Below are 126,518 nucleotides of genomic sequence, written 5' to 3' on the forward strand. Positions count from 1 at the left end.
CAGACTCCAGCCCCTCCCCCGGCCCGGCCCCGCGCCCCCGAGCTGGGACTGGACCCGGGAGCGCTTGGCCGGGCAGCGCGATGCCGGTGCCCGTCCCAGGGCTGGGGGCTCTGCCCCGGGAGGAGGCGGCGCCGGGGGTGGCGCTGATCTGGGACCTGCTGCCGGAGGTTGCTGCGGGGTAGCCGCGGCCCCTCCCCTGCTCAGAGCGCCGGCTCCGGCTCCGGCTCCCCCTCCCCAGCTGGGCGCCCGGGGGCGGCCACGCGGAGCAACTTCGGCGGCGGAGCGTTTACACGCGGCTCCGCGGGGCCGGAGCGCTCCGGAGTCAGGGCGGCGCGCGGGGACCGAGCGGCGCGGGGCAGCCGCGCGCTGGGCACCCGGGGTCCGGCCGCCTAGGAGCCGGCGGGCGCGGGGCTCTTTCATCCGCGCCCCGCGGGCGGGCGGCTCAGCAGGCGGGTTCGCGGGCGGATGGCGGGAGCCCGCGCCTGACATGCCCGCAGCCATGCGGGGGCTGCTGGCGCCCCAGAACACCTTCCTGGACACCATCGCCACCCGCTTCGACGGGACACGTGAGTGGCCCCCGCGCGGGCCCTGCGCCCATCGCCCGCGCGTCCGGCCTGCCCCCGGGCGCCCAGCTGGGGAGGGGGAGGCAAAGCGCGGCTCGGGGTCCTGCTGTGCCCGGGTCTCGCCTTCCAGCCCTGACCGGCCCGTCCTGGGGCCCTCGGGCCCTCCCCAGCGCGGCGCCCGGCCGAGCCAGTCTGGGGGTTGGGGGGGGCGCTGGGCCCGGTCGCCGCCCGGACCCTTTGACAGCAGCTGCTCCCTAGGACGCGGGGCGGGGCTGGCACCATCCCCCCGGACCCCCCCCCCCCAGAGGCGCCCCACCCGGGGTGTCGTCAGGGCGCGCGGGGCTGGGGGGGGCTGTGGAAATCGGGCTGTTTCCGAGCGTGTCTCGTTCACGCCCCGAGCGAGGGAAGTTACCTCGGTGGGAGCCGGCGCAGGGCGGCCGGGCCGAGACCGCAGTCGCTTCCCGGGAGGGGGGCTGGGGGGGGGTCTTTGCAAAAGCCACGAGGCTCCACCGGCCAGGCCCTGGGTCTCCCCTTGCTGGGGGGGCTGATTTCCCTGGGGCTCAGCTCCCGAAGTGGCGCCTCCCCCCCCCTCCTGATAGGCCAAGTCGGGGGGGGGGAGCCCCAAAACGCTAGAAATTCCCCAGCGCTCGTGGGTTGTGAGGGGCTTGGGAACAGAAGGAGCCTTTCCACTGGGGATGCGTTTGCACCCTGCGAGAATCTATAAATACTCGGCTCTCTTGTGTGATACTTAGCAACACACACACACCCCTCACACACGCACCTCACACACACACCCCTCTCTGTCACACGCACCTCACACACACACCCCTCTCTGTCACACGCACCTCACACACACACCCCTCTCTCTGTCACACACACCTCACACACACACCCCTCTCACATCCCCTCTCACACACACACCCCTCTCTCTGTCACACACACCTCACACACACACCCCTCTCACATCCCCTCTCACACACACACCCCTCTCTCTGTCACACACACCTCACACACACACCCCTCTCTGTCACACGCACCTCACACACGCGCCCCTCTCTGTCACACACACCTCACACACACACCCCTCTCTGTCACACACACCTCACACACACACCCCTCTCACACCCCCTCTCACACACACACCCCTCTCTGTCACACACACCTCACACACGCGCCCCTCTCACACCCCCTCTCACACACACACCCCTCTCTCTGTCACACACACCTCACACACACACCCCTCTCACATCCCCTCTCACACACACACCCCTCTCTCTGTCACACACACCTCACACACACACCCCTCTCTGTCACACGCACCTCACACACGCGCCCCTCTCTGTCACACACACCTCACACACACACCCCTCTCTGTCACACACACCTCACACACACACCCCTCTCACACCCCCTCTCACACACACACCCCTCTCTGTCACACACACCTCACACACGCGCCCCTCTCACACCCCCTCTCACACACACACCCCTCTCTCTGTCACACACACCTCACACACACACCCCTCTCACATCCCCTCTCACACACACACCCCTCTCTCTGTCACACACACCTCACACACACACCCCTCTCTGTCACACGCACCTCACACACGCGCCCCTCTCACACCCCCTCTCACACACACACCCCTCTCTGTCACACACACCTCACACACGTGCCCCTCTCACACCCCCTCTCACACACACACCCCTCTCTCTCACACACACACCCCTCTCTCTCACACACACCTCACACACACACCCCTCTCACACACACACCCCTCTCTGTCACACACACCTCACACACACACCCCTCTCACACCCCCTCTCACACACACACCCCTCTCTGTCACACACACCTCACACACACCCCTCTCTGTCACACACACCTCACACACACACCCCTCTCACACCCCCTCTCACACACACACCCCTCTCTGTCACACACACCTCACACACACACCCCTCTCTGTCACACACACCTCACACACGCGCCCCTCTCACACCCCCTCTCACACACACACCCCTCTCTGTCACACACACCTCACACACACCCCTCTCACACCCCCTCTCACACACACACCCCTCTCTGTCACACACACCTCACACACGCGCCCCTCTCACACCCCCTCTCACACACACACCCCTCTCTCTGTCACACACACCTCACAAACACACCCCTCTCTGTCACACACACCTCACACACGCGCCCCTCTCTGTCACACGCACCTCACACACACACCCCTCTCTCACACCCCCTCTCACACACACACCCCTCTCTGTCACACGCACCTCACACACGCGCCCCTCTCTGTCACACGCACCTCACACACACACCCCTCTCTCACACCCCCTCTCACACACACACCCCTCTCTCACACACACCTCACACACACACCCCTCTCTGTCACACGCACCTCACACACACACCCCTCTCTCACACCCCCTCTCACACACACACACCCCTCTCTGTCACACACACCTCACACACACACCCCTCTCTGTCACACACACCTCACACACACACCCCTCTCTGTCACACGCACCTCACACACGCGCCCCTCTCACACCCCCTCTCACACACACACCCCTCTCTGTCACACACACCTCACACACGCGCCCCTCTCACACCCCCTCTCACACACACACCCCTCTCTCTGTCACACACACCTCACACACACACCCCTCTCTGTCACACACACCTCACACACACACCCCTCTCTCACACACACCTCACACACACACCCCTCTCTGTCACACGCACCTCACACACACACCCCTCTCTTACACCCCCTCTCACACACACCCCTCTCTCTGTCACACACACCTCACACACGCGCCCCTCTCACACCCCCTCTCTCACACACACCCCTCTCTCTGTCACACACACCTCACACACGCGCCCCTCTCACACCCCTCTCTCACACACACACCCCTCTCTCTCACACACACACCTCACACACACACCCCTCTCTGTCACACACACCTCACACACACACCCCTCTCTCTGTCACACGCACCTCACACACACACCCCTCTCTCACACCCCCTCTCACACACACACCCCTCTCTCTGTCACATACACCTCACACACACACCCCTCTCTGTCACACACACCTCAGACATGCGCCCCTCTCTGTCACACACACCTCAGACATGCGCCCCTCTCTGTCACACACACCTCACACACACACCCCTCTCTCACACCCCCTCTCACACACACACCCCTCTCTCTGTCACACACACCTCACACACACACCCCCTCTGTCACACACAACTCACACACACCCCTCTCTCTGTCACACACCTCTCACACCCCTCTCACACACACACCCCTCTCTCTGTCACACACACACACCTCTCTCACACCCCTCTCACATACACAGCTCACACACACCTCTCTCTCTCACACACACACACCCCTCTCACAACTCTCACACACACACCTCACATACACACTTCTCTCTCACACACCCCTCTCTCTCACACACCCCTCTCTCTCACACACACACCTTACACACACACCCTCTCTCTCACACACACACACTCCTCTCTCTCAAACACACAGACCCCTCTCTCACACACACCCTCTCTCTCTTTCACACACACACACACCCCTCTCTCTCTCTCTCTCTCTCTCTCTCACACACACACACACACACACACACATCTCACACACAGCCCTCCTGGGGGCTGGTTTGCCACCGCTTGCTGCTGGCCTTCTAGAAAAACTCCCGGGATGATGAGTTTCCACCCAAGACCGGGGCTATTTTCTTTTCTTTTTGGAATAAAACCAGCCTGGGAGACCCATGGCCTGGGAACAGGTGCATCCCTCCAGCCAGACACCCTTACCCTACACACCATCCTCACGGAGGCGGCCCCAGGCTGCTCCCTCTTCTCAGAGATCTGCTGGAGCTGCAGAAACAACCTTGGCTCCCCTCCCCTGGGAATACAAGAAGCTGGTTCTCTCCTGCGGTTGGGGAGAAAGCGGAGAGCAGATCTGCATCCCCACACGGGCCCTGGGGTGCTCCAGCCCCTGGGGGTGTTAGATCAAGACAGGCTGGGTCTCCAGATCTGGCCCGGGAATTGCTTTAGGACAGCAGGTGTCTGGCCTGTGCTATGCCCCCCCCCACACACCCCTGTTCCTGGGTGTGAGAGCTGTACCTGTGTGCGAATATGGACCAGGCCCCTACGTACCACAAGAGTGATGCTGGAGAGCTGTGTGTGCGCGCAAAACGTGGCTAAATGAGCGTGTGCATCTCGAGATGCGACACAGCACCGCGCTGTAATCAGGTGTCATCAGCCGACACGCCGTAACTACCCTCGTGCATGTCGGTGAGCTCTTGCTACAGGTGTGTTTCTGTGCTGTGTGTGCATGTTGAGCTGGAAGTCATTTGAGGTACGCACAGGGAGATATTCCTAGTCCAGGGATACCAGGGTGCCTGTGTCATATATACAGTGTGCGTACACACACGCGCGTGCACGCACACACTGTGCACACACACATGCACGCACACATACATGCACACAGTCGATGTGTCTATGTTCCAGACGTAAACTACACACAAACCTGCTCTGCCCAACCCCTGACGTGGCCAGGCCAAGCACTCTGCAGTGAGGAAATGCCCGAGGCCCGGGGCAACCTTAAATGCAGCCCACCCCTCCCCCCAAGGGAGCTCTGGCGGGCTCAGTGGCCTGGGCAGCCTGTACCCCAGAGTGAAGCAGGCCCTGCAGGGCTGGGTCCCTGCCTCATTGACTCTGGAGCCAGCGGGGCTGCAGGGAATGGAGCAGGGAGCTGCAGGAAAGGACAGGAGGGTCTCGTTGCCAGTTGGATGCTGCCCTGCAGAGCTGGAGTCTACCCCTGGCCTCAGCCCCCGGCCCCCTGTGCGGCGCTGGGCATGTCACTCATTGCAGAAACAGTGGTAGGGGCTGGGTTCCCCCCCGCCCCCGGCAGGGGCCTCCAGGTCTGGGTGTCTGATGTGAGACAGCTGGCGCCTGGTGGCAGCAGTGCCCGGCCTCAGCCGGTTGAGGGCCGCCATGGGGCCTGGAGGAATGAGCCCGCCCCAGGGTCTATTTCTGCCTCTGACACTCCTGCCCTTTGTGGCCTTGGGCAAGTCTCTGTGTCCCCAGCTGTCCCTGGGGGATCGGGGCTGTTGGTGGGACGAGGGCACCCGAGGTGAGACTGTGAGGAAATGGAGTCTGTTCCTTGCAGGGTGAGCAGCCAACAACAGCAGGAGCTGCTAACTGAGCAGGATACAAACAGTCAACTGTTGCTTCTTTCTCTCTGGGCCCTGCCCATTGCCATGGGCTGGGGAGAGGGTCTGGCAAAGATTGTCCAGCTAAAGTCTCCCTCCTTCCCGCAGAAGCCCTGTGCTCCCCGGGCCTTTCCAGTGCCCGGTGCTGCTGCGTCAGCCTTCACATGGCCCTCAGCCAGTTCCCTCCCGTGGGTGTGCATGTGCGAGAGATCACACCAGCATGGCTGCTAGGCTGGGAGAGCGGGCGCAGACGTGCCCAGGTTGCTGCTGTAGGGTCTGGGTGCCAAGGAGGGGGTATGATACCACGGCTGGGGGGCTCGCTGTGTCAGCCAACCCTGTGCCAATGGGCTGGGGAGGTATGTTTCCTGGTGCTGCGTGCCAGGATGGGTAGGGCTAGGGATGTAAACGCCCATTGACTTGGCTAACTGATTACCTGGTTCACTGATTAAAGGGGGGGTCAGGTGAGGACCTGCTCCAAGCCCCACTGATTAAAGGTGAGGCTTACAGGTTAACTGGTTAAACCTTCGAATCCCCAGTAGTTACAGATATTGATTGGTTTCTGCTATTTCCACGCCAGTTCATCTGATGAAGTGGGTTTTGCCCATGAGAGCTCATGCGTCTGTATGTTTTGGTTAGGCTCTAAGGTACCACAGGACTCCTAATTTGTAAAGTTACAGGCTAACATGGCTACTGAGATCCATAGAAGGGGTGGTTTTAGGGTTACTGTCCAGTCCTTCAGGGCACTTGGAAGCTGTCAGCCCTTCCTCTGTTGTCACAGTCCTGCAGTCGGTTCCCGATTGTGTCGATCTCTGATGGGCACTGGCACCTCACCAGCCAGCAGTTTCCCCCAGGTGTTTTGCAGAGGAGCGAATAAATTCAGCACCTTGGCCAGCACCCCGGGTTCACTCCAGCCCCGTGGGTCCAATCCGTGTTGCCAGAGGCCCTGGCTGGGGACAGGGGCCTCTCATACCCCTACTGGGAATCGAGTTTCCCTGTGAGCTTGGGGGGGCTCCGGACGTGGATCTGGCTGGCTGTTCCTGGGGCCAGCAAACATCCAGGCTGGACTCATGGGTCCGCCTCTGAATTAGCCCCAGGGAGACTGAGTTTAGTTCCCAGCCCTGCCACAGACACGTTGCCACTCTGTGCCTCAGTTTCCTCTTTCTGGGTCTGTTACTCTGTGCCTCAGTTTCCCCTCTCCAGGTCTGTTACTCAGTGCCCAGTGGGGCTTCAAGGTACTACTGTAACCCACGGAACAATCCCCCTGGAACCAAAGATGGCAGTAGGGGGCGCTCTCCTCTGACAGTCAGCTCTGGGCCCAGTGCAGCATGAGCCTTGGTGCAGAGATCAGCAGGGGGCGCTCTCGCCGGCAGTCAGTGCTGACCCCAGTATGTCCCAGGGCGGCACTAGGGGGCGCTGTGTTGCAGGGAAGGGCTCAGCAGGGGGCGCTGTGCCCTGGCAGTCAGTGCTGACCCCAGTATGTCCCAGGGCAGCACTAGGGGGCGCTGTGCTGCAGGGAGGGGGGCTCACTAGGCAGGTGCCATTTCTCAGATGAGCCGTGTCACAGTGTCCTGTCCATTCTTGCGCAGGCTCCTGCCCCTGGCATCCCTCGTCCCTGTGCCTATGGGGCTGGGTTTGGGAGCTGGATTCTGGATTCTAACCCTCACCCGCCCCCCTGGTCCCTCCTTCCCCCCCATGCAGAGCTACCCCCATGGGCTGGGTTGTACCCCCTACAGGGCACACGACTGAGGGGAGACCAGCACGGCCCCGGCCGTGAGCGAGCGCTCGCCCCGAGTTGGTTCTACAGACAGACTACTTTCCCTGAGTAGGCGGAAGGATACGGTTATAGACAGCAGCACGTGGTGTCCCCGGGTATAAATAGCCTTCGCTGGGAACAGAACAATAGCTCTGCCACCTGTGCTGGGGCCGGGCCCTAGGGAAGCAGGAGCTGGGGGGCGGGTGAGGCTGCGTGACTGTCCCCCCCCCCCGCCCTGCGCCCCCTGCACATGCCAGCTCACACGCACACGCGTGCTGCTCGCACGGGGTCACACGCCATGGGGCAGCACAGGGGCTGAGCCGGGGTGGGCTGGAGGGGAGCCAGGCCAGTGTCACTGGGGGGAATGGGGGTCACTTTGTCCTACACTCAGGTGCCTGCGAGCTCCAAGAAATGACCTCGGCCCTGCCCCATTCTACTAAGTTTGTCCCTGGGGCAAAGCTCAGTGCTGGAGGGGGGGAGGGGGTCTGGTTGGGGCAGGGAAGGGCTGGGAGCCAGGACACAGGAGGTCTAGGCCTTGCTCTGGGAGGGGAGCACTCAGAGCCCTGGGAGCAGGAGATGTAGGGACCATTCCCAGTCCAGCATTGCTCCACTGGGTGGCTGGACAAATCCTGTCTCTTCCCTGCCTCAGTTTCCCATATTTGAAATGGGGGGTTAATCCCCCCCCCCGTGCTTGTGTCTCTAAGTGCCCGACTCCCTGGGAATGGGGGGACAGTCCTTGCTCAGGGAGCTGCTGTGCTATAAATACCCACCCCCGCCCCCTCCCCAGCTTGCAGTGAGTAACAGCAGCAGGCAAATTACAGAGCAGGGCCCCAGTGCCTGCGGCCCCAGCCAGGCTGCCCCCGGGTGCCTGCAGCACTGAGAGCAGCTGTCAGCCTGGCGTGCTCAGGGGGCAGCGAGGGTCTGGCTGCTCCCTAACTCCCTTTGACTTGCCGGGGGACTCAGGCCTCCAAGCCCCTTGGTTTCAATGGGGGAGGGGCTCGGGATGGGGGGGGTCACATCGGCAGAGGCGGGTTCCTCGGGGGAGGTGCGGGGTGCAAACAGCAGAGTGACCAGGTGGCTCTGGGGCTGCGTCCACGTGGCGTGGCCTGATGCCGGGCTCCCTGGGCTTCTCCCTGTGCCCTTCTGAGCCCCACGTCTGGGTGCAAAGGGGGCGCTTGGAGGCGGGAGGCAGCAGAGGGCTAGTGGCAACGCTGCCCAGGGATTGCTCAGCCCCCAACTGCAGCTGCCTCTGGGGTGGGACGCAGCAGCTGTTGAGCAGCAGGTAACCAGGCCGCCCAGGTGTCTGCAGTTCAGGGCGGTTTACGCTTCGGCGGCAGTCTCCCCGCCTGGGCACCTGCTGTCTCTGTGGTGCCTGGGGGCAGAGCCAGGCTGGGCAGGGAGAGGCTGAGCCTTGGAAAAGAGCCCGAAAGGAGCACGTCTCCTATTCAGAGAGCTGGGCCCGCCCGGGATCTGGGGGCTGGAGCCACAGGCTGAGTGATCCCCTCGGGGTCTGGAGTTGGGGGAGCAGCCAGCCGGCGTGTGTGGGTCCTTGTCCACGAGCCTGGCACTGCTCACCCAGCTGCCCAGGGGAGTTTGGGCCCGAGGGGCCCACGGCGTCTCCCCTGCGCTCAAGGCGCGCCCCAGCCACAGGGATGTGGCAGAGCCTGGGCTGAGCCCCAAGGTGCATGGGGGTCAATTTGGGGGACATCCCATGGCCCAGCCACCCACTAACACCCCTCCTCCCCGCTGTTCCCATTCTCCCAAGGCGTGAGCCTCTTCCTGTCACTGGCCCAGAGCCAGCGAGCCCAGCTGGAAAACCGCTGCAGCCCCCCCATTGACACAGCCCCACGGCACAGCCCCCCTCCCCTTTCTCCCCATAGGCTGGCACAGGCCACTGCAAGTCCCTGATTCCAGTGCACCCAAGCCCGGCGCCCAGGTTCGAGTGAGGCTGCGGCCCGGCCCAGTGCCTGGATCCAAACGAGGCTGCAGCCCAGCTGCTGTTGTGGGCAGGGGACGGAGGCCGTGCCAAGTGCTCTCAGCTATTGTTTTGTTGAGGCGCTGGGCCCATCTGGGACCCCTCCTCCCTGCCCTGGGCTTTGCGGCTCAGCCAGCCTGGGGTGCAGCAGCCTCAGGGGAGCGTCTCCGGCAGCTGAGCCCAATTAGCTGGTGGCGCTGCCCCGGAGGGGGGGGGGAGGGGGGCTGTTACCTGGCTGATTTAGAAGCTGCCTTGCTAATGTGCGGCTGCTGGTCTGATCAGACAGGGCCGGGCCCGGGACAGGACTTTTCTTTGCTCCCTCCTGCAATATCCCCATTAGCTTTGGGAGCTCGCGGTACATGCCCCAGCAGGGCCGAACGCTGGCCCCACAGAAAGCCAAGATCCTCGAGGTGTGGGGCAGGGGTCGGGGGGCTCCAGGTTTGAAACTCACCTCGGGGTGGGGGTCAGGCTGAAAGCGGCTTCTCTCTCCCCACCGCCCCCCCACGCTCGCATTTCCCCCCCCTTGCTACTGTTCAAATGCAAATGTATGCAAATGAGGCAGGGCTCAGAGTGGGCTCCCGCTCTCAGCTGGTGCCAGCAAGGCGGGCTCTGTCCAAATGGCGCAGCGATGACTAACTGGGAGCAGCGGGGTAAAAATAGCCAGAGTGGGGCCTGCGGACACCCCCGGGCACGTGGCGAGATGGGGGGTGGGGGCAGCCGATGCCCCCCGGCCTCCGCTGAGCGGCTCTTTAGTAGAGAGCAGGAGCCATAGAGCCCCCTCCCCGACCTTCCCATCTCCCCATCCGCAGCGGGACCGCTGGCCGGGCTCCCCACACCCTGCCCTGGTGCCTCCCGGCCCTGCCCCATCCCCATGCTGCCCCCTCGTGTCTTGCAGACAGTAACTTTGTGCTGGGCAACGCGCAGGTGCGCAGCGCCTTCCCGGTGGTGTACTGCTCCGACGGCTTCTGCGACCTGACCGGCTTCTCCCGGGCCGAAGTCATGCAGCGCTGCTGCGCCTGCCCCTTCCTCTACGGGCCCGACACCAGCGAGCGCGTCCGCCAGCAGATCCGCAAGGCCCTGGACGAGCACCAGGAGTTCAAGGCCGAGCTGATCCTCTATAGGAAGAGCGGTGAGGGCGCGGCCGCAGCCTTTGCAGCTGCAGCTGGGAGCTAGGATGCCTGGGTTCTCTGCCCAGCTCCGGGAGGGATTACAGGGCAAAGGGGGCATGGGAGGGATTACAGGGCAAGGGGGGCATGGAAGGGATCACAGGGCAAGGGGGCATGGGAGGGATTACAGGGCAAGGGGGCATGGGAGGGATTGGGGGGCATGGGCTGGGAGCCAGAATTCCCGGTTCTCTCCCCAGCTCTGCCTTGCTGCGCAGACTCAGAGGAAAGTCCCTGGCCTGTGTTGTGCCTCAGTTTCCCCTTCAGGTCTGGGGGAGGGAGGGGCATGCACAGCACTCTGGGCCGTTAGCAGCTCCTCGTTGTCCCACAGGTGCCCCGTTCTGGTGCCTCCTGGATGTGGTGCCCATTAAGAATGAGAAGGGAGAGGTGGCGCTGTTCCTGGTCTCTCACAAGGACATCACCGACAGCAAGAGCCGGCCGGGCGCCGAGAGCTGGAAGGAAGGTGCATGGGGGGCCGGGGTCTGGAGCAATGCTGGGGGGGGTCTGCAGGCAATCTCCATAGCAAATGGGCCTTAGAGACCGTGGCAGGTACTGGCTAAGCAAATTGTGGGCCCTTCAGAGCCTGGGCTGCGTGCAAGGTGACAGCCTGCTACTGCTGCCCTCTGATGGAGCGCTGCCACTGCCCGCTCTGAGCGGAGAAGGGCCCAGGCTGGATCCGGGGGTTGCACGTTGCATGGGGTGCCACGGCAGCACACGCACACATGCGTGTGACGGTGCCTGGCTGCACAGAGTCAGAGCTCTGCCGTGTAGAGGGCAGGGGCTGCGGCGGGACAGATGGACACTGACCCCCTCCCATTGGACCGCCCCCACCCCCAGGGGCCATAACTGCTGGCTGCTCTCTCTCTCCAGCAGGTGGGAAGCGCCGGTTCAGCCGGGCTGGAGCCAAAGGGTTCAATGCCAACCGGCGCCGGAGCCGGGCGGTGCTCTATCACCTCTCCGGGCACCTGCAGAAACAGGGCAAGAACAAACACAAGCTCAACAAGGTACATGGAGGGCGCTGGGCTGGGAGTGGGGGGCTGGGGCTAGTGGCAGGTTGGAGGGGCCCAGGGGAAACCAGGGGGTTGTGGGTTGGAGGCATCCAGAAGAGGGCAGAGGGGCTGCCTGGGTCAGACAGGCCCAGGTCACAGGAGAGCAGGCTGGTGGGTGGTCCTCTGGGACAGGGGCTGCCCCCCATGTTGACCCCCAGCTCCTGGCCCAGGGCGTGTTTGGCGAGAAGCCGTCGCTCCCCGAGTACAAGGTGGCTGCGATCCACAAGTCGCCCTTCATCCTGCTGCACTACGGCGCCTTCCGGGCCGGCTGGGACGGGCTCATCCTGTTGGCCACGCTCTACGTGGCTGTGACGGTGCCCTACAGCGTCTGTGTCGGCGCCGGCTCTGACGAGGGGCTCCCGGCCGCCCGCGGGCCTCCCAGCGTCTGTGACCTGTGCGTGGAGATCCTCTTCATCTTGGGTAAGGGCCCCGGGTGCCAGGCCCCCGCCCATCTAGCCCGGCCCTGGCTCTACTGGTGCCCCTCACTCCCCACCCACAGCCCCTTGGCATCCCAGGCCTGGCTCTTTGGTTCGTGCTCCTCGCGGGGCAACCAGCCAGGACCCCGCCGCCCTGGGAGCTACGCTGAGGCTGTTGAGCTCGGTTCACTGGTGACGTTGACCCCGCGTGCGCTGTGCTCTCTGCAGACATTGTGCTCAATTTCCGCACCACCTTCGTCAGCAAGTCGGGCCAGGTGGTGTTCGACCCGCACGCCATCTCCCTGCACTACCTCACCGGCTGGTTCCTGCTGGACCTGGTGGCCGCGCTGCCCTTCGACCTGCTCTACGCCTTCAAGGTCAACGTGGTGAGTCAGCCCCTCCCCCCGCAGGCGCGGGCTGGCTGGCGCCCACCCAGGGAGGGACCCCAGGACTGGGAGTCACAGCCTGCAGGAGGCAGGGAGGCTGCCAGCAGAGCCAGAAATTTGGCTCCCCTGGGCCAGAGTCAGCCCTTCCCCAGACCCCGCTCCAGTCCCATCCATCTCTTGGGCCCCCTGTCACACGGGGGCTGGAGAGCACCGCTGAGAGCGTCCAGTCAGGGAGAACTGCTAAGAGACAGGGCTACGGACAGCCCGCAAGTGGGGGCCCTCCACTACAAGGCACCCCGAGCCCGTCGCACGGAGCACTTCTGTCTGCCACGCTGGGCAGCAAAGTCTCCCCAGCAATTCCCTCAGACACTCCCATTCTCTGTGCCACAGCCAGCTCCCACCTTACACAGATGAGAGGCTGTGACAGTCAATCGCACCAAATCCGAACAGGTTCGTCCCGTCCCAAAGCACCAGCCATGTTCCCAGATCGATGTATAACGCAGATCTTACCCCCAAAAGCACACTGTGCCAACCTGTTAGAAGCCAATAGCTACAGACAGGAAGGAAGGAAGGAAAAAATTGTTAAAGGAATCAAAGGAGGAAGGAAGGAAGGAAGGAAGGAAGGAAGGAAGGAAGGAAGGAAGGAAAAAATTGTTAAAGGAATCAAATACAGAAGGATGGAGGGAGGAAGGAAGGAAGGAAAAAATGTTAAAGGAATCAAAGGAGGAAGGAAGGAAGGAAGGAAGGAAGGAAGGAAGGAAGGAAGGAAAAAATGTTAAAGGAATCAAATACACACATCAGCTGCAAAGTTCTTGGTGCAGGCTTGGAATGGGGATGGAAAAAACTGCCGACTTAAGTGAAGTCCACAGCTGGGATGGGTCGTTCAGTCCTTTGTTCAGAGCTTCAGTTCGTAGCAACAGAGCTGAGAAGCCGGCCTGAAGACCGAATGGGGGAACCTCCAGGGCCCTTTATCTGTCCTCGGCCACGCCCAGGGACTCCCACTGTTCTCCTGTGTGAAGGTGCATCCCAAGATGGGGTTGGTCACGTGAGCAGGTCGCCTGCCCATGTGGGACCTGGCTCTTTGCAGGGGCCCCCAAACCCGCCTTCCAGAGCGCAGGAAAGTCCGTTCAGTGCAGCGGTGCCTCCCACGCTGCGTTGTCCATCGACTGTCCCTCGATGGGCCGCTCGATCTACTAGCCACCCCCGGGCTGCTTGGCTGACGCCTTGCGGGGGGGCGTGTTACTCCAGCTCACGTTTAAAATACGGACACAGCCAGTGCCCAGGCGGTGGGGAGCAGAAATGACACCTGGTCGTACAACTGGAATCAGCGCGCACGGGCCTTGCACACACCCCTCGCTTGGCCCCCGTCGGACAGGACTTGCTGCGAGCACAGAACAATGATTCCCACCCACCAGCACTGGCCCTGTATTGGCCTCAGTCCTTCCCAGCCGGGTCCCCATGGCAGCCCCCCCCCTGCAGTGCCCTTCCCCCGTGAGGGGCAGCACAGGTGGGACTCTCCCACGCTCTCTCCCTGCAGTATTTCGGGGCTCACCTGCTGAAGACAGTGAGGCTACTGCGCCTGCTGCGGCTGCTGCCCAACCTGGACCGGTACTCGCAGTACAGCGCTGTGGTGCTCACGCTGCTCATGATCGTCTTCGCCCTGCTGGCCCACTGGGTCGCCTGCGTCTGGTTCTTCATCGGCCGCCTGGAGATCGAGAGCAGTCGCGCGGAGCTGCCAGAGATCGGTGTGTGGGGCATGGGTACCCCTGCGCGCCCCCAGCGGGTGCACCCATCACTGTACATCACACGTGCAATCGCACGCCCAGTCACAAGAGGCGTGCACCCAGTGTTCTGCACCACACATGCACAATCACACACCAGTCACAACAGACCAGCCACAACAGGTGTGAACTTGCCATGCTGCATAATACGGGTGCAATCGCACAGCCAGTCGCAACAGGCATGCACCACGTAGGAGCAATTGCATGCTCAGTCACAACACGTGCGCCCTTGCTGCTCTATACGGCACATGCACAATCACAATAGGCCTGCACCTGCACAACGTCTGTGGTCTCCCACCCAATTGTAACATGTGTGCACCTTCCTGTGACACACGTGCCCATGCAGGGGTGCATGGATACCTGTGTGCACATCCTGCTGTCTCTGACATCTCCCTCCCGGAACGGGTGCTACTTGGGCTGCACACACAGTCTGGCACCCAGCGCCCGCAGTCGCACGTGTGTGTGTGGTCTGGTGAGTGTGTCGTGGCCACTGTCTGTGCCCCCACATTGTTGGGTATCACCAGCCCCCAGGGGACACAACACCCCAGCACCCATGGCCGTGTGTCATGGTCGGACACCCCGCCCCCAGCCTGAGCGTGTCAGTACGCACACGCATGTGCCTGCCCAGACACACGCACAATCATACACCTTAAGATTCCCCTACTAGGCCCATCTCCCTCCTCCCCTACCAGCCTGCCCTGGCCTTGCTCACACTTTGAGGCAGGCGTCCCTCTGGCTGAGGGCCCAGCCCTCTCCCCCAAACGTTTCCCTCGGCCCCTCCCTGAACTCCCCCCAGCTTGGGGTCTGGTCTTGCCCTTCCCTGGGAGGCACTGATCCCTCTCCCCCACCCCAGGTTGGCTCCAGGAGCTGGCGCGTCGCCTGGAGACCCCCTACTACCTGGCGCGGAAGAGCTGCAGCTCCCCTGCCAACAGGACGGGGCCGACGCTGCCCCCCGGGGCCAACTGCAGCCTCAACGGCAGCGGCTGGGAGCTGCTGGGGGGCCCCACGCTGCGTAGCTCCTACCTCACCTCCCTCTACTTCGCCCTCAGCAGCCTGACCAGCGTGGGCTTCGGCAACGTCTCGGCCAACACCGACACCGAGAAGCTCTTCTCCATCTGCACCATGCTCATCGGGGGTGAGGGGGGCAGGGAAACAGGGCACGGGCAGGGGGGCAGGACACTGGAGTGGGGGGATTGCAAAGCAGGGGGCACTGGGGAGGCAGATCAGTAGGTATTGGGGGTCGCTGGGCTCTGAGGCCGTGGGGGGTGCTGACACCGTGGGTGGAGGCAGGCTTGGTGAGGGAGGGTACCAGGGTGAGGGAGGTGCCCAGGGTGGTTGTGTGGGGCAGGGGCTTGGGGAGGCGCTGGGGGGGGTTGGGGAAATGGGGCTTCAGGGGGATGCAGCCCCCACCCCTGCAGGCCTGCGCCCACCCCATCCCCACAAGCTGACTCGCGCTCTGGATAGAGCCATGGGCAGTTGCCATGGAGACGGGTGAGCGCCTGGCGTGTGAGTGGGTGGGCAGGCGGGGGCTTCGCCCACAGACGCTCCGAGGGGCTCGCTAGCCGCAGGCATCGCCCCCCCCGCTGTGCCCCCAGCTCTGTCAGTGCCCCTCGCGCCCGACCCGCAGCCCCCAAAGGCGTCACTTTTACAAAGCCCCTGGAGCACGGGCTCAGGCCAGCACCATGTTGCACGGAGCCTGCCCAGGCCCCATCCCACCACACTGACACCCCTGCTCCCCTAGCACTGCTTCCTGATCCCTTCGCACGGCCACTCACACACGGCTTCCTCCTCCCCTCGCACGGCCAGCCTCACATGGCATCCTGCTCCCCTCGCACGACCAGCCTCACGGTATCCTGCGCCCCTCGCACATAGCTTCCTACTTCCCTTGCACAACCAGCCTCACACGGCATCCTGTTCCCCTCGCACGGCCACTCACACCCAGCTTCTGAGTCCCCTCGTACGGCCACCATCACATGGCATCCCACTCCCCTCGCACAACCAGCATCCCGCTAGCTCTCACACAGCCACGCTCACAAGGCACCCCATTCCCCTCGCACGGCAGAGCCACACAGCATCCTGCTCCCCTTGCACGGCCCCCCTCGCACAGTCTCCCACTCTCCCCACAGCGCTGATGCACGCTGTGGTGTTTGGGAATGTGACGGCCATCATCCAGCGCATGTACGCCCGGCGCTTCCTGTACCACAGCCGCACGCGCGACCTGCACGACTTCATCCGCATCCATCGCATCCCCAAGCCGCTCCGGCAGCGCATGCTGGAGTTCTTCCAGACCAGCTGGGCCCTGCACAACGGCATCGACACCCACGAGGTGAGCGCCGTCCGCCCCAGTGTCGCGCCCCTCCCCCAGCCCGCCACCCCCACGTCTCGCCCCTCCCCCCATCCCGCCACCACCCCATCCCTACATCTCACCCCTCCCCCAAGCCCACCACCCCCACATCTCGCCCCTCCCCCAGCCCGCCACCACCCCCATCCCTACATCTCACCCTTCCCCCGTCTCTCACCCCTCCCCCCAGCCCGCCACCCCCCCACACATCTCACCCCTCCCCCCCCCCAGCCCACCACCACCCCCATCCCTACATCTCACCCTTCCCCCATCTCACCCCTCCCCCAAGCCCACCACCCCGACATCTCGCCCCTCCCCCAGCCCGCCACCACCCCATCCCATCATCTCACCCATCCCCCATCTCACCCCTCCCCATCCCACCACCCCATCTCACCCCCTCCCCCAGCCACTGCCCCCTCTCACCCCTCCCCCAGCCCACCCCCATCCCTACATCTCACCCTTCCCCCATCTCACCCTTCCCCCATCCCGCCACCCAACCCTTCCCCAGCCGCTGCCCCCTCTCATCCCTCCCCCACCCCCATCTCACCCCTCACCCGCCACCACCCCATGTTGCTCCTTCCCCATCCTGATGCCACCCATCCCTCCCCACCCCATTGGCCCGCTCCTCTCCCACCCGACCACCATCTCACCCTACAGCCACCTCACCCTCCCTCACCAGGCTGCAGCCTCCCCCCCTCAGCCTTCACACCTCCCCTGCCAGGCCGCAACCCTCACCACCTCCTCCCCTCCTCCACCAGGGTGCTGGGCCCCCCAGCCTCTCCTTGGCTCTCACCCCTCTCCCATCCCAACGCTGGGCCCCACAGCCTCCCAACCCCCATCATCCTGCTCCTCCCCAGCCAGGCCACAGAGCACCCCCCCAGCCCTCCCCACCCCCTGCGTGCAGGGCCCCCCGGCCTAGAGCAAGGGGGGGGGGGGAGTCAGGCCCCGGGGAGCAGCCTGTTTTCTCTCGCCCAGGGTTGGGTTTTTGTTGCTCAGGCGTCTCCCCGGCTGGCAGAGCAGAGCAGAGCAGAGCACGCTTTCCGGGCCAGGGGAGGAGGCGGGGGCGGGAGGTGCAGGGCGGCCTGAGTTCGAGTCGGGCCCCCTCACCCCTGCCCGGCTCGTTCACGCTGCTTTTCCCCTCGGCCCGCCCAGCTGCTGCGGAGCCTGCCGGACGAGCTGCGGGCCGACATCGCCATGCACCTGAACAAGGAGCTGCTGCAGCTGCCGGTGTTCGAGGCCGCGAGCCGGGGCTGCCTGCGCGCCCTGTCGCTCAGCATCAAGCCGGCGTTCTGCACGCCCGGCGAGTTCCTCATCCGCCAGGGCGACGCCCTGCAGGCCCTCTACTTCGTGGGCTCGGGCTCCATGGAGGTGCTGAGGGACGACACCGTCCTGGCCATCCTAGGTCTGAGCCCTGCTGGGCGAGGGGAGGGGAGGACGGGGCGGGGAAGGGCTCCCAGGCACGGTGCCAGCTAAGCCGCACCTTTTACTGGGGACGTGTCCCTCACTCCCGCCCTGCAGCCCCTGCCAGCCCAGCCCCCCCCAGCCCTGCCAGTGCCCCCACTCCCCCCCCGGCGCCCCTGCCAGCCCAGCCCCCCCAGCCCTGCCAGTGCCCCTCACTCCCCCCCGGCGCCCCTGCCAGCCCAGCCCCCCCCAGCCCTGCCAGTGCCCCCACTCCCCCCCCCGGCGCCCCTGCCAGCCCAGCCCCCCCCAGCCCCCTGCCCCCAGTGCCAGCCCTGCCAGTGCCCCCACTCCCCCCCCCGGCACCCCTGCCAGCCCAGCCCCCCCCAGCCCTGCCAGTGCCCCCACTCCCCCCCCGGCGCCCCTGCCAGCCCAGCCCCCCCCCAGCCCTGCCAGTGCCCCCACTCCCCCCCCCGGCGCCCCTGCCAGCCCAGCCCCCCCCAGCCCTGCCAGTGCCCCCACTCCCCCCCCGGCGCCCCTGCCAGCCCAGCCCCCCCCAGCCCTGCCAGTGCCCCTCACTCCCCCCCCAGCGCCCCTGCCAGCCCAGCCCCCCCCAGCCCTGCCAGTGCCCCTCACTCCTGCCCCGCAGCTCCTGCCAGCCCAGCCCCCCCCAGCCCTGCCAGTGCCCCCACTCCCCCCCCGGCGCCCCTGCCAGCCCAGCCCCCCCCAGCCCTGCCAGTGCCCCTCACTCCCCCCCCGGCGCCCCTGCCAGCCCAGCCCCCCCCCAGCCCTGCCAGTGCCCCCACTCCCCCCCCCGGCGCCCCTGCCAGCCCAGCCCCCCCCAGCCCTGCCAGTGCCCCCACTCCCCCCTGGCGCCCCTGCCAGCCCAGCCCCCCCGCAGCCCTGCCAGTGCCCCCACTCCCCCCCGGCGCCCCTGCCAGCCCAGCCCCCCCCAGCCCTGCCAGTGCCCCCACTCCCCCCCGGCGCCCCTGCCAGCCCAGCCCCCCCCAGCCCTGCCAGTGCCCCCACTCCCCCCCCCGGCACCCCTGCCAGCCCAGCCCCCCCCAGCCCTGCCAGTGCCCCCACTCCCCCCCCCCGCGCCCCTGCCAGCCCAGCCCTGCCAGTGCCCCTCACTGCCCCCCCGGCGCCCCTGCCAGCCCAGCCCCCCCCAGCCCTGCCAGTGCCCCCACTCCCCCCCCCGCGCCCCTGCCAGCCCAGCCCCCCCCAGCCCTGCCAGTGCCCCCACTCCCCCCCCCGGTGCCCCTGCCAGCCCAGCCCCCCCCAGCCCTGCCAGTGCCCCCACTCCCCCCCCCGGCACCCCTGCCAGCCCAGCCCCCCCCAGCCCTGCCAGTGCCCCCACTCCCCCCCCGGCGCCCCTGCCAGCCCAGCCCCCCCCCAGCCCTGCCAGTGCCCCCACTCCCCCCCCCGGCGCCCCTGCCAGCCCAGCCCCCCCCAGCCCTGCCAGTGCCCCCACTCCCCCTCCGGCGCCCCTGCCAGCCCAGCCCCCCCCAGCCCTGCCAGTGCCCCTCACTCCCCCCCCAGCGCCCCTGCCAGCCCAGCCCCCCCCAGCCCTGCCAGTGCCCCCACTCCCCCCCGGCGCCCCTGCCAGCCCAGCCCCCCCCCAGCCCTGCCAGCGCCCCTCACTCCCCCCCCGGCGCCCCTGCCAGTGCCCCTCACTCCTGCCCCGCAGCCCCTGCCAGCCCCAGCCCTCCACCAGCCCTGCCAGCCCAGCCCCCCCGCCTCCCAGCCCTGCCCGTGCCCCTCTCTGTCGCTCTGCATCCCCTTGCTGAGCCAGCCCTGGCTGTGTGGTACAGGGATGGGGCCGAGTGCCGCCACTGGGGGGGTTGTGCGGTCTCAGCGAGCCCAGGGCCGAGGCTGTGCCCCGGAAGAGCTGTATCGCCAGGGGAGGCACCAGGCTGGGCATCAGCGACCCGCCCTCTGTCCTAGGGAAGGGAGACCTGCTCGGCTGCGAGCTCTCAGCCCAGGAGTGCGTGATCAAGGCCAACGCGGACGTGAAGGGCCTGACCTACTGCGACCTGCAGTGCCTGAGCCTGCGGGGCCTGGGCGAGAGCATGGCCCTCTACCCCGAGTTCGCCTGCAAGTTCCGCCAGGAGATCCCCGCCCACCTCAGCTTCAACCTGGGCGGGGGCGCCGGGACCCAGGTGAGGGGCGGGGCCGAGGGAGGGGCCTGTGGGCCAGGGGCGGGGCCTGTGGGCCAGGGGCGGGGCCTGACCTGCCTGACACAGAGCGCCCCCCAGTGTTTGGCTGGGCGACAAGCTGGGACATCTGGGGCAGGGGTCCAGCTCCTGCTGTGCTGCTCTTGCCCCCACCCCCCAGGCAGGGGGGCTGTGGTGCCCCTATGGGCAAATGGGAGCCCCCTCCCCCAAGCCCTCAGTGAGCAAAGGCCCCTGGGGAAAGGCTAGGGCCCTGGTCCACAAGCTGGGGGGGTAGGAAGACCAGTGCACCCTGGGAGGTGGGGGCAGGGAGGCCCCCCCACCAGCTTGCCCCCCACCCCCAGCGCTGCCCCCTCCTGCCCCGCAGGCTGACACCGGCTCACTAAGCGACGAGGACAGCCGGCTGGCCACGCTGGAGAAGGCAGCTGAGGCTGCACAGGGTGCTCCGGTGCCCCCGCCTCGCTCGCTGGCCGGCCCAGCCCTGGAGCCCGCAGAGGCGCCGTCCAGCCCCCAGCTGCCCCCCGGCCACGTCCCCAAGCTGCTGTCGCCCAGGCGGGGTGCCCTGCCCCGGCTGCGCCGCCTGCCACCGGTGCCCGGTCCCCAGGCTCTGCAGCTCCACAGCCTGCCCTGGATGGGGCCTCCTGACCTCAGCCCCAGGTAAGGGGGGGAGGGGGCTGCTGAGGCCGGGGCGGGGGCTGTTTCCTGGGGGTTACCCCAAGGATGGGCACTCGGCCTCCTGGGCATGTGGCTCAGCCCTGCCCACGTGGCTTTAGGCAACGACCCCTCGGGGAGGTTTGTGGGGGGTGGCCCCGAGGCTGAGCCATTCAGAGATGCGCAACTAGGCAGCCCTGGGCTAATAGTGGGGGGGCCGGGGGAGAAGAGCCCTACTTGTCCCAGCCTTGCCAGACACCCCAGGACTGGCGGTGGGAGGGAGCTGGGCCGGGTGGCCTGTGCTGACTGGCGGGGGATGGAGCCCCCCGTGACGGCGCCGCTCTCCACTGCAGGGTGGTGGATGGCATCGAGGAAGACGCCTGCGGCTCGGACACACCAGTGTTCAGCTTCCAGGTCGGCCCCTCGGGCCCCGACTGCAGCAGCCCCTCCCCTGGGCCAGGTACCACCAGCACCGTGGGAAGGGGCTGGGAGCCGGGGCTCTTTCTGGGGTGGGGGTGGGGGGGGCTGTCCTGGGCTCTCCCCCCTGTGCGGGCAGGGCTGGGCGCTGACCCGCTGTCTCCCCTTGTCCCAGAGAGCGGGCTGCTCACCATCTCCCTGGGTGCTGCAGAGCTGGTGGGCGCTGATGCCATGGAGAAGCTGCAGCAGACAGTAAGCATGGGGGGGGTGAGGGCAGCACTGCCCCACGTGGGGCCCTGGGGGTGGGGGAGAGCCTTGGCAGGCAGCCCCAGTGTGGGTCTCCTGCCTGGCTCATGGGCTCCACGCTGACATGGGGTGCTGGCCCAGCCTGGCCCCAGCACTCACCCTCTCTGTCCCCAGGTGGCCGAGCTATCGGGGCAGGTCCTGCAGATGCGCGAGGGGCTGCAGTCCCTGCGCCAGGCCCTGCAGCTCTTCCTGCTGTCCCAGCCGCCGGCTCCGGTCGCCCGTCCCGAGGGCGCGGCCTCCTACGCGGCTGCCGCCTCGGCCTTTCCCGGCGCCACCCTGCTGCAGCCGCTGCGCGTGGAGACGGGCATCCCGGCTTTCTTCCTGCACAGCCCCGCACCCGGCCCGTGCCTCAACGCAGCCTGCTCCCGTGCCCGGCCTGCGCCCCCATGGGCGTGGGGCCTGCCTGCCACCCACAGCTCCCCCTGGCCCCGGCCCAGCACCCCACAGACTGCAGCTGGGGGGACAGATGCAGAGCTCGGGGCTAACGAGGCCCCTGCCACGGGGGAGCTTAGCAGCACGTGGCCGGCTGCCGGCCCAAGGGACCACGCTGCTCCCGTGGCAGCACCGGTCTCCCCTGCCCCCCACGGACACCATGGGGCCACGAACGCGCCGCAGGCTCCACCAGCCGCTGAGACGGATCCTCAAGGGCCTCCAGCTCCAGCCGCTTTGCCTGTGCCCTGGGACCCGCCCAGCCTGGAGATGGTGCTGCTGGGCTGCCACAGTGCCCCCTGCTGGCCCCGGGAGGAGGGCACAGGCATGTGAGCGTGAACCGCCCCCCCCCCCACACCTGGGATTTTTCTGCACCTCCTGGAGAACTAGGGGGCCTGGCTGCGCAGCCCCAATAGGGAGCCCCCTGGGCACCGGGCTCAGGCCTCGTTCTCAAAGACTCCTGAGCGCAGCAGGGCGAGGGGCCACAGGAGGGTCCAGCCCAGAACTTGGTTCCACTCACCCCCCCGGGCACAGCTTGCCCCAGCCCAGCGAACAGGGGCAGGGCCCCGCCGGCCTGTGTAATGGTGGGGAGGGAGCAGAGGGACCCCCTTGCCTCCCGCCGGGGGAGGGCAGTGGAGCTCCCGGGGCCTAGGGATCCCCCCCCCTTTTTACATTAAAATTGCTGCATTTTGAGCTCCGGTCTCGTGTCTATTTGCTACACACGCACTCACTGCAGCGCGGGGCGGGGCAGGAACCGGTCCCGTGGGCACAGAGAGGGGCGGGGAGCGCCCTGTGAACAGGGGAACTGACTGCAGCAGGACAGGGCCCGGTGCCCACTCCCTGCTCCGGGGCAGGGCCCCTCCCTGACGCCAGCAGGCCTGACACCAGCACCAGGTTGCACATTTTATTTGGATGGTAACATTGCTGGGCGCCAAGCCCTGTGACAGCCTCTGACCCACAGCTGCTGGTTGCGTCCCCTCTGCCCTAGCCAGGCCCTGGCCCCAGCCCGAGAGGGGCCGGCGGTGGAGGGGAAGGGCCAGGGCCAGCTTCCTGGGAGAGCAGGGGGAACTGGGAGCCTGCAAGCAGCTGCTGCAGCACCCGCCCCGAGCCCCTACCCCAGACCCTCCCCATGGAGCAACCGGCCCCCTCCTCACTGCTGGGGGATCTTGGCAGCCTCGGCCTTGATGAGCGCGATCAGGTCCTGGTTGATGAGGAAGACGAAGCGCAGGCTGGCGATCTGCAGGGGAGGGGAAGGTCAGTGCAGGCAGGGCCCGCGGCCAGCGCCCCGGCTCTGCTCAGCACTCCCAGCTGTGCCTACAAGGCCGGTCCCCCTCCCCCCACAGCAGGGCCAGGCTCTCACCTCCACCACCGAGTTGTTGTTGAGTTTCCACTTGCTGCCCCCCAGCACAGGGCGCCCGTCCACGTAGACGGGCCGTCGGCCCTCGTTGGCGATGAAGAAATCCCCGTTGTTCTTTAGCTTGATGACGCCTGCAACGCACAGCAGGGCGGGGGCATGAGGGGGCGCACAGCCCTGCACCCCCCCCAGGAACCCCACCCTCAGCCCAGTCACCAGGGTCCCAGCCCTTGGCTCCACCAGCAGGAGTGGGGAGCGCTCACAGCCAGCAAACTGGAGCCCTGGCCAGCTCCTCGCCCCCCCCCCCTTCGCTCCATACCCCAGCAATTCAACCCTGGAGCCCAATCCGGGCAGACCCACGCGATAGCCCCACCCAAGTGCTGACAGCCCCGCCCCCTCCACATCTGGGAGAAAGCCCCACCCCCCGTACCTTGCTTTCGGGAGATTTTCCAGGCGGGGCCCTCCAGCGCCAAGTCCACGTCGATCTGACTGTCCTTGGTGGCTCTGCCCAGTGTGATCTGGAAGGGGGGTTGTTAGCGAGGTGCCCCTCCCACTGCCCGCCTGTCCCCCCCCACCCTCTGAACAGGGCGTGAGCAGCTGGGAGCACCAGATAGCCCTGCCTCCCAGCGAGGCCCCTCTGCTCTGCCCGCTGACAAACCGGAGGCTGCGGTGAGCCCCCAGGGAGCTGGCTTGGGCAAGGAGCGGGGCGACATGGACTCACCTCTCGGGAGCGCATGAGGTAGCGCACCATCCTGCCCCGCAGGACCGCCAGCGTCTGGTTGTCGAAGTCTGGGGAGCTCATCCCTGGGGGCGGGAGGGGAGAGATGAGACAGTCTCCCTTCCCCCATGGCTACAGCCGACAGAGCCCCGCCATGGGGGACAGCCAGGCAGAGCCTCTCCCTTGCATCATGGCTCCCAGGAAGCCACGGCTGCTCCGGCACCAGCTCAGTCCCAGGACACTGGGACTTGGCCCCACACCCAGAGCTCAGCGACCCCTCCCCTGCCCTGAGCGCTGGAGGCTGAGGCCCCACCCAGCCTGCTCAGCGCAGAGCCCCGCGGCTCTCACCCGTGATGCTGTCCACCAGCACCTGCCACTTATGGAGCTCCTGCTCCAGTTGCCGGATCTCCCGCTTCTGCCGCCTGTCAGCCACCGTCAGCTCTGCAAGGAGGGAAGCACAGGGGGCAGCTCTGGGCGGCCTGGACACCTGCCACAGGCCTCTCTGCTGGTGACGGCCAATCGGGGGAAGCAGGGCCGGCCTGACCCATTCGCGCGCTCTGGGCGCGCGCCGCCATCCCCAGGAGTGCGACACATGCACGTCCCTGCCCCCGGGCCCCCACCCTGGGCACGCAGAGCATGCGCGGTGCCGCCCCCGCCCGGCCCAGCAGCCCCACTCGGCGCCCCCTACAATGGGCACCCCGGGCAGTAGCCTGGTTGGCCCGTACGTTGGGCCGGCTCTGGGGGGGGAAGGGATATGCAGCCTCTCTCCTCCAGGGGGCACCATGGGGGGGAGGGCGCTGGCTGGCGCAGGGGGGTAGGAACGGGGCACACAACCTATCCCCTCTAGGGAGGCAGGCGCTCAGTGGCCCTGAGGTGGAGGGACTGGGTGGCTCAGGAGGGCCAGGAACGGGACATGACCCAGCCCCGGGACAGAAGGGCTGTCAGGCTCAGCTGCGGTCGCGGCTGGCTGGACAGGGCTGTGGTGACAGGTCCGAGGTCAGCACTAGCCAAGCCTGCAAGAGACCAGGGCGTCCTCCCCCCCACACCCCTCAGCTCCCCGGCCCAGCACCCGAGGGGGGAGTGGAGCGAAAGCGCCACCAGACTCACCATGCTCCAGCACTTCGTCCCGCACATCCCTGCAGGGAAGGGACAAGGGAGGAGTCAGGCAGCTGCCCTCCTCGCAGGCACACTCTGGGGACCGGACGGAGCTCGTCAGCCCTTGGACCCAGCCCCAGCATGGCCCCTCTGCAGCCATGTCCACCCCACAGGTCACCAAGGCCAGTCGGGCCTGCTCGGCGCTGGGGCCCGGGGGAAGCTCCAGCCAGCTGGCGCTTGGTACTGCAGAGCTGGGCAGCAGCAAGATAGGAATGGGAGCTAGGGGCTGCCTGGACCAGGGGAGGGGCCGGCTGTTGTGCAGTGGGACAGCACAGGGCCTATGGTGCGAGGACCCCCCGGCCAGCCGCCCCCCACAGACCCTCACTTCAGCTTGCTGTCGTCGATCATGTCTTCTGCGTCCGAGAAGTTCAGCACCTGGTCCCCCTTGGGCAGCGGCTGCACTGAATGGAAGCAGAGGGTGGGGGAGGGTTAACGCACACTGGCCACTGACTCAGGGTCAGGCCCCGGGCTCCCGTGCCCGGCCCAGCCGACGGGGAGGGCTCCCAGCAGGGCTTGCGGCTCGGGCCAGGCCTTACCTGTCTGGTCGTCCAGGAGGTAGTACTGCTTCATCAGCTGCCAGTGAACCTGCAGGGCCTTGGCCGTGCGTGAAGGGTAGAACAACTCGGGGTGCTTGTGCAGCAGCTCCTGGAAGGTGTCCAGCGTGGGCTGGCTGGTCTGCGGAAGGACAGGCGAGTCAGTGTGCTTGGTAAAGCACCAGGAGAGGGCAGGACAGCCCCGGGGTCCAGCACTGGCTGGATGGACCCTAACCGGCAGAGGGGGAGGAAGGGGAGGTGAGGGGAGTTGGAGGCCAAGGCCTGGGGACAAGCGTCTGCAAGGATCCTGATGCCAGCTGCCATGGCTTGGGAGGGGGGGGGGGGGCGGGCTGGGCTCTCCAGGGCCACCCCTCAGGCAGCCCACAAGGGACCAGGATTTGACATGGGGTGGGCTCATGGCCTGGCGACTCTTCCAGGCTTTTCTGTGCCAGGGGATTTCCCTGCTGGCAGCACCTAGAGCTGTAGGGCAGGAGTGCCGGGTGACAGGGAGTCTGCGCTGCAGGGGCCTTGGGTCAGGTCTGTGCAACTCCTGCATGATGGGGCTCCCCGGGCACCGGCACATGGCGAAGGACGTCTGGCAGGACACTGTAGAGAGAGCCGAGGACGGACTTTCATCCCACCTGGCAGGGAGGGGACTCGGGGGTCCCTGAGTAATTCTCTTTACCCCAGAACACACATCTGGATATCACATCTGGGGGAAAAGGGGCTGAGTAGGCACCATCTGCGCAGACTGTACCGACCCCACCTGGCTCAGCGTCCGGGTGTCGCAGGCCCTGCGCACGGGGCGGGGCTGGGCGGGCCTTACCGATCCCACCTGGCTCAGCAGCTGCTCCTCGGCTTTGCTGAACAGCACCTTGCTCTGGATGGCGGCGATGGCTTCGGGGTGCAGCTGCCGCATGGCCTGACAGGCCAGTCTAGGCGGGGACAGCACGTCAGCTACCGACTCAGACTCACTGCTCCCCGGAGCCGCAATGGGGGGGAGGAGATTCCCCAGCCCCCCTCTGGGTGGGTGATCAGCCCCATTTCATGCAGGCCCAGCTGCCTCATAATGGGGCCCAGAGGCAGCCTGCCCTGACACAGCCCCACTGCCCCACAGAGAGCGGCCCAGGGCCTGGCACTCACTTGGAGATGACCGGGTCGTAGAGCAGCGCGTACCACCTCTCCTGGATCTCCCGCAGGGTAAAGCGGCAGCTGAACTTCACACCCAGGTGGACCGAGGTCAGGTCGTTAGTCTGCAGGGGCCCAAAGAGAGGCCAGGTTTAGGGCTGTGTCCTCACACTCCCCCTACCCCAGCACAGCCAGGGGAACCAGCTCCAAACACACCCTGACAGCTAAGCAGCCAGCACTGCGGTGTCATGCGGCCACTTTGGGCACGACTGAACCGGAGCGAGGACAGCGCAGGTGTGCAGGAAGCAGCATGCCCTCAGCTAGGGCTGGAGTTTAAGACACCAGGACTAGCACCTCTGGGTGCCGCGGCAGGTGGCCAGACCTTGACAGAACAGTCTCCCCAGAGCCACAGGGCCAGGTCTGCTGGGATGTCTCCCAGGCATGCACCAGGCGGCCTGGCCCGGCTTGGCAGGGTGGAAGTGTCACCTGCAGCACGGCGTTGATGAGGAGCAGGTCATCCGCAGGCTTCCAGCGGCCCAGGTCCTTGGTCACCTGCAGGGGCTGTTTGCTTTTCTTCATCCGCTTGGGCAGGCTGGGGTTCGGGACCGGGCTCGGCGGGACGGGAGCGGAGCTGGACTTGGAGACCTACATGAGTCGGAAAAGGAGCTTAGAGCGCCCACGTGACTGGCCAGTGGGGCCCAGTGCTGAGACCATGAGGGGAGGCTGCAATTCACAGCTCCCAACCCGGCCTAGCCAGCCCCTCTCCAGCAGGCGGCTCGCTGCCCCAGCTCCTCAGCAGGACACGACCAGGGAATGAACGTCTGGGCACCGACCGTGCTTTGCCACCCGGGCCTGGGAAGCAAATTGGCTGCAGGCAGCGAATGATACTGACTGGGCCCGGCTCTGCCATCCACCGGCAAGAGGAACAGGGTATTCGTCCCCCAAGGAAGCTGCAGGAGCTACTGAGCGATGACGGCTCTCTGTTCCCCTCCTCATCAGGGATCAAGCCACCCAAGCTCTCCATGCTCAGGCGTCAGGGCTGACTTCCAGCTGCAGGTCAGGAAGAACCCCCCTCCCACAGCACAGTGTCTCCTCCCCAATGTCCAGAATCAGGTGCTGTCAGGCAGCGGGACTAGGGGCTTGCTCTGCACTGGGCACCAGGCCTTGCCGACCGCTTCCCACCCTCTTCTCCCCCTAACCTTCTTCTTCTCACTGGAGGAGGGCTCGCTGCCCGAGCAGCGGCCTGGCTCCACCCCGCTGGGCCCCTTGGCTCGGCTGGAGGACTTGGCAAGGCTGCTCTCTACCAGCTCATCATCAAACTTCTTCCTCTTGATAAACCTGGTGGGAAAAACGCAACAGGCCTCAGGTAAAGCCCCTCCACCTGCAGACCAGCTGCATAGCTAGCTACCTGGAGCTAGCCCCCTCTCCAAACAGCTTGCAAGATGGGTGGGGCGCCCTCTGGTGCCCTGTGGCTGACCATCACTGCAGCCAAGAGAGCTTCTCTTCCATGCTCCAGGGCTGACACAGGCTTGTAGGAATGGTGCTGAGTTTGCAGCACCTGGTTCAAAACCGGGTATCAAGGAGCCCCAGGTCTCATTCCCTTCTCTGGGCCTGCACTGGACTGATCCATCCTTACAGCCAGAGAGGGTTCCTCCATGATGCAAGGGACCCCACCCCCTCCTCACTGTCCTTGGCACTTCCCAGGTACCTGGAGGAGCTCCGACGTTTGGGAATGGCACCTGAGACCTGTGACGAGCTCCTTTTCTGTCCCGCAAGCGACTCCTCGTCTTCAGAGCGGCTCGCCGTGCCTGACGCCATCAGTCCGGAGTCCACCACGTCTGCCAAGGAACAAAGGAGACAGACCGTCAATCCTCCACATCAGAGAACCCATGCTTCCTAATGCCAGCCTGCCCAATACCAGGGAGCAGGTGGCTGCGGGCAAACCTTATACTTTGTATGCCAAAAAGCCTCTGAGACCACAGATCTCATAATGCAAAGCTCCCCACAACTCCAGTGAGGGAGACACCCAGATCAGGACGGCAGCACATGGATGTGGTACAGTGCCCACGTCACATACCACTAAAATGCAGCCAAATCTGCAGAGGAACACAGGGCTGCTCACAGCAATGTTGCAGGGCTGATTATGATCCGTACTGTGGGAGCACCAACATCGGTCAATCAGGGCCCTGTCGGAGAAGGCGCTGGGGCACCTGGAGCAACACCGACAGACCCTGCCCTGAAGATCTTGCGACCCGGGACAGGAAGCAACAGAAACACCCGTACCCCGGTGGAGCCGTGGGAGATGCTGTCGGCAAAGCAGAAGGGAACCAGCAGACTGGAGCGGGGCCGGGACCGCAGGGACACTTGGGTTTACAGCTCCTGTGAAGGACAAGGCAGCGCCTGCAGCAGGACGGGACCCCTGCGAGGAGACCCCCATGCTCCTGGCGGGTGGAAGTACCCGGAGGGACGGGGGTCCCCGAACCGGCCGGCGGGGGTGGGGGCACACAGGGGAAGGCAGGCAGGACCAGTGCAAGCTCCCAGTGCACCCACGGGTTGAGTGCGATGGGCGCCCCGGGGAGGCGAGAGCAGGCACCCCCCTTCAGAAGGGGAAACTGAGGCACGGCGAGGCACGGGGCAACCCCCTTCCCCCGAGCATGCAGGAGTCAGCAGCGCAGCTGTGGCGGGTTCCAGGCGTGGGCTGTCTCCATGGCAACCTGGCCCCGCGCTGGGCTCGGACACGCCCTCGCGTTTGGCACTGCTGAGGCGCATGCGCAGGCGGTCTCTCCGTTCCCTCCTCCTCCCCTCCGCCCCCCCCCGCAAGCCGCGCGTGCGCAGTCGCCTCGCAACGGCCAGGAGGTCTCCCCCGGGCACGGAGGTTTCCCCCCACACGCGCGCCAGACGCGGCGGCCCCGTGGCCTCACCATTCCCCGGTGCGGCGGGTTCGTCGGCTCCGCGGTGGCGTCCGTCTAGCGGGAGCCTCCATAGAGAATCATTTCCGGGGGGATTCGGTAACTTCCGCGAGCCTCCGCGGAAGGGAGCGATTGCTTCCGGGTCAAAAGGCGGGGCGCTTCTGTGGACGCCGCCATTTTGGTGGAGGGCGCCGCCATCTTGGTGAAGGGGACGCCATCTTGGTGAAGGGCGTGACCGTGACCTCACTTGGACTCCCTACTTGGAGGGGTCAGAGAGGGGGCCGCCCCCTCCAATGACTGCCCCATCTCCCAGGCCAGCCCGCAATTGGGCACCATGGCTGTTGCCACAGCAACGCTGTAGCAAGGGGTGTTGAGGCTGTTCCCCACTCTGGCACTCCGAGTGCAGAGGATGGGTGCCCCCCAAGACACCCTTAGAAATAGCGTATCTCTTTGTAGGGTTGCCAGATGGTTTAAAAAAAAAACAGACAAAAATTTGATAAAAATTTGTCAAGCAAAAGGGAAAAAAAAGTGCCAGGGAGTAACCAGGGAGACCTGTGGGGGGTGGGATTCGGGAGGTGAGGCCGAAATGCAGTCACTGCCCCTTTAATTGCGACGTTCTATACCAGACACCTGGCAACCCTACTCTATAAGCTCTGCTTAAAAGCCTCCCCCCCCCCCCCTTCCGGGTCACAGATTCCCTGGCCTTGGGCAGTAGCTGCCACCACCAAGTGAAAAACCCCTTTCTTCTTGAAGGCAGGAAGAAGCACTTGGACGTCTTCCAGAGGGGCACCCCCAAGCTCTTTTCCCACAAGAGAGCTTGGAAAAATAGAGAAAACAAACTGCAATCTCTGATAGCTGACCTCTCCGTCTTAGGCATCCACATACACAGACCTCCTATTACCTTCCAGGACACAAGAATCAAATCATCGCCTTAAAACAAAAGATGATTTTAGTAATAAAACAAAAATATATACTTGGTAAAGCATACTTGGTTACTAGGAGTTTTAAAGCAACTGAGAGAAGAACAATTTCAAAACAGAGAAATTCCATCTCTGGGATACAGCTTAAAGTTACAGTGTATGAGGGGGGGCATATAGCTTTATCCCAGAGAAGTTTAACCAAACAAAACAAAGAAAATAACCTGACAGCATCTAAATAGACATTTCCTTAGCTACCCACAATCTGTGCTTCAAGGACCTGTGAGGTTTTCTTTGTAGGCATGGTAGTTCTGTCTGGTTCAATTCATATTGTTCCCCCAGCTCTTGGTTTAAACTCACACAAAGGAAAACAGCAGGCAGGTATATCTTCCAATTCAGATCCCAACACCTTCTCCCATTGGCTCTCCTGGCTCCCTGCCAACACCCCCTAGTTACCTGAGTTTCACCCTTTAGTCACCAAATGCTGGGATGTTCAGAAAAGGTCCTCCCATTTATCAAATAAAGACTGTGCCCTGGTGACAGGTGGTGCCATGAAGCTCATCGCTATGGCAGTGGTGATGTGTAAAAGGGAAATCAAATCCCCCGGAGCTATTGATTCCCCTATGAGGGGCACGTACAATATACATACATTGTTAATGCTTAGATATATTTGCTATTTGTATAGGAGTAAGACATGACAAAGGTCAAGGCCTGTCACAGGTAATAACTTATAATAAGGAGACGAGGGGAAGTGAAACCAGTCTTCTGTTAAGTAGAGATATGGATAGATTCCACATCCTTTAAACTTGTGACCGGCTCAAGCAGGAAAGGGAAAAGGGAAGTATGGCTCGCCCATTGTTCAGCAAAACTGAATGAATGTAACATAGCTGTAACCGCAAAGTCAGCAAGTAGGCATTGTATTTAACCTCATTTAGAAAATTAACCTGACCTATAGGAATGCTAAATGTCAATAATGAAGTAACCTATCATGTTAAGGCACCTAAACCAGGAAGGATGTTAACCCTATAAAAACCCCTGCCTATGAGATGTTAGGGGTCGGCTCTGCTTTGAACATTGAGTTCCTTAGCCGTACCTTGGTTGCAACCAATAAACTTGAGTTGGACCCAGCCTGAAAGTGTGACTCTCTTCTTGGGGTAAATCAGACTAGCCTCCAAGGGGACGAAACCAGCAATTTATGCAACAGTGGGACACCCAATCCCATCAAACCTGCTCCCATTGCTATGACAGGCTCAGCATCCCTCATCATGGTGGGCCTGGCCCAGTGCTCTGAGCCCCAGACTAGCCAACTTTCATGGACCCCTGCTGTGGCAGCCAGCCTGTGTCACAGACATGCCTCAACCCAGCCCCTCAGGTGGGTGCTGCACAGACCAGACCTCAGAGCCTGGGCAAGGGATACACCCAAGGCCCCCTGCAGGCCAGAGAGCTCAGGCGGCCTGAGGCCCAGTGTCCTCTCTGCTGCAGCATGCTGCCCATTCCAGGCCTGCACCAGTTCCCACCCCTCCATCCACCCTCTCCCGGGACACTGTATCCCCAGCTCTGGGGCGGCCATATGGCAGGGGTGGGCAATAATTTTTTGCCAGAGGCCACTTCGGGAATTTTTGAAGTGTCCCCGGGTCACACCGGAAGGGACGGGTCATTGAACAGAAAGGGAGGGGCCAAGATATTTTGGGTTCCCCACCTCCAGTCAATGATCATTCTGGGGGTGAGGGAGTGCCTTTGCCCCCACCCCACGTTCCCCAAAGGTGCCTATGCCCCTGGGTGTGGGAGGAGACTTCCCTTGATCCCCTGCCGCTAGGCCAATTAGGACCTGGGGGCGGGGGAGTGTGCGAAGCCTCCGTCGCTCTGTCCCCACCCTCCGAGCAGCGTGTGCTCCTGGCAGGGCGGGAGGAGGCTTCACATGCTTCCCTGCCCCCAGGCCCTAATTAGCCTGGGAGCAGGGGACCAGTAGGGATTCCACAGGCCGGATCCACCCATTTGATCCAGCCTGTGCAGGCTCTTTTTTCCTACCCCTGCCTTATGGTGACCTGCTCCCACAGTTCTATGATCTGATACCGCACCCACATCAGGGTGTCTAGCCTCCTTGTCTTGCCTGCCACAGAAGCCACCAGCCTCCTCAGTGTTAAACACAAGAGCCAAGGTGCAGTGCTCGCTGAAACTCAGGCCAGATGCAGTCGCCCTCAGGTTCTGGAGTGGCCGGGGTGGCTGCAGAGTAATTGAAGCGAGGCCTCAGCCGTAGTGCAGCCAGTTGTTAGAGTGCAAGAAGATGGTAGACGAGTCGCAATTCCTCTGCCATAGCGTTGTCTCAGACATGCTGGCAATGGAGCAGAGCTGCAGCGCCCGGGGAGCTCTGAGTGTCTACACAGAGTGCCTGGCCTGGCCCCACCAAAATGCAGCCACCTCTGGGGAGGAGAGAGTGGGCTGGAGAGACAGGAAGGAGCAAGCAAGATCCCCAGTGAGTCTTCAGTGTCTGCCAGGGGCAGACAGAAGTGGCGTGTGAAGCAGTCCAAACTCATTTCACCAGCCCCTTTGGAGCAGAGGGGAGTTGATAGCCGGGAACACCCCCCTCGCTCCCCCTTACAGCCTCTGCAGAAATGGTGCCTTCTTTTCTCCCCTGAACAGGTACTTCAGGCTGCCACGGCCTGCCCCAGACCTCCCCTCCCGTCTCAGCCAGGCATAGGCAAGTGGTGCCTGCAGTGGAGGGTCACCCAGAGGAACAGGGGCATGAAGAAGCACTCCATTTAGCAGTTAAGATGTTGGCAGTGGCATAGGGGGGCAGTGCTCCTTCCATGTGCTGCCATGAGTCACCAATGCAGGCAGGGCTGCCCTGCCCACCCTTAGCGCTTGATTTTCAGTGCAGCAGCTGCTGACCCCAACGCTGGCTCTTGACCAGGGGATGGGGTGAGAGCTGGGTGGGGGCTTGGGGCAGGCAGGCAGGTTGAGCTGTCGGGGGCTGGGGTGGCTGAGGAGCAGGGCGCATGGCGGGGGTTCCTCTCACCAAGAAAACCAAGCCCCAGGTTCAAATCCAGCCGGAGTCATTGGTGCCCAAGAGCCCCTGGGTGAGATGAGTTTGGCAGGTCTTGGAGAAGGAGGATGGGCATCCCTGTCCCCCAAAGCACAAGCCACGAGCCTTGTGCAGCAGGCCCGGCTGAGAGACATGGAGACCACCCCATGCTCTACTGCAGCCCGGTCAGGGGCCCTAATGCAAGGCAAAGGCACAGCTTGTCGGGGGAGGGTACTCCCTGGCAGGTGGAGGCTGCGACTCTCCAGCCCCACTGCAATCCCACCCTCACCACGTAATTGCACCCCTGTCTCCTGCAGATGGGGAGGGGGGGGGGGGCTGGGCCATAATGCCCATAGGGTGGGGCAGGGCATGGAGGCAAGTGCATTGAGGCATGTAGCCAGCAAAGAGTGCCTGTCCCTCATTCCCCCCCCCCCCCCCCATGGGGACAGTGCTCTAAAGCAGCCAAGGGCCCAGCAGCACTGAGTGCAGGAACCAGCTGTGCCCTTGATACCAAGCCCTGGCTCCGCCTCTCTAGTCCCCGCATGGTGCCCCCCAGGGAATCCCGCCCGGTCCTGGTGCCCATCCCCTGGCAGCCTTGGGGCAGGCACTGCTCGCCAGCACCCCCATGCTGAGTGACCGGGAGCGCCAGCAGCAGGAGGCTGCCCCAAGGGGGCACCCAGCCCCACAGTGCAGCAAAGGAGGTGGGGATTGCCTAGGGGCAGTGGATGTTGCTGGCTTCCCCTGGGGGCTGGTGCTGCCTGTGCCAGAGGCAAACTGGCCTTTGGGGGGGGGGCGCTGCTGTGCCCCATTCCCTGCCCCTGAGGCCAGTCCCCCCCAAGGGAATCAATTCCCTCTTTCTGACCCACTGGAGACACCTGACCCGGAGACCCCAGAGCGGCTCTTCAGGGACCTGGACACCAATGCGGACTTCCCGGAATAGGTCACACTTGTCACCATGGTGCCTGGGGCCCAGTCCCTGCCCAGAAGGTGGCCATGTAGAGGTTGGGAGGGCAGAGGGGTCAGCCTTAGGACCCAGACAAATCAACCCCTCCTCCCAAGCTTGCACCACACTTTGTAGGCCCCAATTAACCCAGACCCCCTCCCCAGGAGTCAAGTGAGGCCAGAGCCTTTCCACGGCTGGGGAAACTGAGGCACAGAGGCAGGCTGTGACCCCCCACCGTTGACACAGCAAGCCCATAGCAGCACCTAGAACAGAAGCCAGGAGTCCTGGCTCCCAGCCCCACAATTTTCCCATGTGAAATCTCTCTTCTGTGGTCAGAGGGGCAGTGGAAGAAGTGAATTGTGACCCTGCTGGTTTAGGAACTAGACTCAAGTTAGGGGTGTGTGTGGGGGGGGGGGCAGATTCCAGCCCCATTTCCCCCCTGCTCGGCTCCCATGGTTGGGCGCTGGCCACACATGCTGAAAAACTCTCGGCGGGGCTCTGGTGAGCCTCAAGTCCCTCAGGCCCCAACCCGCCCTCTAGACAACATCTTCAATGGAGGAGCCTGAGGAGGGAGGGGGAGTAACGTGTAGGGGCAGGTCGAGGTGGGAAGCAGGCTCTCTCCCCACAGCATCTCTTTAATAACAATAAAGCCTTTTTCAAACATCAGCGGTCCCCAGCCAGAGGGACCAGCAGGACCATGGCGTCCATCACACAGGGAAGGCTGGCGGTGGGAGCTGGGCTCTGCTTGGAGAAAGGCAGGATCGCTCCAGAAAGGGAGGCAGAGTCATGCCCCTGGACTTTGGCTTACGGCCTGAACCAGTCTGGGGCCCCATGGGGCCCGGATTCTCCCAGAGCAGCGGGGTTTGATGGACTTGAGCAGCTCCGGCCCCATCCAGCAGGGGGCAGCGCTACAGCCGGGTCCTGTGGGCTTTGGGGCTGCGTTGGAGACAAAGTCCCACGTCTCGGCTCTGGAGTCCGACATCTGCCTTGCTTGCTGCGTCCGGCAAGAACAGCAGCCCCGGCTGCGTGTGCTCCCCGAGCCCCCACAACCCCCTCCGGGGCCCCTAGAGTCCTGGGCCCCGGCCCCACCCCGAGGTCTGAACCGGTGCCAGCCAGCGGGCGCTCGTGTGGGTCTGCCTAGGCTGAGATGGGCACGTGGCCGTCGCTGCCCTCGCTCCAGTCGGTCACCCATTCCTTCTTCTGGATGGTGCCCGTCTTCTCCTCATGGAACTGCTGGCGCTCCTCCCGGGGGATCTTGACAGCGTGGTACTGCGGCACCGCGGCCGGCTGGTAGCGGGTGCGCTTGAAGAAGCCCAGCTGGGAAGATGCCAGAGAAACAGAGTCAGTGCCCAGCCCTCTGGCTCATGGGGGGCACCTGGGGAAGGGCTGGGCCAGGGCAGACAAAGGCTTCATTTGGCTGTAGGAGGGGTGCCTGGCCAGGGAGAATGTAGGCAGGGTGCAAAGGAAGCAGGCGGTCTGGTAATGACCTGAGCCACTGGGGACCAGGTGATGGTTCTCATCCCCCGGCGGAAAAACAAGCTGCAAGCAGCCTGGGACGGCCCCTTCAAGCCAGCAGCTGAATGAGGTGGGATGGAGGGTTTTACCCTGGCTTACATGGATGGTATTTGTGTCATTAGCCAGACCTGGGAGGACCACGTGTCCCAGGTCAGCCAAGTGCTGGACCAGCTGCAGGGGCTGGACTGACTCTAAAGTCTGGAGGTGCAAGGAGGGGATGACCGAGGTGTCCTACTTGGACCACAAGGTGGGGAGCAGCTGCGTAAAGCCAGAGCCAGCCAAGGTGGAGGCCATGAGAGGCTGGCCAGACCCTCAGACCTAGAAGCAGGTCCAGGCCTTTGTTGGGACGGTAGGGCACTTCCAGAGGTTCGTGCCCCGCTTTAACTCCATCGCCACCCCCATCACTGAGCTGCGTAAGAAGGGGAAGCCAGACAAGGTGGTGAGACCAAGCCGTGCCAGAGGGCTCTCTGCGCATTGTAAGAGACCTTGGGCAGAGCCCCAGTGCTGGTAAACCCAGACTGTGACAAGCCCTTTATGTTGTTCACCGATGACTCAGACACAGGGCCGAGTGTGGTGCTAATGCAGGGAGATGACAAAAGGGGAACACCACCCCACTGTGTACTTGAGCAAAAGGCTGCTGCCCCAGGAACAGAACTATGCAGCCATAGGGTACATCTACACAGCAGGGCTGAAGTCGAAGTAAGCTACACCAGTGTTTCTCAACCTTTTTTTTAATAAAGTACCCCTTTAAAAAAAAGTACCCCAATACCTACAGTTTTCAGACATTTTTTTTCTACCATTGCAACACATTTGTTTAAACAACTTAGTTGTAGCAGGGCAGGCAATGAAATTTGTGGGTGTAAAAAGTACAAAAATAATAAAGTGCTGTAAATCTAACAAAAATTCAATTTTCTCCAAATGTCAGTTGGATTGACGCACCCCCAGACTTCCCTCAAGTACCCCTAAGGATACTTGTCCCACTGGTTGAGAAACACTGAGCTACACAACGTCAGCGACGTCAATTGCGTAGCTAAAGTCGAAATAGCGTAACTCGGCTTCTGGCATTGTCTGCACAGCAGGAAATCAAAGGGAGAACACTTTCTCCGACGGCCCTTACTCCTTGTGAAATGGGGGTTACAGGAGTCCTCCAGCTCGCCGTTATTTCGAAATAACAGCTTGCTGCGTGGAGCCGCTCTTTGTTATTCCGAAATAACGTTGCTGTGTAGACGGACCCATAGCGAAGGAATGCCTGTGGGCCTTCAGAAAGCTGCAGCTGAATCTGTTTGGGAGGCATTTCGAGGTGTACACCAGCCACTCCCCTGACCTGGCTGAACCAAATGAAAGGGGCTAATGCCAAGCTACTGCGCTGGAGCATGCGCCTGCGGGATTACGACCTGGACATGATCCATGCTAAGGGGAGTGCCAATCTTATAGCAGATGCTTTATGCCGGAGCGGGGGGTCTGATCTACCCCAGGCCACAGGCAAAGTGGCCCTGCACCAATACCTGGATGGGGATGGGGATTTCTGTGTTGCGTCTCTCCCCCACGTACACCCTGGCTGATGCTTTCTGCAGCCTGATCCTGGGAGGGGGGGTGTAACCAGGTGGCACCTTTTTCCCCAGGAGGCTGGATAAAGGCTGGGGCTGGCTTCTGGGAGGGGGGGAGGGTCTCGCTGGCTTGGGGAGCAGAGATGGGGGGCAGGGTTCTTGGCTCTGAGCCTGCTCTCCCCAGGATGGACTGTGCTGACTGCTCCTGGTTCCGGTGCGGACAAGTCTGTTCTACGTGGGGTCCCCGTGGACTAATAAACCTTCTCTTCTACCTGCCGTCCGAGACTCACATCTGGCTGCAAATGCGGGGAGCAGGGCCCAGTGACTCCTCACACTTCCATGCAGCCTGGGGCCAAGGGTGGGTCCGGGCAGACAGAGGCTTTACTTGGCTGGAGCAGGGGCGCCCCGCCTGGCTGCAGCATGGATCAACGGCCGCGATGGGAAGCCAAGGCAAAAATCCACCGCTCCCCTGCAGGCCTGAGCCTGGCTCAGCCCCACACGTCTCCGCAGACAGCCCCACACCAGGGCACACAGCACAGGGGCATGCAGCCTGGCACCCGCTCCTGGCACACACCGTGCTGTGGCACACCACACACTCATGCACAGTTGCTGCAGATGCTCTCACACACCCGTGCACGCCCCGTCCCCCACTGAATGGGGGGGGCAGAGCCAGCCATTACCGCTACGCCTCCCCAGCTTGCTTCTCTGCCTCGGAGGGCTGCACGGCCAGCCGGGCCCGGTAATAGTTGGTGGCGTAGGGGGCCCCTTGGCTGGTCCGCTGGAAGAAGCCGCACTGGGGAGGAAGTGATGCCAAGCGAGAGCGTCAGGCCCGGGCCGGAACGCCGGACCCAGGGGACTCCAGGATGCAGATGGGCCACTAATTACTGAGCTGGGATAGGTGCAAGGAGGGGGCTGGGGTGCTGAAGATGACAGGGGACTCCTGGTCTCGGGGCAAGGGGGTCCCTGTTCAGGGTTTGCTCCCCCAATAGGCAGGGGGTGTTGCTGGGGGGCAGGGGAAGGGCCCAGAGTCCCAGTCTCACTAGAGCAGAGACAGGAGCTGGGGGGAGCCCATGTCCCCTCCCCCCCAGCTCTCACCTTCCACAGGATGGAGACCAGCAGCCCCAGCACCAACATCCCGGCCAGCACCGCGATCAGGATGATCCACCAGGGGACGCCCCACGCCACCACCTCTCTCGGGTCCAGGTAGATGGTCACGGGGATCTGGGAGAGAAGGATCAACAGGATCAGGATCAGGATCAGGATCAGGGCTGGGAGGCGCAGCAGGGGGCAGGGCGGGGCTGGGCAGGGGAGCAGCCAATCGGGTACCTGCGTGGCGGCGTCCTTCAGCACCAGGTTCTGGATGGTGGATTTGACAGTGATGTTGGCGCGGACGAGCAGCTCCACTGAGGTCACGGCCGGGTACTCCTGGGGCAGGGACAGGGATCAACCTGGTGCCCACCCCAGCGCCCCACCCGCGCCTCACACAGGAGCCGGCTGAGCCAGGACACAGACGGCACAACCCCGATGCCTGCTGGGTCCAGTGCCCTGCAGATCCCCCTCATCCCAATGGGCAGGGTAGCCCCTGCGCCCCACCCCAGAGCTGGCTGCACCCCGGTGGCAGGGGAGGCCAGAGCAGTGTGGCCGCGGGCGGCTGGGCCCCGGCTCACCTCCAGGAAGGTGCTGTTCCACAGGCGCCCCCAGGCGGTGAGCACAGCTGAGCGGTCGAAGCTGTAGAGCGGGCACTGGAAGATGAGGCAGCGGGCCGTGCTCCGGGCGCAGTCCTGAAGGGGAGACAGCGGATCAGTGGGCTCCAGGTGCGGGGGGGGGACGACCCAGCCAAACAGCAGGGGTAGGGGGAGACATGACCCTCCCTAGCTGCTGTGTGGTGCAGTGATCAGGGGCCAGAGGGGGCTGTAGGGGTGAGCCATGGTACCCAGGCCGGAGAGTATTTTGGGGTGCATGGGGCGGAGAGATTCCCACCCCCTCCCAAACACACCTGAGTGACCCCCCCCAAATCCACCCCCCAGATGGGGTCACCCAGAGTCCCAGCTGGGGGAAACCCAGGACTGCCACCCTGGCACCCACCCCCCAGCCCAGCAGAGATCCCCCCCGAACCCCCCCCCAGGATCCCCACCCCGCAGCGCCGCTCTCACCAAGGTGACGTTCTTCCGCTCGCCGGGGCTGCGCTGCCACCAGGGCCCGGCGCTGGGCACCTCCGGACGCTCCGCCTCCCTCCGGCTCCTGCCATGGCCGTGGCCCTCCTGGGGGGCAGCGGGAGAGGTCACAGGTTGGCCAGCGCTGCCCCATGCCCTCCGCCACCCCTCCCCCACGCCAGACCCCCCTGGGGAGGCGGCGGCTCTGCCCACGGGGCAAACAGGGACTGCCAAGTGTGTGCCAGGGCCCCGATCCCCATCCCTGCGGCTGGGGGCTCCAGCGCCTCTTCCCCCCCCGTGGCTTCAGAGCCAGAGACAAACCGCCCCCCCTCCCGGTCACATACCAGCTCCAGCCGCAGAGGGTTGGCCGCCGGGCTGCAGGCCACACGCTGCCCAGGCCTGGCCGCCAGCTCCAGCCGCAGGGGATAGAGCAGCCACTTGCCGTTGGCGATCTCGTGGGGCCACATGAGGTTGAGGAAGGCCGAGCCCAGGGTGTTGAGCGACTGGCCCCGGTTGGAGACCTGCGGGGGAGGGACGCTGAGCCAGGTGCCCCCCCTCGGAGGGTGAGGGGAGCACTGGCTCCGGGCACGAGAGAGGGGGATGCCACGGAGCACTAGCCTGAGTCGGAGGGGCAGGGTCAAATGCCACCGCTCCACCTAGGCAGGGAAACTGAGGCACTGCATGGGGAAAAGCTATGCTGGGTGTCCCAACTCCCAGCCCTGCCCTCCTCTAACCACTGCGCCCTGTTCCCCTGCCCTGGCTGGGAATGGACCCCGGCATCTTGACTCCCAGCCCCCCCACGCTCTCTCCGCACGAGACCCCTCCGCTCCCCATCCACGCGCAGGGCAGTTGCTAGGGAGGCTCCTTGTGAGGCCAGGCCACGGGGAGGGGGTTTGGGGGGAACCGGGTGGGATACTCACCGTCACCTCGAACCGCACGGCGCTGCCCACCTGGCCCTCGCTGCGCATGGCGCTTTCGCCCAGCACCCTGCCGCCAAAGAACAGCTGCCGCGGGTCAGCCAAGCTGCAGGGGGCACGGGGTGAGGGGGTGGCTGGGCGCCCCGCATAGTCCTGCCCCAGCCAACTATCCTCGCTCTTGCTCCTAGACAGCTCCCCCTGCTCTTCTCCTGCCCCAGCATCACCCCACCCTGACAGATCCCCCCCAGACAGCTCCCCCGCTCTCCTCCTGCCCCCAGCCTCACCCCACCCTGACATACCCCCCAGACAGCTCCCCCTGCTCTCCTCCTGCCCCCAGCCTCACCCCACCCTGACAGACCCCCCAGACAGCTCCCCCTGCTCTTCTCCTGCCACAGCCTCACCCCACCCTGACAGACCCCCCCAGACAGCTCCCCCTGCTCTCCTCCTGCCCCCAGCCTCACCCCACCCTGACAGACCCCCCCAGACAGCTCCCCCTGCTCTCCTCCTGCCCCCAGCCTCACCCCACCCTGACAGACCCCCCCAGGCAGCTCCCCCTGCTCTTCTCCTGCCCCAGCCTCACCCCACCCTGACAGACCCCCCAGACAGCTCCCCCGCTCTCCTCCTGCCCCCAGCCTCACCCCACCCTGACAGACCCCCCCAGACAGCTCCCCCGCTCTCCTCCTGCCCCCAGCCTCACCCCATCCTGACAGACCCCCCCAGACAGCTCCCCCGCTCTCCTCCTGCCCCCAGCCTCACCCCATCCTGACAGACCCCCCCAGACAGCTCCCCCGCTCTCCTCCTGCCCCCAGCCTCACCCCATCCTGACAGACCCCCCCAGACAGCTCCCCCCGCTCTCCTCCTGCCCCCAGCCTCACCCCACCCTGACAGACCCCCCCAGACAGCTCCCCCTGCTCTTCTCCTGTCCCCAGCCTCACCCCCCCAGACAGCTCCCCCTGCTCTCCTCCTGCCCCCAGCCTCACTCCACCAACAGACCCCCCCCCACTCCAAACAGTTCCCACTACCCACCTCTGCCCCCAGACATCTCCCCCTCCTCCCAGCCTCACCCCTGGTCTCACACCAGGCCCAGACAGCTCCCACCCTCCACCCCCCGCCCCCAGGTGGCTCTATCTGCCCTTACCCTGCTCCCGGCCCCACATGACTCCCCCTCACCCCTGTAGCCATCCCCATGGCTCAGCCCTGCCCCTGCCCACACTCCCCATTAGGGGGACTCACCCCGTGACCGAGAGAGGCAACTCAATGACCACCCGCGCCCGCGCCGTCACCGGCTGCAGCCCCGGTTGCTCGCTGATCCTGGGAGAAAGATGGGGAGGGGGCATCATGAGCGCGCTCTCCCTGCAAGCCCCAGAGACCACCTGCAAGCCCCCCCTCCTGCAGCCAACCTCTGCCCCCCCAGCTGCTGCCCAGTCCCCACCCCTATCACCCATTTGCTGCCCACAGCCTATTGCCTGCCCCCGCCCGGCCCAACAGGGGGGCACTCACGTGCTCAGGGCCAACTCCAGCTCTAGCTCCCGGGTCTCGATGGTGATGCCCGAGGTGCTGGCGATGAGATAGAATCGCACCTGGGAGGAGGGGGCAGAGAGGTCAGGGCTGGGGGTGCACAGAGATCAGGGCACGGTGCAGGAGGGGGGTCTCACAATGGCGCAGAACGGGGGGGGGGCAGGAATTTAGGGGCACCCTAGCCAGAATGTAGTGTATTAGTGGGGGTGTAAGCACAGAATTAGAACGGTGTTGGCTATGAAGCCGTACGTCTCGTCGGCATGGCAAACTAACCTGCGGAGGGCCCTTTGGTTACTTCTTTAGTAATGTGATGTAGTGTTGGTACCTTGTTGGGCTGTGGGTGAGCCCCACTGGTGCTGTCTGTACCACGGCCCAGCAGGGTAGCTGATGGGTCAGGAAGGTCACCTGAAGCAAAATGCAGGACAATGTAGCACTTTAAAGACTAACAAGATGGTTTATTAGATGATGAGCTTTCAAGGGCCAGACCCACTTCCTCAGATCAAATAGTGGAAGAAAATTGTCACAACCATATATACCAAAGGATACAATTAAAAAAAATGAACAAATATGAAAAGGACAAATCACATTGCAGAACAGAAGGGGGATGCGGGGGGGTGGGAAGGGGGAGGAAGGAAGGTAGGTAAGTGTCTGTGAATTGCTGATATTAAAGGTAGGGAGAGTGGGATGTTTGTGAGTTAATGGTATTAGAGGTGATAATTGGGGAAACTGTCTTGGTAATGGGTGAGAAAGTTCAAATTCTTGTTAAGTCCTTGTTGGCAAGTGTCGAATTTTAACATGAATGACAGTTCAGAGGATTCCCTTTCAAGTTCAGATGTAAAAGGTCTTTGTAGCAGAATGCAGGTGGCTAAGTCATTTAGAGAGTGTCCTTTCTGGTTAAAGTGGCAAGAAACTGTTTTCTCTTTGTGAACCCCGTTGCCAACCCCTTTGCCAACCCCGTTGCCAGCTTTGTCCACATATTCATTCTGCTGATACCATTATTGGACCTAACCAAGTGAGTTATAAGATCAAGAACACATATTCCTGCGCATCCAGAAATATAATCTATGCTATCATGTGCCGAAAGTGTCCGCCTGCTATGTACATTGGACAAACATCTCAGACACTTCGCCAAAGGATTAATGCCCACAAAACAGATATCAGACAAGATCACAAAGAGAAAACAGTTTCTTGCCACTTTAACCAGAAAGGACACTCTCTCAATGACTTAGCCACCTGCATTCTGCTACAAAGACCTTTTACATCTGCACTTGAAAGGGAATCCTCTGAACTGTCATTCATGTTAAAATTCAACACTTGCCAACAAGGACTTAACAAGAATTTGAACTCTCTCACCCATTACCAAGACAGTTTCCCCAATTATCACCTCTAATACCATTAACTCACAAACATCCCACTCTCCCTACCTTTAATATCAGCAATTCACAGACACTTACCTTCCTTCCTCCCCCTTCCCACTCCCCCGCATCCCCCTTCTGTTCTGCAATGTGATTTGTCCTTTTCATATTTGTTCATTTTTTTTAATTGTATCCTTTGGTATATATGGTTGTGACTACTTTCTTCCACTATTTGATCTGAGGAAGTGGGTCTGGCCCACGAAAGCTCATCATCTAATAAACCATCTTGTTAGTCTTTAAAGTGCTACATTGTCCTGCATTTTGCTTCAACTACCCCAGACTAACACAGCTACATTTCTATCACTATTCTACATGGAAGGTAACCTGTTTTACTAGTTACCTCCCAGGGGCTATGTCTAGACTGCAGGCTTCTTTCGAAAGAACCTCTTTCGAAAGATCGCGTCTAGACTGCAGGCGGATCTTTCGAAAGAGAAATCCGCTTTTTCGAAAGAGAGCACCCAGCGAGTCTGGATGCTCTCTTTCGAAGACGGCCTCTTTACATTGAAGAACGCCTTCTTTCGAAAGAGGAGCTTTCGAAAGAAGGCGTTCTTCCTCATGAAATGAGGTTTACCACCATCGAAAGAAAAGCCGCGTTCTTTCGAAATAATTTCGAAAGCACGCGGCTTGAGTCTGGACGCAGGGGAAGTTTTTTCGGGAAAAGGCTACTTTTCCCGAAAAAACCCCTGAGTCTGGACACGGCCTGAGAGGAACAAAGGGAAGAAGGCAGAGGGCAGCCCCTGGCTGGGGGGCAGGGCTGGAAGTGGGGCAGTTTCTGTCTGGATTCAAGGAGGAAGCAGCCTAAGCAAGGGGGCTGGGAGTTAGGGGCCCAGTCTCCCCCATCTCAAGGGGGGCTGAGGCATCCTAGGCCTGGCCCTGTAACTAGATTACATCTCTGAGGCCTCCTAGCCCCAGTTCCTGTAACCAGATTGCATCTGGGCTGTATCTTGGAGAAGCAATAAACTCCCTCAATGCCACTGGCTGGCAGAGTCTGTTCGTGCAACTACGGGGGTGCAGGAGACGGGAAAACCCCAACGTGCTGTCACAAGTAACTATACAGTCTGGTCTGAACGTCTCGGTACAATTGTTTGGCCAGAGCGGAGGATGCGTCTTCGGTCGGTTTAAGTGTGAAAGCCAGCTCGAATGTCCAGAGGGGGAAGAAGAGGTGAGAAACAACAAGGAAGCCTCCTTGCCTCGGATGCTAAATGAATTAGCAGAACTGACAAACCATGGAGACAGGAAGACACCCCGAGGGGAATCCTGAAAATAGCCATCAAAGGATAACGGTGGAAAACTCCAAGATTAGCACCATTTAAGGATTAGCGATGGCAGCGTGACATTGCAAAACCCAGAGACTCAAATGGAAATGTACCAGAATAAAGATGGGGTGTTTTGTCTTGGCTCTCAATCCTGCAGAGCATTAGATCATGACCAAGAAACCAGCTCCTCACTCGTGTTCAATCTAATGAGCCACAGACTGTACGCACGCACATGCGGGCATATACACTGCGAAGAGCAGTATCTACTATATACTGCGGGGAGTTTGGCAGTTTGTTTCATCTGAAGAAGTGGGCTGTGGTCACGAAAGCTCATGATCCCAGCCACATGTTTTGTTAAATCTCTAAGGTGCTGCAGGACTATATGCTGCTTTCTAAGTTTTTCCTTCTAAATGATAAGAACTAGTCCTCAAAATTGGCATAACTGAGAAAATGTTGAAAGAAACGGAACAAAGAAAAATAGGATGAACCTGGAAGAAGGTTGCTTCTTAATGAACCTTACAGAAAGGAGACACCACAGACATTTGGAGTAGTATTTTGTTTTGGCACCGCTAAATCAATGCTTAATGGTTGAAAACTAGAAGAAAATGTTATTGGAAACAAAATTGACTATAGCCCCCTTTTTTTTTTTTGTTAGAACACAATGAATGATAAGAGTTTATAGCGATCAAGACAAAAGAGACACTTGATGGAATTCCCATTGTTAAAAAAATTACTAAACCTGAACTAAAAATTAACTTCATAAAAATAACAGCGTATTTTTGAAAAATACAATAATTTTAAAAAGCATGTACATTTCCTTTTATTTAAAAAACCACCAAATCTATCATTGATTTATAGGACTGGGGACATCTGCTAGTTTTCAATAAATATGGCTTATTGCCTTTTTCCCTGAAAAAGATCTGTGCGCTTTTTAGAAGCGCAACACACCACGGTCCAAGTGTGACGCGGGGGTGGGGGTGCAGGCAACAAGATCCGGGCATGGCGCGGGGGGAGGACGAATTGGCGGGCAGCAAGGTAGGAGCATGGCACAGGGGACCAGGAATTGGGGGCAGGGAGGTGGAGGAGCATGGCACAGGGGACCAGGAATTGGGGGCAGGAAGGTGGAGGAGCATGGCACAGAGAGGCAGGAATTGGGGGGCAGGGAGGTCTGGGCACAGCGTGGGGGGGCATGTCACGGGGGCAGGAATTGGCTGATCCCCACCTGAGCTCCCCGCTTCATGGGGTTCCCCAGTTCACACTGCACCTGCGAGGCATTCAGGTTGGGCAGACAGGGCTGCTTCTCCTGGAAAGGACGAGACGTCAAAGACTGGGAGCGACGGCCCCTCCCCTCCGGCCCCCTTTCCTCCCCGTACCAGGCCGGGCAGGGCCCAGGATTCGTGTGACCGGATCCCGGCGTAGGGCAGGGCCTCGGGGAAGGTGACCGTGAGCAGGGCCTCGTGGGCGTCGTCTCCATCCTGGTGCGGCGCCGCCGGGTCCGAGGGCAGGTTGGTGACCTGGATCTCCAAGGCGACGAACTTCTGGTCGCTCATGGCGAAGACGGCCGTGCCATCGGCGCCCCTGCGGCGGAGACAGGCCGGCACGGCGCCGCAGTGAGGGGCCCCTGTGGGCATCGGCGCTGAGACCCCTGGGCCCCATCTCGCCCCAGAAAGAGCAGGGGACGCCCAGCAGGCCCCACCCAGCCCAGAGACACTATCCCCCCATCCTTGGATAGAGCCTGATACCCCACTGGCTCCACCCACCCAGGTGGGGCAGGAGAGCAGGTCTGAAGGGGGCCAGCAGAGGGCAGCACTGTACGTGTCTGTTACCCCCACCCTGCTTAATGCCAGCCCCTACCCGCCCCCCTTACCTGGGCGCAGCCCCAACCCCACCCCAGAACCCCCAGGGATCAGTGCCAGCCCCCGCACCCCCTCACCTGGGCACAGCCCCACCCCCACCCTGGGATCCCCCCCCCCCCAGGCTCAGTGTTGGCCCCTCTGCCCCCCTCACCGGGGGAGGGGCAGGAAGTCGGCGTCGCCCAGGCGGGAGCAGAACTGGTAATGCAGCTGCAGGTTGCTCTGGCAGATCCTGTCCTCCCCGCAGCCCTGCTTCAAAAAATGCACCTGGGGGGGCGGGGGGGAGAAGGGGTCAGCTGCGAGGGCCCCCATGGCAGTGCCCCTCCCCCGCTCCGCACAGCTCCCCCCCCTCCCAGCAAGGGCTCTGCACTATTCCCCGAGTCCGTGCCCTCGAGTATTCCCCGAGCGGCGCTCGCCAGCCCGCAGCCCAGCTCTGCGGATACCCCCCCTCTCTGGGGCGGGGCCGGCCCCTGCCCTGCAGCAAGTGGCAACCTCCTGCACAGGCGGAAACCGCCTGTAGGGGTGGGACAGTCCCTGGCACTGGGCGCTGGCCAGGGACCCTGACGGAAGGTGCCAGGCGATTGTAGCACCCGGAGGTGTGAGGAGCCGCTCGCAGGGTCCAGGCAGGGAGAGTCCCTGCTAGCACCTGCTCCTTGCTGGTCTCCTGTCTGTGAACCAGGCCTCCTCCCCAGGGCCCTGCCTCACCTCTGCCCTCTGGCTGCTGGGCAGCAGGGCGTTCAGCACGGGTACGAGCGGGGGCAGCGCGGAGCCCTGGCTCTGGCGCTTGCTCCGGGCGCGCTTGATGCTGTACGTCAGCTCCACGGCGATGGGGCGGAGCTTGTCCCGGATGCTGTCCTGCAACGAGAGGGCGCAGGGGGCTAAGCCCGCGGCACGCCGGGGGGCAGGGCAGGGGCAGCAGGACCCACCTGCAGCTGGAAAGTGGCCTTGACGCAGACAGGGGCATGCTGGTGGGGCAGCTCCACCACGTCTGTGAACTGGTGCTCGGGGTCGGCGGTCTTCCCGTCCAGGAAGGCGACTCTAGGGGCCTGGCCCCGCTTCCGCCGGTCCACGTCGGCGTCCAAGGTGTACGCGAGCACTGGGGAAGGAGGGAAGTCTTGGGCTCTGTGGCGTCTCCCATTCCCAGGGCAAATGCTCCCTCAGCAGCGAAACGCAGCCACCTCTGGGGTGGGGCATGGCAGCTGTTTAGACAGGGCGCTCTCACCCTGTGCTGAGATGCAGCCACCTCTGGGCTGGGGCATGGCAGCTGTTTAGACAGGGCGCTCTCACCCTGTGCTGAGATGCAGCCACCTCTGGGGTGGGGCACGGCAGCTGTTTAGACAGGGCGCTCTTACCCTGTGCCGAGATGCAGCCACCTCTGGGGTGGGGCACGGCAGCTGTTTAGACAGGGCGCTCTCACCCTGTGCTGAGATGCAGCCACCTCTGGGGTGGGGCACGGCAGCTGTTTAGACAGGGCGCTCTCACCCTGTGCTGAGATGCAGCCACCTCTGGGGTGGGGCACGGCAGCTGTTTAGACAGGGCGCGCTCACCCTGTGCCGAGATGCAGCCCCCTCTGGGGTGGGGCTGCTCAGGTAGGTTAGAGCACCCACAGGATTGCTCTGGGTTTTGTCTGGAGTCTGGAACACAGCGAACAGCTGTGGGGCAGCTGTGGGCACCCCCGTGCCAGGTCTGGGAGCAGGGCTGATGCACAGGGGGGTACTCTCATGCAGTATCCTTCCCCCGTGCTAGTGTGGCACACCCAGGCCTGGGGCAGCACGAGGCCCGGCCCTACAGTACTCACTGAGGCGGGGGCTGTAGCTGGCAGGACTGGCTGTGTAGCTGAAGCAGGCCTGCACGTCCACGCTGCACAGGGAAACAAAGGCTCAGTCTGAAAAGGGGCCGACGTCAAAGCAGACTTAACCCCCCCTCGCTATGGAGACTCAGCGGCACCCCGCCCTCTGGGGAGGGGGAGGAGCAGGGCCGGCTGGTCCCCTGCAGCTCTGAGCAGCTGCTGGAAACAGGAATTTCCCCCTTTTGTCAGGCTCAGAGTGCACCACTGCCTTCAAGTTGGGTGGAGCCTGTGGGGAAACTGAGGCAGGGACTGGCCCAAGGTCAGTAGCAGAGCTGGGAAGGAACCCAGGAGCCCTGGCTCCCAGCCCACCTGCTCTAACCACTGGACTCTGCTCCCCTCCCAGAGCCAGGACAGAACCCAGGAGTCCCACTCAACCTCCCTCTCTCCTTGGGTGCGGAATGTGTCCCTTGGCCAGCAGGGCTCCTCTGGGTGTTGAGGGGAACTGGGGGGAGAGGAGGGGGGGCAGCTCTCACCAGATGCCCGGGTGGTGCAGGCAGGTCCTGCTCTCCAGGTCGATGTTCTGGGGGGAGAGGGAGACGTTCTTGGAAACATGGACGACAGGCCGGGCTCTGCAGGGCGAAAGGGGAAATTGCTGACAAAGGGGCCAACGCCCCCTCCCTCGCGGCATGTTCCAACCCTGCCCCTCCCGCCCGCCGGGCACAGCTGGAGTCATTGGCCGCCCCCACGGGGCTGCTCCGGCCGGGTGCAGCATGACGCCCAGCCCGGGGGGGCTTGCACCAGGCCGTGCCCTGCCCGACGCCGCACCTGTACAGCACCACGCTGTCCGAGAGCGAGCCGACCAGCAGGTCCGGGTAGAGGTTCCCGTCGACATCCAGGCCCCCAGAGATGGAGTAGCCGAAGGTCCTGACCCCAACGCCCTCCCCATCCAGGACCTGCCGGGACAGACGGACGGAAGGATGCACAAGAGAGCCGGGAGCAGAGGAAACAGCCGCAGGAGCTGCCTCTTAGGGGCAGAGCCCCCAGTGTCTAGGACAGGAAGTGAAGGAGAATTCTGGGCTGCTGGGGGGGGGAGCAAGTGGATCCCCGCAGTACAGTGATCACCCCTCCCCTGGTCCCCCCCCACCCTCTCCCCCAAGCCTTCTCACCTGGGCTGGTTTGGTGACGATGCCCAGGCTGCTGCCGTGGTAGATATAGACCTTGCCAGCTCCGTCGAATGGGGCGCCCACGGCGAGGTCTGTGGGGACAGGGATAGGGCCGGAGCAGGACAAGAGGTGGGTCTGGGCCCCCCCGGGCACCAGGGCCAAGGAGCCAGGGAAGATCCCTACCCAGAGCTGAATCCTTGCCATCTGCATCTAGGGACAGCTGGGGGGGTCCCTCCCCTCCTATGGGGGCAACTCCACTTCCCAAACCCCAGAACCCATCCGAGCAGGGGAGCTGTGAATACCCCCCAGCCCGTACCCGCAAGTGGAGCCCCCCAAGGCATGGCCCCGACTCCCCCAGAACTCAGTCCCACTGCCTCTGCCCTGCCTTTGCTGCCCCATGGCCCACAGCTCCCCTGCCCCACACAGACCCCCAACTCTGCCCTAAGTAGACACCCCCCCAACCCTCCCCACCCTGGGCAGCCCCCCCAGCCCTCACCCTGGAAGCCGTCCTGGTTGAGGTCTCCGAGGGCGCCGACGGCGATGCCGAACATGGAGTGGGCTGTGCCGTTGAGGCGGACGGGGTGGGTCCCCTCCCAGTGCCCCGCCTGGTTGATGTAGACGTAGGCTGCCCCGCCGATCTCCGCCTGCCGGTCAAAGAGGTGGGGCGCGCCCACCACCAGATCCATCCAGCTGGGCGGGACAGAGGGGTCAGGCCCGTGTCCCCCCCCCCAGCTCCAGTGTTACCCTCCCCCCTGGCCAGCAGCCCCCCGGCCTGGCTCACCCGTCGCTGTTCAGGTCCAGCACAGCCACGGCGTAGCCAAAGGCTGAGGTGAGCTGCTCCCCGGGCAGGATGGCCTCCGGCACCAGGCGGTTGACGTTGTCCCGGCGCAGGATCACCACGGCCCCCGTGTGGTTGGCCCGCGGCGCCCCCGCCACGAAGCTGAGCTGGTCCTGCCGGGTCAGACCCTTCCCCGAGTCCACGGAGAAGCCTAGAGAGTGGGCAGAGCAATGGGGGGGGGGGGTTGGCGCTGGGAGGGGGGGTTGCAGCTCATGGCTCAGCAGTGGGGACCCCCCCCCCCCCGCCCTGTCTCCTGCAGCCTCCAGGTGCCACCGTGGCTCATCCAGGACTCCCCAGCTCACCACTTCTGCTGCCCATTCCTGGGGAGGGCACCAATCCCACAGCCCCCACACTGCCCCAAAGAGCAGGGCTGCCCTGGGCCTACTCTCAGCTCGGGTTGGGGAGGCCGGCCCTCCCCCCCGCCCCCTGCACACAATAAGCCCCCTGCTGCTAGATCTAGGGGGGGCGGTCTTTCCACACCATCACTGCCACCGGGGGTACATGGAGCCGCACACCACATAGATGTACTGGGCCTGCTGCCCCCTGCTGGATGGAATCAGCATGGCTCCTGCATGTGTCAGAGGCTCTCTACTGTGGAGAGCTAGTGGGGATTCCCTTATTGCAGCAGCAGGGCTCGGCTGGAAGGACCTAAACCCATCTCCCACTGAGCCAAGGGCTCAGAGCCAGCACATGGCCACAGGAGGCTGGGCCACGAGCTGCGGCAGAACCTCACACACCCAAAGTCTTTTTTGGCCAGACTCCACCGCCCCCCCCCCCCTCCAGCTTCCCCCCTCCTGAGAGGCCTGGCTAAAATCAGCCGAGCCTGGACATAGCGGGGGGGGGGGGCTATGGGGCACCAGATGTGGAGTCCACCCTCTCCTCCTAAACCCCCAGGATGGCCTAAAACCAGGCCCCCACAACACAGTGATCCCCAGCATCCAGCCCCACTGCTGCTCCGTCCATCTGTCCCTCTCTGCTCGGCCCCCCAGCCAGGATACAGCTGTGGGGCAGATGCCGGGGCCCTGGGGAGCAGCTGAGAAGCTGGGCACGCCTCATATTTCAGATACCAGAGTCCCCGCCTGGTCCCCCAGCTCCGGGGGCAATCCAGGGGCAAGGCCCGGCTAGCAAACACCGGGCAGGGCAGGGCTGGGCAGAGGGAGAGGGAGGATTGCACAAGAAACAGCTAGGGGAGCCCCCAGTGCTGCTCAGCTTCCCTGCTGTGCTCTGTAATAGCACCACCGGGTGCTGAGGGTCCTGCCAGCTTGGCTGGTCAGTGGCCAGGGCCAGTGGCTCAGCTCCACAGGTTTTATCCCCGGAGGCACATGAGCAGCCGGAGCCTTGAAAAGCAACCCCCACCCCCACACAAAGTGTCCTGGGGGCTGGGGATCAGGGGCACTGGGATCCCAAGGGGCATGGTGTGGGGATGCTGGCATGGGGGGTGGGAGGGGGGCAGGAGTTGGGGAGACCTGGGATTCCTGGGGCAGGGGTGGGGGGAGCTGGAATTCCTGAGGCGGGGGTGGCTGGCCCAGTGGTGAAGCTCACATCCAGAGGCAGGCCCCGAACACATCGGTGCTGGAACTAGGAGTGCCGGGGGGGGGGGGGCGGGAGGGAGCACCCCCCCGGCTTGAAGTGGTGCCCATTATACACAGGGTTTGCAGTTTGGTCCAACAGCTCCCAGCGCCCCCACTATAAAAACTGTTCCTACCCCCTGCAGGAATGTGCCCCAAAGCTGTGGGGAGGGGAGTTGGAAGCAGCCGGGCAGGTGGGCACGAGGAGCACATGCTCCCCTGCCCCAGCACGTGATGCTGGACCACCTCAGGTGGCAGGCAAGGTCGGCTGTGATGGGCGGGCACAGCCATAGTGATGGGGGAGACAGGAAAACAGCAGGAGCCAGCTGAGACATGGGCCTCAGGTGGAGGGACATTGACCGGGGGGGTGCAGAGGGGGTGGAACAGCCCAGATAAATTGATCCCCCTTGGAATGGGCTGCCCCCTCCCCCCCACTCCTCTCCTCTGGCTGCAGCCTGTGTCATAGGCCCCGTACTGACAGCCAGGGAAGAGTCCCCTCCGCTCGGGGAGCTGAAGCCTGTGATCACAGAGCAGCTGCTAGGCTCTTGCCCCACTTCCAACCTGGCTTCCCTGGATGGCCACGGCCCTGCCAGCCCCCAATGAGCACCCCCAGGATCGGGATCAGGCCAGGCCAGGCGATGGCCGAACAGCCCAAGTGCTGCTCCATGTGTCTCCGGGGCCTGGCTGCTAGCGAGTCAGAGCATGGGAGCTCCCAGCAGACAGGAGCAAGGTCTGGGGGGGCCCAGCGACCAGGGGGAGGGGGGGCGGAGGGCATATCCTGCTGGCATGCGCTGGGGAGAGCCATGCACCCCTGGACTGAGACCCCCCCCCCCCCGCCCACGACACACCACATGCACCACACAGCCCAGGCAGCGCCCTGGGGACCCTGCCAGGCTCCGGATCCCCAGCCCACCACAGCCACTGACAGAGCAGTGCTGACCCCCCTGGGCAGCCCACCCCACTCCCCGAAGACACCCCGGAGCCTGGAACAGTCCCCGGCAGCACAGGCACAAAACGCTCACACAGCCGCAGAGCTGGCCTCCCCCGGGCACCCTGGGGTCGGGGCTGGTGCTGGTGCTGGCACCTGGAGATGAGAGGGGCAGGGGGCTGCCCTAAGTGGGTGTTCCCGGGTCCCCCCCTCCTCAGGCCTGGGGACAGCTGGCTGCCCACTGGGCAGGGAAGGGTTCACACCTCTGCCCAGTGCCAGGGCTTGCACGGCCAGCAAAGGGCAGCAGAACCCAGCACCGGAGCCCAGCCTGGTGGCAGGGGTGGGGGTGGGCAATGCACCAGCAGGGGGCAAACTGCCCAGAGAGGGAACTGAAAAGGGGCCTGGGGGCGAGGGGGTGTGCACGTGTGCACACGTGTGTGTGGGTGGTGGTGCATGCACAAGAATGGAGGGGTCTGTGCCACGGCCATGTGCAGGGAGGGACGGGTGTGTGCACCAATGGGCATGCAGGGATGTATGTGTTCAGGGAGGGGCAGTCCCCTCCTCCCCCATGCCCCACGTTCCCCCCCAGGCTATGGGGCTGCAGGGGCTGCTGGTCCAGGAGAGGGAAGGTGTTGGCATTCCTCCATCTCCAGAGGCCAAGAGGAAAACACCAACACTCGCTAGCTGGGGGTGGGGGGCCCGGGGTCCTGGCCAGCTGCTGGCACCCCGCCACGGTTACACACCTAAGTAGCTATTCTGAGCCACGTCGCCGACGGTGCCGGGCAGCCGCTCGCCGGGCTCTGCCGTTTTATACACCAGCTGATCGGGGTCTGTGCTATGAACGTTTGTCATAAACAGCAGCCCTGTGGGGCCACGGCAGGAGGGGGCAAGGGGCAGGGCGGGGGGAGAGAGAGAGAGAGAGTTAAAGGATAAGACCCCCTCCCGACCCAGGCAGCAGGAAGCCCCGGGTGAGGGCACCGAGGGGTCAGCCCCCCGGACAGCAGGAGTTGCCTCGAGTTTCCTTTGCCGAATTCGTTCCCTACATGCCCTAGGGTGGGGGGGGAGGACGATGGAATAGCAGCTACGGATGCCTACATGGCTGGAGAGTTTAGCTCCTGTCCCTGGCCAGCGGGCGCCCTGCCCCTGCCCTGCCCGCAGGCCTGGCGGGCGCTGCCTACCGAAGTAGCTGTTGGCAGGCACAGGGATGAGGGAGGGGTCCTGGTCCTTCTCCCCCCCGGCTTCGTAGGGCCCGTCGTCATAGGTACCCAGTTCCAGGGAGCTCTGATTAAAAAGCTCCACGCGCAGGTTCCCTGCCAAACCAGAGAGCAGTTAGTGGGGATGGCACGGGAGTGGGGAAATGAAGAGGCAGGGATTAGGAGCAGGGATGGTACAGGGGGTAGGGGCAGAGGGATGGCATAGGGCACATAGTGGGGGGCAGGAATCGCACAGGAGAATGAGAGGGGTGGGGGGCAGTCCTGGGTCCTCTGCCTGGAATGGGGAGGAGGGGGGCAGATTCCAGCACTGAGGCAACCGCATTCCCTGAGGAGAAAAATGGTGCACCCCTTCCCCCACCCTGTTCCGCCCCACCACAGACCCCTTCCCCCACCCTGTTCCCCCTGCCAGACCCTTCCCCCACCCTGTTCTGCCCCACCACAGACCCCTTCCCCCACCCTGTTCCACCCCACCACAGACCCCTTCCCCCACCCTGTTCCGCCCCACCACAGACCCCTTCCCGCACCCTGTTCCGCCTGCCAGACCCTTCCCCCACCCTGTTCCGCCCCACCACAGACCCCTTCCCCCACCCTGTTCCGCCCCACCACAGACCCCTTCCCCCACCCTGTTCCGCCCCACCACAGACCCCCTTCCCCCACCCTGTTCCGCCCCACCACAGACCCCTTCCCGCACCCTGTTCCGCCTGCCAGACCCTTCCCCCACCCTGTTCCGCCCCACCACAGACCCCTTCCCCCACCCTGTTCCCCCTGCCAGACCCTTCCCCCACCCTGTTCCGCCCCACCACAGACCCCCTTCCCCCACCCTGTTCCACCCCACCACAGACCCCTTCCCCCACCCTGTTCCGCCCCACCACAGACCCCTTCCCGCACCCTGTTCCGCCTGCCAGACCCTTCCCCCACCCTGTTCCGCCCCACCACAGACCCCTTCCCCCACCCTGTTCCCCCTGCCAGACCCTTCCCCCACCCTGTTCCGCCCCACCACAGACCCCCTTCCCCCACCCTGTTCCGCCCCACCACAGACGCCTTCCCCCACAAGTTACTGCCAGTCCCAGGATAGCTGCCCGATCCCATGCAGATGGTAGGGGGTGAGAGGAGGGAATGCCCCTGTCCCCCCACCTACCCACACCATCCCCGCCCCTCCGTGACCCTGCCCCTCATCGGCTCACCCTTCCAGTTGTAGGTGCCGGGCGCCCCGAAGAGGATGTAGTGGCTGTCTGCGGTGAAGCCGGCCGACACCCCCTGCTGGCAGAAGCCGAAGCGGTCGTGGCCCTGGGCACGCCCCTCACAGAACTTCCACTCGCCCCCATCCAGCTCTTCGCTCACCGTCAGGTCCTGGCTCAGCACGTAGCAGCGCCCGATGACGTACCGCGTCTCCAGCAGCTGCTCCACCCGGTTCCGCGCCTCGTAGAGGTGGGCGCAGGTCTGGGACGGAGCCAGGGGCAGGACAAGTGGGGCAGGTTACAGAGGGTCCCCCTCCCCCAACGTGTCTGACGCCTCTCCCAGGCTCGCACAACCACTCGTGAAACACGAGGATTTGCGCTGGGCCCCGCTGCTTAGGGAGGCTGGGTGCGGGAGCCCTGACTCTGCGGCTGCTGACTCTGGGGAGCGACGCACTTCCGGCCACAAAGCGAGTTGGCCACAGAGCTGGGAATGGAACCCCAGATGCCCAGCCCCCCCATTCCTCCCTTTTCCCCAGCTCTAACCAACTAGTCTCCTGTCCCTGCCCCCAGCTGGGAACAGAACCCAGGAGTCCGGGCTCCCAGCATCCCCAGCTCAGCCCAGGGGCGCTGCAGCCTGAAGGAGTTCGCAGAGCAGAGGGCACCGCCCCTCGGTGTCTCCCCCCAGCCCCCACCCCGGGTGCAAAGCCACTCACCACAATTTTGCCGCCAGTCCCTTGACTCTTCACGCTGACACCAAGCCACTGGTTCTCCTTGCTCTCCTTGTGCAGGTTCACTGGGCGGGGGGGGTGGGGGGTGGGGCACAATCAGCATCATGCCAACAGCCCCTCCCCCTGTGTCTACCCCTCCCCTTGCAGAGCTCCCCCTGCCCAGGATTCCCACCCGCCTGCATGGGAAAGTGCCAAGCGCCAGCCTACAGGCAGCCTGGCCAACAGCCACCTTGATTTACCCCCGTGTCACCCGGGCAGGGTCCCTCCCCCCCACTACAGAGTCTCATGGGTGCCAGCTCTCGGCCCCACCCTCGTGTCCCCCGCTGCTGTGCCCGTACCTCCCTCGTCGATGGGCACACGCCAACAGTCCCCGATCTCACGCGTCAGGGGGCAGGCGTACAGCCCGCCGGTCCGGTTCGCCCTCTGGCCTGGCAGGGCTGCCGCCTGCGGGGCACCCACCAGCATCCTGGGAGAAGATGAGGAAGCATCAGGTGGGAGACGGAGGCAGCTGGGCACCCCTCCCAACCTGGGCCCTTGCGACAGGGTCCAGCCTGGGAAGCCATGTGCAGTTGCCAAGATGGCAGTGCCGACGTGACCCCCAGGAGTAGGGTGGTGCCAGAGCAGCCCCGCATGCCCTCGGGCTGCCAGCACCCCAGTTCTTAGAACAAGGGGGCTGTGGCTCTAGGGTTCCCTTGCCTGGGTGTTTCGGGTGGATCGTTGGGCTGAGACCCAACAAAATCAAGCTGGTGGTGCCCAGGCAGCAGATGGGAGCAACCTTGGGAGTCCTGTCCTAGGGAGGGGCCCTGATTCGAATGGAGAAGGTCGGGCAATTAGCTAGTTCTCTAAGGTGCCTGTACACAAGAAGCCTGGGACACAAACAGGAAGAATTAGAAGCCCCGGCACAATCAAAGACCAATGATTTAATTGGAATAATGGAGACTTGGTGGGGTGACTCACATGACTGGATCACTGTCACAGAAGGGTGTAAACTATTCAGGAAGAACAGGCAGGGGAGAAAAGGAGGAGGAGTTGCACTGTATGTAGGAGAGCAGTGTGGCTGTGTCTACACTACATGCCTCTGTCGGCAGAGGCATGTAGATTTGGGTTGTAGGCAAAGGTAAATGAAGCCGCGATTTAAATGATCGCGGCTTCATTTACATTTACATGGCTGCCGTGCTGAGCCGACAAACAGCTGATCAGCTGTTTGTCGGCTCGCCGCTAGTCTGGACGTTCCCCCTGTCGACATCAAAGCCCTTTGTCGGCAGCCCCGTTATTCCTCGTGGAATGAGGTTTACCGGGGCTGCCGACAAAGGGCTTTGATGTCAACAGGGGGAACGTCCAGACTAGCGGCGAGCCGACAAACAGCTGATCAGCTGTTTGTCGGCTCAGCGCGGCAGCCATGTAAATGTAAATGAAGCCGCGATCATTTAAATCGCGGCTTCATTTACCTTTGCCGAACAAACAAATCTACATGCCTCTGCCGACAGAGGCATGTAGTGTAGACGTACCCAGAGATCGCTCAGAGCTCCAGTAAATAGAGGGGGAAAAAGCCTGTTGAGAGTCTTTGGGTTAAGTTTAGAGGCAGGAGCAACAGGGGTGATGTTGTGGTTGGTGTCTGCTCTAGACCAGATCAGCTGCATAAGGCAGAGGAGGCTTTCTTCAGACAATTAAGAGAAGCTTCCAGATCACAGGCCCTGGTTCTCATGGGAACTTCAAACACCCTGACATCTGCTGGGAGACCAATACAGCAGGACACAGACACTCCAGGAAGCTTTTGGAGACTGTTGGGGATAACTTCTTGGTACAAGTGCTAAGGGAACTGACCAGGGGCTCTGCGCAGCTTGACCTGCTGCTCACAAGCAGGGAGGAATTAGCAGGGGAAGTGGATGTGGGTGACAACCTGGGCAGCAGTGATCATGAGATGGTCGAGGTCAGGATCCTGACCAAAGGAAGTAAGGAGAGCAGCAAAACACACACCCTGGACTTCAGAAAAGCAGCCTTTGACTCCCTCGGGGGGGAACAAAAAGATCTCACAAAACTAAGTGATTGGGCAACAAAATGGCAAATGAAATGTAATGTGGATAAATGTAAAGTAATGCACATTGGAAAAAATAACCCCAACTATCCATATAATATGAGGGGGGCTAATTTAGCTACAACTAATCAGGAAAGAGATCTTGGAGTCATCGTGGATAGTTCTCTGAAGACGTCCACGCAGTGTGCAGCAACAATCAAAAAAGCAAACAGGATGTTAGGAATGATTAAAAAAGGGATACAGAATAAGACGAAGAATATCTTATTGCCCTTATATAAATCTATGGTACGCCCACATCTTGAATACTGAGTACAGATGTGGTCTCCTCATCTCAAAAAATATATACTGGCATTAAAAAAGGTTCAGAGAAGGGCAACTAAAATGATTAGGAGTTTGGAATGGGTCCCATATGAGGAGAGATTAAAGAGACTAGGACTTTTCAGCTTGGAAAAGTGGAGACTAAGGGGGGATATGATAGAGGTCTATAAAATTATGAGTGGTGCGGAGAAAGTGAACAAGGAAAAGTTATTTACTTGTTCCCATAATATAAGAACTGGGGGCACCAAATGAAACTAATGGGCAGCAGGTTTAAAACAAAAAGAAGGAAGTTCTTCACACACGGCATAGTCAATCTGTGGAACTCCTTGCCTGAGGAGGTTGTGAAGGCCAGGACTATAACCAGGTTTAAAAGAGAACTAGATAAATTCATGGAGGTTAAGTCCATTAATGGCTATTAGCCAGGATGGGTAAGGAATGGTGTCCCTAGCCTCTGTTTGTCAGAGGGTGGAGATGGATGGCAGGAGAGAGATCGCTTGATCAGTCCCTGTTCAGTTCACTCCCTCTGGGACACCTGGCATTGGCCACTGTCGGCAGACAGGCTACTGGGCTGGATACCTTTGATCTGACCCAGTATGGCCATTCTTATGTTCTTATGACTGATGGGCAGGATCCCCTGGGATGCTAACATGAAGGGGAAAGGAGCCCAGGAGAGCTGGCAGTATTTTAAAGAAGCCTTATAGAAGGCCGCAGAACAAACCATCCCAATGTGGAGTAAGAAAAGCAACTATGGTAGGCGACCAGCTTGGCTTAGCAGGGAAATCCTTGGTGAGCTTAAACACAAAAAGGAAATTTACAAGCAGTGGAATCTTGGCCAGGTGACCAGGGAGGAGTATAAATATATTGCTCAAGAGTGCAGGGGAGTAATCAGGAAGGTGAAAGCACAATTGGAATTGCAGCTAGCAAGGGATGTGAAGGGGAACACGGAAGTTTTCTACAGGCATGTCAGCAATAAGAGGGTGATCAGGGAGGATGCGGGGCCCTTACTGGAGGAGGGAGGGAACCTAGTGACAGATGATGTGGGAAACGCTGAAGTACTCGATGCTTTCTTTGCCTCTGTCTTCACAGGCAAGGTCAGCTCCCAGACTCCTGCACTAGGCAACACAGCTTGGGAAGGAGATGGGCAGTCCTGGGTGGAGAAGGAACAGGTTAAGAACTGTTTAGAAAAGCTAGACACACACAAATCCATGGGTCCGGATTTAATGCACCCGAGGGTACTGAGGGAGTTGGCAAATGTCATTGTGGAGCCTTTGGCCATTATCTTTGAAAACTCGTGGAGATCGGGAGAGGTCCCGGACAACTGGAAAAAGGCAAATGCAGTGCCCATCTTTAAAAAGAGAAGAAAGACAATTCAGGGAACTACAGACCAGTCAGCCTCATCTCAGTCCCTGGAAAAATCATGGAGGGGATCCTCAAGGAATCCATTTTGAAGCACTTGGAAGCAGGAGAGGCCCGAGGCCGGCTGCAACAGCTGGCATCCTAGGCGGGGTGGTGCAATCGGCACCCCTGCCTGCACAGCTGTCAATGGCTGTGACGTTATCATCGGGCACCCGGTTCAGCGGCGCCCTAGGCAGCTGCCTAGCTCACCTAGGCTCACGGGCCGCCCCTGCTTGGAAGAGGGGAAAGTGATCAGGAATAGTGAACATGGATTCACCAAGGGCAAGCCATACCTGGCCAATGTGATTAGCTTCTATGATGAGGTAACTGGCTCTGTGGACATGGGGAAGTCAGTGGATGTGATATTTCTTGACTTTAGCAGAGCTTTTGATACAGTCTCCCACAATTTTCTTGCCAGCAAGTTAAGGAAGTATGGATTGGATAAATGGACTGTAAGGTAGACAGAAAGTTGGCTACATTGTCAGGCCCAACAGGTAGCGATCAATGGCTCAATGTCAGGTTGGCGCACAGTTTCAAGTGGAGTGACCCAAGGATCAGTTCTAGGGCCGGTTTTGTTCAACATCTTCATTAATGACCTGGAGGAGGGGATGGATTGCACCCTCAGCAAGTTCGCAGATGACACTAAGCTAGAGGGAGAGGTCGATACGCTGGAGGGCAGGGATAGGGTCCCGAGTGACCTAGACAAATTAGTGGATTGGGCCAAAAGAAATCTGATGAGGTTCAACAAGGACAAGTGCAGAGTCCTGCTGCTGGGATGGAAGAATCCCAAGAATTGTTACAGGCTGGGGACCGACTGGCTAAGCAGCAGTTCGGCAGAAAAGAACCTGCGGATTACAGTGGATGAGAAGTTGGATATGAATCAACAGGATGACCTTGTAGTCAAGAAGGCTAATGGCATATTAGGGTGCATCAGGAGGAGCATTGCCAGCAGATCCAGAGAAGTGATCATTCCCCTTTATTCGGCATTGGTGAGGCCACTGGAGTACTGCGTCCAGTTCTGGGCCCCCCACTATAGACAGGATGTGGACGCACTGGAGAGGGTCCAGCGGAGGGCACCCACAATGATGAAGGGGCTGGAGCACATGACCTACGAGGAGAGGCTGAGGGATTTGGGCTTGTTTAGTCTGCAGAAGAGAAGAGCGAGGGGGGATTTGAGAGCAGCCTTCAGCTACCTGAAGGGAGGTTCCAAAGAGGATGGAGAGAGGCTGTTCTCAGTGGTGACAGAAGGAGCAATGCTCTCAAGTTACAGTGGGGGAGATCTAGTTTGGAGATTAGGAAAAACTATTTTCCTAGGAGAGTGGGGAAGCCCTGGGATGGGTTCCCTAGGGAGGGGGTGGAAGCTCCATCCCTAGAGGTTTTTAAGTCTCAGCTTGACAAAGCCCTGGCTAGCTTGATTGAGTGGGGGTTGGTCCTGCCTTGGGCAGGGGGGCTGGACTTGGCAATCTCTTGAGGTCTCTTCCAGCCCTGGGATTCTGAGTCTATGATTCTAGCACCCTCTAGAGGAGAGCGGCCCCATGACCTATTTCCTGCCTTCTGCCCCCCAGCCATTCCCACCTCCAAAAATCAAACTAAAGGATCAAACACCTGGGTGTAGGAGACATGGGGGGGCACCCCACCCAATCCGTGGCCCCTCAAATACTCAGCACAAAGTGGCCGAGGCAGGGAGCTGGGCTGGGAACGGGGAGCAGGGGGTTCTCCCTGGAGGTCCTGGCATGGGAGTAGAAGCAGGCAGCAGGTTGGTACCCAGGCTCCAGGGGATGATGGTTGGGTAGCAACAGGCACCTGCCCATCCCCCACTGAACAATGGGAAAGGGAGGGGATCCACAGGTGGCCCCAGGTGGGAGGGGGAAGCAAACCCCCACTGCATCCAACAGTGGCAGCTTTGGAGGGGGCCCCAGTCCCATCTGGGAGTCACCAAGGGAGCCAGCTCCAGGCCAGGGGTTCTCAGCTGTCCCAGACACTCGTTATCGGGGAGCAACCCACCACTGGACCCCCCAGCCCCCAGATGTTAGCCTGTGCCCAGCACCCTGCCTCACACCCCTGGGGCCAGCTGCAAGGTCACAGCCAAGGGGTTGGGGTGAAGGGCACTTACCCAGCAGCAACTACTGCTGCCTGCCTGACACACCCGGGTGAGGCCAGGCTGGTGGCAGCCAATGGGCCAGAGAGCCGGGGCCGTTGGGGTCTCAGACTGCATGTGAGGGCAGCGCCAGGGCAGCAACGGGCGTATACACAACACGCAGACCCACATGGACACAGCCCTATGCAGCCACCCTGAGACACACCTACAGCTCCACGCAACACCCTGCCCAACCACCTCCAGACACACAACCCCACACATATACAGGGCCTTGCACAACACCCCGCACAACCACCCCAGACACACAACCACAGGGCCTTGCACAACACCCTGCACAACTGCGCACACAGAAACACACACACAGTCTCGTGCATTGCCCTGCACAACCAGAAACACACACGCACATCTGCAGAGTCCTGTGCACTTCCCCCTCCACACACAGAGCCCGCACAACTCAATGGGCCACGCTCCCAGCCCCCAGGCAGATTTGCATGCGCACGTGCGCACACGCGCACATGCGCGCGCACACACACACAGCGTGAATCACTGAGTTTGCTCTTGACTGAGATGCAACAACTGGAGGATGGGGGGGAGCCAGGGTGGCCTCAGCCCCCCAAGGCCCCACTCCAGGCCCAGCAGCTGGCCCTGTCCTCAGCCTCACTCAGTCCCCACAGAAAGCTTCTTGGATCCAACCCCGGTGTCTGCAAGGCTGCTCCCCTCCCCCACAGGAACCCCGGTGATGGGGCAGCCAGGGCAGGGAGAAGGGGGGACCCTCACACCACACAGCTAACTGGTGGGATGGGGGGCCCAGCCGTGATCTGCCCCCAGGCTGCAGCCAGAGCAGCAAGACAGACACGATGAAACCAACCATGGGGAGGGGGCAGATTCTGATGGGAACAGCCTGGAGCAACGCCAAGTGCCAAACATACGTAAATAACCAGGACAGAAGCTGCCGCTTAGTCACAGCATTAATCACCAGGAATTAATACCCGGGGCGAGGCACCAGGGGCAGCAGCAGAGATCTGGGAAGGAGGGAGGGAGTAGGAGGGGCTCTGCTCCCCACCGCCGAGATCAGGGGCTGTGAATGGTGCTGCTGCCCTGGACTGACCCGCAGCCAGGGAAGGGGATCGGGCCCCTCACCCACTGGCACACGCCCAGCACTGAGGCGGAGCTGCCCACCCCACGGGAGCCTCCCAGCCTCCGGCTCCTCACAGGAAGGGCTTGAGGTGATGGGCAGAACTTGGATCCTGGCCACCTAGCAGCCTGGACACACCACACGCCATTTGCATGCTGCTGCCTTGTGCACCAGCGCACGCTCCCGCCTCGTGCACCAGCGCACGCTCCCGCCTCGTGCACCAGCGCACGCTCCCGCCTCGTGCACCAGCGCACGCTCCCGCCTCGTGCACCAGCGCACGCTCCCACAAGCACGACCACTCCCCTCGCCTCTCCCGCAGACGCACCCCCAGGCACAGACACACCCTGGCACGTGCCCATTTACTCCCAGGCACTGGAATCACAGTTGCCCTCACCCAGGCCTCCTCCCCTAGCACGCTGGGCACGCTCCCAGCTCCGTGCCCCTGCCCCCGGACACGCTCTCGACTGGCCAGGCCTCGCTGAGGAGAGGTAGCAAGGACGCAGCCAGGGATGGGCAGCCCCCTGCAGCCGGCCACTCTGAGCGGTGCAGACTCCTGCCACGCACAGAGACCCCGTGGGCAGCATGGCCAGTGCCCAGGGTGCCAGGAGAGGGCAAGGAACCCACGCAGGCACCAGCTGCAGGCAGCGAAGGCCCCAGCCCCAGTAGGGAGTGAGGCGGAGGATCCTGCCTTAAAGCTGCAGCAGGACCTGGCTCTGCCTTGGCGGAGAAGCCTAGACGGGCTTGGGCCGAGACTGATGCGCCCCACAGCCACTGGCCCGGCTCAGCCCTACACTGAGTGGGGACAGGGGCCCTGCAGCCCTGCCAGAGCAGCTGGGCTGGGAAAAGCCCCAGAGCAGGCCAGGACTAGGGGCTTGGTTTAGTCCCACAGTCGTTACCAGCTGGCCCACTCGCAGACTAGAACCAGGCCAGCAATAGAGCAGCTTATGAAGCCTCCGCAGACAGCACCTCGCTCCCCCCGGTACCTTCTCAGCCAGCTAGTGCTCCTGCCCTGCCCCCACAGCGCCCCCTGCTGGGATGGGCGCTCTCCCTCAGCCAGCACCCCTGCTGCACCCCCCGTTCCCCTCGCGACCATCTAGTGCTCCTTCCCTGCCCCCCACAGTACCCCCTGCTAGGAGCAGTTCCCCCCAGCACCCCCTGTTGGGAGCACCCCCAGCCAGAGTTCCTGCCCCCTCCTGAGGGGACCGAGAAGCCAAAGAGGCCGGGTAGCTTGCGAGAGGAGATAGAGACGGAGCCGGTAAAAATAAACTGGAATTCACTCCAAATAACTCAGCAGCAACATGCCCAAAAAAGGACGGGACCAGAGCGATCCTGTGAGTGTCTGCGCTGATCCAAGGCACCGTGGCAGACACCCGGGGGGTACGAGGGGCTGAGCACAGCAGCACCCTGCAGCTACCCTCTGCCCTTCCCTACACCACTCCCAGCACGCACCCTCCTCACCCCTGGGACCCAAGCCAAGGTGGGAACAACAGAAACTCCCTGCAGGGAGACACCAGAACTGGAGGGACCAGAGTAGCTGCTGCACCCCACGAGACACCCAGACTAGTCTAGTCAGGGACCCCCGCCCCCCATTTGTCCTGGCTTAGCCCAGGATCCCTCCCAGCGCCTGATCTGAGCCGCACTCTGACGAGCCTGGGCTGGTGCTGGGGGAACGGGGGACACCCCCCAAGGACTCCCCGCCCTGATTGTCCCCCGGTGACAGAAGCACCTAAGCTCACGACAGGGCCAGGCAGCCTTGGCAACCTGAAGGCCAGGCGGCCTCATGGACGCAGGAATTGACGCCAGTCCCTGCTTCTCCCCGGGGCTGCTAGCCACACATGGCTAACACCCTTCGGCAGCAAGACTGGGGCCCAGAACTGGGCAGAACCTTTCTATTCCCAGTTCCATTCCCAGTGCTGCCACTGACCAGCTGGCTGACCTTGGGCAAGCCCCAGCACCTCAGCGTGACCGTTTCCCCTCCTGCCTTTGGGCTGTCTTCTCTAGTTAGCTTGTGAGCACCTCAGAGCGCAGAAGGTCTTGGACTCAGCTGGGGCAGGATCTGGCACGAGGGAGGCCCCGATCTCTGTGGGGGAGGGGGTCCCCTGAGCACTGCAGCCATATACGCCACCCCCGTGTTTGCATGATGGTCCCAGACCAGCGCTCGACCGTCCACACTCCCTTTGTGCTGCGTAAGCCGCCAGGCACAGACCCAATGCTGATGGTTCCAAAGGACTGAGAAACATGCCAGATGGACCCCAGAAAGGCCCCCGTGCCAAGGGCAGGATGGCTCCGTCTCCCAGCCGCCTTCCCTGCCCCCAGCCGCCTCCACAAGCGTGCGAAAGCCCTGCCACTGTTTGCACTGGCCCAGCACTTTGTCCGTGGTGCGTCAGCGCGAACGCCAGGGTGGCTCCGAGCTGCCAGAGCAAATCCCCCCGCAGGGAGGAATTCCGGGAACGTCTGACAGGCTTCGCCATGGAGAACAAGGAACGTGACCAAAGCTCCCCCGCAAGAAACAGACAGTCGCATATGGGAACCCGTCCAGCGCCAGGCAGGGCGTGAGATCAGCGCTCCCCCAGCACCTGTTCACAACCCAGACGGACTGAGCCAGACCGGGCTTTGCTCTAGCTGAAGCCAAAGGGATTCTGTTTTACAAGACAGTTTTTTTATCTTCTCCGGGCAGCAACCTCTGCAGCAGACCCCCCCAGGGACAGATGGCTCTCAGCACAGGGACCCAGGGAGGGCGCTCTCAGAGGATGCTCCCAGCAGCTGGGCACTACCAGGGTACCGGGAGGGGCTCCCGCTGCCAGGGACCCAGCAGCTGCTGCCCCCGGAGTTCCAGCTGCTGGGGTCGGCTCTGCTGAGAGAAGCCAGCCGCCAACCCAGAATCCAAGTGAGCGTTGGCAGCAACTGTGACAGGCCAGAAGGCGGGAGCCAGCAAAGATCACACCGGGGGCGTGCCAAGGGAGAGCACATTTCCCGGGCTGCAGCTGCACCCACGCCAGCCCTGCGTTACCTTCAGCAGGGGGCACCAGCAATGCCAGCCATGACTCGCCTGGCCTCAAGCAGCTGCGAGGAGCCCCCAGTTCACCCCCTCCCTCGTTGAAGAGTCCTGGGGGGGGGGAGCATGATAAGATCACAAGCCTCATCTGCATTTTTCCCCCCCACCTTGCGCTGTTGCTCTAGGCACTAAATGCACCCCACCCCAGAGGTAGTGCCGTCCCAGGCCACACACACCCAGAGAAGCACCATATGCCCACCTCCCACGGAGCAGGCATGGGACTGATACTGCTGCCACTGGGACAGGCCGTGGGGGATCTCAGCCTCTCACCCCCACGGCTCCAGCCAGCCTGGGGTCCGCACTATCGATTTCCTCTCCTGGCTCAGCTCCCGTCCCTGCTGAATAATTTACCACTGGAGGAGGCAAGGAGGGGATGCAGGGATTTGAGCCCTGATGGCTTCTAGTGTCTGGGCCCCTCACCTAAATGGCTCATTAATGATTCTGAGCTGCGCCCACAGCCTCATTAATATTCATCAGAGCTTCATTTAACCCTTTGCAGCCCTAGCTCAGCCCAGCCAGCAGCAGGGCTCACACTGGGCCAGCTGGGAGCTGCCAGCATCCCTTGCCCCAGGGAGCCCCATCCCTGCCCCCAAAGAGAGTCCAGCCGGGCCGGGCAGACACAGCCAGAGTGGGACTGCTGAGCTGAGGATCACAAAGTGCTGAAACAGCCACCATCCGCCGAACCCTCAGCGACACCCTGGCCACATGTGGCATCACCCGCCCTGGCACACGACTGCCGACCTCACTACACGTACATGAAGGCAGCAGGGGCCTCATGGCAGGAGCACAGCACTGGGACTGGCTCTGCCACAGAGCGACCCTAGGCAAGTCCCTGCCCCACCTCATGCCTCAGTTTCCCTGCCTGCACTATGGGGACAGCGACACTGTCTTGTGCGGGGAGCTCTGCTGAGAGACAGGGGTGGGGGATTATTATACAGCTCAGCACTCCCCCCCCCCACTCACACACGTTCTCCCACCAGCAGGTCTGCACACCCGCCCCCCAGCGAAGGGGGAAGAGGAAGGAGCTGCTGTAAGACAAGCTCCCCAGCCCAAGCCACAGAGAGCTGGGCATCTGCTCCCATCGGTGAGGAGCCTTGGCTGCTCCAGACAGCACCCCCCTCTGGCCCCTGGGGCACCCGTAGGGTGGGGGACAGAGGATATGGCTCTGTCAGGAGCCTGGAGTGCAGCTGGGGGCAGATCAGGCCCCCGGTGTCCCTGTACAACTCAGAGCTGCCTTCAAATGTGCCCCCCCCCCCGAGGGGACAGAGCTGCTGCTTTTAGGGTCCCAGAGAAGTCGCAAATCGGTGCCAAAATCGTGCCCAGGGAAAAGCTCCGGAGCTGACAGGTACATCCCGAAGCCACCCAGGGACTCAGGAAAAGAACCCAGGAGTCCAGGCTGTGGCTGTTCACAAGTGCTTGGCTCTTAGACTCGGATCCGCCCTGGGGCAGATTCCATGGGAGAGGGGAGACCTCCGCACTGTCTCTGGACAGATGTTGGGGGGGGCGGTCAGCGCTCCCCACTGGAAGCTGCATCTGGACCCGCACAGGAGACCCGAGAGAATCCAGGGGTCAGGCGAGAAGGAACCTGCCTCCCCTCGGCGGGTCGGGGAAGTTCCCAGCGGGGCGAGGGGCGCAGGGCGAGGCAGGCGGAAGGGGTAACAGATGTGACCCTGCCCCCCCCCCCCACACACACCGCGGGGATCGGCGAGAGGAGAATACCCCCCACCCTGCTACCCCGCGCAGTTATTTAGAGCCAAGGGAGGGGGGGGGCCGAGCTGCTACCCACCCCCTGAAACTTGCTCGGAGTAACGGGGGGGGGGGGGTTGTTTTACAGATTCTCCTCTCCCCTCCCCTCCCGGCCCGGCGAAGGGTGCAGAACCCGCCTCCCGCGCCGCTGCGGACCCCGAGACTTGACACCCCCCCTCCCCACGGGACCTCCCGGCTCTTCGTCCCCCGCCCCACGGGAAGGCTGGGGGAGCGGGGTCCCCGGCTCGGCGCTCACCAGCTGGCGGGCTCGGGCCGGAGCTGCCGGTGCAGCGCCACAGAGAAGCCGAACAAGCTGCCCCCGGGCCCGTCCTTGAGCAGCGTGTGGGTCCCGTCCAGGTTGAAGGCGGCGCCCGTCAGGAGCTGCAGGCCGAGGCAGCAGAGCCCGGCGCCCAGCGCTCCCCGCATCCTGCCGGCAGAGCAGCCTCCACAGCTCCGCTCCTCCGCGCGCTAACAGGGGACCGGGCCCGGGCGCCGGACACGCCCCTTCCCCGCCGGCCGCACGGAGCAGGGCAGGTGCTGGCCCCGAACCCGGCACGGGGAGCGTGAGAAACTGGTTGTTCTGGCAGCGGCCCCCGGACCCGGCCACTGCCTAGGGCGCCGCCCCCTCCCGTGCACGTGCTTTGCAGGGGGAAGCAGCCGCTGGCCGGCGCTGAAATGCAGCCACCTCTGGGGGGAGTCGGCAGCTGCCTGCTGGGGCGGGGCGGGGCGGCCGGGCAGGCTGCGAAAGAGGCGCCAGGTCTCCGGTGGAAGCCGGCCAGGACACCGGGCTGCACGAGGGCAGAGTCCCACGGTGCCTCACGCCCTGGCCAGGCGGGAGCTCAGGACACTGGATTCACCCAGGAACTTTTTCCGCTCGGGGGAGACCCGAGGCAGCCTCCTGAGCCCCTCGCTCCCGTGCTCGAACGAGCATCCTTCGGTGCCGGGCTGCTGCTCCCAGTTAAACAACATATGTCACCCCATGCCAGGCACTTTTGGGGGTGCGCTGGGGTGACATGCGATATACCCGCCACTGCAGCTGTAAGAGACCCTCTCTCCTCTGGCGGCCCATGGATGGGAACTCCCCGCAACCAGCTCCCTGCATTATTCCCCACAGCGCCTCCTGCTGGGGCTACCGCCCCCGGCCTCCCTCAACTCCTAGAGCGCCCCCTACCGAGAGTGGCTGGAGCTGGGCTATTGTCACCTTAGCCAGCGCTCCTGCCCCCCTCGCCCTCCAGCGCCCCCTGCTGGAAGAGGCTGCGAGGTGTAACCTCAGCCAGTGCTCCTGCCCCCTCGCCCTCCAGCGCCCCCTGCTGGAAGAGGCTGGGACGTGTAACCTCAGCCAGTGCTCCTGTCCCTCGCCCTCCAGCGCCCCCTGCTGGAAGAGGCTGGGACGTGTAACCTCAGCCAGTGCTCCTGCCCCCTCGCCCTCCAGCGCCCCCTGCTGGAAGAGGCTGCGAGGTGTAACCTCAGCCAGTGCTCCTGCCCCTCGCCCTCCAGCGCCCCCTACTGGAAGAGGCTGGGACATGTAACCTCAGCCAGTGCTCCTGCCCCTCGCCCTCCAGCGCCCCCTGCGGGGAAAGGTTGGGAAAAGGGAACTGGAAACCAGCAATCCTTAGCAGTTAGCTTGCCAGCACGCTGGCCCATGCTTTGCTACATAGCTTGGGCTGCAGGGAGCTTGCAAAAGTGGGCCAGAGTGAGCCCCTGCTAGGTTTCCCTGCCCAGGGAGGAATGGCACGCGGTGCTGCTGTTGGGGCAGGATGGCTGCAAATGAGAGTGAACGGCCGCCTGTGGATCGCGGGCCTGGCCCCAAACGGGAGCGTGGGGGCGTCACATTTTCCAGCACACCAGCTATTTTTAAACCGCTCCCGCTCACCAAGGGCTTCACAAGAGATTTGCGAGTTGGCAGGGCTGCTGCATCCACGTGAACGGGCTGCAGCCCGGATGCCGGATGCAGCCGCGCAACAGTCAGGTGACTCTCGACCTTCCTGCCCCTGGTCGGTTCACTTTGGTTTTCCTGCATTCTGCCCCCAAGGCAGTGGGGGACAGATGGGGTGACCCTGCCCCTTGCAGAGCCGGGTTGTGGGACCATCTGCCTGATGGCAAACAGGCCCTCGGAGCTTTTCCCTCCCCAGTGCTTTCCCCTTGGATAGCCTGGCTGGCACTGGGAATGGATGATTCCTTCTCTGAAGGGCCACCTGGGAATGGACCCAGTTCCATCCACTGTCCCAAGGGCGCCTAGGGCTTTCGCCTCTGTCCCCCTGCACATCGGCCCTGCCACCCCAAACATTCTGTGCCAGACCCAAGAGCTGAGATCAGACCCCAGAAATCCCCCACCCCTTCCCACCCTGCTCTTTCAGCAGCATCTTTCCACCTGGCCCGGTGGGAGGAGGCTGCTGTCATGCAGGCGAGGTGGGTACAGAGAGTCTCGGAAGCAATGGGGCTTGGGACAGGAGAGGAACAGCTGGTGTAAATGAAACTGAGCCTTGGGATGTCCTCAGTGGAGAGGGAGCCACTCGGCAATCTGTCTACTGGAGCCTCAGTGGGGCCCAGAGCCGGGTGAGTGAAGCAAGCTGCTCTTGGCCTCTCTTGCTTCCGTGGCTCTTCTGCAGGGACGCGCAGCGGTTGGTAGAACTGCCCTGGGCCGGCTACGTTCACCCCTGCCCAGCCCAGGTTTCCGAAGTCCGCAAGGGTCTCAAGATCAGGAGGCTGGCTTAAAATGTTGAAAAACAACGATCGGGGGCGCTGCTTTTGGATCTCCCTCGGGCCAGCGGTGTCACTTCTCTCTGCACCCACAGAGGCTAGAACCTGCCTTTGCTTTTGCAGTGAAGGCTGGAGGTTTTAGGTCATCGCAGGACTCTTGGAGAACAATTCTGACCGTGGTGGGCGGCACCCAAGGAGATCAACACCTGGATTTCTGTCACAGCGTTGGCCAGCCAACAGCCCCTTCACAGATCATGTAGCCTGTCCTCCTAAGTCACAATCCAGAGAGTGACCCCCCACTTCCTGTGCCCAGCAACCCCTGTCAGGTCAAACGTCTCCCAAAAAGGCACCCAGCCTGGCTGCAAAGGCACAAGCCTGGCAGAGCCGCCCCATCCCTGGGCAGTTTGTTACCCACCCCCAGCCAAACCTCTGGGCTGTAGGGTAGAAGGCCCAGCCTGCTGGGAGAACACCTCGCAGCATCCGTCAGCCTCTCCACCTGAATCCGAGATCCCGCTTCACTTCCTGTCCTAAACTGCATCCCTGGGACAGAGCAGCCACACGCCAGTTGCTCTGTGCAAGGGCATGGCCAGCTGAGCCTCAGCCGCTGGCTTTGCATGGTGTTTGCTTAGTTAGTGGACGGTGTTATGTAAATGGCGGGAGGTCTGCAGCTGAGAGAGCACTAGAAGTGTGTGTGTGTGTGTGTGTGTGTGTGTGTGTGTGTGTGTGTGTGTGTGTGTGTGTATTCTCTGGAATCACTTTGCTTGTTTTTGGAGGGGGGGAGCAGCAGCTTGGGAGGGTGAGTGTAAGGGGAACATCCCGTCTTGAAAAGACTCAGTTGGATCTGAAACCTCAGTTCCCACCAGCTTCCGAGAGCCCCTTCCAGCTCAGCCAAGCCAAGAGACCACGTGACGGGGAGGAGAGATGAGCTGACTGGCTCTGGCTCCCAGAGCTACTGCTGGGCCTCTAGGGCAGCATGAAGCCCCGGCCTCAGTTTCAGAGCCAGAAAAGTCCCCTGAGGGCTTTGGGGGCCGTGGGTGGAGCTGGCAAAAAAGCGAGGCCAGAGCAAGAGGAATCTCTGTGGGTGGGGAAAATTGCTGGAGCCAGAGGGCTGGGAGCAGAGCTGAGAACAGGGGGTTATGGGCCCTGGCCTCTACAGATGGACCCACCCAGAGAGGGAACCGCTCCCAAGCAGCCTTCCAGTTCCTGAAAGCAGCAGAACCAACCCTTCTCCATTAACTCTGGCCAGGGCGAAGTCCTTCAGCCCCCCCAGGGAGCATTCTCCACCAGATGGCAGAGAAAAGGGAAGAAGCGGGAGTGTAGAGGAGAAGGCCAGATGGTAACATGACATGGCCCAGAACCAGCTGGTCCATGCCCATATACCCGCCTGGCACCTCCTTGCAGCAGCCGGCTCGCCTCCAGTCTCCACTTTCACATCTAGCTGCAGTTACAGCGGTCAAGGAACCCTCACGATGTGCCCTGGGCATGAGCCAGACAGCTGCCCCTGCCTGTGTCTGCAAAGAGCCTGGCCCCATAGCTCACAGGAGTGTGCACGGCCCCTGTCATCTCAGGGAGGGGCGGACTCAGACTCCCCCTGCTGAGCATTCACATGCCAGCCCGGCTACCACCTCCGACCCTCCTGCGAGAGAGAGCTGCGCAGTGACGCCAGGCAGGGTCTTTTCGGGTGCTAGCTGGGAGAAGGGGAGGGCCCAGCAGTGGTTCATGAGCCACGATGCACATCCGCCTGGGACACAGCCAGCCAGGCCCACAGGGCGACTCTGGAGTCGGAGCTCGGCTACAGGACTCCTGTGACCCGCTCCCAGCTCTGCCACTGGCTGTGGGCCACTCCACCCCCTCAGGACTGGTCACTGATTTGGGGGACCCCAGCCTGAGACACCCTACGCCTGGTTCCCAGGTGGAGCTGAACCCCGATGGCATGCCCTGCCCAGCTCTCTGCCTCCACAGTAACCCAATCAGCTGTGACTCCGCCAATAACAGAGGCAACTCAATTCCTTCATGTTCCCCGCTCCCGGCCCCCATGGCTGGATGGGCTCCGGCGAGGCGGGTGGCTGGGAAAACTTGTTTGTGTCGTGGGAGGCAGGAGATCTGTCAGCCAGGTGCACGGGGAGGCAGCCAGGGCTATTTTTACATGGTCACTGAGCTAACTATGGGCCAAGTGACGCTGGTAGCGCCAGTCCCCATTTCTCCAGGTCACGTCCACAGCCCCGGGCCAAGCAGATAAATTCATCTCTGGAGCGGAGTCAGAAAGGCTCCAAGTGAACGATATGACTGAGAAACCAGCTCTGTTGTTAGCGGTGCCATCTTGCGGGTCAGCTACTGCCAGCCATCCACACCCCTCATGGCAATAAAGCCATCCCATGGGCTAGTTCGGTGTTTCTCAACCTTTTTTTAATAAAGTACCCCTTTTGCCAAAAAAAAAAAAAGATAAGTACCCCCAATACCTAGAGTTTTCAGACACACAAATGGTTTTCTACCATTGCAACACATTTGTTTAAACAATTTAATTGTAGCCGGGCGGGCGATGACATTTTTGGGTGTAAAAAGTACAAAAATAATAAAGAGCTGTAAAACTTAAAAGAAAAATTCTGTTTTCTCCAAATTCAGTTGTGTTGATGTACCCACCAGACTTCTCTCGAGTGGGTACTTGTACCACTGGTTGAGAAACACTAGCTCTTACTGCATAACTCAGGGTCTTTACCCTGTGATCCCGGGCAAACTCTCTTTCTAAATCTGTCCCCTTGGATGAGGTCTTTTGCTTCCCTTCCTGTCCCAGGCCGTGCCATAGGGTTGCTGTTTGGTGTGAAACAGCCCCACCCCAGAAATGGCTGCATGGCAGCGCAGGATCCCTGCTCACAGCATTGTTAGAGTCCTCTGGGATCCTGCCGCTATGCAGTATAGAGGCAGCAGGATCCATAGGCCTGCTCTGGAACAGTTCTTGGGAGGAGCCCACAGGGTCATGCGCTCACTAGGGTCAGCCGCTCAGCTTTGTAGTAGTCAGGATTTACTGGCATGTTGTCCTGACAGGTCTCCTGCTCCGTCAATGATGTTGCATGCGGGTGTGCTCAGTCATGTGGGCTGTGTCGACTCATGCAAGGAATCAACACAAAGAGAGCCTCCAAAGACCACAAATGAGATAAGGATCGAAGGTGCCCGGCCAGGTTTATTGTTAAACAAAGCACAACAATCATTGAAGGTCGACTCTACAGAACCACTATGCACATGTACCCCCTAACAATAGACCGCAGGCGGTGATATGGGAATCCGTCACTGCCTCCTAGGTCAGACAAAGACTGCCCCTCCAAGACACCGCTTTAGAGACACCTCACTTCTGACATGTCAGGTTACCACCCTCTGACACTCCTTAGATACCACCCACCACCCTACACCTGGTGGTTCAATCAGAACTTTTCTCTATCCGTCACGCTGTCCATTTAGACCCTTTCCTGAACCTAGGTGAGTATCTGGGGGAGTGTGGGGACCAAGGGCTTTCCTAACCAGCGGGTGGTACCATCCTTTTGGAAGGTGCTTTCAACCTGTGACCAGTACCGATGATTGTTTTACAGTCGGCACCTTGCGCCAATGACTGTTCTACACCTGGGCCTATTACCAGTTACTGCTTTGCACTCTTGGCCCTGTTCGTGCCAGGGGCCTGCCTCTTGCTCCTGGCTTAGCTTTGCTTTATATTAGCTATGTTTGTCTGTTGTTAGCTAGGCCTCAAATCAGGCTTGTGATACATGGACTTTTGTGGCAGGCTCTCATCTTACTACAGGCTTACTGCCTCTGGGGACTGAACCTCAGAGCTTTCAGCACTCTCCCCTCCCTCCCCCCCAGTGATCTCCATGGACCCACCTGTGGGGGACTTACACACCCGACGGGAACGATGCACCCCGGCTTCCTGACTCTTCAGTGGTGTTTCGCCAGCAGGTTAGCAGCAGAGGGTTGATTAGCTGTCTGGACGCAGCACAGAAAGTCCGTAGTTCACACAACAGAGAACAGAAGGTTACAGCAAACTCCATCTGGACTACAAAGCCTCTCTAGTCCCTGCCCAGGACCAAGTCTATCCTTCCTCCCACAGCCCACACTTAACTGCCCCACGGGGCCCCAACTCAGTCCTTTGTTCTTGTTCCCAGGAAAACACTGTCACCTGGCTGGCTGCCTTAGCCCTTTGTTCTCTGCTGTTCACCCATGGCCGTTAGTTGCTAGGATCCAAATGTCTGTGCAACTGGAGTGTCTATTGTCTTCTGGGACTCCCCAAGGCCCCAGCCAGGTGTCAGTCAGACCTGGAGCTCTGCCCAGAGTAAACAACCTTTTCCAACTACCTAGTTAACCATGCAACCATTCTAGGGGAAACTGAGGCACCCACCATATTCACACAAAATGACTAATCCCCACTCCGCCACTGCAGGGCATACACCTTTGCACATTCTGTACCCAAACCACCAGCCCTGGGACTCCAAGCCATGTCTTTCTCTGCTGCTGTGGGGCTAAAGAACCAGCGCAGGAGGCTGTGAGCCGCCTGAAGGGAAAGAGTGAATAGGCACATGTCCCTGCTTTCAGCTTTTCCTCTTAGCCTTTTCCAGATCCCTTCCTGTGCCTTCCCAACCTGCCCCCCCATTCCACGTCCAAGGGACTCCACGATCCTCCCAAGCCAGCCGCTGCTGCCCAGCCACCTTGCTTTCCCTCAGTGACTCAATGCTAGATTGTTGAGATCACAGGCTCTGCTCCATCAGAGCTAAATCCAGCCGGACGCAGTGAGGTCAGACACCATGTGCTATTTTGCCAACTCACCCTTTGGGAGTTATGCTGCTTCTGGAGTACACTGCAGGCTAATTTCATCTCCGTAGTGCTCCTGGCTCTTGGCTAATGGTCAGGTTCCCATCTTCGGAGCTCAGCCAGCTCTTTCCCGGTCTGCTGATGCTTCATGCACCCACCCCCACCCCGATCCATCATGCGCTGAGATGGAGCACAGTATCCAGGCAGCTGGGATCATCAGCATGGGGTGGGAGGGGGACCTGGCACAACGCGGATGGGGCCACATGACATTATCTGTGGCTAGGAACCCCAGTCGCAGAGCGGGATCACCAGAGCCACTTTTAGGAACTGAGGGGCCCAATTTGAACCGTTTTTTAACCCCCCCCCCCCAAAAAACCCACACGCAAATGTTGGTTGAGCAAAAAAAAAATCAAAAAACATAGAATCATAGAGCTGAAAGAAACCTCAGAAGGTCATCAAGTCCAGCCCTCTGCTCTAGGCAGGACCAATCCCAACTAAATCAACCCGGCCAGGGCTTTGTCAGCCCGAGACTGTAGGGATGGAGACTCCACTACTTCCCAGGGAACCCATTCCAGTGCTTCACCACTCCCCTAGTGAAATAGATTTTCCTAATATCCAAACTGGACCTCTCCCACCGCAACTTGAGACCATTGCTCCTTGTTCTGCCATCTGTCACCACTGAGAACAGCCTCTCTCCATCCTCTTTGGAACCCCCCTTCAGGGAGTTGAAGGCTATCATCAAATCCTCCCTCACTCTTCGCTTCTGCAGACTAAACAGACCCAACTCCCTCAGCCTCTCCTCATAGGTCATATGCTCCAGCCCCCTAATCATTTTGGTTGCCCTCTGCTGGACCCTCTCCAATGTGTCCACATCCTTTTTGTAGTGGGGGGCCCAGAACTGGACACAATACTCCAGATGTGGCCTCACTAGAGCCGAATAAAGGGGAATAATGACATCTCTGGATCTGCTGGCAATGCTCCTCTTAATACAACCTAATATGCCATTAGCCTTCTTGGCTACAAGGGCACACTGTTGACTCATATCCAGCTTCTCATCCACTGTAACCCCCAGGTCCTTTTCTGCAGAACTGCTACTTAGCTGGTTGGTCCCCAGCCTGTAACAATGCTTGGGATTCTTCCGTCCCAAGTGCAGGACTCTGCACTTGTCCTTGTTGAATCTCATCAGATTTCTTGAGGCCCAATCCTCCAATTTGTCTAAGTCACTCTGGACCCTATCCCTGCCCTCAAGCGTATCTACCTCTTCCCCCAGCTTAGTGTCATCTGCAAACTTGCTGAGGGTGCAATCCATCCCCCTCATCCAGATCATTAATAAAGATATTGAACAAAATCGGTCCTAGAACCGAACCTTGGGGCACTCCGCTAGAAACTGACCGCCATCCTGACATCGAGCCGTTGATCACTACCCACTGGGCCCGGCCTTCTAGCCATCTTTCTATCCATCTTACCGTCCATTTATCCAATCCACATTCCCTTAACTTGCTGGCAAGAATATTGTCAGAGACCGTATCAAAAGCCTTGCTAAAGTCAAGGTCTATCACATCCACTGACTTTCCCATGTCCACAGAGCATCATAGAAGCTAATTAGATTGGTCAGGCATGACTTGCCCTTGGTGAATCCAAGGGTTCACTATTCCTGATCACTTTCCCTCTTCCAAGTGCTTCAAAATGGATTCCTTGAGGATCCCCTCCTTGATTTTTCCAGGGACTGAGGTGAGGCTGACTGGTCTGTAGTTCCCTGAATCGTCCTTCTTCCCTTTTTAAAGATGGGCACTGCATTTGCCTTTTTCTAATCATCCAGGACTTCTCCTTATCTCCATGACTTTTTAAAGATAATGGCCAAAGGCTCCGCAATGACATTTGCCAAGCATTGAGTACTTCAGCTTTCCCCACACCATCTGTCACCAGGTTACCTCCTTCATCCAGTAGGGGCCACACACCCTCTCTGATCACCTTCTTCTTGTTCACATGCCTGTAGAAACCTTCCTTGTTCCCCTTCACATCCTTAGCCAGTCGCAATTCCAATTGCGCTTTCACCTTCCTGATAACCCCCCGGCATTCTCGAGCAATACATTTAAACCCCTCCCTGGTCATTTGTCCAAGTTTCCACTTTGTGTAAGCTTCCTTTTTGTGCTTAAGTTCACCGAGGATTTCTCCTGTAAGCCAAAGAAACAAGTCACAGCCCCTTTAAATCCCCAGCTACAGGGCAGAGTTCTGCCTTCCAGCCAAACCCAGGAGCCAACTCCCCCTCCCACAGGCCACAGAAGCCGCCACGCTCCTCCTCCAGAGCCAACGCCCCCTCCCACAGCGCACCCAGCAAACTTCCAGGTTTAGGGCACGGGGCCCAATTCGGGGGAATCAGGGGAATCGGCCTAAAGCCGGCCCTGGAGATCACCGCTGCGCTAGGCTCTGTATATAGACAGGCAAAGGGGCTCTCAAAGCACTTGCAGTCACAAAGGATCGGAGTCTCCTGGTGCTTATATTGGTGTAGATCAGGAGTAATTCCATCGGAATGAAGTCTGACGACCCCTTCGAGAGGGGAATGAGGCGCCGTGTCCGGCCACTTGTCCTAAATTGCTATGGAGGGCTCAAGAACTATCCCATCGCTCAGCTTTGCCCCGAATCTCCTGTCACCTTGCGGATGCAGGCAGGATCTCTGCATCGCAACATGCTGTGGCCATGCACCAGGTCACGTCACAACATGCCACCACACTGGTGGGGCTTCCAGTCCAGGACACACCATGAAATGCAGCTCCCGAGCTGGGTCTTGTAAGAATCAAGGCTGGAAGCAACAAAGGTATGGGAAGGAACGAGGGTGGAGAAAGTCCAGCCCCAGCTGCCCATCCCTAGTTGCAGGAGAGGCTGACGTGAGGATGGCCTAGCGCAGCACCCAGCTCTAAAGTCTTGCAGATCCACAGATGTGAATATCTGCAACTCAGCTCTGCAGATACGGATACAAATGTTGTAACTAGAACCTTGCACATTTGCAGGTATCTGCCTTGTATCCAGGGATAGCCACATGTAGCCTTGTAATTCTGTAGGTAATAATTTAGTTAGTTATAATGAATGTATGTTATAGCATGAGGTTTGGATTAAACTTAAACACAAGATGTAGGCCTCAGACAGGCCAGGCAGCTTTGTTAACTTAGCTCCAGCTCTGTTTGATGTTAGCATGTTCTGATGTTAAAGAGAAGGGATGGAATATTGTAATGAATAGTGATGTCGGTATTAGACAAAGCCTTGTAATAGGCAGAAAGAAGTTTAATGTTGAAAGACTTTTTGGTACATCACTGGTTACTGAGACTAGGATACCGAGTAAAATGTACAAGCAAAGAGGGAGGAAAAATTGGAATTTGTAAAAGAAAGTACCCCTTTTAAACAAATCCTGCACAAATTTGGACATAATCCTTGCCAATTTTGGACCCAGCTCTTCCGGGTTGTAACCTACTCGCCACTGGCAATTAGATTGTATTATTTGTCGAGCCCTGCCAATGTCCATACCATTGCAGAGTTACAACATAAATTGGCCAAATATTTCCTGGTATATAAACCACCCACAGCCAGTAAAAAAGAATCAGCTGCTCTTTGGTTATTGTGGAAGGCTTGTAATGAAACCTTTTACCGCCTCGCAAGCTGTAAGGATGAAACTGCAACTTCTTGCCAGGAATTAGAAAAATGGAAGGTGCTTTGCAATGGTACACAGAGCCAATCAGTAATTTTAAGAAACAAATGTCAAAGATTAAAACAGCTAAATGGAAATCTACAAGAATTGGCTGACAAAAGGGGGAAATATCTGTCAACTTGACCTGTCCTCCCATGGCTCAAATACTGTATGGGGCAAGAACCACTCTCCTCTATTATCAACCAGCTACAGATCGGGTAACTTCGACCACTGACAGCATCTCTAATGTCACCTTTGGAGTTACAGGCTGTATTCGGGTTCACCCAGACCAGAGCTTGCCAGCATCATACTCCCAAATTGAAATGAGGGCATCCACATTCCTACTGGAGCCAGCAACCTTACCTTTGAATTCAACATCTCAATCTGAAATTACATGAACTGAACATAATGGGCAGAAGACACCAAATATGTTACTGAGCTAGTATATTATTTTCCAATGCGAAAGGGAAAGGAAATTGAAATAGATGCTACTAACATTCTAGATTTTGATTTCTCCTTAGGAATAGATTGAACCGAATTGTATGGATGGGTCTATACAAATCAGCAGATCAGCGAATTAACTAAAACTACACGACAAAAATTCAAGCTAGAAGTATGGCCATCAATGAAAAGAAATACTTAGGATAGGGGACCATGCTTAAAAATTAAGTGTTCATCATTGGTATGATGTATTTAGAGCAGTGTTTCCCAATTGGTGCTTCGTGGAACCCCAGGGTTCCGCAAAGCGAAAGTAAGGGTTCTGCGAGAACGTGGCATTGCCCCGCCCCCTCTTAAAGAGACAGAGCATTTTGCAAGGTTTTTTTGCTCAACCAATTTTGGCAGGGCTTTTTTTTTTTTTTTTTTTTTTTGCTTGCCAAATTTTACTCGGGGAACCCTAGGGGTTCCTTGAAATTATTTTAGGCTGAAAAGGGTTCCATGGCCAAATAAAATCAGGAAACACTAATTTAGAGGATGGTCGCCTACCTGGACCACGACTTTAAATATAGTCTTACACCCCATGATTATTGTATTAGTACTAACAGTGATTGTGTTTATCATTATGCGTTGTATGTATTGTTGGATCAAAAGAAGATATGTTAAACTGAAACCACAAGCCTATGTAATGTCTCAATACATTGCCATGAAACAGTTACAAAAATTTTAAGAATGTGACCACTCAAGAATTGTTCTTGCGGGGTCAAAAGAGAGACAATGTAGCCTTGTAATTTTGTAGGTAATAAGTTACTTATAAAGAATGTATGTTATAGCATAAGGTTTGGATTAAACTTAAACACAAGATGTAGGCCTCAAATAGGCCAGGCAGCTTTGTTAAATTAACTCCAGCTCTGTTTGATGTTAGCATGTTCTGATGTTAAAGAGAAGGGATGGAATATCGTAATGAATAGTGATGTTGGTATTAGACTAAGTCTTGTAATAGACAGAAAGAAGTTTAATGTTAAAAGACTTTGTAACTTTGTTCAAGTGACTAGAAATACACTTGGTTCCATGCTGCAATTGTGTAAATGTATTGTTTGTGTGAATGAGAGAGAGAATGTTTTGGGAGAGATAAGCGTGAAGGCCACTGTAGGCCCAAATGGTCAGAAGAAGGGCTGGAGACTCAGAAGCACCAAATACTTATCAACTAAGCTACAGCACACTGAAGACGCAAACTGGACCTAGGCAGATTGACGAGCCCTGAAGTTAGTGGCAAGCACCCTTGATAGAGGACCAATAAGTTTTGCCAGAAGACAACACCCAGGAGGGGTTGTCAGCACACTGATATCAAATGACTGTGAGAACAAAACGTATGTCACAGAAAAACTGATTGTGAGGCTGTATGACTGATTAAGGTATAACAAGGCAAAATGAATAGACTCGTATGGAAGGGAAAATCCTATAAAGGATGGAGTGTCTTGTATGGTTCTTTGGGTTCTGTCCTGCTACGACTTGGAGCATCAGTCTGGACTGACAAGAACCCGGCTCCTCCCTCTTACGCAACTTATCTGGCCAATAAGTTGGGTCGAGCAACAGAATGGTAACTATTCCATCGGGGTGTGTATGTGTGTGTGTCTTTTATCAATATGTGTGGCCTGTGGCTTTATCCCCTTGAAAAAGATCCTGTGTGCTTCTTTTAAGCATAATATTTTGGTGGAGAATTGGGAGACATCACGCCAAACTTGTTGGACAATATCAAAAGGAAATAAAACTGCAGTATAAAATAAGAAATATTGATATATTGATTGATTAAAGTGTATGCACCCACAGACTTAGAGTCCCAGGTTAGCAGGATTAGGGGCCTTCCTCCCCCCTCACTCAACGTGAGGGTATTGGTATTGCGGTGATTGATCAATTTAGGGGTATGCACCCCTGGCTGTAGAGTCCTGGGCTTAGAAGCCAAGGATTAGTGGCATTGCCTCCCCCTCGGTACAAGGGTATCATGAATTTAAAGACAAAACAAGTGCCTTAGTCTTAGCCCTATTTGTCTTGACCTAATTTCAACTTGGTTAATTCCATTCTGCCTTCCTAGCATCCTCCTGAAGAGTCAAACTGAGACGGGATTTGCCTCCACTTCCTGTCCTAAATGCGTTGCGTGCTGTTAAACAGCATCCTGCCCCAGAGGTAGCTGCATTTCAGCGCCGCTGCATTCCAACCTGGCTCTCATGCTCATGTGATCTAATCTAAAATAGAACACAAGAGTTAGTATGTAACTTCTCTCTCGTCTAGTATGTATGTTCTTTGCACCTATTCTGGGTCCTTTCCCTGTGGCATGTACACTAATCATTAATTCACCGGCACTAGCTGACCTGGGCAAAACACCACAGCAGTGTTTCAGTACAAAGCAAAGGTGCTGCACCCACACCTTGCAACTCAAATCACAGTCATGCCACGACTTCATGGTGTCAGAACATCCCCAGGCCATGGCACGGTCTGCAATGCTGGCACCTAGCACGGGGATGTGCCGGAGGTGGCATGACACTGTCTCTGTATCAGGGGTGGCATGGGGACAGCCAGGCCAGAGTCTGTCACCGTATCCCAGTGCTCAGCGAGGGCAGAATGGAGAGGGCAAAAATCACCACCCCAGCAGCAGGGCCTCAGCGTGCACTAGGTGAGGTCACAGCGATGCCCCCGCTAAACACATCACCGTATTGCCCCAAAACACCCCAGCACTGAACCAGCCCCGGGGTCACATGCGCCCTGCCAGCTCAGGTCCCAAGGGAAGCAGGGATATTGCCCCCAATGCCCCTCCCACCGTATCACCCCCTGCCACCTCCCTGCAGCATCCCCCCCGCAGCATCGCCCCCAATGCCCCTCCCACCCCATGGCTTCCCTGCAGCATTGCCCCCAATACCCTTCCCATGACCCCCCCCACAGCATCGCCCCCAATACCCCTCCCACCCCATGACCCCCCCACAGCATCGCCCCCAATGCCCCTCCCACCCCATGGCCCCCCCACAGCATCGCCCCCAATGCCCCTCCCACCCCATGGCCTCCCCGCAGCATTGCCCCCAATGCCCCTCCCACCCCATCGCCCCGCCACAGCAAAGCCCCCAATGCCCCTCCCACCCCATGACCCCCCCACAGCATTGCCCCCAATGCCCCTCCCACCCCATGGCCTCCCCGCAGCATCCCCCCAATGCCCCTCCCACCCCATGACCCCCCCACAGCATTGCCCCTAATGCCCCTCCCACCCCATGACCCCCCCACAGCATCGCCCCAATGCCCCTCCCATCCCATGACCCCCCCCACAGCATTACCCCCAATGCCCCTCCCACCCCATCGCCCCCCCACAGCATCGCCCCCAATGCCCCTCCCACCCCATGGCCTCCCCGCAGCATCCCCCCAATGCCCCTCCCACCCCATGACCCCCCCACAGCATTGCCCCCAATGCCCCTCCCACCCCATCGCCCCCCCACAGCATCGCCCCCAATGCCCCTCCCACCCCATGGCCTCCCCGCAGCATCCCCCCAATGCCCCTCCCACCCCATGACCCCCCCCGCAGCATCCCCCCCAAATGCCCCTCCCACCCCATGACCCCCCCCCACAGGATCCCCCCCAAATGCCCCTCCCACCCCATGACCCCCCCACAGCATCCCCCCCCATGCCCCTCCCACCCCATGACCCCCCCACAGCATCCCCCCCAATGCCCCTCCCACCCCATGACCCCCCCCCAGCAACCCGCCAATGCCCCTCCCACCCCATAACCCCCCCACACAGCATCCCCCCCATGCCCCTCCCACCCCATGACCCCCCCACAGCATCCCCCCCAATGCCCCTCCCACCCCATGACCCCCCCCGCAGCATCACCCCCAATGCCCCTCCCACCCCATGACCCCCCCCGCAGCATCGCCCCCAATGCCCCTCCCACCACATCGCCCAAATCCCTCCCTATCACATCCCCCCCACCCCAGCCAATCGCCCCGCCCCGGTCGGTCACGTGGCGGCGCGGTCACGTGCCCGCGCTCGCCCGGCCCGGCCATGCTGTCCCGGCTGCTGCGCGAGCACCAGGCCAAGCAGAGCGAGCGTCGCGAGCTGCAAGGTGAGACCCCCCCCACCGTCTCCATGGCAACCGCCGCTCCCCAGCCCGGGTCTGGGTCCCTCGCGGGTGCCCCGCCCCGAGGCTGCTCTGACACCGCTAGTGTTCTCGTGACGTCACTGGAGGCCGAGCCTGTCACTCAGCCCCAGCTGGTTCCGCCCCCCCCCGCTCCCTGCCTGGAGGGGGCGGGGCGGGGCTGGGCCCTGCTTTGCGGGTGGGGAAACTGAGTCACGCCGCCGGGACGCTGCTCTCCCAGGGATGCAGAACCCAGGACTGACGCCTCCCCCATCAGCCCAAAACGCCCTGGTCTGGCCCTGGCCCCAGGCGTCCTGGCTGTGGCCCCCCAGAGCCGGGGATGGAGCCCACCCTGCACCCACACGCTGGCCCCAGGTCCCTCGCCCTCTAGAACTAGCTCAATGCCTTAGTCTAGAAAGCTCCAGGGGGGCTTGGGGTTCCTCTCGGCACACGTTCTAAGGAGCTGGAGCCTTTCCTTTGCAGAGCGGAGACGGCGAGAGGCCATTGCTGCAGCAACCTGCCTGACCGAGGCCCTGACAGACCACCTGAACGTAGGGTGAGTGGCAAAGCTGCCCGGCCCCTCAGCAGCGTTGGGTGCAGCCAAGGCTGGAGCATGTCTTGCCTGGGACACAGTGATGGGCACTTCACTGGTGCAGCCCTGGGACAGGAATGGGATTTCCAGGAACCCCCCGGGAAACTGCAAGTGAAAGCCGTTGCTGTCTCTGGTCTGCCCAGTGGGCTACGTGACATGAGTTTTGCAGGGCTCAGTCCAGTGCCCACTCGGCTGGCACTTCGTGGGCAGTCTGCACTGGGAGGCCAAAGGTTTGGCTGGGGCATGGTGACTGAAACGCACCGTGCTTAGTCTCCTAGGTGATGGTCAGAGGGAGCCTGGTTCTGCAGCTGTATAGGGGATGCCCAGCCCAGTAACCATTGTCGTAAATGAAAGAGGCAGGGGGTGGTTCACTCTCACTTTCTCCACGGGGCTTGGTTCTGCTTGGGGGGCCTGGAGGAAGCCTGGGTTTCATTCCACAACACCCGTCTTTAAATCACCCTGTGCTCTGCCCTGCTTTTGGTGCCAGCTGGCTCCGGCATTGGCAGGAAATCCATCCTGTTGGGTGCCCCTCTTCAGCCCTGGAGTCAGCACTAGCAGGCCGTTGGGGGAGGGTGTCTCTGAGGCCAGAGGATCAGGTGGTGAGAGCAAATGGAGTAGAGCTGGCAAGGCCAGGAGCCCGTCGTCATGGCGTTACCTGGTTAATTAAGCTGAATTCAGGCACTTGCCCATCTCTTAACGGGAAAGCCTTGGTCTGGTGGGGTACATGGCCCGAGCGGGGCTTGTACTGCTCGTCATGATGGGACGTGAAATCTTTTGCCCAAGCTGCTTAATGGCCTGGGTGTCATGAGTTTGCAGGCCTCTGCCCACCACGGAGTGGGGATAGCGATGTGCTTTTGGGACGTGACCCCTTCACATCACAGAGCCAGACGAATACATGGGTCCGGGTCCCCATCTTCTGCCCAGGGAAGGGGGAAGCTGGTCGGCTGAGGCCGGGGACAGCCCCGAGGGGGGTAAGTCTCAGGGCTGTGAATCTTGAATCTCTGAGCAGCACTAAAATTCATGCTCTGGGTTTCCGGCCCAGGTGAGTGGTGGGGTCCCGCTCTGTGTGGTGCTCGGGGGCATATTTCCCCTGGGTCCTCTCTGGCCCCCTATGGTTCTCGCTGGGGCTGGGGGCTAAATGCCTGTGTAACCTTCTGAATGGGACATTTCCCTGTCCGGATCCCCCTCCCCCACCAGTGCAGGAAGCGGTTTGGCAGAGGGGACGTTGAAGCCACGCTCTGAGCTCGGCTGCATTAAGCAATGTGCCAAGGGCAGCGAGTCCTGCGCCAGGAAGGGCACATGCCGCATGGTTCTGGGCAGCTAGCCGCTCCCTCCGTGGGCACCTGGCCAAGGGGCTCCCCTGCGGGGCAGGGACACAGCCCCTGAGCTCCCTGCCAGCAATGGGCTTGGTATAAAGGCTTTGGTCAGCGTCATGCTGCGGGTTCCCTGGGGGGCTCCGAGAGGCAGCTGGGCTCCTTGCCCCTTCGCTGAACCCCTGCATCCATGACCTCGGCTCTCACCCTAGCAAAGGCGCCAGCCCTCCGGGCACCCGCAGCCCAGTGATCTGGGGCTTGCTGCCAGCCGCGCAGGGCTGCAGAGCTGGGGGCCCTGCTGCCAGCACTCCATGCCCCTTGGGCTGGGCGTTATGTGGTCTCCAAGTGCTCCCTGCCACACAAACTCCTCTAAGGCAGGCTCCTCCCCTGCTAGGCCTGGAGCTCCCTGTTCTTAGTCCCTAGGGAAAATAACTTGTCTGAGTGGGCCACGCCTGCCAGCCCCTGTGCCTGAGATGCCAGGGCAGCCCTGCTGGCTTCCGCGGGCCAGGTGGGACAATAAGAGCTGGCTAGCCCTGTTCTCCATGGAAAGGGCCCCCAGTGCTAACCACCCCCGAGCAGAGAGGCTGAAGCATCCCTGGGGAGAGACGGGAGCTGCAGAGGCTAGTGGCTAGAGCAGGGTGTCTAGGAGACAGGAGTCCTGGTCCCATTCCCAGCCTCACCACTGCGAGTCCATTTCGTGTACCTGCCAGGGGGCTGCTCTGCCATCCAGCCCATGAGCGCTGAAGCTGGCCCAGGCCACGTGCCTCCCCCAGGGCCTGGGTCTACTTGCCTGGCATGCCCCTGGCAGGATCCCTTCCCCCCTCCAGCGGCCCTGCTGTGTTCTTGGCTCACCTGGTGGCCCGTGTGCTGCCTTTCACCTGCCCGTGCTGCCTGGCCTGATGAGAACCAGATGCTCCCAGGGACTGCTAATGGGTCCCAGATGCTGCGAGCCGCTAAGCTGCTCCGGCTTGGGAACTTCCCCAGCCTGAGACTCCCAGCGTTTGCCTCCGCCCCGCTCCGGGCGAGCTCCCCCGAGGTCTGCCCCATCCTGGGCCTCTGGACCCCGGCCAGTCGCTGCGGGGGCCGAAGGGGGAGGCACGGAGGTGGGTGTAGAGGGGCTGGCTGGGATGGGCCCTGCCGGGAACCAATTGCCTTCCTGCCTGCGCAGGGTGGCCCAGGCCTACGTGAACCAGAGGAAGCTGGACCAGGAGGTGAAGACGCTGCAGATCCAAGCTGCCCAGTTCGCCAAGCAGACGGGCCAGTGGATCAGCATGGTGGAAAATTTCAACCAGGCACTCAAGGTTTGTCCACCCTGCCCTGCCTAGGACACGCGCAGCGGAGTGGGCGACCTCCTGCCGCACCTCCCCGAGGGCGGAGAAACCTCCAGGAAACCTCCCTCACCCAGCCCCCTCTGGCTTCCAGCCCGGGGCTGGGAATGGCCCCCAGAGGGGAGCATAGGTCTGTCAGCTGGGAAGGGGCTTGTTTCCCAGGATCCTTTGGCTGTAGGGTGCGGGAATGGTGTGGAGCAGGGTGGAGATAGCTGGTTGGTGACACAGGCCTGGGACCCCCTAGTGCCCTGCCCATCTCCCTATGCCCCATCACGTGGCCATTGGCGTTGCTGGAGCTGCGCCCCCGCTCTCCCCCCACGCTGGCTAGTCAGAGCCGTTTGTTCAGGGTTTATTCTCCCTTTGGCCTGCCCGCACCAGACTCTCCAAGAGAATTGGCCCATTGAGCCTGGCTTGGCCGGAGCCCTGAAAGCCGGCTTTGTGCCCGGCGGCTGTGGGGAGAGGCGGGACGGCGTTCCTCGCCACACAAAGGCTGAGCCACCCCACGCGTCCCCTTCGCCCATTCTGCAGGGCTGGCATGGCCGTGTGCCCAGCACTACCTCCCCCTCAGCCTCGCCCGCCTGCGGCCTGGGCGCCAGATAGCCCGTCTGCCTGGCGCGGGCGAGGCCAGGGGTGCCCCCAGCAGCGCGAGGCTGGCCGGATCCTGCCTTTGCTGGCCCAGGGCCCCTGTGCCATTCACGCTGCGCACTGCAGGCTGCCACGAGTCGAGCAGCCTCAGCTGGCAGGGTGCAAAGAAGGGGTGGTTCAGACCTAGGTTGGCACGGGCTGCAGGCTGGGGGTGAGGGGCACCTGCGGGGGGGGGGGGGGGTGTGGATCCTGTGGTGCTGCAGCTCCCCCTGCTGGTCACCTCGTTCCTGCACTTGGTGCTAATATAAATGAGGGACGTGCGCCACCTGCTGGCCTGGTAGGGAAACTGCACCCAGGGCATGCACAGCCCAGCCTGCTGCTTGTGGACCCCACCGTATCCCGACAAGCAGGGCCCTGAGGTCTCCTCTGCCCCACAGGAGATTGGCGACGTGGAGAACTGGGCGCGCAGCATCGAGATGGACATGCGGACCATCGCCACGGCCCTGGAGTACGTCTGCAAGGGGCAGCTGCAGCCCTCTGGCTCCTGAGCCCTGGCCCAGGCCCCCAGCCAGGCAGGAGCTGGGCTTTGCCTCTGCCTTGCTGCCACGCTCTCCGCCACCGCTTGGACTGCCTCTTCCCCCCTCCTCGCTAGCCCAGGCAAGATCCCAGGGGTCCCCTGGGCAGCACCTCACCTGACGCTGAGGGACAGTGGTAACGGCCCAGCTCTTTGCTCCCTGTGCTGGGGGAGCTAGGGAGAAACGACCCATCCTGCATCACACACACCCCTGAGCCCAGGTGAGGGCTGTCCCCTGCACTGTCCTCCCCAGGGGAGCCATGGCCTGCGGCTGCTGAGCCTCTGCCATCCTGCCAGCCACAGGGGCTTTGCTCTCACCCGGTGGCTGCGGGGCCATCTGGTGCCCGGCCACGGAGGGAGCTGTTGGCTGTAGGCCCAGAGAAGTGGCTTGCCACAGGGGGTGGCTGGCTCGGGAGGGACACTCTGATAGGAGGGGGAGCCTGTGCCCCCTTGCCGTGGGGCCAGCAAATGCCCCAGTGTGGGACTGCATGGGGGCTAGGCTGGGGAATGGAATAAAACACATCAGTTAAACCAGACCAGGCTGCCTGTCAAGCAGGGGAGATGGGGTCAGGGGTTCCCAGGCTCTCCCAGCAGGCGGTGCTGGGGGGAATGGGGCAAAGCACTGGCTGGGGGCAGCTGTTCCCTCCACTGGCCAGGGGGAATGGGACAGGAATGCTAGCTAGGAGCAGCAGCTAGCAGGGGGTAGCATGGGGGCAGCTGCCGGGGGGAATGGGGCAGAAGCGCTGGCTAGGGGCAGCTGCCAGTGGGGGACACTGTGGGGAGTGGGTGCTGGCAGGAGGGCAGCTGCCAGCAGGGGTGCTGGGGGGAACGGGGCAGGAGCGCTGGCTGGAGGCAGCTGCCAGCGGGGGAGCTGGGGGGGGAACAGAAGTGCTGGCTCTCCCGGAGCCTGCCCCGCGGGCAGGGGGAGTTAATGCCGGATCTCAGTTCCCGCCCCCCAAATCCTCTTTCACACTTAAATCCGCCTCTGAGGCGCCTTGAGTCCTGGACAAAGGAGCCGTGTGAGCCGGGTGCCCGCTAATCCCGCCCCAGCCCCATGCTCAGCATGTGCTCTGGGCATGCAGGGTCTGCCCCCCTGCATGGCTGGGCTGGGCCTGGGGCCCTGGGCAGGGAAGCTCCTGCTCTGCCCAGCCATTGGGGCCCCCTTCCCACCCCTCCATCCCCATAGTCCCCTTTGAAAGGAACTCGCCTGGAGCCCCAGGCTGTCCTGGCTTGTCTTCATCGTTGTCACATGCATTGGCGGGGGGGGGCAGCTGCTCCTCCCCCACCCGTGCAGCAGGATTTCCAGTCTGGAGAGGCCACTGTACCGGAGGGGAAACTGAGTCACAGAGCGATTGTGCTTGGAGGCAGAGCAGAGCTGGGGACAGAACCTCGCTGTCTGCTCTAACCACTAGTCCCCACTTCCTTCCCAGTGCTAGGAGAGACCCTCAGAGTCTTGCTAGGCCTAGACCCCAGGCCTGTGCTTTAGCCTGGTGCCACCATTCTTGACTTCCCACCCCCCTCGTTGGCTGGGCACACCCGGGGCAATAAGCAGGGTCACTTTACAGCCCCCCAACAGTGGGTACAACATGGCAGGCTCCTGGCATCTCCTGTCCAGCCCTCTCCTTACCCTTTGCCCCTTCAGTCACACTCCCTGTGCTTGGCCTGGGCAAACTGGTCCCCTCCAGAGCCCGGTTCCCCTCTCTCTGCCTGCGTGGGGGCGCACATGGTATGTGGGTGCAGGGCCCCACTGTTGCCTCCTGGCCTGACACAGAGCCACCCCTGCCCTGGCACTGCCCCCTGTGCCCAACTCCTGCTGGGGGGCTCTGCAGGGCCACAGGGGTTAACCCTGGGCTCGCAGGACACGCCCTGTGCGGGAGGAAGAGGGAGGGCTGGAAAATCCACCCTTCCCCACACTTGGCTAGAGCAGAACTTGTTGCTCAGCCTCGCGCAGAAGGACCCAGCCCCAACTTCCACGGCACCAGCTCAGGGCTGATCTGAACAGCAGGGAGGTATGTGAGGCAAAGGCAGGGTGGGGAGGCCAGTCAGGGCAGGCTGTGGGGGGCAGCAGGAGGGCCGGCGGGGGAGGGAGGAGGCAGCCAGGCTGGGCAGGTGGGGGCTGGCAGCTGGATCTATGCCAAGGGCCCCACTCTGGGGTGATGCTGGGCCATCACGTGCTGGGGGCTGCAGGGCCTAGGGGGCAGATGAGGTCAGGGACAGGGTGAGGGGCTTAGCCTGGATTTCCCCCTGTGAATCCCCACTCAGGCTGCAGGGTGGCAAAGCTGATGGGGGGGGGGGGCACTAGCAGGGCTGTGCATGGGCTGGAAGCCCAGGTGGTGCATCAGGACTCCTGGTGTTGAGCTGGGATCATGGACAAGCCTCCCCCCTTGTGTGCCTCAGTTTACCCCCGGAACACAACATGCGCACCCCCCTTTGGCAACTACGGTGGAAGGGCATCTCGCTACCCTGCCTGTTGTGTGGCACCTGGCCCCATGTGTTCCCTGGGCCATGGATGGGCACAGCTGGAGGGGGGAGCTTGGGAGTGAGTGGCCCCTCCCCCCAAGTGTATCCCTGCTGTACCAGCCAGGAGCAGGGGGCTGGCTGTTCCCGCATCCTGCTGCCTGTGGCCGGGGCCGAGCCAGGGTCCTTTTGCCACCGGGAGATGTGGTGGGTCCCAGCCAGGCTGGGCCCCTGGATAAGGGCCTGCCCTTCCGTTAACCTTTCCAATGCTGGGAGCAGGCAGGACCGGGCCTACCCTGGCTGGGCTCCCCCTGGGGCGAAGGAAAATAACCCACCAGTGACTGCTGGGCGGGCGGGGACACACACACACACCAGGGAAATGTGGGGGGCACAACCTGGCTGCAGCCCCCCATTCCCAGGTGCAGAACTCCACAGCCCACCCTGGGCCAGCCCCAACCCCATTCCCAGTGAGACGCACCCAGCTCCCCGCAGGTTATGAAACCTCCTCCCAGGCTGGGCTGCTCGCTGTTAAGGGGATTCAGGGACACAGCTCTAATCCCGCTTGGTAATACCCCCCCAGCCACAGGGCATGGGGCAGCTGGCCCAGCTCTGCCTCCGGAGCCAGGGAATGGGGGGAACCCTCATCCCTTAGCTACGCCTGCGAGCCCCGCCCCTCTGCTGGGAGCCCCGCCCACCACCTGCAGCCCAGGGTAGAACCTGGGTTCTTGTGGGGCATGCCCCCCCCCCCACAGCAGCAGCGAGGGGTGCAAGGCTCAGTGATGGGGGACAAGGGAGCCTCCCGCCCCCCCCGCCCGGTGCCTCCAGGGCAGAACCCAGATCTCGCTGTACCCCATGGTCCTTCCCAAGCTCAAGGCAGGCTCCCCGGGGGCTAGAGTGGGCCCATGGGGATGGGGCGCTAGGGCTTCTGGGTCCTATTTCCAGAGTAACCCCCCTGTGCTGGTCCCCTCCAGAGCCCGGTTCCCCTCTCTCTGCCATGGGGATCTTACAGCCTTTGGCAGTAACCGGCCCCGTGCACTGACCCACAGTGGCTGTCCCTGGGGGCTTACCCCAGCCTTTTCCTGGCCTCTAACCACGGGGGCCCTGAGCTTCCCTCCTCTGCCCCCGGCATGGTGGCAGGGCCCTGGGACAGGGGGAGCTAAGCACCCGACATGGCTCTGCTAGACCCATTCCAGGCCACCTACATGAGCAACACGGGGAGCAGGAGACACACGGGGCCAGATACTGACACCCTGAGCCTGGGGATTAGCAGAGGCAGCCGGGCACCCTCCTCCCTGCCCCATATGGAGTCCAGCGGGTTTAGCGAGCCCAGGGCGGCCGGGACTGATGCTCCCATTGACAGCCAGTGGCCAGGTTTGCTCTGTGCCGAGCTGGGGCCGTGGGGGGCTCAAGCCTGCCCCTTGACTCCTGGTGGCTGGGAACCATTTCAGACTTTGCCAGCCCTGCTGTTCCTCAGTTTCCCCATCACTGGAACAGGCCGCTTACCCCTCCCCATGGGAGCTGGGAGCCAGTCAGCCTCTGACGCGCTGATCCCAGCTAATCCCCATCACGGCCCAGCCATGCCCGTCCTACTTCAGGCAGGTTGTCACGGAGACCGGCCCTGTGGGGGGTAAGGGGGAGCTGTGGCTCGGGGGGGCTCTTGGGTTCCTCCCAGGAGGGTGGCTGTAAGTGGGGGGGAGGACTGAGCCATGAGTCACTGGCAGGGGAAGGGGACGTTGGGGGGGGGGGGGTTCCTGTACTGCCATGTTGCCAGCGATGGTCCCAGGACCTGCCAGGGAGCATGGTGCCAGGAATGGAGGCCTGGAGCCCGAACCCTGCCCCCTCTGCCTGCCCTGCAACTTCCGTGCCCGGTCCCACACAGGGCAGGACCCCCAGCCTCCCTCCAGCCAGTCCCCGCCCCTAGCCTGTGCCAGCCCCCATGCAGGGCAGGACCCCCCCAGTCTCCCTCCAGCCGGTGCCAGCCCCAATGTAGGCAACCCCCCCCACCCTGTTTCCTCACAGGCAGCTCCAGCACCTTCACTCCAAACCCAGCAGCAACCCACAGCCTTGGACCCCACGGGCCTCAGCACCTCCCCCACCTCCTTGAGACCCACGATGCCCCCTGCCCACTGGACATTAGCCCACCCCCATAAAAACTCACCTGGCTCAGGGCGCGAGGCCAAGGTGCAGCCAGTAGGCAGGTGCCTGGCCTGGCACCGTCTCCTGGGTTCTCTTCTCAGCACCAGGCAGGGGAAGTGTGGTCTAGTGGTTGCAACAGAGGGAGGCCCCCCCCAGGATGCCTAGGTTCCTTGGCCTACCCCTTCAGCAGTCCAGTTCTGAGGCTAGTGTGTTTGGCTGCAGGTGCCAGCCATGTGGGTCTACATGGGCCTGGTGGCCCTAGTGTGGGCGCTAGGCTGGTACCTGCGGGACCGCCAGACCCTGGCCAGCGTCCATGACAAGCACGTCTTCATCACGGGCTGCGACTCGGGCTTCGGGCACCTGCTGGCCCGGCGGCTGGACCGGAAGGGTTTCCGCGTGCTGGCTGGCTGCCTGACCCAGAAGGGGGCCGACAACCTGCAGCGCGCCAGCTCCGCCAGCCTGCGCGCCACCCTGCTCGACATCACCAGCTCTGAGAGCATCCAGCGCGCCGTGGCGTGGGTGCGGGCTGAGGTGGGGGAGAAAGGTGAGCAGAGGGAGGCGGAAGGGAAGGGGCTGCCCTGCTACTCCAGCCCTGGCCTCTCCCAGCAGGGGGCGCAGTAGGGGGCAGGAGCACTGGCTGGCAGGGCTCCCAGAAGGGGGTGCTGTGGGGAGCAGGGCAGAGGTGCTGGGGGGGGTGCTCCCAGTCAGGGGCACTGTGGGGGTGGAGCAGTAGCATTGGCTGGGGGCTCCCAGCTGGAGAGGCACAGATTGGGGGGGCTCTCAGAAGCAGGTGCCGGGGGGCACAGGGACACTGGCTGGGGGGTTCTCTGCAGGGGGCAAGGCAGTGGCTCAGGTGGGGGGTTCTGAAGGGGAAGATCCCGGCTACTCCAGCCCGGCTTCTCTTCCAGGCCTCTTCGGGCTGGTGAACAACGCTGGGGTGGCGAACCCCATCGGCCCCACCGAGTGGATGCGGATCCAGGATTTCCAGCAGGTCCTGGCCGTCAACACCTTCGGCCTCATCGAGGTCACCCTGGCCTTCCTGCCGCTGCTGAAGCGGGCGCGGGGCCGCGTGGTCAACACGTCCAGCGTGCTGGGGCGGCTCTCGGCCAACGGGGGCGGCTACTGCGTCTCCAAGTACACCGTGGAGGCCTTCTCCGACAGCCTGCGGTGAGCCCCACCCTGCCCCTGGCCTAGGCCGCAGGGAGGTGCCCCCTAAGAACAGACCATGGTTACCCCCCATGCCTTCCTGCGGGACCAGCTGGGAGCCAAGACTGCTGGATTCCCACCTTCGCTGTGGGGTTCAATAGACAGAGCAGGGGGAGCCGGGAGCCAGGACTCCTGGCTTATAACCCTGCCCTCTACCCTTCCTTGTTGTGGCACCCTGTCACCAAGGTGTGGGGAGTCACTGGGCCCTGCACCCCCTCCACAGCCAGATGGGACTCTCGGACGGCAGGTAGAAGAGAAGGTTTCTTAGTCCGCGGGGATGCAGCATAGAACAGACTTGTCAGTGCAGGAACCAGGGGCTGTCAGTACAACCCAGCTTGGCCGCCTCCCTGTATCCTAAACCAGCCCAGGCTACCTCACACTCACCGGTCCCTGCCCGGCAGCCAGCCCTGCCTCCTCCTTGGTCCAGTGTCCTGGAGGAATGGTGTCAGAGAGTCCTAGGGCTGGCACGGCCCTCAGGAGGTCACCAAGTCCAACCCCCTGCCCAAAGCAGGACCAACCCAACTAAACCATCCCAGCCAAGGTTGTGTCAAGCCGGGACTTAAACACCTCTAGGGATGGAGAGTCCACCCCGTCCCTAGGGAACCCAGCCCAGTGCTCCCCCACCCGCCTAGGGAAATAGCTTTTCCTAGTCTCCAACCTAGACCACCCCCTCTGCAACTTGAGGCCATTGCTCCTCATACTGTCACCTGTCACCACTGAGACCAGCCTCTCTCCATCCTCTTTGGAACCTTCTTCAGGAGACTAAACAAGCCCAAATCCCTCAGCTTCTCCATGTAGGTCATGTGCTCCAGCCCCCTCATCACTGTGGGTGCCCTCCACTGGACTCTCCCCAATGCGTCCACATCCTGTCTATAGTGGGGGGAGCCAGAACTGGATGCAATACTGAATAAAGGGGAATAATCACTTCTCTAGATCTACTGGCAATGCTCCTCCTAACACACCCTAATATGCCATTAGCCTTCTTGGACACACTGTTGATTCATATCCAGTTTCTCATCCACTGGAATCCCCAGGTCTTTTTCTGCTGAACTGCTGCATAGCCAGCCAGTCCCTAGCCTGTAACAGTGTAGCTACCTCTCTCCCTAGCTTAGTGTCATCTGCAAACTTGCTGAGGGTGCAATCCATCCCCCTCATCCAGGTCATTAATAAAGATGTTGAACCGGCCCTAGAACTGATCCTTGGAGCACTTCCCTTGAAACTGACCGCCAATCAGACATGAAACTGTTGATCACTATTGGGCCCGACAGTCTAGCCAGCTTTCTATCCACCTTACAGTCCATTTATCCAATACATACTTCCTTAACTTGCTGGCAAAAATACTGTAGGAGACTGTATCAAAAACTTTGCTAAAGTCAAGGTATATCACATCCACTGGCTTCCCCATGTCCACAGAGCCAGTTACCTCATCATAGAAGCTGATTAGATTGGTCAAGCATGACTTGCCCTTGGTGAATCCATCCTAATCGCTTTCCCCTCTTCCAAGTGCCTCAAAATGGATTCCTTGAGGATCTCCTCCCTGATTTTTCCAGGGACCGAGGTGAGGCTGACTGGTCTGTCATTCCCTGAATTGTCTGTCTTCTCTTTTTAAAGATGGGCACTGCATTTGCCTTTTTCCAATTGTCCGGGATCTCTCCCGGTCTTCACGCATTTTCAAAGATAATGGCCAAAGGCTCTGCAATGACATCTACCAACTCCCTCAGTAACCTTGGATGCATTAAATCCGGACCCATGGATTTGTGTGTGTCCAGATTTTCTAAATAGTTCTTAACCTGTTCCTTCTCCACCCAGGACTGCCCATCTCCTTCCCAAGCTGCGTTGCCTAGTGCAGGAGTCTGGGAGCTGACCTTGTCTGTGAAGACAGAGGCAAAGAAAGCATTGAGTACTTCAGCTTTTCCCACATCATCTGTCACTAGGTTACCTCCCTCCTCCAGTAAGGGCCCCACATCCTCTCTGATCACCCTCTTATTGCTAACATGCCTGTAAAAACCTTTCTTGTTCCCCTTCACATCCTTTGCCAGTCGCAATTCCAATTGCGCTTTGGCCTTCCTGATCGCTCCCCTGCATGCTCGAGCAACATATTTATACTCCTCCCTGGCCACCTGGCCAAGTTTCCACTTCTTGTAAGCTCCCTTTATGTGTTTAAGCTCACCAAGGATTTCCCCGCTAAGCCAAGCTGGTCGCCTACCATATTTGCTCTTCTTGCTGCGCATCGGGATGGTTTGTTCCTGTGTCTTCAATAAGGCTCGTTTAAAATACTGCCAGACCTCCTGGACTCCTTTCCCCTTCATGTTAGCATCCCAGGGGATCCTGCCCATCAGTCCCTGCGGGAGTCAAAGGCTGCTTTTCTGAAGTCCAGGCTGTGTATTTTGCTGCTCTCCTTTCTTCCTGAACTCAACCGTCTCATGGTCATTGTTATCCAGGTTGCCACCCACATCCACTTCCCCTACTAGATCCACCCTGTTTGTGAGCAGCAGGTCACCTGGTCATGCTCCCCTCCCAGGCTCAGGTTACAGGAAGCATCAGCCACTGTGTCCCTCAATGGGAGTCACACTCGAAATTCCCATCCCCATCTAGGTACTGGTGCAGTGGCCAGGGAAACTGAGGCACACACATATCTGGGGTTATTACAGGACAGTAGAAATCCCATGCAACACGACGGAGCCAACAGAGTCCCCACTTCATCACGCCCCTCCGGAGAGTTGGCTCTCTGCTCTGGCCACAGAGTTAACACCCTGGGTTTGGCTGTCGCAGGGCCGGGGGCGTGTCCCAGCAGGCCCACTCACTCCTGTGCTCCGCAGGCGGGACATGTACCACTTCGGCGTGCGGGTCTCCATCGTGGAACCCGGGTTCTTCAAAACGGCCGTGACCAGCCTGGACACCATCGAGGCATCGTTGCAGCAGCTGTGGGACCAGATGACACCGGAGGCCCGGCAGAGCTACGGGGAGGACTTCTTCAAGCAGTGTGAGTGCTGGGGCTGGCCAGCGGGTGCCCCCCCGGCTATCCTCTGGCTTCCTGTGCTGGGGTGTGCAGGTCACAGGCCAGGAACGGGGGCCTGGTTCCTTCCCATCCTTCACTCTGTTTAATCCCCAGTCCAGTCACTTTCGTGCTACCCTGCCTCAGTTTCCCCAGCTGCAGAACAGGACTGGTGCCACCCAGGAGACAGTCAGCCGTGCTGTGCCTGCTCAGTGGCCCCTCCATCTGTCACAGTCCACCCTCTGTAGCCACCAGGCAGGTCTCCCAAATGGGGAACCCCTCCCAACTGCTGTGGGGGGGCCCCCACTGGGTGTTCCTGATGGTGCAGAAGAGAAGTGGAGAAGAGCAGGGGGACATGAGAAAAATCATGGCCCTGATGAGATAGGAAGTGCTATGCCTTGCACTGGACACAGGAGCTGCCTTCACTTCCTGTCCTAAACTTCCATGCCCAGCTAACACCTCCCACCCCTATCACACGCCCAGGCGGTTAATACCCAGTGCCAGGCAACGGCTCCCTGTCTAAACAGCTGCCGTATCCCAGCCCAGAGGTGGCTGCAACTCACTCGGAGGGGACTCCATCCCCGTGCGAGCATCCTGTAACACAAGGAGTGGGGAACACCCGTGGGGGCAGAAGAGGGAGGCATGTGGCCACTGGCCCAGGGGGCAGGAATGGAAGCTAAGTGCAGCCCTGCCCCCTCCTGGCCACTGCCCCTCACCAGCCCCCTCCTTCCCAGACCTGAAGGTGCAGCGGCTCATCATGAACTTCATCTGCGACCCCGACCTGAGCAAGGTCACCAACTGCATGGAGCACGCACTGCAGGCCAAGCACCCGCGCACCCGTTACAGCGCCGGCTGGGACGCCAAGCTGCTCTGGCTGCCGGCCTCCTACCTCCCGGCCTGCGTGGTGGACTTCGTGCTGGCCACGATCCTGCCGAAGCCGGCCCACCGCGTGCGCTAGCCCTGGCCCTGCGGGGGAGGGGAGGGCACCATCTGTGGGGTTTAGCCCAAGGAATGTGATCCGGCCCCCCAACGCCTGTTGGAAATAAACCAGCCCCCCCAGGGACACCAGGCCTGGCCCCCTCAGCTCTTGTTCCCGGCCTCCTGCTAGGCCCTTGCTCTGAGGAGAGGGGGAAAATCAGGAGTCCAAAGTTCTCAGGCCAGCTGGGACCCCAGAAAGCAGGACCCCAGGCTGGGCGCCCCCCGGAGCTTTCACAGAGTCCCACCCCCTGGCTGGGCAGCGGATCCCTGGACTGGTGCCTGCACTGTTCAGGCCACTGGCTTTGTCCCAGGTAACTTGGCCCCCAGCTCTGGGCCTTGTACCAGCAAGGCTGAGAACTGAGTAAGTTGCCTGCCCTGCAACCCCACATTTGACCAGCAGGGGGCCCAGCTGGGAGAGAGTAAATGTCATTTACCCCTCAGCGACCTCCCCCAGCACATTGGGGGGGGGGGGGGGGAGCCAAGTAAGCAAAGCCAAGTGCCCATGACCATGAGCGAAGGGGCTGCTCACTGAAGGGAGAGGGGGGCAAAGCTATGGGGCAGCTCAGGGCAGGGGGTGCTGAGCTGGAGCAGGGCCGGGCCTCCCCTATGGCTGGGGGGGGGCCGAGGGGACACTGTGAGGCACAGGGGACAAAAGTTGAGCCCCACCTCCAGTTGGCAGGGTGCCCCAGACCCACATTCCCCTTGCTGCAGGAGCAGGTCCTCTCTGCTCCAGGTGATGCCAGCCCTGGGCCGGGATAGACAAGAGCCAATTTCCTGTTTGCACCACAGCCAAGCGTGGAGGAGCCAAAGCCAGTGTCTCTGCACAGCCAGCAGCCCTTGGGCTGGGCTGGCAGGGGCTGCGGGGTAGGAATGAGGGGCACCGGCAGGGCTGGGGGGAGCCCAGGGCTGGGCTGGCAGGGGCTGCAGGTGGGGAGTGAGGGGCACCGGCAGGGCTGGGGGGAGCCCAGGCTGGGCTGGCAGGGGCTGCGGGTGGGGAGTGAGGGGCACCGGCAGGGCTGGGTGGGGGGCAGGGCTGGGCTGGCAGGGGCTGCGGGGTTGGAGTGAGGGGCACCGGCAGGGCTGGGGGGGGCCCAGGCTGGGCTGGCAGGGGCTGTGGGGTGGGGAGTGAGGGGCACCGGCAGGGCTGGGTGGGGGGAAGGGCTGGGCTGGCAGGGGCTGTGGGGTGGGGAGTGAGGGGCACCGGCAGGGCTGGGGGCAGGGCCAGCTACAGCAGAGCCATTGGTGGAAGGGACTCCTCACCCCCTGTCCCGGGTCCCACCCCACGGGGCCCCCACAGCCCCAGGGCTTCAACTGGCATGGATGGGGCCAGGCTCTCACAGCAGGGCTCCACCCAGCCCCTGAGGGCCCCCCCCCCCCCGCACTGGGCCCCCCCCCCCCCCCCCCGCACTGTTCCTGCTGCAGGAAGCATGACCCTTCCTGAGGGGAGTGGCCAGGACAAGTTTCCATGGCAACAGTTCCCAGAGACCTTCAGGGGTTGAAAAGTCTGACACTGGGGGTGGGGTGGGGAACAAGTCCAGCCCCCTCCCACCATGTTTCCAAGGAGGTGCCACCCGTGAAACACAGAATCAACCAGCCCAGGAGGGGATTGATTCTTGGTGTGCGGTCACCGCTCATCTCAGCTCCCTCTTCGGCCTGGGCTACAAGGGCAAGCAGGGGCTGGGAGGCTGAGGACTCAGTGGGTCAGAGAGACCAGGGGGGCCCCCCCCTCGGGAATTCTCAAGCCCTGCCGCCAGCTCCTCCCCTCCTTGCACTGCAGCAGTTAACATTTGGGTGGAGGCACTGCTCGCACTCAGCCCAGGTCCCCTGCCCCCTCCCCAAGCCCTTGTGATGCCCCTCAATCCTGACCCACAACCCCACCCCAGCCCCACCCCACTGAGCTCCACATCCTCTGCCCCAGGGGCACTTAGAGCCATGGCACCAGCAGGAACCTGCCTCCCTCGCCCCAGCAAAAAAAAAAAAAAAAAAAAAAAAAATCTGCCCTGCAGGGGCTGCTTTGGCTTTAAATTCTCAAGGGGGGGGGGGGGAGAATCCTCGCAGACTTTGAAGCCAGAGGGTGGGGAGTGGGGGGCGTATGAGGTCAGGTCTCCTGCTTTCCCCCCACCGCAGGACCCAGGAACCAGATGGGCCCAAGAGGCAGCAGAACAGAGCAATCCGGGGAAGCTCTTTATTTTCAAAATATTACAGCTCCCCCAGCCCCCACCACCACATCCCCCAGAGACAGACCCCCCCAGGCTTCCCTCCCCCAACACCAGGCAGGTGGAGGGAGGGACAGCTAAAGTAAGAAAAAAGGGGAGGGGTTGGCAAACGTTTAAGGCACCTGCTGCCCGTCCGTCAGAGGAAATACGGTACCAGCTGCGAGACAGGAGCTGCCCACCAGGGGGCGCGTTGGAAAGAAGGCGGGTCTGATGGCTTAAAGGGGCAGACACCTCACCCCGCCCCACCCCCGAGCCAGGAAACCGCAGCACCCGGGACGCCTTGGCTGGGGAGGGACTGGACCCGCCGGCCGGCTGGCTACATGACCTCGTAGCCACTGCGGATGCCCTTCATGAGGCAGCAGGCGAAGATGATGCCCAGGAGCTGCAAGCGGAGACAGCACGTCAGCCAACCGCAATGCCAGCACCCCCAGGCTTTAACCCTCGGCCTGCCGCAGCCCCCACCCCACCGCCTGGACACTGCCATTCGGGGGCAGAGATCGGCGCCTCCCCCCACCCCACCAGGCCTCCCACCCCCTCTCAGCGAGGGAGGATTTCCTGCTCCCACCCCCCAGAGCCTGTGACTTTTGCCGCCCCCACCCTCCACTCACCCTCCAAGCTCCCTGACTGGCCCCCCAGCTCCACGCCCAGCCCAGCTGGAGGGTCTCGGGCAGGGGATTACCCCGCCCGCAGCCCCCCCAGGCTGCCTTCTGCAGCGCTCGGTACCTCAAAGAAGGCGATGCCCAGCGCCACGGCCGCCACGATCACAATGTGTTTCCTCAGCCAGGCCTCGATGCTCTTCACACAGCCCTGCCAGGGAAGACAGAGGGGCAGCTCAGGGCTCCTGCCCCGTCTGCTCTCGCCCTGTGTGCCCCAGCCCCCTGCAGCCCTAGGCTGGAACTCACCCCGGTGTTGATGGACTGAGGCGGATTACGGCCGCAGGTGTCGAGGGAGGTAGCGTTCGCCCAGCAGCAGGAACTGGGGACGCTGTTGTTGGCCTTGAACGGGGGGATGGAGAACCAGTCTGTGTAGTTATTGACCCCGCAGCAGGAATACTGCAAAGAAGAGAGCACGTCAGAGCAAACAGGAGCTACCCAGCCCCACCCTGGCACGTCAAGGGGCACAAGGTCTAGTGGTTAGATCAGGCAGCTGGGAGTCGGGACTCCTGGGAGTCGGGACTCCTGGGCTTCCTCCCCAGCTGGGAGAGGGAAAACTCGGTCCAGCATTTGGAACCAGGGCCTGCAACGCCCCACCGGTCGCAGAGGTCAAAGGTCGCAGCGCCTGGCCCCACTCACTTCCTTCTGCAGGTCGTCAATGGCCTGCCGGACAACTGAGTCGTTGTATTTCTTCATCCCGTCCTCCAGCCCGTCATGGAGCAGCGTGCGCACCTGGGGGCGGGAGGGGAGTGAGAGGGAGGATTTGGGACAGGGCGGCCCCCTTGTGGGCTCCCCTGCCCCCAGCAGCGCCAAGCAAGGCCCCCCCCATCGTGGGGCCCACACGCGGCTACACGCTCACCTTGTCCTTGAAGATGTACCCGGCAATGGCAGCTGCAATCTCCACCAGGAAGATAATGGTGAGCAAGATGGCGAACTGCGGGGGGGTGGGGGGGGAGAGAATGCAGAGTGGGGTGAGCGGTGCCCCTCGCTCCCCACCCACAGCCCCCCCAGGCCCACCCTGGGCTCCCTACCCCCATGCCCTGGTGTTGCCCCTCACTCCCTACCCGCAGCCCCCCCAGGCCCACCCTGGGCTCCCTACCCCCATGCCCTGGTGTTGCCCCTCACTCCCCACCCGCAGCCCCCCCAGGCCCACCCTGGGCTCCCTACCCCCATGCCCTGGTGTTGCCCCTCACTCCCCACCCGCAGCCCCCCCAGGCCCACCCTGGGCTCCCTACCCCCATGCCCTGGTGTTGCCCCTCACTCCCCACCCGCAGCCCCCCCAGGCCCACCCTGGGCTCCCTACCCCCATGCCCTGGTGTTGCCCCTCACTCCCCACCCGCAGCCCCCCCAGGCCCACCCTGGGCTCCCTACCCCCATGCCCTGGTGTTGCCCCTCACTCCCCACCCGCAGCCCCCCCAGGCCCACCCTGGGCTCCCTACCCCCATGCCCTGGTGTTGCCCCTCACTCCCCACCCGCAGCCCCCCCAGGCCCACCCTGGGCTCCCTACCCCCATGCCCTGGTGTTGCCCCTCACTCCCCACCCGCAGCCCCCCCAGGCCCACCCTGGGCTCCCTACCCCCATGCCCTGGTGTTGCCCCTCACTCCCTACCCGCAGCCCCCCCAGGCCCACCCTGGGCTCCCTACCCCCATGCCCTGGTGTTGCCCCTCACTCCCCACCCGCAGCCCCCCCAGGCCCACCCTGGGCTCCCTACCCCCATGCCCTGGTGTTGCCCCTCACTCCCCACCCGCAGCCCCCCCAGGCCCACCCTGGGCTCCCTACCCCCATGCCCTGGTGTTGCCCCTCACTCCCCACCCGCAGCCCCCCCAGGCCCACCCTGGGCTCCCTACCCCCATGCCCTGGTGTTGTCCTTGCCTGACTTGTAGCCCCCCCCACGCCCACCCTGGGCTCCCCACCCCCATGCCCTGGTGTTTCCCCTCCCTCCCTCCCTGGGCTCCCCGCCCCCCTAGCTCTGCCAATCGCCGTGCCCCCTCCCTCACCGTGGTGACCATGCAGTAACTCTCCTTCCAGGCCCCGCAGCAGCCGAAGAAGGAGACGAAGAAGATGACGACCCCCACAACGATGATGACGATGGGGGCGCCCGAGGCCGAAGCGCTGCTCATGATCAGCGTGTTGTTGAGCTCAATCTGCACATAGATCCCGATGACGATGAGGGCGATGCCGCAGAGCTGGGGGGAGAAACGGGGGGTGGGGGGGAGGGAGGTCAGTGCGGTGCAGGGTCCCATTGGGGGCATGCCCCTCCCCTACACTCCCCACCCCTCCCACACCCAGTAAACAAGTGCCCCAGACCCCACCAGAGCCAAGAACGTGCTGCCTACATCTCTGCTGGATGGCGCCTGACCTGCTCAGCTGCGTGTCACAGCCCCGTACTGCTGGAGGCAGATGGAGAGTCACCTGCTGCCAGGGTGGCTTGTGGGAAAATGCCACTCCTGCCATCCTCAAGGAACTCCTCTCTTTGCTGCAAGAGCTGACGATTCCTCAACGACACCGAGGCACCCGCCAGGCAGAAACGTTGAGCCTCTGAGGAGGGGCAGGTTCACAGCAAGTGGGCTGGAGAAAGGGGTCCCCTTCCCCGGAGGCCTGCCCAGCATCCCCTCCTCCTGGGTTCGGAGATTTGGGGATACCTCTCCCCGCAGCCGGAATGCAGCCAGGACACTGGGGTTCACACCCCAACCCCCAGGCATGCCGGGCAAGGCCAGGCAAACACCCTGGATTCCAGTAGCTGCCTGGGTGGCATCTCAGACACCAGACGGGGGCGGGCAGAGAGATTCTCCCCCCTCGGTAACAAGCTGGAGCAAGGAGAGGGGTGAGACGTGCCAGGTAAGCCCTGCCCGGCCCCAGAGAGAGACCCACAGACAGACCCAGGCCCTGCGGCCTCCTCCTCTCCCCATCCAGCCAGCGGATCTCAAAGCACAAACTCAGAGTTTCACCCCCATGTGCTCTCCTTCCCCAGAACACCCCCCCCCCCCCCGCCAGCCACCACCTCCTTCCCAAACAGCCCTGCCCGGCCTATTTACCTTTCCCCGCCCAAGGAATTCAGACCCAGTTGCGGCTGCACAGACTCCACCCACTGCCGCCCGCTCAGCTGGGATCGAGGGGTAGAGATGCCAACCCCTGGGGAGGCCGGGGCTGGGGGGGAGAGGCTGTGCAGGATCATTTCCTGGACGCATGGCTGGGGAGGAGGGAGAGACGACTCACTCTGGGCAGAAGCAAACAGGGACCAAGATGCTCTGGCCCTACTCCCTGGGGGCATTCAGGGGGCCTGCCCCACACCTCTCTGCTGGGCAAAGGTGGATCATAGGCCCCTCCCCCATCTGGTGGATCTGGGGGCAACTTGGTACCGGCAGGAGAGAGCTGGGGGCAGCAGAGCCTGAGGGGCCAGGGACCCAGCCTTTGCCCCCCCCCCCCCCCCCAGGTCTAAATGTTGTAACCTCTTGGGAGACACACACACACACCCCACACCACAACACAACACACAACACACCGTGATCCAGGGCTTCCCTTTGCTTCCTGCTCAGCCCCGGCCGGGACCAGCTGGAACCCACAGGGGTGGGGCATGTGACCACAAGAGAAACCCTATGGGAGGACAGGCCTCCCCCCAACACGGCCTGGGGTCACTAAGTGGGGAATAACCCCCCCAGCCCGTCCGCCTTGCCCCCCTCCAGCACAGCCGCGGCAGGACGGGGGAGGCGGTTAGTGACGCCGTCTGCTGAGTCTGGGTTTCCGGCCTGATCGCGGTGCGGGGGGAGGGCTGGGGCCTCGCAGAGGGGAGAGGATCCTGGCACCGGCTCTCCCACCACAGGGGCTAATGCCAAGGACGACACCCCCCTTCCCCCTGCCCGGGATCCCAGGCGGACACCGGCTCCGGCACGCTGGGATCCCAGGGAGGATACTAGCTCCGTCACACAGGGCTGGGCAGATGCCACGTTAGCCTCAACCTCCCCCCTCCCCCACCAAGGACGAGAGTCCTGCAGCAATTCGCCTCCGGCTGCTGCTGGCCGGGAGCCCTGGGGTGCAGGCCTGGCCCCCGCGTCCCACCTCCCTGGGGCGGGCTACGGTGGGGAGGGTGCAGGGAGCCAGGCCCCGGGAGGAGAGTGATGACTAGTGGTCAGAGCAGAGGTGGCTGGTGCCAAGGGAGCTGGGGCGCCAGGCAGAGACCCCCTAGCCGGGTCCTTCCATCAGGAGGGAGCTGGGCCCAGGGATCCGCACCCGGGGAAAGTCTGGCGCTCGGGCCCAGGTGTGTTTACCTGCCAGGGAGCATGGGCGGAGGATAAACAGAGCACCAGGCTGCTCCCTGGAGCCCCTCCCCGAGGGCGGGTCAGGTTACCAGGCACAGGGAGAAGCCACAGGGAGTGTCCATGCAGAGCAGTGGGGAGTTACGGACCCAGCCGCCCCTTGCTCCCCCAGTGCCACTGGGTCCGGGGTCCCCGCACACGCCCCCGCCTCACAGCCAAGGTCCTTCCTCCCTGGCTGGGTGGGGCTGGGACACAGGGCCTGGCTCCTTCCGGCCATTGAGTAAGTGGGCCCCTGGCCAGCCTGTGAGGGGTGACTCAGCCCCTCTGGAGACGGGGGCAGTTGCGGCCCCCTCCCCTCCAGCCCGGTCTGTTGGCCAATCGTGGCCTGATTACAATCAAAGCCCAGAACCGTTGGCCATCCAGCTCTTTCCCCACCAGCCACTTCCCCTTGGCCGTGTGGCACGTGCCTGGGGCTGTGATAGCATCTCACGGGTGGGGGGGCCCAGCACCTCAGCAGTTCCCCTCCAGCACCCTGGGGCCCTTAGCACCCAGCCTAGCCCCAGGGACGCTGGACACTGAGTCACACACAGGCCAAGGCAGCCCAGCAGAGATGCCAAGGGGACAGAGGCCCAGCTGCCCAGGAGGCGGGGGCACCTGTCCAGGGCAGGTGAGGGCCCCAGGCCTGCTCTGGGATTTGCCTGCAGGGCAGTTCAAGAGGCATGAAGATGTGGTTGAGGCATAAGGTCTCCAGCGGCCACTCTTGGGTGTGATTCACTGACTTCGTTGGGGTGTTGCCCCTGGAACCTAATGATGGCTGCTCATAGATCAACAGAGCAGCTGCTGGGCTCTTAGCAGGAAATCACCAGCTCCTCAGGAAGGGGGGATGGGATACCCCGTTTTCCCCATCTGACTCCTAAGAAGGGATAGCTACCTGCCCCCTGCAACCCACACCCTCCAAATGAGTCGGCCATTTCCAAGCAGGCACCTTGCAGGTTTCCTGCCCGGGAGCACCAGAAAAAGCCTTGTGGCCCAGCCAGCCTTTTCTTGTGCCTCACCCTAGCAGGGAGCCGGGGGCGGCCGGGGAAAGTCCTGTCGCCACTCCTGCACTGGTTTCTCACCCTCCAGACACATTCAACGGAAACTCCTTTAATCCGTGGACGTGTTCCAGAGAAGCCGCCTGCCATCACTCGCCAAGGGAGTGACACTATGCCTTCTGCACAACCCCAAGTCTGTTTGTCATAGACCTTATACTGCAGGGGAAGAGTCCCAGTTTGCTGGGACAGCAGGGAGTCTGGTCCCGGGTGACTCGGTGGCAGCAGGTTCACGACAACACTAGCCAACTTCCTCACCTCCATGATCCCCCTCCCCCCCATATGCTGAACTAGCCCCCGTAGCAAAACGAGTAGTGATGCTCTGTGCGTTTTAGCGCCCTTTGGAGGACTGACTGGAGCCCGATTAGCCCACCGGAGCCAGGGGGCAGCCCCATGTCTTGGGCCCACCCCCAACACAGATCCCAAAGGAAAGAGACTCACTTGGAGCTGGGCCCCATGGCTCAGATTCTGGTCTGTAATGAGCTAAACCGGCCCCGCACATCGCCCTCAGCCTGGGCCCATCTAGCCTGGACTCTGGTCTGCTACAAGGGCAGCTGGGACACAACCTGCCCCCAAGCCCTGCTGCCCAGCCATGCCCCAGCTCAGGCCCAGCTGTGTGGGGGTGTGGGAGGTACCGGACCCCCACTTCCAGGGTCACATTTTGCAGCTGACCCAAGGGACTTTCCAGCTTGACCCTCCCCTCAGCCAGAGCCCAGCTGGAACCTCCCTGCCCACTGCTGAGTCAGCCGGACCCCCCAGGGAGTCTGGGGGCACTCGGGAGGGGGTGACGGCCCTAGGAGCTAGTTCGGGTCACCTCAAGGGGGCTCCCCCCTCCCCGGGGCCCCCAGCGCGGGGAGGGGGGGCCGCCAGGCCCGACTCACCCAGAACAAGAAGTTGAAGAAGAAAACCAGAAACTTGACGCATCTCATGCAGCCTTCCACCGCCATCGCGCCGCCGCCTGCCTGCGGGGGGGGGGGGGGGGGAGAACACAGAGTTCAGAGCCGCGGGACGGGGGGACAGAGGGGGCACCCCCGGCCCCTACTCCCGGGCAAACCCACGTTCCTGCAAGTACGAGACCCTGCACCCCCCAGCCTGGTGCCTCGCGGCTCCCCCCTCCGGGGCCCCTCCTCTCCAAAATCCCCCCCCCCGCCAGGACCTCCTGCTCCTTCCGGGGTCCGCCCCCGCCGAAATCCCCCCCCCCCCCGCCGCTAGGACCCTCCCTTCGGATCTTCCCTTGCAGGACCCCCCAGCCAGGGCTCCTCCTCCTTCCCTCTCCCCCGCCCGTCGAGGCCGTCGGCCCTTCGCCCCCCGCCCAGCTCCCCCCTTTCTAAAGCGCCCGAGACACGCCGGACCCCCCCCCCTTACCCGCAGTCTTGCTCCCGGAACGCAGCGCCCCCTCCCCGCAGCCCAGCTGTCTCCTGCCTCCTCCCTGCGGGGCGCAGCGCAGCTCCCGGGTCACTTGACTGGCTCGGCTCCGCAAACTCCGCGCAGGCAGCAGGAGGGGCCCGGCGGCACCATGTGACCCCTCTGAGTCAACAGGAAACCCACGCGTGGGCGTGGGAGTGGGCGGCTCCGGCCCCGCCCCGGGCTGGTTTGCAACGCGAATGCCACAGAGCCGGGATGTGCCCCCACGCGCGGCCCCTTTGGCCTGCAAAGCTGGAGGACACAGTTGGGGGGCAGCCAACCATTGCTGGGCTCTCAGTGGGTCCCGGCCGCGCTCGGGTTTGGCTTTGGCCCTTGGAAATCTCCCGCCCCCCCCCCCCCCCCCCCGAATGTCCCCCACGAATCAACAGCAACTTCCTCAACTCTAGAAACCGCTTCTGTGGGAAGCACCCAGCTGGGCACCGGCTCAGACCAAGGTCCATCCAGCCCCCACCAGCTGCTGGATGAGCCACCAGCGACCCCCCCCCCCCACTTCCCCCCGCCCCAGCCTTTGGCGGTCATTGGGTTAGGTTGGCCAGAGATGGGGCTGCGGCCCTGACAGTCTCAGTTGTCAGCCATGAACTGGCTCCTTTTGTTATATTTTGGGCTGTTACAAATCCCCTGGCAGTGAGTCCCACAGGTTAACTGTGTTGCATGAAAACAGGCTGCCTCTCCTTGGTATGAAATCCACCACCTGTTACAGGGCTTGCTGCTCTAAGTCGCTCCGGTGTACAGCGGTTCTGCACTAAAGTCGTTGACGCTTGTAGGAACTGATGGGTTATAAGTCTTCCTGTTCTCCCCTCTTAAGCCGTGGCAAAAAATCCCCCAAACCCAATTTGCTCAACTGGAAATCAGCCAGTCAGCCACAGGGAAAAAATCCCTGTTTTAAGTTATTTCATTATAAGCCCAAGTTTTCTGGAACGTATCTTGGACTTACAGGGAGGATGGCCTGTAATAGCATGGGGCAACCTCACTTTAAATGTCTCCCTAGACAGCCCCCTGCCCCAGGCCTGCTTTTCTCTCACATCCCCCCCTCGCTCCTCTCTAAGCCGAGCGGCCCCCGGCTGAGTCTGTCCTGGCTGGAGCCGGCGGCTTTGTGCGGTGTAGTTAGCGCTGGCGGGGGAAGGTCGCTGAACGCTGGGTCCTTGCAGGCTGCTGGCTGGAAGCCGACCCAGACACATTCCAGTTAGAAGTTAGGCCCAGATTGTTTCCAGGGGCAGGGGTAGATTAACTCCAACCCCACCTAGCCAGGGGGAGCCTCTGACCTAGCAGTGCATCAGCTGCGTCCAGGCCCCACTGGAGGATCCAATGGTTGCTCTTGTGACCTTAACCTGGGAACTCAGGCCCCTGCACGGCCGTAGAAGGGCACCCTCCAAATCCCTCCTCCCAGCCCAATGCAATGGTGAGCCCGGACCCCTAGTGAGGCCTTTCCGCACCTCCTGGGAGGGTCACGTCCTGCCCCTCCGGACCCATGCCCAGAACTGACGAAGGGAGCTCTGCTCTGGGACCCAGTGATTCTCCCCGGCCCCCCAGGCAGAGCGGGGCAGGGGGCAGCCAATTCCAAAGGACCTGGTTTGTCTTGGGCTGGCGGCTTCCCAGGGATCGCGGCTCCGCCGGCATGGAAGCAGGTGACCTGAGAGCCAGATTTGGTTTCCCTTGCAGATAGCGTGGTCCGGAGCACAGCGGCCTGCGGCAGGTGAACGAACCGACAGCACCGGGCCCCCCTGCTCAGGAGCTGAGGGCCCTGGGCCAGTGACAGGCACAGCAGCCCCGCCCCGTCCATCCAGCTGAGTTTAGCTGTGTGGGAAGGAAGGGCGGGAGGAGGGGGCGTCAGGACTCCTGGGTTCTACCCTATGGCCAGTGCAGGGGGCTGGACATCAGGTGCCGCTGCTGGCTCCACCCACCTCGCTTTGTGACCCTGGGCAGGTCACTTGCTTGCTCTGTGCCTCAGTTTCCCCCTCTGGGGACTGCAGACAATGTCTGTTGGTTGTTGCGCTGCTGTGGAACGTGACTTCATTTTACCCAGGAAAATCCCTGGCTTGCTGGGCTGGCGTCAACGTGGAAAGGACACACCTTCCTTTACGGCTACGTTGCAATCGCAGGCCCGGGTCAGTCTTGGGAGGACGGGGGGCTGTGAGCCGGGGCAGAACCTTTGTTTTAAATGTGGTTTACAGCCTCCATCCCGAGGCTCACAGAGACCACCCACCCACCACCGAAATGCAGCCACCTCTGGGGAGGAACACAGCAGCAGTGTCAATTATGGTGGTGGGGAATTACTGAGGCTGGGAACAACAGCCCAAAATGGGAACTGCTCCCACAGGCCACTCCCCTGCAATTCTCTGCTCCAATTTCCCATGTTGGCAAGCCCTGCCCCCCCCCCCCCGCCCCTGCCACTTCTCCATTTCCTCACAACACACACACACACCTGCTGCGTCAGTGCCAAGGCTGGATCCTTGCAGGGCACTTGGCAGCCTGACTCTACCGTGCCTAGACCAGGCTTGTTTCTAGGGAAACACCCGGGATGTTGAACTCCACAGATCAGTCACCCAAAAGCAAACAGTGCGTGGTACATGGCCTATGGGAGCAGCCACCCCATGGCACGGGCCAGGCACGCCCTTCCGAGGGGCTGGAGCTGCAGGGGTCCCAACCAAGCCCAGGGGCCCGTGAATGCCAGGCCCTGCATGGACACCCGAGTGAGATCAGGCCCCTTGCACCTGGCCCAGCACAAACCCCCGAGACAGGGGGCCCCCTTGTACTCGGCCCAGCACAGGCAGAGCAAGAGCCGGGTCCAGCCCTGAAAGCCTGACCCCCAACAGGGCAGCAGCCAGGCCAGGTGATCAGGGCACCGAGGCCCAGAGAGATTTGGTAATTCAGGGAGGTGCAAAGCTCAGAAATGGCCCCATGTCAGGAGGCAGATGTGGGCACAGCGCCCCCCTCGCGGGGAAAGGCCTCGTGCCCCATTCCCTGCCCCACTGAGCCACCCAGTCTCTGGCACGCGGCTGGATCAGAGCTGTCACGCCTGGGAGAGGTGCTGCCCGTCACTCCAGATTAGATAGCAGCAGGGTGAGGTGTGCTGAGGTTCCTGGCTCCTGTCCACGGGCAGCTCAGCTGCTAGGGGATCCCCTGGGACTCCTGCCTCTGACACAGATAGGTCATCCAGGGCAGGTTCCCTCCTCTCCCTGTGCCTCTCTCCCCACCCGGCTGCCCACTTCTGGACAGCTCAGCCCAGCGGGCAGCCTTCCCTCCTCTGTGTCCAGCTCCTGGCACACCAGTCGGCCAGAGCCAGGGGCCCGGAGCAGGACACTCCTACAGTGGCTCCCAGGGGTGCCCCAGAGGGAAGAGCCAGTGACCATGGCATGCTCCCTGCCACCCCACGCCCTGGCTGGCCTCTCCGGGCACATCGCACACACCAACGGTCCTGGGACAGCAGGCAGGAGAGTCTGCACAGCAGGGCCCCAGGCCAGGGACGGGGCTTGGATCCCCCACAGCCCTGAGCCCCTGCCCAGCTGGCAGGGTCCTGCTGGGGGAATTGGCACCCATGCTCTGGGCAAGCCCATCAGCAGCTGGCTCTGCGATGCCCCCTGCTGGCCCAAGGCGGGATTCCCTGGCTGGGCCAAGGAGAAAAGTTTCCTGCCCAGCAGGGTTTGCTATATACTGCCGGGCTGCTCCTGCCTCCTGCTGGCTCTGGTTGGCAGTGCAGCATGGAGCCTGCAGCTGAGCCCGGAGGGTGTGGGGCCGGGAGAGAGCCCACAGGCCAAGCCCGCTGCCCCCGAATAGGGTAGCACTCGGCACCCGGGAGCAGCAGATGGGGCTGGCTGGGGGCGAGGGCCTGGCCCAGCGGGGAGGAGGGAGAACAAATGAAACTCGAGAGGGCCAGCGAAGCAGCATTGTTTAATGGGAGCCAAGCCATGCCCCCCGCTGAGGCTAGCCGTGGAGCCGGGCGAGCTCAGCGAAGGCAGCACCAGCACAGGGGGTGGGGCGGGAAGGGTCCAGGAGGGGCACCTCTATGGGGCCTGTGCCCACCCATCAGACGCCCAGGTCTGCGGCACCCCACAGGGGAGCAGTGGCCGCCTGCAGCCCCGTCTCCCGAAAAGGTGCTGCCCGCCCCGCCCTTTTGGTGCCCAACTGCCCCGTGCCATACGTCAACCCGGCAGGGGCTAGCCCCATCCCCGCTGCAGCAGAGGCGGAGCCAGGCCGCCCCCTGGGTAGCCCCCCGAGGGTCAAAGGGCAGCGGCAGCCAGCGTAGCCAGCACCTCCTCCAGGTGCTCACGGTGCACGAAGGCCACCAGGCCACCCCGGTTGGCCCAGCGTTCAGCCCCCACAGCGCCCCCTGCAGGCTGGTTATAGGTCAGCTCCGGCAGTGCCCCCTGCTGGCCAGCGCGCCAGGCCTGCAGGGCGGCCTCCAGGTCCACCATCCCACCGCCCAGGGCCCGCAGGATGGCATGGGGGGCGCACGAGTCCCACTTGAAGGTGCTGCCCTCGGAGAGGACGTAGGCGTCGGCCAGCCCCAGGATGACGCACAGCATCTTGTAGCCAGCGCCCGAGGCGAAGCGCAGCCGCTCCCCGTACAAGGGCCGCAGCGCCCGCTGGATCGCCGGCCTCTCACTGCTGCTCAGGACGACGGCGGGCGCGGGCTGCAGTGGGGGCTGGCTCAGCGAGGACAGGCGGGTGCCCTGGTACGAGACACCCCAGTGGTACTTGCCCTGCCACCTGGGGGAGAGCAGCAGACAGGGCAGGTCAATGGGGATGGCACCAGCTGCGACGGAGGGAGCCGAACGGGGGTGCTGACGGCAGCTGCTCAGGAGAGGAGCCCAGGGCCGGGCTGGCTGGGCCTGCGGGTCAGGAGTGGGGGGCACCAGCAGGGCTGGTGGTAGCCCAGGCTGGGATGGCAGGGGCTGCGGGTTGGGGGTGAGGGGCAGCAAAAGGGCTGTGGGGAGCCCAGGGCTGGGCTGGCAGGGGGTGAGGAGTGGGGGGCACCAGCAGGGCTGGGCTGGCAGGGGCTGGCAGGGGCGGGGTGCTGGCAGAGGGTCTCCCCTCCCCCCCCCAGGGATTCCTGCCATGAATGGAAGCTGATCAGAGGTAACCAGGAGCCTCAGAGGCGCTGGCAAAGTGACCTCCCCAGCCCCCTTCTCTCTGCCCCAGTCCCCGGGGGGAGGGGGGGGTTGGTGCAGGCCAAGGACACCCCCTAGTGGCCTGCCCCGTGTGGCTTCCCCAGCAAGGTCCAGTCCAGGTGCCTGCCGACCATCCCAGCTCAGGGCATCCTAGGACAGGGCTCGGGGGGAGGGGCAGGTACCTGTGGGTGACGGGGTCCTCCCGGAAGAACGGCTCATTGATGACCCCCAGGACGGGGCTCCCCGAGCTGCGGTCATACACCCCGATGAGCACCAGTGCCGAGCGCAGCCCGGACGGGCAGATGCCATCCACGGGCGCCACGTTGGCCTGGCCACGGATGTACTGATTGGTGGAATCTGCCGGAGAGAGCACGACATCAGGACCAGGCACCAAGCCCTGCTGGGGACAGCCCCTTCCCCCTCGCAGCCCGCGCCACATGGCTCCCTTGGTCCTCCCCTTGCTGGCCACTGTGCAAGGTCTCTGCTGGGCCTCAGCCTGACTGGCGCTAACGGGGCCCCTTAGTGGGGGCCTCAGCCCTAGAGCTGGGGTGTGGGGCAGGGAGGGGCCACCTTGGGGGTAGCGGGCAGGGGCTCAGCGCCTTTTCCCAGCCTGTCCTAGGGGTGTGATTGGCTGGCAGCTGCAGGTGGCCCCGGTGTCACGCTGTGGGATGGCCGCGGGGGGCCCCCCCTTACCGATGGGGTCTATCCAGATAGCCAGTCTCTCGGAGGGGATTGTCAGCACCACGCTCTCCAGCGCCGGGTCCTCCAGCACCACCTCCTGGTGGATGGCCGCTGCCAGCAGCTCGGCCGCCGGCTGGTTCCGGTCCAGGACTTTAAAGAGCAGCGCAGCCGTGTCCTGCTGGGTCACGCACACCTGCACCACCAAGGTCTCTCCTGGGGGGGGGATGGACTTAGCCGGACAGGGCAGGCTCAGGGGCGGAGTCAGAGAAATCACCTGCCTTCAGGTTGAGCTGTTCCCCTGGGACGTCCTCCTGTCTCATGTCCCTGACCAGGGATGCCCCTCCAGCTCACTCCCTGCCCCCTGCACTGGGCCTTCCTACTGCCCTGAGCCCTCCCCACTCCCCAGCACGGCCCCTAGGCCGTCCCCCAAACTCCTCCTGGCCTCCAGGCTGCCCAGCGCCCCCCGTCTCCGTGCCTTGGAGTCACTCACCCAGGCTGTTCTCAAACTTGTTGGATTCCTCCCCGCAGATGTGGCCGTGCAGTTCCGGGAACTGAAAGAGATGGGAGAGGGGGAGGCTCAGAGGCACCAAACTATCGTCTCAGGCCCGCGAGACGCCCGCTCCCTTTGCCCAGGGGGGGGGCCGTGCCCTGATGGGGACCTAGGCAGCGCCTTGCCTCGGGGTCTAAGATGCCCTCTCCCCTACCCCCGCTAGGCACCCGCCCTCGCCCGCGGCAGGCGAGCGGGAAAGGCCCCAGCGGTACCTCCGTGCCCACGTCGTGCTTTATGACCTCCTGGATCAGCACGTCCGCCAGCGTCTTGAAATCCTGCACAAACTTCTTGTTCTTGTCGGCGCCCGTCTTCTCCTCGATGAGCAGCTGGAAGAGCGCCTCCTCCTGGCGGCACAGCTGGGCGATGCGGGCCGACTTCTCCGACGCCCCCACCAGGCTCCTCAGGAGGGCCGCCATGGGGGAGCAGGGCCCCTGGGGAGTGGGGGTCGGGAAGGGAGGGAGGGTTAGATACACCCTGTGTCTCCCTGCACCTTCCCCCAAGCCAGGAGAGACCAGAACCCACCAGACAGGGAAAAGGTCTGTGGTTAGAGGGGAGGACTGGGGCTCCCAGGCACATTGGGGGTGGGGGGCAGGAGCCAGGACTCTTGGGCTGGCCCAGCTCTGGGCCTGACTGGCTGCACAACCTCGGACAAGTCCTATCTCCAGGCCTCAGTTTCCCCTCTGAAATGGGGTGGGATGAGACTTGCCCCCTTTCATGGGGCTGAGGCTCAGAGCATCCTCCAGCTGCAAGACAAGCGGGAGCGGGGCCAGGTCCATCGCTTGCCATCGCGGCGCCGAAGGGGTTAACAAAACCCATCTCAAAATAGGGCCAAAAGCAGCTGCCGCTAATTGCAGGCCCCGAGGGTGTTCTGAGGGGGGAGCCGCCTGCCAGGGCTCCCCCCAGCCCCAGAGGGCTCTATGGCACATGCCAAAATTAACTCAAACTGCTACCAGATGTGACAGGCCCGGCCGAGAGCCATAGGGCGGGGAGATGCCACGAGGGCTCCGGCCTGGCCTGGCCTGGGGGAGGGGACCCGAGTCGTGCAGCCATGGCGGCTTGGGCCTGGCTCGGGGGAGCTGCGACAGGGCATCGGTTTGGGCTGGTGGGGGGGTGCCACACAGGCTCCAGCTTGGCTCACTGGGCCAATCTGGCAACGTGTGGGGGAGGGGACTGGGGCAATTTCCCTGATCCACCCCCTCCTCCCAGATATGGGCTGTCCTCCTCGCTGACTTGAGGGGCTGCATCGGAGACAGGGCCCCCCCAAGGCCAGCAGGAGGAGAAGAGAACTGGCAGGAGGGCAGCCTGCCTTGGCCTTCTCCCACCGGCGTCACCCAGGGCTCCATAGGGGGGCTGCACCCTGCCCCACAGAACCTCTGGATAAACCCCCCCCCCCCAATCTGTAGGGCCCTTTTGGAACCAGGCATCTCCACTGGTCCAGGCACCGAGCTCTCTGCCCGTGCCAGCTGCTCCTGCACCAGCTGCTCCCCCTGGCCCACGCAGGGCCGCCAGCACATACAGCACCTTCACTCGGCCTCCCGCCAGGGGTGCCCCCCCAGTGCCAGGCACCGGCTGCAGCCAAGCCTAACAGCAATAGCCACCCCAGCCAGTGAGCTGCCCCCCAATTTGAACCAGCTCCCCAGCCTGTGAAGTCCCCCCACCTAGGTCAGCAACCCCACATCCTGTGTCCTGCCCCCCAGTCTGTGAACTCCCCCCACCCTAGTTCAGCACCCCAAAGCCTGTGAACTCCCTTGCCCTAGGTCAGCCCCCCAGAGCCTGTGTTCAGCCCCCCAGCCTGTGAACTCCCCACACCCTAGGTCAGCCCCCCAGAGCCTGTGTCCAGCCCCCCAGCCTGTGAACCCCCCCCCGCCCTAGGTCAGCCCCCCAGAGCCTGTGTCCAGCCCCCCAGCCAGTGAACTCCCCACACCCTAGGTCAGCCCCCCAGAGCCCCCAGCCTGTGTCCAGCCCCCCAGCCTGTGAACTCCCCACACCCTAGGTCAGCCCCCCAGAGCCTGTGTCCAGCCCCCAGCCAGTGAACTCCCCACACCCTAGGTCAGCCCCCCAGAGCCTGTGTCCAGCCCCCCAGCCTGTGAACTCCCCACCTGCCCTAGGTCAGCCCCCCAGAGCCTGTGTCCAGCCCCCCAGCCTGTGAACCCCCCCCCCCCTAGGTCAGCCCCCCAGAGCCTGTGTCCAGCCCCCAGCCAGTGAACTCCCCACACCCTAGGTCAGCCCCCCAGAGCCTGTGTCCAGCCCCCCAGCCTGTGAACTCCCCACACCCTAGGTCAGCCCCCCAGAGCCTGTGTCCAGCCCCCCAGCCTGTGAACCCCCCCCCCCCACGCCCTAGGTCAGCCCCCCAGAGCCTGTGTCCAGCCCCCCAGCCTGTGAACCCCCCCCCGCCCTAGGTCAGCCCCCCAGAGCCTGTGTCCAGCCCCCCAGCCTGTGAACTCCCCACGCCCTAGGTCAGCCCCCCAGAGCCTGTGTCCAGCCCCCCAGCCTGTGAACTCCCCACACCCTAGGTCAGCCCCCCAGAGCCTGTGTCCAGCCCCCAGCCGTACCCCGCCCCCTTGCGGGCCCCCGTGGGGCAGCCCCTCGCAGACACACACCCGGGGGCGGGGTCCCCCATTGTCCCCCCTCCAGGACCCGGGTCCCGGCCCCCCCGTACCCGCCGGGCTCGGGGATGCTGCGGCCGCTCGGGGCGCTGGCGGATCGCGGGTGGGACCCGCCGACACCCCGCGAGGGGCGGGGCCCCGCCCGCCCGGCCACGTGACGCCGCGGGGTTAACCCTTCCGGCGCCGGCAGCCCCCCCGGGGGCGGGGCGGGCGTCCCGCCCCAGGAGGAGCCGGGTCAGACCCGGAGCCTCCGCTCCCGGCGCGAGCTGCTGCGCCCCCGTCTCCGCGCGCTGGCGTCACAGTCGTCACCACTAGGGAAATCGAGGCACGGGGGGAAGTGTCCAGCCAATCAGCGCAGAGCCAGGAAGTGAGCCCAGTGCTAAGCCCCGCCCCCTCCAAGAGGCCCCTCCCTCGCTCCCTCCCGGGCCTGGCGCAGAACCCAGGAGTCCAGGCTCCGCCCCCCGCCCGTGACGCGGCCGGATCGGGCCCGCCCATGTTTCCAACCTGCCACGGCCGAATGTCGGGTTCTGGGTTTCCCGGGCAACCGCTGGTGACGTCAGCAAGGCCGCGGTGATGTCACCAGCGGTTGCCATGGCGAAACGCGGAGCCCCGAGTTCAAGTCCTGTCAGGTCAGTAAAAGAGGAACCGACCGTCCCCCGGTTCCCACCCGCGTTCATGTGGGAGCCCCCCCTGCGCAACAGGGGAAACTGAGGCAGGGAGGCGGACACGTCAGCAGCACGCAACGCTGGAGTCCTGGCTCCCAGTCCCGTCCCCTCCTGTAACCACTAGACCGACCGACCTTCCTTGCTCAGCCTGAATCCCCCCCCCCATGTACAACCTAGGGCGTCACCACTGGGGAAATCGAGGCACGGGGAGGGGATCCAGCCAATCAGAGCCAGGAATGGAACCCAGGAGTGTCGGGACCCCTCCCTTCCCCCCTCCAGAGCGCCAGCCCCCTTCCCAGGGCCAGGAACACAACCCAGGAGTCTCCCCGTTGCAAGCTGCTCCCTTCCTGGGCATGCGCCTCTCACCACCCCTGGGGCATCAGGCTTCTGGAGCGGTGCCCAGCAGCACCTGTGTCCTCGCCCCTGCTCCCTTAAGGGAAGAGAGCTGAGCCCAGAAACTCAGGAGATACCTTTGGGGGGGGGACGCAGCCCAAGGAAGCCGGCTGGGCCTTTACACAGAATCATGTGCCATCATGTGCCAACAATGCCCCACTGCTATATACATCGGCCAAACAGGACAGTCCCTACGTAAAAGAATCAATGGACACAAATCTGATATTAGGAATGGCAACATACAAAAACCTGTAGGGGAACACTTCAATCTTCCTGGACACACAATTGCAGATCTAAAAGTAGCCATCCTGCAGCAAAAAAACTTCAGGACCAGACTTCAAAGAGAAACTGCTGAGCTACAGTTCATCTTTAAGTTTGACACAATCAACTCTGGATTAAACAAAGACTGTGAATGGCTTGCTAACTACAAAAGCAGCTTCTGCTCTCTTGGAATTCACACCTCCAGATCAGCTGCTAGAAGTGGGCCTCATCCTCCTTGATTGGATCCACCTCATCATCTCCAGCCTGATCCTGGCCTGCATATTTATTCCTGCCTCTGGAAATTTCCACTACATGCATCTGACGAAGTGGGTCTTTGCCCACGAAAGCTTATGCTCCTACACTTCAGTTAGTCTATAAGGTGCCACAGGACTCCTCGTCGCTTTTGCAGATTCAGACTAACACGGCTACCCCTCTGATACACAGAATCATAAATCCATGGACCAGCCAAAGCAGGGCCCAGCACCCTTGAAGAAGCAATTCTTCCTGTGGCAGAAGCAGCATCCACCAGGGCAGCCCCTCGCGGGGGCAAGGTGGCCTAGAGCTGCCAGGGAAAGAAGGGGAGGGGGAGCCAGCCATAGCCTGGCATCATGATCCAAAAGCGCAGCCCCCTGCTGTTCCTGGGCTTCCCCTCCCAGTGCTGCCCATGCCCCTCAATCCTGGCCTGCAGCCCTGGCTCCCTGCACCTCCAAGGCGTCTCGCTGTCTCTCTGGAGCCGGTGAGGACATGGCTTTACACAAAGCAACAAGGGGCTTTGTGCTGGGCCATGCCAACTTGCTAGGCCTGGCCATTAGCTCCCTGGCTGGCTCTGCTCTGCCCTGCCAGGGGAGACAAGAGATGATGCACACTCCACCGCCACTAGGTGGTGCTCCGAACCCTAATCTGGACAAGTGGCCAGCCAGAGGAGGGCCTGTTCTGGCTGGCTAAGAACTGGGGAGCTGTTCTGGCACCAACAGCCCTGAGTCCATCCAGGCCACAGCGTTTGCTAAAAGAAACCTGCCTGCATGACGGAGATGGGCCAGAGCACTAAGGGATGTTGATCTCGGACTGAATTCCACGGGCTTCCAGGCTCAGGTTCTCAGCCATTGGGGGTGCCCACAGAAAAACCAGGGCACCGACCACTCCCTGGCTGCTTTGGAAAATGCTCCCTAGTTCTGATACTTTGTGATCCACAGAGCTCCCACAGTCATGTGACGTAGGGGCGCAGGCCCGACACAGCTCGGGGCTTACGTTGGGAGCCGTTTGGCTCAGCAACCAGTTTGGGGTTCTGTGTCTGTCCAGCACCTGGCGCAAATGGAGGCAGGGCCAGGCCTGTAGCCCCCCCCACCAACACCTTGATGCAAAGAGAATAATTAGTCTTAGTGAGTGAGCTGCTGAAGTTGGACGCACATGATGCTACGTGCGAGAGCCTGCACTGGAGCTTGTTGTATGTCATTTGAAAACAAAAGTTTATGCAGGAAAAAAATTGCAGAAGACGTGCCTGCTCCTTTTAACTCCACTGGGATTCTGCAGTGGCTCACTGGCCCCCAAGAACTAGTGTCTAAACACCAGTCACTGTAAGCCATGACATCACCAGTCGCCATCACCCCTCCCCATGCAGCTGTTATGGACACTCAGAGGCTCTGGCCTGCAGAATGACCCATAGCCAAGTCACTGCCCTGCTTAGTGCCTCAGTTTCCCCAGTAGGAAGATGGGGGTGCACATACTGAGCTGCTCTGTAAGGCTCTTTGTGACACTAATGAAAAGTGCTGGGTATGCGCTTGGGGTTCTTGGGTGATTACTGAGGAAAGTTGCAGCTCCCATAGTCATGTTCTCACAGGAAAATTCTCATTTTCTTCAAAGAAAACCAGCCAGTCATTAGCTTTCTGGGTTGCAGAAAAAACTGGAAACATGAGCTGAGTGGAACCTAAATGCTCAGAAACCAGAAAGGGGGAACTACAGAGAAACCCAAATTGATTCATATTTTTGTCAGTCTCCTGATTTCATAGAATACTCGGATTGAACGGGGCCTTGCAAGGTCATCAAGTCCAGTTCCTGCACTCATGGCAGGACCAAGCACCATAGATCATCCCTGATAGATGTCTATCCAGCCTGCCTTTAAATATCTCCAGCGATGGAGATTCCACAACCTCCCCAGGCAACTTATTCCAGTGTTTAACCACCCTGACAGTTAGGAAGTTTTTCCTGATGTCCAACCTAAACCTCTCTTGCTGCAATTTAAGCCCATTGCTTCTTGTCCTGTCCTCAGAGGTTAAAGAGAATAGTTTTTCTCCCTCTTCCTTGTGCCCTTGAAAGCTGTTATGTCTGGGGTCTCAGCCATAGGACTGGAATGGATTGAAATATGAGGGCTTAATCCCTCCCAATTTGCACTAAATCCAAATGACTCCCCCCTTTAAACTGATCCTGCCCCTTGTGCAGACCGTTAGCTGCCATGCACTCCTCCCCCTGTTTACTGCCAAATACCACTAATGCCCTCTCCAGGACCCCGAACAACAGCATCCGGCACCCAGCTCAGCTAGCTACAAGCAAGGTGGGGAGAGGACATGGCTCCAGTTGGCCCGGAGGGGCTTTCCCAGGCATGGGGGTGGGGGTCTTTTGCACAATTTTAAGCACAAGCTGGGGGCAGGGAACCTGGCAGCCCTGGGTGGATGCAGGATTGGCCTGGGGGAACAGCTGATTGCTGTCAGCCTGTATTGCTTTGTTATGGGCACAGAGTTTGCATCAGGCTGGGCAGGCAGCACCAAGTCCCAATTCTTTTCATGCCCAGCCTGCCTTGCTCAGCAGCAAGAGGCTCCTGAGACACTGTCCCTGTGGTGCTGGTGGGACAGGGTTACTGGGCTTACTCTGAGGCTTTCACACCTAGGAACAGCTGCGTGGTTTTAATGATCTAGCCCCACTCCGGCGACCGTGGGTATGCCCAGGGACAGCTGCAGTTTGAGAGCTGTCTCGATGTGGGCTGCACGGAGCAATGGTTAGAGCGGCTGTGCTCCTTAGGGGGACTCTCCCCCAAAGAGTCAGGCATTAAAACAACTGCTGGTCATTATTTCCCCATCTCTGCTCCCTTTACAGTCATGATGCAGCACAAGCTCCAGGCCGGACTACAACTCCCCTCCCCTCGTACAGAGCAGGGAAACTGTGACACCGCCGGATGCAGCCCACAGGACTCAGCGTGCAAATAAGTCTCTTTTAAAACAAAAATCTTCCCCCCACCCCAAGCAAAAACCAGCCAATCCCTCAAGAATCCGGTGGGACCTTTGCTAACGGCTAATGAAACTGACCTGCCACGTACAGAGCTTACGCTAACCCATTCACAGCCCGACTGGTCCCTCTTCCCATGTCCCCATGCTGCTTCTCACTGCAACTGCCCTGCCAAAGTGCTCTCCAGAGCTGGTCATAGAGAAAATTCCCAGTCCTCCACCCCTGAACTTCCCACGAGTTCACGCACACACAGCACTGGGAAGAGAACCCAGGAATCCAGAGCCCCCAGCTCCTGATGGACCCTCACCCACTGTACGCACACACACTGACACACAAGTTAACTGACTTTCTCCTTGCGCCTGAGGCTGGGGAGGAGCTGACAGAGTCACACGCCTGGCTGTGCTGCGCTGCAGGGAAGCCAGTGGCCCCAGCTGCACATCTCTGCTTTCCCACTGTCTCTCCGGCTGCCAGGCTCCCCGCCGATAATCACGACATCTCTTTTAGAGCCCCAGGAATCGCTTTGCTATGGCAGCCCACCTCTAGCTGCTACTGCGCATGGCCGGGGTGGCTTCAAACAGGAAAAACCTCCAGGCCGAAAGCAAAGCCTCTGGGCTGCTGGAGAAAAGGACCAGAATGTGTGAAAATCTGGCCCAGCAGTCGACGTGGTTGGCTAAGGAATGGCTCCAGCAGCTCCAGAATTGGCTGGGGCCACCTGGAATATTTCAGGGCACCCACAAGTCCAGATTTCACATGGAACCTGCTGGAGGGTTTAGCTAATTCCCCCGGGGAGCCATGCTCATAGCTCGACCTCCAGCCTTGGCCACTTGCAGATGTGGCTTTGTTTAGCCTCACCACCCCTCTACGGGGGAGGAAGTGGCTTTAGTTCCATCCTGTTGGTGGGAAACTGAGCCACATTGAGGTGCAGGGACTTGGCCAAGGTCACTCAGCCTAGGCCCAAAGCCTCAGGATAGAGCCAGGCCTACTTGCCCCATGCTGGCTCCTTGAGGAGCCAAAAAGACACTCACTGTGAGGCCTGCACTGGGCCATTGGGACTGTCTGTCACCCTTCTGGGCAGCGCAGGCCAGAGATCTGCCCCCAGCATGCACCCCCCTTGCCCTGGCGCCGGCTGAGCTGGAGAACCCGCCCCGGTGCTGGCTCTGGGAGAACGGCGCCTTATTTCCAGTCTGGCTTCAGCCCTGGGAGCTCACATGGCCTCAGGGGCACGCGGAGACGTGAGCCAGCTGCCTCTGGACAAACGCACGGGGCCGTGCTCAGCCGCTTCCAAAGGGCCTGTTCCTGCTTTTACGACATCTGGCTCTCAGTCCCCCGCCATGCTGCGTATCCCAGCCCTTCCCTTCCACGGCTGCCCTCTGTCCTGCTCACGGCCTCCACAGCTGCGGCCTGCCCCAGGTCCAGCCACCGCACACGGCTCTGGGTCTCCATCCGGCGGGGCCTTGCTGAAGCCAAGTCTGCTGATGTAGGCCCCAGGCGATTGCTCTCCAGGGTAATGCATGGCCCACGCCTGGCTCCGAAAGACCCATGGGGAGGAGGAGCTGGCCTGAGCCCCTGTGGACATTTAGGAGCCACCTTCCCCAGCTGGGGAGTCTTTTAGCTCAGGACACACCCTGGACCCTTTGCCCAGCGCTCGGTTCCTGGCCTTACGTCTCAGGCGATTTGGGATGTAAAAGGCTAGTGCCTGGGCTGGGAATGGTTCATGTGCAGCCCTCATTCCTCACCCCAGGTGCCTGCCTCAGTCTCTGCAGGTTCCTGCCCCAGGCACGTCTGCAGGACAGCTCTGGGTGAAGGTGGGAGGCTGGGGGGTAGGGGTTAGACAAGATCCCGGATGATAGAGCTGGACAGGAGCCTTTGGGGTCCAATAGTCTGTCCTTGGCTGGTGCTGGTCTGGGCACCTGTCTCCAGGCTAGCTGGGAATGTCTCAGGAGATGGAATACAGCTCAGCAAGCCACTAACCTAATTGTCTGTCTAAGCCCATGCACCCCCTCTGTCTATGTATCCATCCCCATATGCTGTGTCTGTCCGTCCATCCACGTCTCTTGCTTGTTCTCCCCTCATCTCCCTCTGTCTGTCTAGCTCCCTCTGCTTGACGCACGGGATAACCCAGTGCAGGCAAAGGGCCCCCGTCCCCAGGCCACCTTGCGTCTGTGGCAGTAGAGTCCGAACAGCCAGATGCTCACGTCTGCCTTGTGGGGCCTTTGGCCCACGAAGCAGCCAGGCCTAGGAGGAGGGAGCAGACAGACCCACACCCGCAGGCACAGTCAGTCCATTAGGTTGGGCAGGACCTTTCCTGCCACTGAACATCTTTGCGGCTCCAGGCCCCCAGGACCTGGCTGCATTGGCCTGCGGAATGGATGATGGTGGTGCCTGCTGGCTCGTGGCGCTGGAGCTCATAGGCGGCTGGATTGAAGCTATTGTAAGACCTTAGGTTCAGATAGTTCCCCTCCCTAAGGCCTTAGCAGGGACAGGCCAAGGCTCCCTCAGCTAGGCCCAGCCCTCTGGGAGACCAGGTTGAGTGAGGCCTTGGCGCCAGATTCATCGCCCACCAAGGGATATTTTACTCAGCGATGCCCGGTTCCCAGGGGATGTGGCAGGTTCTGCTCTTGCTGGCTTCAGCGCCAGGCTGGAGGCCTTGTAGCCAGCCCCTGGGCTCGGGGCAGAGGGGCATGGCCTGTGTGTTGCACAACAAAATGAATGGGGCCTTCTGGTACGATCTGGGGCTGTGATTTGGATGGACGTCTCCGCGTGACTCCCATGCACCACGCTGCAGGGCACTGAGCCTGGGTACTCCCAGGGCAAGAGGCTGAGTCACTCCAGGGATTCACGGCTCCAGAGAGCGGAGCTATCGGAAGGCCCTTTCCACACCTCAGGCACGTGGCTCCAGGCAGGTAGGTCTGTGCCATGCTGATTCTCTCTCCATGGTTCTGATGGGGGCAGGGGATGCGAGGTGGGGGGTCTGGCTGGTGTTCCCAGCCCCTTTGAGGTTTCCAGCTGGGCCATATATGGGATACTAATAATCCAAGACAGGTGTCCGTTTGCCCTGGGCCTTTGGAGCCATGGCTCAGGGTGGGACCCTTCCTAGCCTACGTTCGAGGCGAGGCTGAAAGGTGGCCCTGGGTTTGCTTTCTCCTGGACCAGATGTGCTGAAACATCCAGCAAGATCGCGCCAGCAGGTAGCTTTGCCCTGGCTCTCCCAGGCGGGGACCAGCCGTGCAGCAGGGCTGGGCGGGCTTGTTACAACAGTGGATAAACGTCGGGGACCAAACGGTGGGTTACCTACCTCACCGCCCCCACGTGGGTTAGTACCAATAATAATGGCAAATAAAGACACCCCCTCCCCTTCCCCGCCACCAGCCAGGGCCTCTCTGCCCTGGTGCAGCTAAGACAAGAGGGAAAGGCCCTGAAAGTAGAAGTGCTCAGTGGTCACCCCCAGGGAAAGGAGCAATGTGCTTCCACTGCCCCAGCGGAGCGGCTCCCAGGACCTGCCAGGGCGCCAGGGAGAGGAGCTTTGGGGATGGTGTGAATGTTTGATTGGTAACCCAGCAGTTTCTGCTTCGGACCGTGTCCTTCCCCAGGGCCCTCAGACTGCTCCGCTGGGGCCCCCTGGCCGCCACAGCTTGTCCGACAGCCTGTCCCCAAACCAAAGGAAGCTGACAGGGACTCCTCTTTTTCTCTAGTCTGTCCTCCATCCCGAGATACTCCCCTCTGGCTGGCTGTCCCCAGACACTACCCATCCATCTCTCTGACCGTACACCCCCTCTAGCCACCCCCCCCCCACATACCCTGGCCATCCCCCCACCTCTCTATCCATCCCCCCCACCTCCCCCCACACACACCCTCTCCCCCCCCCATGCATCCCGCACACCCCTCTAGCCATCCCCCCACACACACCCTCCATCTATCCATCCCACACACCCCTCTAGCCATCCCCCCACCTCTCCCCCCCCTCTCTATCCATCCCACACACCCCTCTAGCCATCCCCCCACCTCTCTATCCATCCCGCACACCCCTCTAGCCATCCCCCCACACCCACACACACACCCCGGCCATCCCCCCACCTCTCTATCCATCCCGCACACCCCTCTAGCCATCCCCACACACACACCTCGGCCATCCCCCCACCTCTCTCCCACACACTCCATCCCGCCACCCCCCCACCCCTCTAGCCATCCCCCCACACACACACCTCGGCCATCCCCCACACCTCCCTCCCCCCATCCATCCCGCACACCCCTCTAGCCATCCCCACACACACACCCCAGCCATCATAACACACACCCTGGCCATCCCCCCACACCTTTCTATCCATCCCACACACTCCTCTAGCCATCCCCACACACACACCCTGGCCATCCCCCACCTCTCTATCCATCCCGCACACCCCTCTAGCCATCCCCACACACACACCCCGGCCATCATAACACACACCCCGGCCATCCCCCCCACCTCTCTCTATCCATCCCGCACACCCCTCTAGCCATCCCCACACACACACCCCGGCCATCCCCCCCACCTCTCTATCCATCCCGCACACCCCTCTAGTCATCCCCACACACACACCCCGGCCATCCTCCCACACCTCTCTAGCCATTCACACACACACACCCCGGCCATCCCCACACACCTCTCTATCCATCCCGCACACCCCTCTAGCCTTCCCCACACACACACCCCGGCCATCCCCACACACCTCTCTAGCCATTCACACACACACACACCCCGGCCATCCCCCCATCCCCCCACACCTCTCTAGCCATTCACACACACACACACACACCCCGGCCATCCCCACACACCTCTCTAGCCATTCACACACACACACACCCCGGCCATCCCCACACACCTCTCTAGCCATTCACACACACACACACACACCCCGGCCATCCCCACACACCTCTCTAGCCATTCACACACACACACACACACCCCGGCCATCCCCACACACCTCTCTAGCCATTCACACACACACACACACACCCCGGCCATCCCCACACACCTCTCTAGCCATTCACACACACACACACACACACACACACACCCCGGCCATCCCCACACACCTCTCTAGCCATTCACACACACACACACACACACCCCGGCCATCCCCACACACACCTTCTCCTTCTACCCGTCTCTATCTCTCTCCCCTCCGCCCCTCCCCGAGAAGAGCCGGGCTGGGAGACCTGGGGATTTCCCCGGGAGGAGTCAGTCGCTGGCTGCACTTTGCGCCCCGCCGCGGCGCATCGCATCGCCCCGGGCCTGTCTCCCGTGACAGCGTCTCCAGCGCCCACCGCACAGCGCCGCCCGCGTCTCACCGGCCGGCCCTGCCCGTGGCAGCGGGGAAGCGGGGGGCGATTCCTGGGCTCGCCGGGTCCGGGAGCGGGAGGGGCGGGGCGGGGGTCCCTTCCC

General features: G+C 61.9%; 7 protein-coding genes across 11 annotated transcripts; 3 read left to right on the forward strand and 4 right to left on the reverse strand.

Moving 5' to 3' along the window:
* Nucleotides 1-234: 234 nt before the first annotated feature.
* KCNH3 (potassium voltage-gated channel subfamily H member 3) lies at nucleotides 235-22,733 on the forward strand. The gene is made up of 15 exons (XM_075901957.2): nucleotides 235-566; nucleotides 10,439-10,672; nucleotides 11,038-11,169; nucleotides 11,577-11,710; nucleotides 11,926-12,175; nucleotides 12,400-12,557; nucleotides 14,095-14,302; nucleotides 15,192-15,473; nucleotides 16,465-16,664; nucleotides 17,832-18,081; nucleotides 20,025-20,239; nucleotides 20,619-20,908; nucleotides 21,256-21,362; nucleotides 21,495-21,571; nucleotides 21,740-22,733. The coding sequence occupies exons 1-15, from the start codon at nucleotides 488-490 to the stop codon at nucleotides 22,385-22,387; spliced, it is 3,264 nt and encodes a 1,087-aa protein (XP_075758072.2). The 5' UTR covers nucleotides 235-487; the 3' UTR covers nucleotides 22,388-22,733.
* A 211-nt stretch (nucleotides 22,734-22,944) lies between these two features.
* MCRS1 (microspherule protein 1) lies at nucleotides 22,945-29,903 on the reverse strand. Its single transcript, XM_075901958.2, has 15 exons — nucleotides 29,864-29,903; nucleotides 29,226-29,321; nucleotides 28,651-28,780; nucleotides 28,142-28,280; nucleotides 27,429-27,587; nucleotides 26,958-27,067; nucleotides 26,641-26,749; nucleotides 25,818-25,956; nucleotides 25,607-25,682; nucleotides 25,234-25,262; nucleotides 24,475-24,567; nucleotides 24,130-24,212; nucleotides 23,839-23,926; nucleotides 23,415-23,542; nucleotides 22,945-23,291 (listed from the first exon to the last, which is right to left on the reverse strand). Exons 3-15 carry the CDS (start codon nucleotides 28,758-28,760, stop codon nucleotides 23,205-23,207), a joined length of 1,350 nt encoding a protein of 449 aa, XP_075758073.1. The 5' UTR covers nucleotides 28,761-28,780; nucleotides 29,226-29,321; nucleotides 29,864-29,903; the 3' UTR covers nucleotides 22,945-23,204.
* Nucleotides 29,904-35,330: 5,427 nt separating this feature from the next.
* On the reverse strand, nucleotides 35,331-68,729 carry ITGA7 (integrin subunit alpha 7). 5 transcript variants are annotated; one of them, XM_075901956.2, is made up of 26 exons: nucleotides 68,352-68,563; nucleotides 56,652-56,779; nucleotides 56,299-56,378; nucleotides 55,592-55,847; nucleotides 54,372-54,503; nucleotides 53,937-54,056; nucleotides 50,641-50,848; nucleotides 50,356-50,549; nucleotides 49,863-49,951; nucleotides 49,522-49,649; nucleotides 49,230-49,325; nucleotides 48,706-48,767; nucleotides 47,834-48,003; nucleotides 47,613-47,762; nucleotides 47,062-47,174; nucleotides 46,428-46,632; nucleotides 46,277-46,357; nucleotides 42,366-42,445; nucleotides 42,099-42,176; nucleotides 40,869-40,971; nucleotides 40,293-40,469; nucleotides 39,949-40,056; nucleotides 39,463-39,576; nucleotides 39,122-39,220; nucleotides 38,891-39,016; nucleotides 35,331-36,050 (listed from the first exon to the last, which is right to left on the reverse strand). In XM_075901956.2, exons 1-26 carry the CDS (start codon nucleotides 68,519-68,521, stop codon nucleotides 35,871-35,873), a joined length of 3,447 nt encoding a protein of 1,148 aa, XP_075758071.2. In that variant the 5' UTR covers nucleotides 68,522-68,563; the 3' UTR covers nucleotides 35,331-35,870. The 5 variants fall into 5 exon arrangements, 4 of the variants coding, with proteins under 4 accessions (XP_075758071.2, XP_075758069.2, XP_075758068.2 ...); XR_012896622.2 differs by lacking the exon at nucleotides 53,937-54,056 and adding an exon at nucleotides 38,425-38,588 and having other exon boundaries at nucleotides 35,910-36,050; nucleotides 68,352-68,729; XM_075901955.2 differs by lacking the exon at nucleotides 53,937-54,056 and adding an exon at nucleotides 38,476-38,588 and having other exon boundaries at nucleotides 35,910-36,050; nucleotides 68,352-68,729.
* Nucleotides 68,730-83,675: 14,946 nt separating this feature from the next.
* Nucleotides 83,676-88,742, forward strand: BLOC1S1 (biogenesis of lysosomal organelles complex 1 subunit 1). Its single transcript, XM_075901952.2, has 4 exons — nucleotides 83,676-83,802; nucleotides 84,298-84,370; nucleotides 86,888-87,020; nucleotides 88,070-88,742. The coding sequence occupies exons 1-4, from the start codon at nucleotides 83,742-83,744 to the stop codon at nucleotides 88,178-88,180; spliced, it is 378 nt and encodes a 125-aa protein (XP_075758067.1). The 5' UTR covers nucleotides 83,676-83,741; the 3' UTR covers nucleotides 88,181-88,742.
* A 267-nt stretch (nucleotides 88,743-89,009) lies between these two features.
* Nucleotides 89,010-98,068, forward strand: RDH5 (retinol dehydrogenase 5). Its single transcript, XM_075901949.2, has 5 exons — nucleotides 89,010-90,215; nucleotides 93,022-93,343; nucleotides 93,708-93,966; nucleotides 96,825-96,988; nucleotides 97,735-98,068. Exons 2-5 carry the CDS (start codon nucleotides 93,031-93,033, stop codon nucleotides 97,956-97,958), a joined length of 960 nt encoding a protein of 319 aa, XP_075758064.1. The 5' UTR covers nucleotides 89,010-90,215; nucleotides 93,022-93,030; the 3' UTR covers nucleotides 97,959-98,068.
* Nucleotides 98,069-100,287: 2,219 nt separating this feature from the next.
* Nucleotides 100,288-107,713, reverse strand: CD63 (CD63 molecule). Its single transcript, XM_075901950.2, has 8 exons — nucleotides 107,557-107,713; nucleotides 107,073-107,153; nucleotides 102,845-103,033; nucleotides 101,707-101,781; nucleotides 101,487-101,579; nucleotides 101,097-101,246; nucleotides 100,918-101,001; nucleotides 100,288-100,576 (listed from the first exon to the last, which is right to left on the reverse strand). Exons 2-8 carry the CDS (start codon nucleotides 107,136-107,138, stop codon nucleotides 100,511-100,513), a joined length of 723 nt encoding a protein of 240 aa, XP_075758065.1. The 5' UTR covers nucleotides 107,139-107,153; nucleotides 107,557-107,713; the 3' UTR covers nucleotides 100,288-100,510.
* A 3,772-nt stretch (nucleotides 107,714-111,485) lies between these two features.
* Nucleotides 111,486-116,842, reverse strand: LOC102452926 (inositol polyphosphate 1-phosphatase-like). Its single transcript, XM_075901943.2, has 6 exons — nucleotides 116,615-116,842; nucleotides 114,168-114,386; nucleotides 113,896-113,956; nucleotides 113,418-113,618; nucleotides 112,907-113,081; nucleotides 111,486-112,323 (listed from the first exon to the last, which is right to left on the reverse strand). Exons 2-6 carry the CDS (start codon nucleotides 114,369-114,371, stop codon nucleotides 111,834-111,836), a joined length of 1,131 nt encoding a protein of 376 aa, XP_075758058.2. The 5' UTR covers nucleotides 114,372-114,386; nucleotides 116,615-116,842; the 3' UTR covers nucleotides 111,486-111,833.
* Nucleotides 116,843-126,518: the final 9,676 nt, after the last annotated feature.

This window comes from Pelodiscus sinensis, chromosome 31 (genome assembly GCF_052426305.1).
Source record: "Pelodiscus sinensis isolate ZL-2025 chromosome 31, ASM5242630v1, whole genome shotgun sequence".
Taxonomy (NCBI): domain Eukaryota; kingdom Metazoa; phylum Chordata; order Testudines; family Trionychidae; genus Pelodiscus; species Pelodiscus sinensis.

What these genes read in the sequence shown, in the direction of transcription:
- KCNH3 (XM_075901957.2), top strand. Translation starts at nt 488, where the DNA reads ATGCCCGCAGCCATGCGGGGGCTGCTGGCGCCCCAGAACACCTTCCTG. An exon ending in ACGCCTTCAAGGTCAACGTG is followed by an intron (nt 12,558 to 14,094) that starts GTGAGTCAGCCC and finishes CTCTCCCTGCAG; the next exon opens with TATTTCGGGGCTCACCTGCT. An exon ending in GCGGGGGCGCCGGGACCCAG is followed by an intron (nt 20,240 to 20,618) that starts GTGAGGGGCGGG and finishes CCTGCCCCGCAG; the next exon opens with GCTGACACCGGCTCACTAAG.
- RDH5 (XM_075901949.2), top strand. Translation starts at nt 93,031, where the DNA reads ATGTGGGTCTACATGGGCCTGGTGGCCCTAGTGTGGGCGCTAGGCTGG. An exon ending in GCCTTCTCCGACAGCCTGCG is followed by an intron (nt 93,967 to 96,824) that starts GTGAGCCCCACC and finishes TGTGCTCCGCAG; the next exon opens with GCGGGACATGTACCACTTCG. An exon ending in GGAGGACTTCTTCAAGCAGT is followed by an intron (nt 96,989 to 97,734) that starts GTGAGTGCTGGG and finishes CCTCCTTCCCAG; the next exon opens with ACCTGAAGGTGCAGCGGCTC.
- MCRS1 (XM_075901958.2), bottom strand. Translation starts at nt 28,760, where the DNA reads ATGGCGTCAGGCACGGCGAGCCGCTCTGAAGACGAGGAGTCGCTTGCG. An exon ending in TACGACCCGGTCATCTCCAA is followed by an intron (nt 26,750 to 26,957) that starts GTGAGTGCCAGG and finishes GTCCCCGCCTAG; the next exon opens with ACTGGCCTGTCAGGCCATGC. An exon ending in TGCTGAGCCAGGTGGGATCG is followed by an intron (nt 25,957 to 26,640) that starts GTAAGGCCCGCC and finishes GTCCTTCCGCAG; the next exon opens with ACCAGCCAGCCCACGCTGGA.
- BLOC1S1 (XM_075901952.2), top strand. Translation starts at nt 83,742, where the DNA reads ATGCTGTCCCGGCTGCTGCGCGAGCACCAGGCCAAGCAGAGCGAGCGT. An exon ending in ACAGACCACCTGAACGTAGG is followed by an intron (nt 84,371 to 86,887) that starts GTGAGTGGCAAA and finishes CTGCCTGCGCAG; the next exon opens with GGTGGCCCAGGCCTACGTGA. An exon ending in ATTTCAACCAGGCACTCAAG is followed by an intron (nt 87,021 to 88,069) that starts GTTTGTCCACCC and finishes TCTGCCCCACAG; the next exon opens with GAGATTGGCGACGTGGAGAA.
- LOC102452926 (XM_075901943.2), bottom strand. Translation starts at nt 114,371, where the DNA reads ATGGCGGCCCTCCTGAGGAGCCTGGTGGGGGCGTCGGAGAAGTCGGCC. An exon ending in AGCACGACGTGGGCACGGAG is followed by an intron (nt 113,957 to 114,167) that starts GTACCGCTGGGG and finishes CATCTCTTTCAG; the next exon opens with TTCCCGGAACTGCACGGCCA. An exon ending in CAAGTTTGAGAACAGCCTGG is followed by an intron (nt 113,619 to 113,895) that starts GTGAGTGACTCC and finishes TCCCCCCCCCAG; the next exon opens with GAGAGACCTTGGTGGTGCAG.
- CD63 (XM_075901950.2), bottom strand. Translation starts at nt 107,138, where the DNA reads ATGGCGGTGGAAGGCTGCATGAGATGCGTCAAGTTTCTGGTTTTCTTC. An exon ending in GTTACTGCATGGTCACCACG is followed by an intron (nt 101,782 to 102,844) that starts GTGAGGGAGGGG and finishes ACCCCCCCGCAG; the next exon opens with TTCGCCATCTTGCTCACCAT. An exon ending in TGGGCATCGCCTTCTTTGAG is followed by an intron (nt 100,577 to 100,917) that starts GTACCGAGCGCT and finishes CTCCGCTTGCAG; the next exon opens with CTCCTGGGCATCATCTTCGC.
- ITGA7 (XM_075901956.2), bottom strand. Translation starts at nt 68,521, where the DNA reads ATGCGGGGAGCGCTGGGCGCCGGGCTCTGCTGCCTCGGCCTGCAGCTC. An exon ending in GGCTCAGAATAGCTACTTAG is followed by an intron (nt 50,849 to 53,936) that starts GTGTGTAACCGT and finishes CCCACTCTCTAG; the next exon opens with GCTTCTCCGTGGACTCGGGG. An exon ending in ACCCTCTGCGGCTGGAGCTG is followed by an intron (nt 40,057 to 40,292) that starts GTATGTGACCGG and finishes GCTGCCCCCCAG; the next exon opens with GAGGGCCACGGCCATGGCAG.